Here is a 131,332-nt window from a genome sequence, read left to right on the forward strand (position 1 = left end):
GAAAAAGACAGCCTCGTCAGCAAGTGGTGTTGGGAAAGCTGGACAGCTGTCTGTAAATCAGTGAAGTTAGAACACACTCACACCATGCACAAAAAAACCCTCAAAATGACTTCAAGACTTAAATATAAGACAAGACACCATAAAACTCCTAGAAGAGAACATAGGCAAAACATTCTCTGACATAAATCGTACCAATGTTTTCTTAGGTCGGTCTCCCAAGGCAACGGAAATAAAAACAAAAATAAACAAATGGGACCTAATAAAACCTACAAGCTTTTGCACAGCAAAGGAAACCATAAGAAATACGAAAAGACAACCTGTGGAATGGAAGAAAATGTTGGCAAATGATGCGACCGACAAGGACTTAACTTCCAAAATATACAAACAGCTCATAAAACTCAACATCAACAAAAAAACAAACAACCCAATTGAAAAATGGGCAGCAGACCTAAATAGGCATTTCTCTAAAGAAGACATACAGATGGCCAATAGGCACATGAAAAGATGCTCAACATTGCCAATTATTAGAGAAATGCAAATCAAAACTACAATGAGGTACCACCTTACACTGATCGGAATGGCCATTATCAAAAAGTCTACAAATAACAAATGCTGGAGAGGGTGGTGTGGAGAAAAGCAAACCCTCCTACACTGTTCGTGGAAATGTAAGTTAGTGCATCCACTGCAGAAAACAGTATGGAGGTTCCTCAGAAAACTAAAACTAGAGCTACCATATGATCCAGCAATCCCACTCCTGGGCATATATCTAGACAAAATTATAATTCAAAAAGATACATGCACCCCTATGTTCACAGCAGCACTATTCACAATAGCCAAGACATGGAACAACCTAAATGTCCATCGACAGACGAATGGATAAAGAAGATGTGGTACATATATACAATGGAATACTACACAGCCATAAAAAGAATGAAATCATGCCATTTGCAGTAATATGGATGCAACTAGAGATTATCATACTAAGTGAAGTCAGTCAGACAGAGAAAGACAAATACCATACAGTATCACTTATATGGGGAATGTAAAAAAAATGATAAAAATCAACTTATTTACAAAACATAAACAGAGTCACAGACATAGAGAACAGACTTGTGGTTACCAAGGGGGAGGGTGGTAGGGAAAGGATGGACTGGGAGTTTGGAGTGAGTAGATGCAAACTATTACATATAGAGTGGATAAACAACAAGGTCCTACTGTATAGCCTCGGGGACTATATTCAATATCCTGGGATAAACCATAATGGAAAAGAATATTTTAAAAGATTGTATGTATTTGGATATCTGAGTCACTTTGCTGTGCGTCAGAAATTAACACAACACTGTAAATCAACTATACTTCAATAAAAAATAAATTTTAAAGAAAGAACCACCTAAATCAGAATCAGTTGGTAAGGCATATTGAAAATGCAAATTTCCAGGATCCACCTTTTGAATCCTAACTTCTAGAGATAGGGCCCTCCCTTTTATCAAGCTCCACCTGACCAACACTGATTGGCCCAGGAGTGAGCCCATCACTCAGAGCCAATCAGAGCTCTTCCTCAGAATGTTAAATTTATGGCGCCTGGACTAGAAGTTCCATGAGGAGCAGAAGCTGTTTTGTTCTCTGATGTATACCGAGCATTTCAAATAGTGTTGGTTACATAGTAGGAGCTTCTTAAGAGTCTCAGTTTCCCTTTGATGGTGAACATTGTGAGCTGTGAGGTTGCCATATTCCCCTAAGTTTGGAAGAAGTATAGAGACAGAATGAGATTGTCCTAGAAATACTCAAGTCCCTAATTCCAGTTGTCCCTGAAGTCTAACTGTCTCCCTGTCCTTCCCCTGGTTTTGTGAGCCAATACATTGCCTGAATTTATTGTCCAAATTTGCTTGATTTGGGTTTCTGTCACTTGCAACCAAAAGTATTCTAAGAAGTACAACCAGGATCTTAGAGTCTATTAATTTCACTTTAATTATTTTTATTATCAGTGGAGTTGGGTCTTCGTTGCTGTGCGCGGGCTTTCTCTAGTTGTGGCCAGCAGGGCCTACTCTTCGTTGCGGTGCGCGGGCTTCTCCTTGCAGTGGCTTCTCTTGTTGCAGAGCACAGGCTCTAGGCGTGCGGGCTTCAGTAGTTGTGGTGCATGGGCTCAGTAGTTGTGGCTCACGGGCTCTGAAGCTCAGGCTCAGTAGTTGTGGCACACGGGGTTAGTTGCTCCGCGGCATGTGGGATCTTCCCGGACCAGGGATCAAACCCGTGTCCCCTGCATCGGCAGGCGGATTCATATCCACTGTGCCACCAGGGAAGTCCCTAGAGTCTCTTATTTGTAAATTATTTTATGATATTTTACCACACTTTAGTCTAAAGCAACCTCTGAAATACATTTTAAAAATTGAGATACAAAGAGGTTGAGAAGACTCACCTAAGGTTATATGCTAGTGTGTGGCAAAACCAGGACTAAGATTTGTATTGATGCTTCCTTCCTGGTGGAAAAGAAGAGATAAAACTTGGGAGCGATTGAGAGTTTTGAATTGTTTTTACCTCTAATGCTTTCCAATTAACTTAATATTATAGCATAACTGGTTCAGTGAAGAGGGAGGGTTTCAGCCACCAGGTACTTTCAGAAATCTCATTCTACGACACATGAAATGTTGGATAAATTCTTATTTAGCCCCAGTGGAAGTTTCATCTGTCAATGGAGAGTGAGGGTAACAAGGGAACTGTTACTTTTAATTCTAATCACAAGGAAGAATTGGCTGGTGATGGTGGTGCTATAGAAGTGTTAGGAATCTGAAGAATATTGCCTTGTTGTTTTAGAAATTGTCTGACTTAGATGACCCTGGATATATCTGTCTAGATATGTGGTGAGCAGAGATTTCAAAATTTTAACAGAAGAAAAACAGGAATAAACTCTTTTGACAGTTGTGCTATATGTGTGGGGGTGAAAGACTAAGAGATTGGGATGGATTTTTTGGCCCGGCATCCCTCTTCCTTTGCTGTGGCATCAACAAACACCCTATCATATATATATATATATATATATATATACACACACACATAAATACATATTATTTGGTCATACATATGACCAAAGTGTGGACAATCAGATTTGTTCTGGAATGTGACCCAAATCAGGCCAAAGAGAGCCAAAACCTTGAGAGAAGCACTTCTTTTTTTGGCTGAGCCACACGGCTTGTGGGATCTTAGTTCCCTGACCAGGGATCGAACCTGGGCCCCCTGCAGTGGAAGCATGGAGTCCTAACCACTGGACTGCCAGGGAAGTCCCCAGGAAGCACGTTTATTAGGGCGTTAATTTGGAGCACTTAAGCCTGTCTCCACCGTCTGATGGTGGCTATTTTGTCAGTATAAGAAAAGAGCCTGCTTAAGAAGGGATCCAACATGGGGAGTGGAGAGGGTGAGAGAGGGGGAGGGAGGGGGAGGGAGGGGGAGGAAGGGGCAGAGAGAGAGGAGATATCTTAACATCATTATTTTAGCACTTGGTTCCAGCCATGCCAGGATATTTTGGTTCTGAGCCTTTTGGCAAAGCCCAGGTAGAAAGGTTGAGCTGAGTTCTGCCTAATTCAGAGGCATCTAAAGAATCCAATGGAGTTGCACAGTGCATTTGCTGAGCAACGAATATTTTAGAAAGACAAAGACACGATGGAGCAACTAACCAAACATGAATACGGAGGAGTAGCATGAAGGTCTAAGGGAGGCATCAGGAAGACACAGAGAGAGTTTAGGTCATTAAGTAAGTGTGCAAAAATAAGATACAATGCTTTTTTAAAAATTCTTTTCTCAGCAAGAAGATATAGGAAACTATAGGAGTATGTGTTGGGTCATAACAGATGATAGAAGGAAAGTTAAAACTATTCCACTTCTGTTTCTATTGTTTTTCCATTGAGGACAATTATTCTCAAATTGAAAATGTCAGAACAACAAAGATCAGGAGAAAATGGAAACCAGGAACACTTACAGAGACTGGAGGTTATTTCAGTCGAAAACAACTTTGGCTGATTTGAACAGAAAAGTGATTTATTAACAGGAAATTGGGTAGCTCATAGAAACTCTGGAAGGGGTGGAAAGCTAGGCTCAGAGACTAAAGGCAGGGACACTCACCTAAATGACCCGACAGAACAGCCTACTGAGGACTCAGCTGTCACAATCTCTGGGCAGTGGATACTACAGTTTGTGCCACAGCTACCACAGTATCGGACATTACATGCTGCCACTAGGATCCTGTCTCTGCTGCCCCGAGAACGCTATCTTGACACAACCATACTTTCCACCCAAGATGAATCTCCACAGCTATGGATTTTGTGCATGGCTGACTTCAATCCAAAGTCTGAATGGACTGACAAATGTATCTGAGTAACAGAATGTAGTTATGTACTTACATCCTAGCTGCAAGGGATGCTGGGAAAAATCTGAGTGTGGTATTTTTTTATTCTTATAAGAGGAGGTAGATTCTGCCTCTCACTAAAGCTCACAAAATGTGAATTCCTCAAGCTTTTCATATATAGCTGTTAATGTGTTGAGGTAAATTCCTTCTATACTTACCTTGTTCATAGTTTTTAATCACGAAAGGGTGTTGTATTCGGTAAAATGCTTTTTCGGCATATGTTGAGGTAACCATGTGATTTCTATCCTTAAGTCTGTTAATGCTGTATCACATTTAAGGATTTGGGTATGTTGAACCATCCTTACATCCCAGGGATAAATACCACCTGATCAGAGTGTGTGATCCTTTTAATGTGCTGTTGAATTCAGTTTGCTAGTATTTTGTTGAGAATTTTTGAATCTATGTTCATCACGGATATTGACCTGTAGTTTTCTTGAACTGTCTTTTTCTGGTTTTGTTAGCAGGGTAATGCTGGTCTCATAAAAAGAGTTTGGAAGTCTCCCCTCCTCTTCAAGTTTCTGGAGGCGTTTGAGAAGGATTGGCATTATTTGTTCTTTAAATTGTTTGGCAGAATTCACTCATGAAGCCATCTGATCCTGGGCTTTTCTTTATTAGGAAGTTTTTGATTACTCATTTAATCTTCTTACTAGTTGTAGGTTTATTCAGATTTTTTATTTCTTCGTAATTCAGTTTTTTGTAAGTTATATGTTTCTAGGAATTTATCCATTTCTTCCAGGTTATCCAATTTCTTGGTGTATACTTGTTCTCAGTAGTCTCATAACCCATTTTATTTCTGTGGCATTGGTTCTAAGGTCTTCTCTTGAATTTCTGATTTTGAGTCCTCTCTGTTTCTTAGTTTAGCTAAAGGTTTGTCAATTTTGTTGTTCTTTTCAAAAGACCAAACCTTATTTTGTTTTTTCTATTCGTTTTCTATTCTCTGTTTGATTTATTTTTGCCCTAACCTTTATAATTTCCTTCCTTCTGGTATTTTTGGGCTTAGTTTCATAACTAAGCAGGACTCCATGGGGCATTCCTCGGAAAGAACTCCCCATGTCCTCTGCCTGCCTCTTGTTTGTAGAAAAACTTTACCCCCTAGGCCTTCCCCGAATTCCAACAGATAAATTTAATCAGCGGAGTAAGAAAGTACAGAAACAAAGGAAAACAAACAAGACAAAATAATAATTTAGCCATTAAACTAAGTCAAGGACCTTTAGTTCCTCCTCAAGGGCTATAGATAATATTCTGAGCCAAATCCTTTGAGCTGTTATGTTTTTTGTTTTGGGGTTGTTTTTTTGAGGGTATGCGAACCTCTCACTGTTGTGGCCTCTCCCGTTGCAGAGCACAGACTCTGGACGCGCAGGCTCAGCGGCCATGGCTCACAAGCCCAGCCGCTCCGCGGCATGTGGGATCTTCCTGGACCGGGGCACGAACTCGTGTCTCCTGCATCGGTAGGCGGACTCTCAACCACTGCACCACCAGGGAAGCCCTGAGCTGTTTTGAAGATACTGAAACCCCCACCAGGTGGAAGAAGTTAACTATGTGCTGACCACAAGCACATAGACTTTAGACCAGTTGGAACCAGAAGGTTGATGATGTTGACTCCTGATTACCTCACCAACAACCAATCAGAAGAATGTCCACAAACTGATTATACACCCTGAAACTCTCCCCCTTCCCCCTTTTTTTAAAAAAATTATTTATTTTCGGCTGCATTGGGTTTTCCCTGTTGCACATGGGCTTTCTCTAGTTGCTGCGAGCAGGGGCTACTCTTTGTTGCGGTGTACGGGCTACTCATTGCAGTGGCTTCTCTTGTTGCAGGGCTCTAGGTGTGTGGGCTTCAGTAGTTGTGGCACGTGGGTTCAGTAGTTGTGGCTGGCTGGCTCTAGAGCACAGGCTCAGTAGTTGTGGCACACAGGCTTAGCTGATCCGTGGCATGTGGGATCTTCCCCGACCAGGGTTTGAACCCATGTCCCCTACATTGGCAAGTGGATTCTTAAGCACTGCGTCACCAGGGAAGCCCCTCCACCATCTTTTAAAACCTTTCCCTGAAGGACTTCAGGGAGTTCAGGCCTTTAAGCATTAGTCACCTTTACTCCTTGCTTGGTGCCCCATAGTAAATGTTGCACTTTCCTTCACCACAACCCGGTGTTAGTAAATTGACTTTACTGCATGTAGGCAAACTGACATTTGTTATTTGTAGACCTTTTGTTTGATAGCCATTCTGACAGGTATGAGGTGATACCTCATTGTAGTTTCCATTTGCATTTCTCTAATAATTAGTGATGTTGGGCATCTTTTCAAGTGCCTGTTAGCTGTCTGTATGTCTATTTTGGAAAAATGTTTTTGCTCGTCTTCTGCCCATTTTTTGATTGGGTTGTTTTCTGATATTTGTATGAGCTATTTATATATTTTGGATATTAACCCCTTGTCAGTTATATCATTTGCAAATATTTTCTCCCATTCCGTGGGTTGTCTTTTCATTCTCTCAACAGTTTACCGTACAAAAGATTTGAAGTTTAATAAGGTCCCATTTGTTTATTTTTGCTTTTATTTCTTTTGCCTTAGGAGACAGATCTGAAAAAAAATATTGCTGTGATTTATGTCAGTGTTCTGCCTATCTTCTCTTCTAGGATTTTTACAGTTTCAAGCCTTACATTTAGAACTTTAATCCGTTTTGAGTTTATTTTTGTATATGATGTGAGGAAATATTCTAATCTCATTATTTTACAGGTAGCTGTCATTTTCCCAGCACCACTTGTTGAAAAGACTGTCTTTTCTACATTGTATACTCCTGCCTCCTTTGTCATAGATTAATTGACCATAATGCGCATTTCTGGGCTCTGAATTCTGTTCCATTGATCTATGTGTCTGTTTTTGTGCTAGTACCATAATGTCTTAATTACTGTAGTTTTGTAGTATAGTCTGAAGTCTGGGAGGGACAAATCTAGCTTTGTCTTTTTCTCTCAAGACCGCTTTGGAAATTTGGGGAGTTTTGTGGTTCCATATATATTTGGATTATTTGTTCCAGTTCTGTGAAAAATGTCATCGGTATTTTGATAGGAATTGGATTAAATCCCTATCAAAATAGATTAGATTGCTTTGGGTGGTAATGCCAGTTTAATAATATTAATTCCTCCAATTCAAGAGCTAGAGGTATCTTTCCATTTCTTTTTATCATCGTTAATTTCCTTCAGTAATTTTTTTTTTTTTGCGATATGCGGGCCTCTCACTGTTGTGGCCTCTCCCGTTGTGGAGCACAGGCTCCAGACGCGCAGGCTCAGCGGCCATGGGTCACGGGCCCAGCCGCTCCGTGGCATGTGGGATCTTCCCGGACCGGGGCATGAACCCGTGTCCTCTGCATCGGCAGGCAGACTCTCAACCACTGTGCCACCAGGGAAGCCCCTCCTTCAGTAATGTTTTATAGTTTTCAGAGTATAGGTCTTTCACCACTTTGGTTAAGTTTATTCCTAGGGTTTTTTTTTGTTTCTTTGGGGGGGGGCATGCCACAAGGCTTGGGGGATCTTAGTTTCCCAACCAGGGATTGAACCCATGCCCCTACAGTGGAAGTGCGAGTCCTATCCACTGAACTGCCAGGAAATTCCCCCTAGGTATTTTTCCCCCCTGGGTATTTTAGTTTTACTTTTTGATGTGATTTTAAACAGATTTTTTTTTTTTTACTTTCTAATAGTTCATTGTTAGTATACAGAAAAATAACATATTTCTGCATATTAATCTTGTATCCTGCAGCTTTGCTGAATTCATTTATTAATTCTAATAGTTTTTGTGTAAAGACTTTAGGGCTTTCTATGTAATGTATCATGTCATTTGCAAATAGTGACAGTTTTACCTCTTCCTTTCCAATTTGGATGCCTTTCATTTCTTTTTCTTGTCTGACTATACAGGGAAGTATAACCATCATTTCTTTAAATTAGCTTTCTGCCTCTTTCTCTCTCCTCCTTCTGGGACTCTCATAATGCATATATTGGTCCTCTTTTTGATGTCCCATAATTTCCTTGCGCTTTTGTCACTATTTTTCCATCTTTTGTCTTTTTATTCCTTTGAGTAGATAAACTCAAATGGCCTTTTCTTCAACTTTGCTGATTCTTTCTTATGCTTGTTCATGTCTGGTTCCTCTAAGGAATTTTTTAATCCAGTTATTGCATTCTCCAGCACCAAAATTTGTTTTTTTCTTTTTTATATTTTCTCTTTGTTGAAATTCTCATTTTGTTCATAAATACTTTTTCTGAGATCCTTGAGCATCTTTATGATAGTTATCTTGAATTCTTTGCCAGGTAATCCATATACCCCTGTTTCTTCAAGGTTGATTTCTGGAGATTTATTTGTTCCTATGACTGGGCCATTTTCCCTTGTTTGTGTTCTTTGCAATTTTGTGTTGGTATCTGCACAATTGAAAAAACACTCAACTCTCCCAGGCTTTATGGACCGACATCATACAGGGAAAAACTTTCACCAATCAGCCCAGTTAGAGATTCTGGGGGCCTCTCAAACCTTTTCTGTGGATGTCTCTTCTCTAAACTTGGGCATGTAAACCACTAATTAGAGGGATTTGCTGGTTTCTTTTTTCAGTAGTTTGTAATCTCTTGCTCCCTCTGTTGTCTGTCTGCTGTACTGCGGGCTCTTTGAAGCAGCAGCATGCTGGCCAGCTCTTTTTTTGTTCTCAGCGGCTCCCCAAGCAGTACAGAATGCCAGTTCCTGTTTATGCTCTGAGACAGGTGAGACAGAAGCTAGTCCTTGCATAGCCCCCTGAAAAGCCAGAATGTTGGATGCACACTCCACTCCTGTCCGCTGAGGGAGAGGCCACCAAGCTGTATCAGTCTTTGTCTACTGTGGTTCCCCTGGAGCTCTAGCATGCCATCCAGCTCAGCAACTCCAGGCATCTAGAGTGTGCTAGTTCACATAAGTGTTCCAAGACAGGTGAAACAGAAACCAGTACTTTGGGCAGCCCCCTAAAAGTCAGAACATCGAAAGTAAGGTCTAGTCTTCTCTTTCACTCCCCAGGGAAAAGGCAGGAGCTAGAAGTTTGATCCAAGATTGCATAGCACCATAGCAGGGAAAGAGACTACAGCAAGAGATTGTCACAGATTTTCCTATGGACTTCAGTGTGACCGGATGCATGCTTGAATCAGTATTTCCTTGGGAGGAAGGAAGCTCTGCGGCTTCTATTCTGCCATATTGCTGACATTACTCTCTATACCATTGACTTTTTTTTTTTCAACAGGACAGAGAAATAAACTTCTACTGTACTTAGAATTTTCTCAAATATATTTTTTCTTTATAAGCAGCTAAATATAATTTGAATGGATGCAGATAGATGCCTGCTTTGGATGGTAGATAAAACTAGATGAAGTCTTAAAACTTTACAAATCTAGGATGATCCAAATGTAAGATTCAAATTATTCTTCTTCTCCCAAATATTTTATGAAAAAGAGGAAATTTTAAGAAATGATGAAAATGAGAACAAACAAAACCTAAAGTCAACAGAAGGAAGGAAATAGTAAAGATCAGCGAGGAAATAAATTAAAAAAGAGATTAAAAACCAATAGATAAAGTTAATAAAACCAAGATCTGGGTCTTTGAAAAAATAAATAAGATTGACAAGCCTCTGGCCAGGCTCTCCAAGAAGAAAAGAGAGAGAACCCAAATAAACAAAATAAGAAATGAAAAAGGAGACATATCAGCTGATACTACAGAAATACAAAAAACCATAAGGGAATACTATGAACAATTATATGCCAACAACTTTGACAACCTAGAAGAAATGGACAAGTTTCTAGAAACATACCGCCCACCAAAATTGAATCAAAAAGAAACAGAAAGTTTGAACAGACCAATCGCTAGAACTGAAATAGAATTTGTAATTTAACAACTCCCTACAAAAAAAAGTCCAGGACCAGATGGCTTCACGGGTGAATTCTACTAAACATAACTTATACCGATCCTTCTCAAACTCATTCAAACAACTGAAGAGGAGGGAACACTCCCATGGACATTCTATGAAGCCACCATCACCCTGACACCAAAACCAGACAGACACCACCAAAAAATATTAGGAAACTGGACCCAACAACCCATAATAAAGATCACACACCAAGACCAATGGGATTCATCCCAAGTTCACAAGGATGGTTCAACATATGCAAATCGATCAATGTGATACACCACATAAACAAAAGAAAGGACAAAAACCACATGATCATCTCGATAGATGCAGAAAAATCATTTGAAAAAATTCAATATCCATTCATGATAAACTCTTACCAGAGTGGGTATAGAGGGAACATATATCAAAATAGTAAAAGCTATTTATGACAAATCCACAGCCAATATAATACTCAATGGTGAAAAGTTGAAAGCCTTCCCACTAAAATCTGGAACAAAACAAGGATTCCCACTCTCACAACTTCTCTTCAACATAGAATTGGAAGTCCCAGCCACAGCAATCAGACAAGGAAAAGAAATAAAAGGTAACCAAATTGGAAGGGAAGAGGTAAAACTGTCATTATATGCAGATGATAAGATACTATACATAGAAAACCCTAAAGACTCCACACAAAAACTACTAGAACTGATAAACAAATTCTGCATGGCAGAAGGATACAAGGTTTACAGAAATTGGCTGCATTTCTTTACACCAACAATGAAATATCAGAAAGGGAATGTAAAAAAACAATACCTTTTAAAATCGCAACCCCCAAAATAAAATACTTAAGAATAAACCTCACCAAGGAGGTGAAAGACTTATATGCTGAGAACTGTAAGATATTAATAAAGGAAACTGAAGGTGATTCAAAGAAATGGAAAGATACCCCATGCTCTTGGATTGGAAAAATTAATATTGTTAAAATGGACATACTACCCAAAGCAATCTACAGATTTAATGTGATCCCTATCGAATTACCCATGACCTTTTTCACAGAACTAGAACAAATAATCCTCAAATTTATATGGAACCAGAAAAGACCCAGAATTGACAAAGCAATCCTGAAGAAAAAGAACAAAGGAGGAGGCATAACCATCCCAGACTTCAGACAATACTACAAAGCTACAGTAATCAAAGCAGCATGATATTGGCACAAAAACAGACATATAGATCAATGGAACAGAATAGAGAGCCCACAAATAAACCCACACACCCACGGTCAATTAATCTTCAACAAAGGAGACAAGAATATACAATGGGTAAAAGACAGTCTCTTCAGCAAGTGCTGTTGGGAAAATTGGACAGCTGCATGTAAATCAATGAAGTTAGAACATGCCCTCTTACCATAGAGAACAATAAACTCAAAATGGCTTAAAGACTTAAACTAAGAAATGGCACCATAAAACTCCTAGAAGAGAACATAGGCAAAACATTCTCTGACATAAATCACACCAATATTTTCTTAGGTCAGTCTCTCAAGGCAATAGAAATAAAAACAAAAATAAACAGATTAGACCTAATCAAACTTACAAGCTTTTGCACAGCAAAGCAAACCATAAAAAACACGAAAAGACTACCTATGAAATGGGAGAAAATATTTGCAAACGATGCGACCGACAAGGGCTTAACTTCCAAAATACACAAACAGCTCACACAACTCAACAACAACAAAACAAACAACCCAATCAAAAAACGGGCAGAATACCTAAATAGACATTTCTCCAAGGAAGAAATACAGATGGCCAATAGGTACATGAAAAGATGCTCAACATCACTAATTATTAGAGAAATGCAAATCAAAACTACAATGAGGTACCACCTCACACCAGTCAGAATGGCCATCATTAAAAAATCTACAAACAACAAATGCTAGAGAGGGAGTGGAGAAAAGGGAACCCTCCTACACTGTTGGTGGAAATGTAAGTTAGTGCAGCTACTGTGGAAAACAGTATGGAGGTTCCTCAGAAAACTGAAAACTAGAATTACTATATGTTCCAGCAATCCCATTCTTGGACATATATCCAGAGAAAACTATAATTCAAAAAGATACATGCACCCCTATGTTCATAGCAGCACTATTCACAATAGCCAAGACATGAAAACAACCTAAATGTCCATCAACAGATGAATGGAAGAAGAAGAGGTGGTACATATATACAGTGGAATATTACTCAGCCATAAAAAAGAAGGAAATCATGCCATTTGCAGCACCATGATGCAACTAGAGATTGCACCAATGCAACTAGAGATTATCATACTAAGTGAAGTAAGTCTGGAAGAGAAAGACAAATACCACATGATATCACTAATATATGTAATCTAAAATATGACACAGATGAACCTATCTATGAAACAGAAACAGGGACATACAGAATAGACTGGTGGTTGCCAAGGGCAAGGGGGGCGAGAGAGGGTTGGATTGGGAGTTTGGGATTAGCAGATGCAAACTGGTATATATAGAATTGATAAACAACAAGGTCCTACTGTATAGCACAGGAAACTGTGCTATTCAATATCCTGTGATAAACCATAAGGGAAAAGAATATGAAAAAGAATGCATATATATGTACGACTGAATCACTTTGCTACACAGCAGTAATTAACATAACATTGTAATTCAACTATACTTCAATAAAAAATTTTTAAAAAGAAATGTTGTAAACGCATAAAAGTGTAGTTCCCAGGGAAGCAATTCCTCCTCTTTGATTTTTTTGTTGTTTTTACCCATAGGAAAATAATGGCTTTCATGCTGTTTTGGTTAATTAGGAAGAACAGGACAGACATCCAGATGTTAATCCCTCCTACTCCACATCTTTCTTTGGTCTGGAAACTAAGTCTGCATCAGAAACCCAAGTCAGCTTGTATTAAAAAAACGGTCTGATTTTGTTTATACTTAACCACTTGGTAAATGAAATAAAGCCATTAGAAGCGATAATAGACCTCAGATTTAAAAATAAATGTTGAGATGAGATAAATATCTCTGCTTTTCCATGACATTTATCTGGCAGCAGGAACCTATTAGACTGTCATGATATTCTATTCCACTGACTTATTGCCAGGCTCCCTTTTACAGAAGGCCAATCTTTCAGGTGCCTTTACACTCCTCATTTATATATACTTACCTATTTATCTCTTTTGCATTTGCTAGTACTCGATATCTGAATTCCAATTTTGTACATCTCATGCGAAACTTAAAGTCCAAATGTACGGTGTTCTTGACAGAAAAAAGGCTAACTGTCCCCATCTGAGTAAACACCCATTTTACTGAGTAGTGGTGGCCTGAAGGTTCAGTTACGTGGAGGTTCTAATTGTGAATTTCAAGTGACCATGTAGGAGCCACTCTCACCCGCACGTTCAATAGAAAGAGAATATTGACGGTTTTCTAGAACATTTAATTGAAAGAGAAAATATAATTAAAGACTGAAAATACTGATTTCTTTTCTTAACTAAGTTTGTCTTGTACAACTTCCAGCCAATAATAAAAGGAAATTTCTCTATCAATCTTTCCAGAAGCAGCTCAAATAACCAAAAAACCAAAGATATCTTGCAGGTTTTCTTTTAAAAGTTGTGAGACAGTGATAAAGTAAGGAGAAATGGTGGAAATCTTCCATTGTATTTAAAAGATCGAAAACCACTGAGTCAAATATCCCCCTCATGTAGTGCCCGCCTACCCCTCTTTGCAGACATGCTCACCAGCATGGCTTTATGTCACATGTTTTTACTTTCCTGCCCACTCGTACCACTGTAGAACCAGAAAACCTCAAAAAGGATTTGTATTCTGTCTTATGCATTAGCAACAAAATTTGTCAACTTGAATCTTTATTACCGGCGATCACATCAAAGCTGAAAAACACGGCATAATCTCTCTTTTCACCTTAGAAGTTGAATTTGTCACACTAAAAAAAAAACACATTCTTTAAGCTTGTAAATGGAACATGTTTGATTTAGGAATCATTGAGAAAGAATAAGCAAAACAACCCCCAACCGCTGCCCCATGACTCTCTTCTAAGGAGAACCAATTTAGAACAAGACAAAGATACAAGAGGTTAGGTGGTAAGCAGGCAGTGGGAATTCACTTTTTGAAGCAACTACATGCAGAATAATGATGACTGTGGACAAATGCTAACATGTATTCAGTGTTAGACAACAAGTTATACCCTTTATAAGCTTTATCCTAACCGTTTTGTGAGGCAGATTCTATTATCACTGCCAATTTCTAGATGAGAAAACTGAGGTTTAGGAAGGTTAAATAACTTTCCCAAGGTCACACAGTTAGATTTGGCGGAGCAGGAATTTGACATCAGGTCTCAATGCAACACCTCCACTGATTCATTTCTCAAGAGCTGTTCTCAAAAAGCTCTTATTCTCAATCATCTCCTCCAACATGACTTCTACAACCGTTCCAAACATTTTCCCTTGCTCCTCTCCCTACCTCCCCAGCTTCTCTAAACAAATCACGGCAAACTACTTTAAATGATCAAAAACCCGAATCAGTCCAGACCCTTTCTTTTGCAAATGACAGTCACCCACTTGAGCAAAAGAAAAAAATGTACTGGGCCTTATAACTGAATAGTCCTTCAGATAAGGCCAGGTACAGGCATGCCAACAATGTCATCAGGTCACACATTTTGTCCTTTACTCAGTTCTGCTTCCCACTGTGTGGCTTTATCCTCGGCTTGGTAGGATGGCCACCAGAAGCAGCAAGTTTAATCCTTTTACTTTAGCAATCCCAGCTTTCCCAATGTTTCTAGCGGAGAAAGCTCAGAATTACTTCTCCTAGAGCAGGCCTGGGATATATGCTTCCCCTTGGGGACATGGAAATCGTTTAGCTCCACTCAAATCACACGTTATGGTAATGGGGGATGGTTGTCTTTCAAAGGAAACTCAAGATATTATTGATAGAATGTAATGGAAGCTGGGTTGGCGAGCACAACAGACCTCATTCTGACGTCTAGCTGCACGCCTTTTCCCATATTGTCACTATATTATCCCATTTCCAAAGCTTACCTCCATCAGCCTCCTTTAGTCAGGCTTACTGAATTTTGAGTGCATCTTCAGGACTTAAGTGCTGACATTTTATATCTATATATGTCCCATAATAAGACTATAAAGTCATACTCAACAGTTTCAAAACTGTATTCGCCATTGTCCTTCCCCTCCTGCCCCATACCTATTCTACTACCTGTACCCTTTGGCTTGGTGTAGAGCACCTCCATTGGCCCAATTGTCCAGAGCAGAAAACAGCCATAATCTTTGACTCTTATCCTACATTACGCCCACATCTAGTTGGTCATCAAACCCTGTAATCCTACCTGCATAATATCTCTTGACTCCTTCTAAGTCCCTCCATATTTCCTGCTACACACCTAGCTCAGGTTTCCTCATTTCTTGACTCTTCTACTTACCATCCCAATACATCTTACTCCTTTCAAATATATTGTCCAATTTTCCAGAAAAATAATCTTTCTAAATCACAGATATGATCCCATCACTCTCCTCTTTACAACCATTCAGTGACTCCCTGTTGTACGACTGCCAGGGATCTCAGTTTCCTTATTGTTAAAGGAAAGGATTCAATTAATGATCTCTTGGATCCTTCCAGCTCCATAATTCTTTTCATCTTTGCCAACCTAAAGCAGTTATTTTTCTTTGGCCATCTGGCAATGGCTTTTTCTGCCTTTTGGATTATGGGCTAAGACTCAGGTTCTTTCTGGGTATCACTCCTTACTGTACCTCATAGGAACGCTGGGTCAAGCTATCTTGAGAAGTCATCTCACATTGAGAACAGCTGGAAAAGTGTAAGCATGGGCAGTGCAGAGTCAAAATCAATATAAATTATTTGAGACATATCTGATTCTTAACGACCACCACTTACATTCATGAAACTGTCTACAGATTGACTGTCTAAGAGAATAAACTATGTTATATTTCTGATATTGGAACTTCTTCCAACAATGAGAACTATATCGATGCAGAAGTAGAAATATTGGTTTATCATAAGATGAAGAGCAGAAATGTTAATGCATTATTCATTACTACGTTATTACTTGACATCTGTTGAACTATACCACCATAGAGATCTTTAATCACTCCTTTCCTCCTAATATCCTGAATATTGGAGAAAACCTTGGAAATGACTACATGTAGGAAACTGTTATAACTTTCACGTTAAAAGAATTTATTCTAACCAAATGAACACCTCCATCTCCACTTGCCGATTTAAGGTAACAACACAGATTCATCAATTTAAAATAGAGGCATACAGGGCCTTCCCTCATGGTCCAATGGTTAAGATTTTGCCTTCCAATGCAGGGGGGGTGGGTTTGATCCCTGGTCGGGGAGCTAAGATCCCACATGCCTCGTGGCCAGAAAACCAAAACATACAATAAAAGCAATATTGTAACAAATTCAATAAAGACTTAAAAAAATAATAGAGGCATAAATTTGCTGTACACCTGAAACCAACAAAACACTGTAAATCAACTATACTCTAACATAAAATAGAAATTAAAAATAAAATAGAGGCATACCTGTTTCAGCACTGCCCCATACAGCAATGATTTACTATAGTACATTCAAATCTTATATACATACACACACATTATAGTACCCATAGAAAAATAGTGAACATATTTTTCTCACGTCCAGTACAGTAGGGTGTGCATTATTACTTGCTCTTGGCCAATGTGACTGATCAAACTGGGCTGCCCCTCCTTCAGATGGAGCAATGAGCGCCAGTCCACGTACTTATTGCACCTGGTTTCTGATTCTGCCATTCCAGTGTGTGATTATGTTTGACTTATAACGGCTAAAAACAGCTTCAAATTGATAATACTGGAGCTACAGAAAAAGAGACAAGAATCAAATCCTATGTTAAAAATGCACGTTTTTATGGCCGCCTGTGCAGAGGAGCACAATCAGGAAACTGGTCAAGAAAGCAGGCAACAAAGCTCAGCCATCAGTCAGGGATCGGTGGAAGTTTGTGATATTATCAAGGGTACCACAGACATCAATAAATATCTACTGAGCAAATACTCTGTGCCAGGCATTAATCTAGATGCTGGGGATAAAGCAGGGAACAAGACAGATGAAAACTCCTGCCCTCATGGGGATGACATTCTAGTGCCGGGAGACAGAAAAGAAAAAACATAAATCAGTAAAAATGTTTGGACACTAAGTAAATACCTTTTAGACACTAATGGTTGGGGGAAGGGTTGTAATTTAAAATAAGAAGTCCGGGGACTTCCCTGGTGGCACAGTGGATAGGAATCTGCCTGCCAATGCAGGGGACACGGGTTTGATCCCTGGTCCGGGAATATTCCACATGTCACAGAGCAACTAAGCCCATGTGCCACAACTACTGAGCCTGCACTCTACAGCCCGTGAGCCACAACTACTGAAGCCCACGCGCCTAGAGCCCGTGCTCCGCAACAAGAGAAGCCACTGCAAGAAGAAGCCCATGCACCGCAACAAAGATTAGCTCCCACTCACCACAACTAGAGAAAGCCTGTGCACAGCAATGAAGACCCAATACAGACAAAAATAAAAGTTTTTAAAAATGATAATTATCCATTCTGTGTAACAAAATTTTTTTAAATAAATAAAATAAAATAGGAAGTCGGGGAATACTTCATTGAGAGAGATTTGAAGGGGCAAGACATGCGTATAGCTTTTGAAGAGTATATCAGGAAGAGAAAACTGCAAAGGAAACTCTCTAAGTTAAGGCTATGACTAATACGTTTGAGGAACATCAAGGCAGCCAGTGTGGCTAGAACTGAAAGAGCAAGGGGAAGAGGAAAAAGAGGAGAAGTTGGGGAAGTGATGAGGCCATCCTATGGACTCTGAATTTAGGCCATCCTATGGACTCTGAATTTAGGCCATCCTATGGACTCTGAAATTTACTTTGAGGGACATGTGAAACGTTGATATCATCAGTTAGAAGATGATATGGCTTATATCATTCTGGCTGCTACTTTGAAAAGAGCCTAAAGAGGATGAAAGAGCAGAAGCAGGAGAAATCTCCAATTAGGTTGCTGAGCTAAAAGATCAGAGATGTGGCCCCCGGTTTGGGCTGGGAGGCAGCCCCAAGGCCCCAGCTGGGCTGTCCCAGGCGGCAGCTGTCGGTGTGCCATGGGAGAACTGAGAACGGTAAGGTGGCTGCACCACGCTCCATGGCTCTTAGACGCCAGAAGACGCAGATCTGAACAAACCACTTGACCGGAGGGTGGAGACAAGATGCGGAGTGAGCTCATCCCCCATCATGAAAACACCAATATCACTACTAACTGCTGAACAAGCATTGATTAAAAAAAAAGGCTGAAACCTATCAAAAAAGATATCCTACATCCAAAGACAAAGAATGAGACAGTAGGAGGGGTGCAACCTGATAAAATCAAATCTCATACCTGCTGGGTGGGCAACTCACAAACTGGAAAATAATTATATTGCAGAGGTTCTCCTACAGGAGTAAAAGTTCTGAGCCCCACGTCAGGCTCCCCAGCCTGGGGGTCTGGCATTGGGAGGAGGAGGCCACAGAGCATCTGGCTTTGAAGATAAGTGGGGTTTGATCACAGGAATTCCACAGGACTGGGGGAAACAGAAACTCCACTCTTGGAGGGCACATACAAGGTCTTGTGCGCACCAGGACACAGGGGAAAAAACAGCTGCCTGCTAAGAGCCTGGGCCGGACCTACCTGTTGGTATTGAAAGGTCTCCTGCAGAGGCGGGGGTGGCTGTGGCTCACTGCAGGGGCAAGTAAACTGGCAGCAGCACTTCTGATGAGTACTCATGAGAGTGAGCTCTCTTAGAGGCTGCCATTTTCTCCCCAAGACCTGGCCCTACCAGACAGCCTGTAGGCTCCAGTGCTGGGACACCTCAGGCCAAACAACCAACAGCTCCACCCATCAGCAGACAGGCTGTTTAAAGTCTTCTGAACAAACAGCTGCCCGATAAACACATTCCCTGACATGGCCCTGCCCATCAGAGGGACAAGACCCAGTTCCACCCACCAGTGGGCAGGAACAGGTCCCTCCCACCAGGAGGCCTACACAAGTCTCTTAGACCAGCCTCACCCACCAGGTGGCAGACAGCAAAAGCAAGATGATTACAATCACAGAAAGTTAGACAAGACGGCAGAAGAATACGTACTAGATGAAGGAACAAGATAAAACCCCAGAAGAACAGCTAAGTGAAGTGGAGAGAGGCAATCTACCTCAAAAAGAACTCAGGGGCTTCCCTGGTGGCGCAGTGGTTGAGAGTCCGCCTGCCGATGCAGGGGACGCGGGTTCGTGCCCCGGTCCGGGAAGATCCCACGTGCCGCGGAGAGGCTGGGCTCATGAGCCATGGCTGCAGGGCCTGCGCGTCTGGAGCCTGTGCTCCACAGCGGGAGAGGCCGCAACAGTGGGAGGCCTGCGTACCGCAAAAAAAAAAAAACAAAAAAACAAAAAAAACAAAAGAAAGAACTCAGAGTAATGATAATAAAGATGATCCAAGATCTCGGAAAAAGAATGGAGACACAGACCGAGAAGATACAAGAAATGCTTAAGAAAGAGCTAGAAGATCTAAAGAACAAACAGAGATGAACAATACAATAACTGAAATGAAAAATACACTAGAGGGAATCAATCGCAGAAAAAATGACGCAGAAGAACGGATAAGTGAGCTGGAAGACAGAATGGTGGAAATCACTGCCACAGAACAGAAGAAAGAAAAAAGAATGAAAAGAAATGAGGACAGTCACAGAGAACTCTGGGACAATATTAAACACACCAACGTTTGCATTATATGGGTCCCAGAAGGAGAAGAGAGAGAGAAAGGACCTGAGAAAATATTTGAAGAGACAATAGCTGAAAAATGCCCTAACCTGGGAAAGGAAACAGTCACTCAAGTCCAGGAAGCCCAGAGAGTCCCATACATGGTAACACCAAGCAGGAACATGCTGAGACACATATTAATCAAACTGACAAAAAGTAAATACAAAGAAAAAATATTAAAAGCAACAAGGGGAAAGCAACAATTAACATACAAGGGAACCGCCATAAAGTTATCAGCTGATTTTTCAGCAGAAATTCTGCAGGCCAGTAGGGAGTGGTATAATATATTTAAAGTGATGAAAGGGAAGAACCTACAAGAATACTCTACCCAGCAACGCTCTCATTCAGATATGATGGAGAAATCAAAAGCTTTACAGACAAGCAAAAGTTAACAGAATTCCGCACCACCAGACCAGCTTGCCAACAAATGCTAAAGGAACTTCTCTAGATGGAAAAGACCACAACTAGAAACAAGAAAATTATGAATCGAAAAGCTCAGCAATAAAGGCAAACATAAAGTAAAGGTAGGAAATCATCCACACACAAATATGATATCAAAACCAGGAATCGTGAGAAGAGGAGAGTACAAATGCAGGATACTGGAAATGCATTTGAAATGAAAAGACCAGCAACTTAAAACAATCTTGTTTATTTATAGACTACTATGTCAAAACCTCATGGTAACCACAAACCAAAAATCTACAATAGATACACACACAAAAAAGAAAAAGGAATCCAAACACAACAGTAAAGTTAGTCGTCAAATCACAAGAGAACAAAAGATGAAGGGAAGAAAACAAGACCTTGAAAAACAAATCCAAAACAATTAACAAAATGGCGGGAATTCCCTGGTAGTCCAGTGGTTAGGACTCTGCACTTTCACTGCTAAGGGCATAGGTTCGATCCCTGGGCCTTTGCACAGCAAAGGAAACCATAAACAAAACGAAAAGACAGCCCACAGAATAGGAGAAAATATGTGCACACGATGTGACCAACAAGGGATTCATCTCCAAAATATACAAACAGCTCATGCAGCTCAATATCAAAAAAATAAACAACCCAATCAAAAAATGGGCAGAAGACCTATATAGACATTTCGCCAAAGAAGACACACAGATGGCCAAAAAGCACATGAAAAGATGCTCAACATCACAAATTATCAGAGAAATGCAAATCAAAACTACAGTGAGCTATCACCTCACACCAGTCAGAATGTCCATCAACAAAATGTCTACAAACAATAAATGCTAGAGAGGGTGTGGAGAAAAGAGGACCCTCCTACACTGTTGGTGGGAATGTGAACTGGTGCAGTCACCATGGAGAACAGTACAGAGGTTCCTTAAAAAACTAAAAACAGAACTACAATATGATAAAGCAATCCCACTCTTGGGCATATATCCAGAGAAAACCATGGTTCGAAAGGATACATGCACCCCCAATGTTCACTGCAGTGCTGTTTACAATAGCCAAGACGTGGAAGCAACCTAAATGTCCATCGCCAGATGAATGGAAAAAGCAGATGTGGTACAAATATACCATGGAATATTACTCAGCCATAAAAATGAATGAAATAATGCCATTTGCAGCAACATGGTTTGACCTGGTGATTATCATACTAAGTGAAGTAAGTCAGACAAATATCATATGATATCCCTTATAAGCAGAATCTAAAAAAATGATACAAATGGACCTATTTATAAAATAGAAACAGACTCGCAGACCTAAAACACAAACTTATGGTTACCAAAGGGGAAAGGTGGGGGGAGGGATAAATTGGCAGTTTGAGATTGACATATACACACTACTATATTTACAATAAATAACCAACAAAGATCTACTGTATAGCACAGTGAATTCTGCTTGATATTCTGTAATAACCTAAATGGGAAAAGAATTTGAAAAAGAATATATATATATGTAACTGAGTCACTTTGCTGTAAACCTGAAACTAATACAATATTGTAAATCAATTATACTCTAATATAAAGTAAACATTTTTTAAAAGTCAGAGATGCATCTCCAAAGAGAATGTGCTATAAGGACTGGACATAGCACTGATTCAGCTATCTAAACCATCTTCAAAATGCACGCTTTGAGCGAAACTTTGGAAAACTTTCTGAAGGTAATTTTAAGATGGTTTATCCCATAAAATGTACTAAACCTTACATGTTGAGGTTTGACAGTTATACAAAGACTTTTTTTTCATATTCACCCTTAGATAGCAATAATTTTCATACGAGAAGCCCTTTAATTTTAATATGTTTTTCCTGGATAGTTTTGCATAATTTTTACATGATTTCCTTGATGAACCCACTAAAACTATTTTCCACCCATAGTTTTGCATAATCCGTATACTAAGGAAATACTGAGGAAGAGCTAGGAACTGGGCAATTCAGCAGGATCACAGAAACCACGTGCTGGGAGCTGCCTGTCAGCAAATGCTGCTAGAGATTCTGTAAATATCAGGAAAAATCCTGCAGGTAAGGGCAAAATAAATGGCTTTGGCAAGTTTTGTATAGGCTGCATATTTCTTGTGGGGTCAGTGCTGCTTCTAAAGAGTCCAAGTAGACTATTTTGGAACACAACTTTCTGTGTGCCTGCATACTTGCTGTCTCCCTGCCTAGATTCCTCCATAAAAAGCCTCTTGAGTGCACTGTTGATTACAGGGATTTTATGGCATTGGATGATGGGAAGCTAGCAGGATGTTCTAGTTACCATTGCTGAAAAACAAATTATCTTAAAACTTAGTAGCTCAAAACAACTATTTTATTTTGTTCATGATATTGTGGGTCAGGAATTCTGGAAGGGTTTGGGATGGGGTTCTCATGCAGCTGTAGTCATCTGAAGGCTCAACTGGGCTGTATATCCAAGGTGGCTCACTCACATAACTGTCAGTTGATTCTTGCAGCTGGGCTGTTGATCCAAGCACCTACAAATGGCCTCCTCACGTTGTCTGCGCTTCCTCACAAAATGGCAGCCTCTCTTAGATTCTTACAAGGTGGCTCAGTGCTCCAAATATGAGAGTTGCAGCATGTAACCCGGAAGCTGTATCTTTTTTTATGACCTAGCCTTGCATGACATGCAGTGTCATTTTGATCACATTCCATCGGTTACAAGTAAGTCATAAGCCCACTCAGATTCTGGAGTCATAAGCCCACTCAGATTCCCACTCAGATTCTCAGCCCACTCAGGGGGCACATACCTTACCTCCTGATGAGAGGAGTGTCAAGGTCACATTGTAGAGGACCATGTGGCAGAGCGGATATTGTTGGGGCCGTAGTTGGAAAATATAATCTCCCACACAGGGTTAGTTATTAAAAATAGAATGTGTGAAGTCACTGAATTCAAGGTAGAGTATAGAGGTCACCAGACTTCGTGGAGAAACAAAGTAAGGAGGCAGAAACTGCAGAATGTTTACATCTTCACATTCAAAAGAGCAAAAGGATCCAAGAAAACAGTGGGAGTTTAATCAAGTCAGGCTGAAGTTTCAATAAAGGCTTCACTGCATGCTACACCCCAGGTGACCTTGCTAACGGTTCTCTTACGGCAATTCATTCATCATTTCACAGACTTTTAGTGAGTGCCTACTCCATGTGCCAGGGACTATTCCAGGCTCTTGGTACACATCAGTAAATTAACGGGGCAAAAAGCCCTACCTTCACGGAGAGTATATTCCAGTGGAGTCATGATATTAAAATCAACAACACTGCTTGCCAATTAAGTAAATGACGATTAGAGGCGAGGCTTCACGTGGTCTGACTAGCTAACTTTGCCCTGAAGAATGTTCTGCGCCGAGAATTTGCCAGGTAACTGTGCAACAAAGTGGCAAGGTCTTCGGGAAAGACGTTTACAGGTAAAAGGGTTAATTTCTCCTGTGAGTTTAAGAGGGCTTCTAGATACCACTAATTTCTTGCTTCTCCCACCCCAGGCTGTTTCTCATCCATCTTGTGACCTTTGTTCTACTTGTGGGCATCACTGCAGAAAAGAAACCCCTAGGAACCCTAATACTTCACCCCACCCTGTCTACACACCCTTTGTCATGTAGCTTTGGAGTTACATAAAGACACCTTGTATTTCCTGAGGTAATTTGCCAATAGAATAAGGCAGACAAGAGCGTGTCAGCTCTGAGACCAGACCTAAAGAAGTCTTGCATGTTTCCTCTTGTGCTCTGGCCCCTCTGCCATTGCCATGCAGTCATGCCAGCGTTGAACTGCTGCAGGATGAGACACGTGGACCACAGCCCAGTCAACCCAGTCTCCCCAAGCAACAGCCAGCCCACCCCCAGAGCGCAGCCAAGATCCCAGACGCGTGAGCAATAAACTTATTATGATACGCTACAAGATGTTGTGATTGCTTGTCATGCAGCATTTTTTGGCGGGAGGTGGGAGGGGAACACAACTTGGAAAAAAGCAGAGCTCCTTCTCTCGGACACCTGCTTCCATTTTATTTTGAAGGCAATCAGCCCAAGTCCCTTTCATTGCTGCTGCTGCTGCTGCTACCTTGGTGCTGGGCTGTGTGGAAGGATAATCAGAGCCAGAATGAACAGAGTTGCCTCTAGATTCATGACGAGGGTGAGGTGGGGAGGAATAAAGTAGAATAAGGCTTCATTTCTGCATATGCAGGTTTGCAGTTGATGACTCCTTGCCCAAAGGGGCAAAAATCACTCCTAATGCCTACTACGACTGAGGGATGAGCAAGAAGCCCCAAGGAGAAACAGAACATTCCAGATGCTCCTTTGATACCGTTAGCCCATCACACTCCCTGCCTAAAAGTGGACTTAGCTTTTTATTATTATAATGAAAAATGAACCTGTTTCGGCACGTTACAGGAGAACGGAGGCCATGCCATCCGCTCTATGGATGTGTCAGTCCTGGCGGTCACCTTGGCAAACTGAACTTCTCCAGAATACATCAAGCAAGGACAGAGGGGCAGCCTATTTAATCTCTGCTTCCAAATCATTGCGACAATTAACACTTTTCAGGAAAACAATTACCTCCAAGCAAACCTGGCCTTTCAAGTAAGTGGAGTTGCTGCTCTCCCAACAAAGTGTCAGAAACTTTTCCAGGAGTCACTCATTCTTTTGGGTCTTGCACCGTCCCTATCAAAATGCAAACGCCCCTGCGAAAGGTGAGCTCTTTGGCCTTCACTAGTCAACACTTTGGGAAAGGAAGAATTCTTTCAAAACAGCTGACCAAAAGAAAGGCAATTCATGTGTTTAATTGTTCATTTTCTGTCTTTCCCACTGGACTGTAAGCTCCAAGAGGTCTAGGACCATGTCTATTTTGTTTATCCATCTATTTTCAGGGTCCAGGACCCATACGAGACACTCAATACGCCTGCGGCGGGTGGGGGGGGGGCGGAGGAGCAGACGGGAAGAAACATGGGAAGGAAGGAAAGGAGGGAAGGAAGTAACTAAGGACACACAGAAAAGGGTCAAAACGCCTAATTAAAATTCTCAGCAGCGTTTACCCTTATATTCACTAGTTAATGGCCTCAAGACATTCATGGGGCGCTCACTACGCATGAATGGGGGTCGGGGGCGGTCTCTAGAGTAGGAGAAAGACCCCCATCCCTTACCTTATCCTGGTGTGGGTCTTTGAACTTTTACTCCTGGATAGTCCAAGAAAAACAACACGACGGCCAAGGCCGAGAACAACTTACCCTATGGGGCATTTCACCGTTTTACTGCACGAAACGTGCGTGATGCATTCAAATCCCTCAGCCTTGGGGATGAAACACTCAGAATGAGAAAGCCAAGTTGACCAAGACGAAAAACAAGTTTCAGGAGGGCGCTCAGTTTTTTCCCAGTAGCCTCTACTAGTTGCGTGGCTTCTCGACCTTTACTGTGCATGAGAATCACCTGGGGATCTTGCTAAACATGCTGATTTTGATTCACTAATCAAAGACTGCTGGGGTGAAGTCTGAGCTGCTGCATTTTTAACATGCTCCCAGGTGATGCTGATCTGCTGACTCGAGGAGGGCCACCCTGGAGTACACGAGGGATTCGAGGTCTTCACCTCCGCCGCCAGGTGTGCGTATACCCAGCCTCAGCGTTCCGGATCGGTGTCCCGCGCGTTCCTGGCCTTCCGCCGAGAGGGGAGGAGCCGGGGGCGGAGCGAGAGGAGTGGCGCGGCCCCCGCGTGGGTCCTGCCGGAGATCACCTCGGCCCCTAGGAGAGGCGGCCGAGCTGCGGCGGCGCAGGAGGGGGCGGGTTCGGCAAGGGCGCGGCCTCTGTGAGGGGAGCGCGAGACGCGCATCCCCCGCGCTCGCCGGGGCCACTCGGGAGCCTCGCGGCGATCCGGTGCCCCACTTGGCAATCCGCTCCGCGCTCCTTCCTCGCGCCCGCCTCCTCTTGTCACCTCCCGTCTCAGCCTCCTCGCTCCATTCCGGCCGCATCCACCGCCATCCGAGTGCCTCAAAGAGCGAGAGGTGGTGCGCGGGACCGCAGGGCGCGCCCTCCGGCAGACCCCAGCCCGGCCTTGGCGGGCACGGGCGGCAGCATGGACACCAAGCGCTGCTTCGCCAACCGCTTCGATGACTACCAGGGCAGCCTGCTGGCGGGCCAGTGCGAGGAGGCGGTGGCGCCCTTGGTCACCGCCACCATCGAGCGCATCCTCCAGGAGCTGCCCCCGCTGGGGGGCGGCGCTGAGGGCCGGGGGGCGGCGGCCGCGGCCAGCAGTTGCCAGGGAGGGCTGTACGGCGGCGTGGCCGGGGTGGCCTACATGCTCTACCACGTCTCTCAGAGCCCGCTCTTCGCCGGGGCCCGGGAGCGCTACCTGCGCTCGGCCAAGCGCCTCATCGACGCGTGCGCCCGCGCCGAGGAGTGGGGCGAGCCGGACGCCGACACCCGCGCCGCCTTCCTGCTCGGGGGCGCGGGCGTGTACGCCGTGGCCACGCTTGTGTACCACGCCCTGGGCCGGTCCGACTACGTGCAGCCGCTGGGCAAGTTCCGGTCTCTGTGCGCCGTCTGCGCGCCGGTTTCCTTCCTCGAGTGCGGCTCCGACGAGCTGTTCGTGGGCCGCGCGGGCTACCTGTGCGCCGCGCTCGTGCTCAAGCAGAAACTCGCCCAGGAGGTAAGAGGCAGCCCCGGCCGCGAGGCGGCGCTCGCCGCCTGCCCGGCCCTGCCCCGCCTCCCTGCCCCGAACTCGCGGCTCCGGGAACAGCGTCCCTGGCTGTTCTCCACCTCTCTTTGTTACTCTTTGTCTGACATTGTCGTTTCTTGAGTCCCTTCAGGTTTATCTCCTGGCTTTTTCCCTCTCCCTCTTCTCCCCCCACCCACGCTCAGTGTCTCGGTTGGGATTCTGAGCCTTCGCGCTTTGCTCGTGTTTTACGGCGGACGCGGCACCTCCCCAAAAGCCTCTTTGCCCAGTCGTTTTCTGGAGGCCCTTTCAAGTGAGATATTTTTTAATCCCAAATGAAAGAGATTTCCTTTCCTTTGACCCTCCTGTCAAAAGCTGAAGCACCCTCGAATGTTAGAGTAGTAGAAAATAATAGAAGTTTGGGGGGCTGATTATGCTATTATTGTTTCCATCATTAAGGTGAAGGTAAGTGGCTTCTGCGACCCCCAGGTCTGTAACCCAGAATAACTGCCCAGCTATAGGTCTGATGTGCTTCCTGTGTTGCTTTCTATTCAGTTCATTTTATGGCTCTCATAAAATGCATATCTGGTGGGGTGTCCTCTTTTAAATAAATGTAGACAGAATTTTACCCCATTGGAATCGAATGTGTTTTTGTTTTTTTCATTTTCAAATGCGTCTTTAGGATTGTCAAGACGACAGCATACTTGACAGGGCAGGTTTTCTTAATGAATAGCTTTCCAGTGGCTCCTATGAAGTGAATTGGATTTCACAACTGCATATGGGGTGTGTTTTTTGTTTGTTTCGGATTCACTTTGAATACAGCCTGTGGATATTAGAAGAGAATGTGCCAGTTCCTATAGAGTAGGAAAAAAAAATCCTCCAAAGGATCATAGTAACTAGAGCTGAAAGAGAGGTACTTTCATTCATAACCCACTGGAGCCAAATATTGTTCTAGGGAGGAAGTGACACATTTAACTTGGCTCTGTTTGGGCGAGAGCGGCGTTTGAAGAAAAATTAAAGGCACACAGTGTTTTTAAAGTGTAATTAACTTAGATAACTTCTACAGAAGCAGGCTTGATTTTTGTTTTAATTTATAGCAGGTTAATTCAAGTGAGAAAAAAGATTACTAAAGACTGCACTGTGCTAGCAGGGAAGCAAAGGGCTGTGTGACAAAGTTGTCTTGAAATAGTTCACTCTGCTTCTGAGTCATTGTTATCTGCTGGCGGTTTCCCAAGGGCCCTTCCAGTTGTATAAAACCTTTGAGAAGGCCACAGGGCGATTTACATATCATTTACATTATATTTGCATCTGCTTCTCAGACCTTGCTCTCTGGCGGCAGGCAATTTTCAAATTGTGCGGGTTCCCCCCCCCCAGTTGTTTTCCTTAAACTTGCTGCTTTCCCTTTCTTTGCTTTTCTCTGGAATGGAATGGCAGAGTGGGAGACCCATTAGGCTACGCAGGTGGCAACAGATCAGAAGGACTCCTTGCCCCAAGACTGGTGGCCCAGGGCCAGTCTGCAGTGCTGATCCACAAAGACATTTATTAAGACCTCTCTTTTGCCCTGCTGCCAAACCAGATCTCTCTTCTTATACTAATCAAGTTGAGGTGCTCTGGCCTCTGCTCCCAGGACATAGAACAAGCGCTGAGAGTAAAACAAAAAACAAAACAAAACCCATCTCTTAGCCTGAGCAAATCAGCTAGTCTCAGTGCCAGCCTCAGCTGTGGTAACCCAAAAAGTTCAGGCTTGAAAGGCGCAGGGCAGAGGCTAAGCACGCCAGGCTGGAAGCCCTTTGAGGGGAAAATACAAGTTTTCTGCACCATCCCCACCCCCACGTCCTAGCCTGCATATGGCTTTGCCCTCAGTAGATGACCCATAAGCCTTGAGTAAATTGAATTGTGAACTTCTCTCATTTCTCTATAATGTGTCATTCTGTCCTGGGTTTCTTTTCCTCCAATGTCATTTATATTGACTTTCCTCTGGCTCGGTTACCACCCTAGTCTAGCTCGGCCCTACCCTACTAGGCACATCTTTGCCACCTCATAAGTAGCTGAATGAATGAATCACCCTATCCTGGGATTAGTGCAATATATGTACTCTGAGCTGGCTTCTCTCACTCAAGCCGTTCCACGTATCTCTGAGACCCTAGGTTTCTTTAAAACACTTTTCATTATGTCACTACCCTGCTCAACATCCTGCAGTGGCTCCCTATTACCTTTTCTCTAGTGGCTGCTCATCTCACTCGCCGTTAGACCTAAGATCCTTAAAATGGCTGACGAAGCCCCATGTGACCGGGCCCCTGCTTACCTATTCTACTTTTTGCTCACTCGGCTTCAAGCAGACCAGCCTTCTTGCTGTTTCAGGTATTTATTGTCTCAGAGTGTTTGTACTCTCTGTTCCCTCTGCTTGGAATACTCTTCCCCTAGCTATTTTTATGGTTAGCTCCCTGACCTTGTCCAAGTTAGCTCCTCAATGAGGCCTTCCCTATCCACCCTATTTGAAACTGCCACCTGTCCCCTGACTTATGCCCCTTTCTTACTGCATTTTACTTATTTTGTTTATGTCGTTTTTTAAAATAACAGAACATACTTTATTTTTTAAATTTATTTATTTTTGGCTGTGTTGGGTCTTCGTTGTGTTGCGTGGGCTTCTCACTGCGGTGGCTTCTCTTGTTGCAGAGCACAGGCTCTAGGTGCCCAGGCTGCAGTAGTTGTGGCACGTGGACTCAGTAGTTGTGGCTCGCAGACTCTAGAGTGCAGGCTCAGTAGTTGTGGCGCACGGGCTTAATTGCTCTGTGGCATGTAGGATCTTCAGGACCGGGGCTCAAACCCGTGTCCCCTGCATTGGCAGGTGGATTTTTAAGCACTGCACCACCAGGGAAGTCCCTGTTTATGTCTTCTTAATTAGAATGTAAGTTCCATAAGAGTAGAGAGTTTTTGTTTGATTTCTGTACTTAAGCATTAAGACAGTGCCTGGTATATATCTGGGTACTCAACTTGCCTTGTTTTGGTGGTGCAAATATTATCTACTCTGTGGCTTGCTTCATCACTCAGTTTTAATGGCGTCCCATTTATCAATATCTTCCTTTATGGTGGTGCTTTTGGTGTTAATGTTTAAACAAATCCTTTCCTATTTCAATAAAAACTTTAAAAAAATCCTTTCCTACTGCCAAGATAACAGTAAATATTGGTTGAATGCGTGAATAAATGAATACTAGTTTCGTACAAACTTGACCTCAAATCAAACTTAACCACTAGACCAGTGTTTGTTCAACTTTAACATTATAGGCCTCACCTGCAGATCTTGTTAATAAAATACAGATTCTGATTGAGCAGGGCTGGGATCGGGCCTGAGATGCCGCATTTCTGACAAGTTCCCGGGTGATGCTGATGCTGCTGGTCCAGGGACCACACTTTGACCAGCAAGGCAATACAGTGCTGCATAGATTTCGGCATTATACCAGCCACGTCTATTAAGACACCGTTTTGTGAAGCTTGATATATTTATTTATAAGGTTTTAGTTTAGAATACTGATCACTATATCCTACCATGCTTTCATTATAAGGATCCGCAAGAGGAATTTCTGTCAGGGCTTCGAAACAGGAAGAGTTGAGCTCCTCCTGGAAATGGATTGAATTTTTTAAATCTCCAGGATAAACTGTGTAACTGATTGTGTTTCTCACTTTATGGTGGCTACTAGGAAGCATATGGTAGAATCGTGGTCCAGGTAGCTTATGTACAATACCTTATCACGTGTATTTTTGCATACTAGACTTTGCCCTGGGTTTATCTCATTTTTTTTCGTCTTTCATTTACAGTTTTCTGAATTTTCTTCCTTACATTTGATTTTATTATTTTTGTTTATAAGATTCATACATTAAAGAAAGTGTGTGTATGTAGAGAGACAGACAGACAGACAGAACGAACCACTCTCTCCAGGTAACATACTTTTGGTTAATTTGGCCCTCCTGGAAATACTCAAGTGAAATAGCTTAGAGGGTTTGTTGGGCAGATAGCCTTGAGCAACACAGCACTAAAGTCTTAAGAAATCACACCATAAATACTTGCATTGGGTCTATTCTGCTTTCCAGATTGGTGGAAATGTTGCAGGGAAAAGGAAGTTAGAAAGTATGGTGGAGGGATTAAGGGGGAGGCCTAGGGACCACAGTTAAAATAATAACTTTTGCCCCCTGGTGACCTTGGACCAATAATTTAACATCTTGGAGCCTTAATTTCCTCGCTTGTAAAATGGATTAATAATAGCTTCCTCCTTCGCTTAGTCGGTCATTCATTCATTCAGTGAATGTCAGGTTTCCACGTGTGCCAGGCACCTTGCTAGATGCCAGGATTGAGCAGTGAACAAAAATCAATATATAGTTATGTTGTCAGAAGGGCTTGGAAGGAGGTAAACAGGAAATAAGTGCAGGTGGGGCGGGAGAGGGGAGGGCTGCCGCCTGGCATACATTAGCGGGGAAGCGTTCTCTGCGGTGGTGATGTCCTAGCTCATCACTGAAGCATGAGAATGAAGTGGCTGCCTTAAGGGCAGGCATTCCAGGCCTTGCTGTTCCTAGGGGACAGCAAGGACAAAGCCCCTGAGGTGGGAAAGTGCTTAGAGATTTCGAAGAAAAGGAAGGTAGCCTGCCCAGCTGGAGCAGAGTGCGCAAGGGCTAGAGGGCTGGAGACCAGGCAGGAGCTGTGAGCAGGGGAAAAGCAGATCCTGCAGGGCCGGGGCAGTCCAAGTTAGGAGTTCGCATTTGTTTCAGGTTGAAACGGGAATGTCTTCATCTTATTCACCTTTCAAAAGAAGATTTCCCTGGTTTTCTGTGTAGATAATGGGTTGACCAGTATTAAGAAGGGTCACAAGGGGGGCTGATTAGAGGGGGTCTAAACCCCTTTTGTGCCAAGGACTCCTTTGTAAATCTTGTGAAACCTACAGTACCTCTTTTTCAAGGACATTTTTAGATGCATAAAATACACAGGATTACAAAGGAAGCTAATTATATTAACATTCGGTTACCAAAACATTTAAAAAATGTGTGATGCAGTAGCATACGTGCTGCTTGATTAACACATTCAATAAGGTTTTGCAGCGGCGTCTAAGGATGATTGTACACTTGTATCATGAGGGTCAATGATATTTCAACATATCTTCAACAACTGCAGCGTGACATGAATATATCTGTGATTTCTATAGGTGGCAAAGTCACAAGTACTCCTGGGTGGTTCGTGGTCTGCATTCATAATGAAAGGAAATGCCAAGTTGTTTAAATAAGATTGGAGAAAATATAGATGTGATTTTCTTTTCCCAAAGGGGACTGTTCTGGAAGTTGCTGCAATGACTCACCCTAGATAAAGTGCCTAGTGTAGTGCTTGACACAAAGTACCTGCTTAATGAGATCAATGGTATTTCCCTTTGCACTACTAACAAAAAATCGAAAGTGATTCTGAACATCACATAGAAAATTATACCCAATACAAGGAATCTATCTTACTGCCATGATTAAAGGAAAACACCTTTTGCCAGATTGTTAGTTGTGTCCTTAGCTCATTGCTAAGGCAGGTGGTTGGCAGCTGTCTAAGCGGGGATGCCTTTAGCTGCAAATAATGGAATGTCCAGTGGAAAATGATCTAAATCAGGTAACGGGGCCACACAGCAGGGGGTGAGCGGCGGGCAGACGAGAGAGCGAAGCTTCATCTGCTGCTCTCCATCGCTCACATTACCACCTGAACCATCCCCCCCCTCTCCCCCCCACCCCCGTCCACGGAGAAATCGCATTCCACGAAACTGGTCCCTGGCGCCAAAAAGGTTGGGGACTGCTGATCTAAATAATGGGAACAGTATTACCTCACTTGACAAGGAGTGTAGAGCTAGGTCATTCCAGGATTGGTTCAGCAACTCAGGAAAATCATGAGAACCCAAGCCCTTCCTGACCTTTTTCTCTGCTATTCTGGGTGTCTGAGCTGTATCACTCTTCAAAATTGCAAGATGGCTGCTGCCATTCCAAGCATTGTGTTCCCATACAACTGGGTCTGAGGTTTTTTTCTTTGAATTTTTTTTCTTATCGTATGGAACATTCTATCCTTGAAGAATTTCCCTTCTGCCTCATTGCCCAGCAGTTGGTCAACAACCCAGCACTGGCCACTTCTCGTTTCTGGGGATGCCGAAAAGGCTAATATCCTTCATTTCTAACCTCTGACCTCTAGTGGATGCAGGTTCTGACAAGAAGAAAGGGGAGGGCAATGGCTGTTGGGTCGTTACCAAAGTGTCTGCCCCTTGGCTCCCTTACCCAGGTCTGTCTCATGACCTCCCACTTGGCTATTGTCAATAATGCTCCAATGAACATGGAGACGCAGATATCTCCTCCAGATCCTGTTTTCATTTCATTTGGATAAATGCCCAGAAGTGGGAATTCTGGATCATATGGTAGTTCTAGTTTTACTTTTTTGAGGAACATCCATACTGTTGTCCGTAGTTGTCGTAGCAACTTACATTCCTGCCAACAGTGTACAACAGTTCTCTTTCTGCATCCTCACCAGTACTTGTTATCTCTTGCCTTTTTGCTGATAGTCATTCTGACAGGTGTGAGGAGATACCTCATCGTGGTTTTGATTTGCATTTCCCTGATAGTGATACTGAACACCTTTTCATCCAACTGCTGGCTGTTTGTATGTCTTCTTTGGAGAGATGTCTGTGCAGTTCCTCTGCCCATTTTTTTAATTGAGTTGTTTGTTTTGCTATAGAGTTGTATGAGTTCTTTATATATTTTGAATATTAACCTCTTATGGTTCACAAATATTTGCTCCTATTCCATAGGTTGCCTTTCCTTTTTGTTAGTAGTTTCTCTTTGCTGTGCAGAAGCTTTTTAGTTTGATGTAGTTCCACTTATTTTTGATTTTGTTGCTTGTGCTCTTGGTGTCATATCCAGAAAATCACGGCCAAGACCAGTGTCAAGGAGCTTTTCCCCTATGTTTTTTCCCAGGAGTTTTACATTTTCAGGTCTTATGTTTAAGCCTTTAATCCATTTCAAGCTAATTTTTGTAAGTGGTGTAAGATAGGGGTCCAGTTTCATTTTTCTGCATGTGGTTATCCAGTTTTCTCAATGCCATTTATTATTGAGACTATCATTTCCCCGTTGAGTATTCTTGGCTCCCATATCAAGTATTAGTTGACCATATATGTGAGGGTTTATTTATGGGCTTTTGATTCTGTTCCATTGGTCTGTGTGTCTGTTTTTATGTCAGTATGATACCATTTTGATTACTATAGCATTGTAATATAGTTTGAAATCAGGAACTATGATGCCTCTAGCCCTGTTCTTTTTTCTCAAGATTGCTTTGGCTATTCGGGGTCTTTTGTGGTTCTGTATGAATTTTAGGACTGTGTTTCTCTTTCTGTGAAAATGCCATTGGAATTTTGATAGCAATTGGATTGAATCTATAGATAGCTTTGGGTAGTATGGACATCTTAATATCATTCCTGATCCACAAACACAGGATCTCTTTCCATTTATTTATCTTTAATTTCTTTCATCCAAGTCTTAACAGTTTTCAGTGTATAGATCTTTCACCTCCTTGGTTAAATTTATTCAGAAGTATTTCATTTTGATATTATTATTATAATGGGATTTCTTTATTTTTCAGATAGTTTTTTTAGTGTACAGAAGCACAACTGATTTTTGTATGTTGATGCTGTAACCTGCAACTTTACTGAATTCATTTATTCTAGCACTTTTTTGGTAGACTCTTTAGGACTTTCTATATATATGATTATGATTATATCATCTGCAAACAGACAATTTTACTTCTTCCTTTCTGATTTGGATACCTTTTATTTCTTTTTATTGCCTAATTGCTCTGGCTAAAACTTCAGTACTATGTTGAATAAGAGTGAGAGTGGGCAGCCTTGTGTTGTTCCTGATCTTAGAGTAAAAGCTTTCAACCTTTCACCATTGAGTATGATGTTAGCTGTGGGCTTGTCATATATGGTATTTATTATGTTGAGGTATATCCTGTCTATACCCAATTTGTTCACTTTTTATCATTAAAAGTTGTTGAATTTTGTCAGATTCTTTCTTTATCTGCATCTATTGAGATGATCATTATTTTTATCTTTCATTATATTAATGTGATGTATCACGTTTTCAGAGGAAAACATTTTTTTATTTACTCATTCAGTTACTTATTGAACAGACTATGTGCCATGCAGTGTCCTTTGTACTATGTATTCATTTTTATTTTCATTTTTTCAGCTGTACTGAGGTATAATTGACAAACAGAATTGTAAGATGTTTAAAGCGTACATCATGGTGACTTGATATATGTAAACATTGTAAAAGGATGCTTACCATATAGTTAATTAACACATCCATCACCTCACATATTTGCATTTGTTAAACCATCCTTGCATCCCAAGGATCAATCCTACTTGGTCCTTGGGTATGATCCTATTAATGTGCTCCTGAATTCAGTTTGCTAGTATTTTGTTGAGAATTTTTACATCTCTATTCATCAGGAATATTGGCCTGTAGTATTCTTTTCTTGTAGTGTTCCTATCTGGCTTTAGTATGAGAGTAATGCTGGGCTCATAAAATGAAGTCGGACATGTTCCCTCCTTCTTTTGGAAGAGTTTGAGAAGGACTGACATTAATTTTCCTTTCAATGTTTGGTAGTGTTCACTAGTGAAACCATCTTGTCCTGGACTTTTCTTTGTTGAGAGGTTTTTGATTACTGATTCAATATCCTTAGTCATTATTGGTCTGTTTAGACTTCTATTTCTTCATGATTCAGTCTTCGTAAGTTGTATGTTTCTAGGAATTTATCCATTTCTTCTAGCTTGTCCAATTTGTTGGCATATAATTGTTTATAGTAGTCTCTTATATTTTGTATTTCTGTGATATCAGTTTTAGTGTCTCTTTAATTTCTGATTTGGGGTCTTCTCTCTCTTTTTGTCTTAGTCTAGCTAAAAGTTTGTCAATTTTGTTTGTCTTTTCAAAGAACCAATTCTTAATTTCATTGATTCTTTTCTCGTATTACTCCTCTTCTCCATTTCATTTATTTTGGCTCTAATGTTTGTTTATAATTTCCTTCCTTCTGCTAACTTTGGGCTTGTTTTTTTTTTTTCTTTTTCTGGTTCCTAGAAGTGTAAATGTTAGGTTGTTTGAGAGTTTTTTTCCTGAGTTTTTCTTAAAAATTATTACTGTCATACTCACAAGGTAAACACAAACAATAAGAGGATACAGAAAGATATACAGGCATACCTCAAAGATATTGTGGATTCAGTTCCAAACCACTGCAATGAAGCGAATGTCTCAGTGAAGCAAGTCACATGAAGTTTTTGATTTCCCAGTGCAGATAAGTTATGTTTACTCTTATATTGTAGTCTGTTAAGTGTGCAATAGCATTATGTCTAAAAAAACAGTGTACACACCCTAGTTAAAAAATGCGTTATTGCTAAAAAATGCTAACCATCTCAGCCTAACATTAGCGAATCATGATAGTAACATCAGAGATCACAGACCATCATATCAAATATAATAATAATGAAAAAGTTTGAAATAGGGAGAGAATTACCAAAATGTGACTCAGAGGCACAAAGTGAACAAATGGTGCTAGAAAAATGGCTCTGATACATTTGCTTGACACAGTGCTGCCACAAACCTTCAATTTGTAAAGCAAGAAAAAAAAGGCAATGTCTGTGAAGCACAATGAAGTGCATAAAACAAGGTATGCATGTTTAAAAAAATGTCTTCTTTGAACATTTTTAAAGAAATATTCTGGATATATAAAATACCTATATTTTTATCCATTTATGTGATATTCTGTATGTGTGTGTGTGTGTGTGTATGTATGTGAGTGTGTGTGTGTATTGGGTTGGCCAAAAAGTTAGTTTGGGTTTTTCCATAAGATCTGATGGAAAAACCAAACGAACTTTCTGGCCAACCCAATATATACATACACACGCTACAGCTTGTTCTCTTATGTGCCTTGTGCACCTTTGCACATTACTGTGTAGAGAGATCTCATTCTTTATACTGGTTTGATTTAATAGCTGTACCATAATTTAACTATTATTGATGGACATTAAGTTGATTCAAACTTTTTTCCTTTTTCGCTATCAAAATTAATGCTGTAAAGTATACACACTACTACATATAATGTGCATATATACGTATACAACATTTACATATACATACATACATATGTCTGTATATGTATCTTTGCCTTCTGTTGCAAGTATATATGTAGGATAAATTTTTAAAACCCAATTGCTGAGTCACAGTTTATAGATATTTTTCTCTTGATGGAGATTATCAAACTGTTCTCCAAAAAGGTTACATCAATTTCCATTCCCTTCATGAGCATTTGGGGGTGCCTGTTTTCCCACATTATTTTCTCTTTTCTTTTTTTTTTTTACATTTTATAATCTAAACTGTTTTTTTGAATATTATTTAATTTTTATGCAGCAGGTTCTTATTATCTGTTTTATACATATTAGTGTATACATGTCAATCCCAATCGCCCAATTCATCCCACCCCCACCGCTTTCCCCCCTTGGTGTCCATACGTTTGTTCTCTACATCTGTGTCTCTATTTCTGCCTTGCAAACCAGTTCATCTGTGCTGTTTTTCTAGATTCCACATATATGCGTTAATATATGATTTTTTTTTTCTCTTTCTGACTTCACTCTGTATGACAGACACTAGGTCCATCCACCTCACTACAAATAACTCAATTTCGTTCCTTTTTATGGCTAATACTCCATTTTATATATGTGCTACATCTTCTTTGTCCATTTGTCTGTCAATGGGCATTTAGGTTGCTTCCATGTCCTGGCTATTGGAAACAGTGCTGCAGTGAACATTGGGGTGCGTGTGTCTTTTTTTTTTTTTTTTTTTTTTTTTTTTGTGCGGTACGCAGGCCTCTCACTGTTGTGGCCTCTCCCGTTGTGGAGCACAGGCTCCGGATGCGCAGGCTCAGTGGCCATGGCTCACAGGCCTAGGCACTCCGCGGCATGTGGGATCTTCCCAGACCGGGGCACGAACCCGTGTCCCCTGCATCGGCAGGTGGACTCTCAACCACTGCGCCACCAGGGAAGCCCGCATGTGTCTTTTTGAATTATGGTTTTCTCTGGGTATATGCCCAGTAGTGGGATTGCTGGATCATATGGTAATTCTATTTTTAGTTTTTTAAGGAACCATCATACTGTTCTTCATAGTGGCTGTATCAATTACATTCCCACCAACAGTGCAAGAGGGTTCCCTTTTCTCCACACCCTCTCCAGCATTTGTTGTTTGTAGATTTTCTGATGATGCCCATTCTAACTGGTGTGAGGAGATACCTCATTGTAGTTTTGATTTGCATTTCTCTAATAATAGTGATGTTGAGCAGCTTTTCATCTGCCTGTTGGCCATCTGTATGTCTTCTTTGGAGAAATGTCTATTTAGGTCTTCTGCCCGTTTTTTGATTGGGTTGTTTGTTTTTTTAATATTGAGCTGCATGAGCTGTTTATATATTTTGGAGATTAATCCTTTGTCTGTTGATTTGTTTGCAAATATTTTCTCCCATTCTGAGGGTTGTCTTTTCATCTTGTTTGTTGTTTCCTTTGCTGTGCAAAAGCTTTTAAGCTTTATTAGGTCCCATTTGTTTATTTTTGTTTTTATTTCCATTACTCTAGGAGGTGGATCAAAAAAGATCTTGCTGTGATTTATGTCAAAGAGTGTTCTTCCTATGTTTTCCTCTAAGAGTTTTATAGTGTCCGGTCTTACATTTAGGTCTTTAATCCATTTTGAGTTTATTTTTGTGTATGGTGTTAGGGAGTGTTCTAATTTCATTCTTTTACATGTAGCTGTCCAGTTTTCCCAGCACCACTTATTGAAGAGACTGTCTTTTCTCCATTGTATATCCTTGCCTCCTTTGTCATAGATTAGTTGACCATAGGTGTGTGGGCTTATCTCTGGGCTTTCTATCCTGTTCCATTGATCTATATTTCTGTTTGGGGGCCAGTACCATATTGTCTTGATGACTAGCTTTGTAGTATAGTCTGAAGTCAGGGAGTCTGATTCCTCCAGCTCCGTTTTTTTCCCTCAAGACTGCTTTGGCTATTTGGGGTCTTTTGTGTCTCCATACAAATTTTAAGATTTTTTGTTCTAGTTCTGTAAAAAATGCCCTTGGTAATTTGCTAGGGATTGCATTGAATCTGTAGATTGCTTTGCGTGGTATAGTCATTTTCACAATATTGATTCTTCCAGTTCAAGAACGCGGTATATCTCTCCGTTTGTGTCATCTTTGATTTCTTTCATCAGTGTCTTATAGTTTTCTGAATACGGCTCTTTCACCTCCTCAGGTAGGTTTATTCCTAGGTATTTTATTCTTTTGGTTGCAATCCCACATTAGCTTCAGTACTAGGTTTCATGAGACTTTTTAGTATATGACAAACTGATGGGTAAAAAATGAGGATGGAAATTTCTCAGATAGGAAATGTGTCCTCTTTTCGTTCCATTCAGCATTCACTGAACAAAATGCACATGCAAGATTTCACGCAGTCTGAATTTGAGTGGTCCCTGGTTTGTAAGCAGCAGTGTGTTGTTCATTGCATAAGTAAACCCTGCAGTTTGGCTTGAAATGACAGCAGGTTGGGGAAACTGGACCTTTGTAAGCTGAATCCAGTTCATAATTGCTCGATTATAGACCTATCAGGGAATGGGGCACTTCTGTGGGCTGCATCTTAGATCCTTTGTTACTCTTGATCCAGAACCCTGTGATGGCTGAAAGGACATAAGAGCTAGCACTGCTTGATCCCTTGTTGTGCACACTGTTGTAAGCACTTTACAGATATTATGTCATTTAATACTTATGACCTAGGCACCAGTACTATCTCCATCCTCCCCAGTGAGGGAACCGAGGCACAGAGAGGCTGTGGAACTTGTTCCAGGTTACACAGCTAGTCAGCGGCAGAGGGGGGTTCCATCCCCACAGGCTGGTCGCCAAATCTGTGCTTTCAGTGCGCGCTCTTCACACTTTAACGTGCACGCAGATCTCCTGGGGATCCTGGTAAAAATCAGGTTTTGATTCAGCAGGTCTGGGGTGAGGCCCAAGATACTGCATCTCTAGCAAGCTCCCAAGTGACGCTGCTGCTGCTGGTTCATTGAGAAGATTTGAGTAAAAAGCTTGAAGTCACTATTTTTTTTCAATTTTATGGGATTGCCTGTCAACAGATTTGACTGATCCCCCCCCCCCGCCTCCGCCAAACTTCATGATTTTCATCGTTTGTCCTTTGTACTGAAAATGATTTCTTCCACAAATGCCAGAATATCAGCTTTCCAATTCGTGGGTGACGCTGAAGGAAAGAATCCCTGCCTGGCACATCTTCTTGCAGGTTTAAGGACTCTGAGTGACTACATGGATTTCTTTTTTTCTGATAAATATAATTTTGCACTATATACACAAGGATTTTGTTGTTGTTTGTTTTCTACATTTCTTTAAAGGTCCAAATAGACCATGCTCCAGCAGTTTTAAATCCTTTCATAATAAGAGACACTATCATTCCCAGATCAGATCGAAAACATGATGCTCATAGAACTACTCCCATTTTAGAATCATTCACTTAAATTTACCTGTGTGACATAAATTAAATTGAAGATGCGTAGACTTTTTTCCTTTTTTTTTCTTCTGATACAGTAATATAACACAGAATAATGTGGATTTCCTTGGAGATAACTTGTTTACCCCTTTTAATTAATCTACTAATATACATTCCACTAAAACCTAAACTTATCATTTGTATTGTAATTACTTGGAGAGAGCATGGTTCATAATTTCTTATTACTGAAGAAGTAAATTGGGGAAATGTGCATAGTAAAAATTATTTTTTTGCTGCACCTCGTGGCACGTGGAACTTCCCCAACCAGGGATTGAACCTGTGCCCCCTGCATTGCAAGTGCAGAGTCTTAACCACTGGACCACCAGGGAAGTCCCAAAATTATTTTAAATGTACTGAATTATTTGTTTTGCCAATAACCTGACCTCCCAGTGTTCCATAAGAAGGTGGTTTTAATGGAATTTCACTATATTTATTGACTTCTGAATGTGAAAATGATAGATTGTATTAATTTTTTATTAACTTGGCTAATTTCCTCTTTGCTGGTTAATGAGAGATGTTTGTCACTCGACTGACTCCTACACAACACACAGTGGATTTCCTCCATGTGTGGAGGGGGTCCTTTAATATCCCCATGTGGTGATGGTCTCTTGGTAAACTTGCCATGATGTGTCCAAATAAGCATTTCTCTTCGTGATTCACTTTTACTGATTACTGTCTGACCTACATTCACTAATTAAGTACAATGCCTTGGACGTTGGATGTTTGGTTTGTCTCAAAAACATGTTGTTCTCATGCGTTATTTATATATATCTAAGTACCTCTTATCGTTTCCTAGTTACTTTCTTTATGGATTTAGCTACTAAGGAAGCCTACCAAGTTAACAGACTCATTATTCTTGGGGTGCTAGCCACTTGGACAAATGGAATTTTCAAGAAGTCATTTGATCCATTCTTTGTTTTTTTTTTGTTTTTTTTTTTGCGGTACGTGGGCCTCTCACCGTTGCGGAGCACAGGCTCCGGACGCGCAGGCTCAGCAGCCATGGCTCACGGGCCCAGCCGCTCCGCGGCACGTGGGATCTTCCCGGACCGGGTCACGAACCCGTGTCCCCTGCATCGGCAGGCGGACTCTCAACCACTGCGCCACCAGCGAAGCCCCTGATCCATTCTTTCTTTTAGCAAGCTGAACAAAGAAGTGTTTTGTGTAAGGTCACATTTCCTTTTCTGAATAGCTTTACACATTCAACAACCCAGACAAATGAATGCCTTTGACACTGTGAATTGTGAGCATTGCCTCCTGGGCCATAAAGAAGCTGTTTCCCAGATGAGAGGCAGTGTTACAGACTTCATGGGTGAGAACATCATCTGAATGAGAGGTGGCAAAACAAATATTGGTCATAGCGTTATGTGAAGTTAGCTGTTACTGTACCCATCTACTGGCTCCATTGCTTTGCATAGAATGGATTCCCCCTGCTCAGTGGTGTATTGAAGTCTGGTGTCCATGGCAACCGAAGCATCGCCAGTCTCAAAGCAAATACTATGGGGACCAGCTGAATCTCCACTCCTACAGTGACTTTAGGAGGGAGCCACATTCCTAACAAACTTTGCGGCTATCTAAGGCTGAAGAGAACCAGTGCTCAACCAGAAAGGAGGTATTGTTCTCATGCACATTTCAGTAACATAATTTTGCTATTTAAAATGTTTCCTCTTTCCTTGTAAGACAAAGAGAATTGCGCGTGTGTCAGGTGCAGCTGTTGAAATAGGTTAGCGTCTCAATGAAGGTATTAAAAGGTGATGGTTAAGAATAGGGCTTTTGGGACTTCCCTGGTGGTCCAGTGGGTAAGACTCTGCACTCCCAATGCAGGAGGCCTGGGTTCCATCTCTGGTCCGGGAACTAGATCCTGCACACATGCCGCAAATAAGAAGTCCACAGGCAGCAACTAATGAAGCCCAGGGCCGCGTACCGCAACTAAAGATCTGTGTGCTGCAACTGAGACCCAGTGCAGCCGAAATTAAATAAATAAATTAGTATTTTTTTTAAAAAAGAGATTACTTAAAAAGAACAGGGCTTTCAGTCATATAGCCTTGGGATTGAATCGTGGCTCCATCACAGTAGCAGGTTGACCTCAGCCATGTTACTTAGCATCTTTGAGGCTTGATTTCCTCATCTGCAAAATGTAACACAAGCTATTAAATGCACCCACTTCATAGGTGTGGTATGAAGATCCACTGAGAATGTGCGTGTAACATGCTTAGCAGAGGGTCTGCTAGGCACAGAGTAAAGACTCTGTATAAGTCAGTCCTTGTTTTATTAGTATTTTGAGTATTATTGTCATTAATGTAAGTGAGACCCTGTGTTAACTAAATAATACAAGTATGCTTTTTGGACATTCAGCCCGTCTAATATTCCCTGTGGTGTTAGTCAGAGCTGCTATGCCCCTGATCACATAAGCAAGGCTTTGAGATCTTCAAACAGAGGCCATAAAGGGCTGGAGGGAAATATCCTCTGCTCTGCCACACAGGAGATTAAGCTGAGCAGCTCACAGAGATTGTGTCAAAGTAAATCGAGTGGCTGGTCATCACGCCCGAAACCTGAAGCCATGCAAGTTACCCTTTGCACTTTGCTTCCTCCAGGAGGGTGTTCTTTTCTCTTTTTAAAATTTCAGGCTCCTTGAAGACTTAATCTAGGAATTGGCTTTCCTGTGTCTGATTTGTACTGCTCAGAGTAAATCACCTAATTGGCTTTATCGGCAGTAAATTGCTATGCAGGTGATGTTGGAATGTTTGTTTTTTGCTCTCTTCCCCCAGAACCTGAGTGGTAGATTCAAGGACCTCTTTCCTGCTCTTAAGTTCTCTTCTTTGCTTCTAAAGATCATTTGCTTGCATGGCGCTAATTCAGAATTTCAGACAAATTTCAGTAGTTGTGTCTCTGGCGAAATGACAACTTCAAATGAGTTTTCCTCAGCAAATGTTCCCGATCATGTACAGTTGGTAGCTTGTTTCAGAAAAGGATTAATACAATTAAGGATTCTTCCAAGTGTTTCTTCAGCTTCTGGGCCCAGAAATTATGTTTTTCTTGCATTAATGCACTTTTCTATTTGCATTTCAAGGCTATGTCATATGGACTCACTGTCAATTTTACAAACTTAAATCTATGTTTTACTCTTCAGCTGCTATTCATATTCATTTATGACATGATGATCTTGATATGTATAAACTATACTACTCTATTAGTAGAGGCATCATTGAGTTCTTATCCCTAATCATTGAGGTGTCATGTATAATCATTAGTTCTGCTTACAATCTTCAATACCATACCAAGTGGTTCTAGGTCTGTGGCCTTCATCTCCACGGGGGTCTATTATATCTTTCTCTGACCTGTGGCCTTAGGTCAGTGTTTCGCACACTTGAGGGTGTATTAGAGTCCCTTGGAGGGCTTGTTCCATCCCCAGAGTTTCTGATTCCGTAGGTCTGGAGTCGGGCCTGAGACTTTGCGCTGTTAACAAGTTCCACTGATGCTGCTGCTCGCCTGGAGACTACTTTTTTAGAACCACTGCCTTAGACCATACCCTTAACCTTGGCCGAGCGTGTCTGACATGTGGGAACTGGGTGAAGGCATGTGGTGGTAGTACCACAAACTTATCACCACCACCAGAAAAGAACTCAAAAGACAGGACTCAGATTTTCCTGGTGGTGCAGTGGTTAAGAATCCGCCTGCCAATGCAGGGGACACGGGTTCGAGCCCTGGTCCGGGAAGATCCCACATGCCGCAGAGCAACTAAGCCCGTGCACCACAACTACTGAGCCTGCGCTCTAGAGCCCGCGAGCCACAACTACTGAGCCCGTTCGCCACAACTAGTGAAGCCCGTGCGCCTAGAGCCCGTGCTCCGCAGCAAGAGAAGCCACTGCAATGAGAAGCCCATGCACCACAACGAAGAGTAGCCCCCAGTCGCCGCAATGAAGGCCCAACGCAGCCAAAAATAAAATGTAAATAAATAAATAAATTTATATATATATATATATATATATATAAAGATAGGACTCACTATATTACAGGCACTGTGGTTAACATATTATATCCATTTCAGGGGAGAAAACTGGGACTTAGGTTCAGTAACTTGCCTGTCATCACACAGCTGGTCAAGCAGTTAAAGCCACAGTTTTCAGACTACAGAGCTTCTTTTAGAGATTTAAGTCAGGTTAGATTTCTGCATGTTTTTCTAGTAATGTATACACTGCCAAGAGGAGAGTGAGTTGTACCCCAAGCCACGTGGAAGGATAGTTTTAACTTGGCTCTCTGAACCTCAGGGTGTTTCTGAAGTTCAACTTAAGATTGAATAAAAATGGCAGTACAGGAGAGGGCTCTACATTGGTCCCAAAGTTCCAGAAGCCTGTAAGACTCAACTTCAACTTTGTCATTTACAAGTTTGATAGAGTGGTTAGACTCCAGGATCCTTTCCCAAACTCGAGCAGCTAGATGATGGTCTTAGGCCAGGTTCTCCAAAACCTGACTCAGATATGGGCACGCTCCATTAAGGAAGAGTTCTCAGGAGAAACCAGTATGGGAGTGGGGGAAACAGTGAAGGGTCAGAAGCCAAAACAAAGGTGTGATTTTAGGCTAAGCCCCAGCTTTCTGTCTCATTCTGTAGGGGAGCTCCAGAGTGTAAATCACATCTCAGAATTTGTCCTGACTGGAGGTATCGCTCGCCCACCAGTAATTCACTACAGCTGCGTGTGTGTGGGCGTGATCCTCCAGGTACTTCAAGGCTTCTGGAACCGTGGGGCAAATGTGAAGCCACATGAGTTGCTGGGTTTAAGGGGCCCACCAGCATGTTGGATGGAAAAAGAATAAAAAGAGATTCTAAAGGCTTCTAAGAAGAAAAACAAAACTGCTTCCTTAAAAGGATTTGCACTGGACTTTGAATAGCAACTTAAGAAGCTACAGGAGAACGGAGAAAGGCCCCCAAAGTTCACTAAGAAAATTCTCAACTAGAATTCTATAGCAGCCAAAATTATCAAATGTTAGAGTAGAAAAAAATCTTTGCAAGTTCTCAGAAAAACAGAACATTTTTTTTCTTTCAAAAGCATGAGGCAGAGGTAATCTAGCTTCACAGAATGTGTTAAAAAAACTTAGGGGCCAGACGTTCCAAATGAACCAGCCACCATGTGGAACACTGCAAGAGCTGGTAAAACATTTTTAAGGGGGGTCCAATGCGATGGGAGAATGAACCAAGAAATAGGAAAATATGAGATCTCAAAACCTGGAGCTCCAATGCAGGTGGGATCAGAAAACTTCGAGAGTGATGGTAAGGGACAGCCCGAGATGACAGCTCGGTATCAGGCCTTGAAGGCAGCTGGTAAGTACTGAAGCAGAGCTACAGCCTGGATGATGCTAAGAGAAAAAACAAAAAATAGAATAGGCAGCTTACCTGATATGTTTGGCTGTACCTAGGGGAGTTTTGCAAATTTGTTGGAAAGTTTGGGCATGAATTTGGTGTAGACAAAATAGAAAACCGAACAATATTATAAGAAAAGGAAATTGGGCTTCCCTGGTGGCACAGTGGTTAAGAATCTGCCTGCCAACGCAGGGGACATGGGTTTGAGCCCTGGTCCGGGAAGATCCCACATGCCACGGAGCAACTAAGCCCGTGTGCCACAACTACTGAGCCTGTGCTCTAGAGCCCGCGAGCCACAACTACTGAGCCTACGTGCCACAACTACTGAAGCCCACGTGCCTAGAGCAACAAGAGAAGCCACCGCAATGAGAAGCCCATGCACCACAACAAAGAGTAGCCCCCGCTCGCCGCAACTAGAGAAAGCCCGTGCAGCAACGAACACCCAATGCAGCCAAAAATAAATAAAAATAAAATAATTTTTTTTAAAAAAGGAAATTATTAACTTGTGCGGGGGGCACGGGGAGAAAGGAAATGGTAATCACTGCAAATGGCTTTGTTTAATGGATATTGATTTAACCTCATATTGTTTGGGAAAAAAAGTGATATAACTGTTTTGGGTATTTGGGAAAGGAAATGTATGTGTGGAGAGATTATAAGAGAGCTAAGTCTTCATCTTCCATGTTAGGAGATTAATAGATAACACCTTTGATGGAAAAGTCAAGAAATAGCTGTACAAGCATCTCATCTAGAAATATGAAGATAAGTAGCTAGACAAAAATGCCCAAAACAATGTTTTCAGTTTTTGCCTTGGAGGAGTCAGAATGTGGATGGGGAGGGGTGGGGCGGGAGCCTGCTATTATTTTAAAGAACTCTTCACTTTTTAAGTTATGCACATGTATTTCTTTGAGAAATATAAATGCCAAGAAAATAAGAACTATTTTTCTTAATCTCACCTGTGCTTTTTAGCTGTGATTTCTCCATATTCTCTTCTTCACATATATCTTATTCCTGCTCGATGATTGTTCTCAGAGAACATCTATGGAATGTTCCTAATAATAGAATTGATGTCACATATAGATAAATTTTGTCAACAGATATTTCCCCATCAAAAATATAGCTGGATATATGCGTTTTATTCTTATAAATAATACTAAATTAGGATTTAGTGATGACATTGTATTAGTTTGAATGGTCGAATAGCTCTGTGTCAATTAAAATCTTCATATGGTTTAATTTAAATAGTTGTGCCTTCCTTAATAAAGTATTGAGTAAAATCATGAGGATCAGAGCTATATTTATTAAGCTGCTACCCAAGAAGAAGGAGGAGAGAGCCCAGTTAAGATAATTAAAAGTGAAAAGATAGATGGTTAGAATACAGTGAAGACTGGTGGAACCACTTACGTAAAGCAGAATAAGAATAATTTTTTTTTTCGAGGCAGTAGCTCTAAGCCGCTCCAGGATTCTAAAATGCTTCCAAGTCATTGCAGCCAGTGGTAACTAATTATTATATAGAACATTAAGTCAGCTAAGTACTTTTTATGTAAGCTGTCCCATTTAATTCTCACAATATCTCTTCGAGTTACATATTATTACTACTACCATCTTCTGAACAGAAAATAGAAAGCATTGCAGAGAGGTTGAGTAACTTTCCCGAGGACGCAGGGTCGAGGAGTAGGATAATAACATTTATTGCCCAAGCAGGATACTTTTGGTAGGAACCAGCCAGTTGAGAATCTAACACAAGAGAGAGAAACCAAGACTTACCTATGGGACTTACGGTCCCCGATTGATAAGGGGTTACATGTAGTCTAGAACTCAAGTTCTTCTGCAAACTCATGCTCTTTCTGCTACCTTGGGCTGGTGGTACCCTTAGTGTTAAACAAAGTTCCCCATTCCCTAAATACACCGATAAATGTTGACTGATAAATGGCAAATTGTTTCTGTTGAGAGAACCCTCGAGGGAGTAGGTAGAGCTTCTGAATCAGTTCTGGGGCTTCAGGACCAAATTAGTTGCTCACTCTCACCCCAGATTCCACATAGTAGCTTGAAAACTCAAAGAGAGGAGGTGTCTGGAAGGCATTCAGTTACAGGTGACAAGTTCCCAAATAGAACATGGTAAAAAAGAAAACTGGGGGTGTGATCTTGGAGCCAAGCATGGATGATTAAGTGTGGGGATTGAAAGTGGATGGCAAACTGTGAGAGAAAGGATGCTCAGCAGGAAGTGCCTAACACCACCTGAGTTTCTTTTGTTATTTTCCCTTTTTTAAAAAATTATTTATTTTGGCTGTATTGGGTCTTCGTCACTGAGTCTTCGTTGCTGCGTGTGGCCTTTCTCTAGTTGTGGTGAGCAGGGGCTCCTCTTCGTTGCAGTGCGCGGGCTTCTCATTGCGGTGGCTTCTCTTGTTGCGGAACTCGGGCTCTAGGCGCACGGGCTTCAGTAGTTGTGGCGCGCGGGCTTCAGTAGTTGTGGCACGCAGGCTCAGTAGTTGTGGTGCACAGGCTCAGTAGTTGTGGTGCACAGGCTTACTTGCTCCGCAGCATGTAGGATCTTTTGTTATTTTTCTCACAAGCCTTTTTTCTCAATCGATCCCTTTCCCCGGCACCTCTGGCTGCCCGATTTGGATGTACTGTTCAATGCACATATCATGTTTGTTTCCATCCTACATGTTTCCTAGGGAGCCTTGCCTGCAGCATGACTGGGGCAGCTCTAAGCTCTTCATCTCCACTCTGTTTTTACTACTACTGAGCTGAATAATAGGCAGACTCCCGGCAAACAGAAGATTCTTAATACATATTCACGGAAGGAAGGAAGGAATGAAGATGAACTCTTTTTAATTTCATGAAACTAAATAATCCCCTGTATTTGAGGCTCAAGAAGGGACAACCCACATTTTAAAAGGAGCTCCTATTGAAATGTGTTTTAGCTTTTTTGGGTTTGACAGAGCCACGTAGGATGAAATACCTGATGGACAGGATAGTTGATTGGTCGTGAATATTGTCATATTTTCGTTTGCAGTCAGCCTTGTGATAGCCAACAGATGGTAAAATTCTACCACTTTTACATTACAAAATGAGAAGAGTGCCCAGCTTGTGACAGGTCAAAATGATCCACTTACGCATTTCTGTGCTGACACACAGAACTCTCCGATTGTTAACATTTAATAGACTTTTTAGGAAACTCTTAAGTCTGGACTTGTACAGTACGTGACATCTAAAACGGCTTTTGTTTTTAAAATAATCTGTTACTTTTATATTCATGCGGGTGATAAAAACTTGCGTGTGTTTCTCAACCTTTATCTCTCTCTTTAAAACTTGCATTCACTCTTGATAAATTAACCATTGACAGATGTAGACACATAATCAGCTGTTAGAATTTCTTTTTTGTTTGTTTGGAAGGACTTACGCTTTTCCAGCAAAGGAGAACTGAATGTAGAAAACTATCCCTTTAATTGCATATCAAAATACCGTTCCTCAAACAACTGTTAAAGTAAATATTTATGAATAAGAATACATAGGGGAGTAGACGAATCAAAGCCAGTTTTCAGTAAGTATACTTTTACTACAGCTAAGAAATGAATAGCTCATCACGTCTGTCGCATAGTGAATAAACAAATACCTGAAGAGATAACTAAATCAGAAATTAGAAGGAAAAATGTACCCTCAGCATTTTTCTACAGCATACTGTGACTTAATAGTTCTCTTCATCTTAGACAGCATGAGCTTTTAATTAGCAGGGCGATACCCTATATGGCACAGCTATTTCTGATTTATACTATTGAATATTGACCAACACATAACTAACTCCCCATCAGTATTTTTAGCAGTCAGAGAAAAGTCCCCAGTTCTTCTTGGTGCAGGTGACTTCTTAGAGATTCTGACTGAAACTGTGTAAAATGGCTTTTGACATTTAGCTTTCAAGCTTGAGGCATTCTTTTTTCTTTAGGCAAGCCGTGTTCCTGGCCAAATGTGAATCAAAGACAGAACAATACTCTTTTGATTTCTGTTACTGCCTAGTGTTTTGTTTTTTCTAGAGATTTCAGGCCAAAGGTGCTACCTTCTGAGTAGTCTCTTCTCCTGATGTTCTGGCAGGTAAGGTGCTATGATGCTTTCAATGTGTTCGCAATGCCCTCTGAATTTTGATTGCCAGGGATTTCCTTGTTTTGGGCTATCTGCAGTTTCACCATAGTGTGTCTAGAGTAGATTTCATGTTAATAACCCTCCTTGTTATAGGTTGTGCTTCTTATATTTATCGATTTGTGTCTTTAATCAGTTCTGGAAATTTCTCAGTCATTGGCCCTTCAAATATCACCTCTTCATTTTTAACAATTTTACTGAGATATAACAATTCACACATTCGAAGTATACAATTCAATGGTTTTAATGTGTCCATACGGTTGTCCACAATTGATTTTATTTATTTATTTATTTTTAACATCTTTATTGGAATATAATTGCTTTACAGTGGTGTGTTAGTTTCTGCTATATAACAAAGTGAATCAGCTATACGTATAACACAGTCAATTTTAGAAGAGTTTCATCACCCCAGAAGGAAACCCTGATGCCGTTAGCAGTCACTCCTCTATTCCACCCAACCCCTCCTCCTAGTCCCACTGCTCTAGGCAACCACTAATCTACTTCTTTGTCTTTATGGATTTGCCTGTTTTGGACATTTCATAGAAATGGAACAATAGCCTATGTGGTCTTTTGTGATCGGCTGCTTTCACTTAGCAAAATGTTTTCAAAGTCCATCCATGTTAGAGCATGTATCAGTACTTCATTCCTTTTTATCACCAAATATATTTAATTGTATGGATATATCACATTTTATTCATCCTGTTCTGTGTTGATGGACATTTGAGTAATTAAAAGTTATTGGCTACTATGAAAAATGCTTCTGTGAACATTCTTGTGTAGGTTTTTGCTGTGGACATCTGTTTGCAATGTTTTCACTTCTCTTGGGTGTATACCTAGGAATGGAATTGCTGGGTCATATGGTAATTTTATGTTTAACATTTTGAGAAACTGTCAGACTGTTTTCCAAAACAGCTGTGCCGTTTTCCATCAACACCAGCAACATACAAGGGTTCTAGTTTCTCCACACCCTCACCAACACTTACTATTATCAGACTTTTTGATTATAGCCATAAGCGGGTGTAAAGTGGTATATAATTGTGCTTTGATATGTATTTTCTTGATGACTAATGATGTTGAACATCTTTTCATGTACTTATTGGCACATCTTTGGAGAAATGTCTTTTTAGATCCTTTGCCCTTAATTATTTGTTTTTTATTATTGAGTTGTAAAATTTCTTTATATATTCTGGATACAGATCCCTTATCAGAAATACGATTTACAAATATGTTGTACCATTGTGTGGGTTATCTTTTAACTGTATTGATGGTTTCCTTTGAAGCACACACAAAATTTTAATTTTTATAAAGCCTTATTTATCTACTTTTTCTTTTGCCAGATGTGCTTTTGGCATCACTTCTAAGAAGAGTGACTAAATCAAGTTAGTGATCTTCACCATTTTTTTTTATATTAGTGCTTCTCTACCCTGGCTGCACATTAGAATCCCCTGAAGAGCTTTAAAAATTCTGAAGCCCAGGCCATGCTCTAGAACAATTAAATCAGAATGTCCTGGGTGGGACCTAGGCATCAATAGTTTTATAGCTCCACAAGTGCAGGTAGAGAACCCCTGCTCTACATCCTTCTGAGATCCAGATGCACATATATTCCATCTTTGTATCACTTCATATTGCTTATCCTCTCTTTTATGTTCTCCATTTACTTATTTCTTTGTGCTGCGTTCTAGGTAACTTCATTAGATCTATCTTCCAGTTCACCAGTTCTCCCTTGAGCCATGTTTCACCCGCCGTTAAACCCATGTGTTGAGTTTTACATCTATCAACTTTATTTTTCTTTTCTGTAAGTTCCAGCTGAGCTTTTCTCATGGTTTCATATTGCTTGTTAAGTTTTGTGATTTGACCTTTTTTGGGGAACATTGAATGCATTTTTGGGGGGTACTTCATATCTGGTAATGTAAATGTTGGAAGTCCTTGATGGTGTCATTTCCTTGTTTGTGGTTTCTGCATACTGTCACTTATGGGGGCTTGTTTCCTTGGGTCCTTGATCTTCTACCATGCACATATATTTGGTTGATTTTAATATGTGGTGTCTAAATTGAGGATGCTTCTTTGCAGAGATCTGTGTTCGCTGCTTCTGGGATTCAGGAATACTGCCAGCCTGGAACCATTTTAGCCTTTTTCCTTGGTGTCCCCAGCTTGATGCAGGAGAATGCAACATTTGCCCTCAGGGCGACCTTGTCTGGCTTATCACATGTGGTTCTGCTCAAGCTTTTTGTTTCATTTTGCTTTTTCAGGGGGACTTGGGGCTTCCCCTTGCTGTATTTGAGCCTAACTATATACTGGTAAATAAGTCTCATAAAGGATATGCGGTATTTAATCAATTACAAGATTCTGCCAAGTTAAGATGCATTTTTTATGTACCAGTAAGAAAAAAAATGGTCCATTAAACTGACATAATACTTCTTATCACTAGCATTTTACACTTATTGAAAGAGCTTGTTTAGAGTTAGACAGTGATTTTTTTATCATATATCACTCTTGTGTATACCTAGAAGAAAAATGTAAGCAAAATAAATTGGTTCATGATATTCACAACGCTTTCTTACGTTCATACTCCAACAGGCTTTAATTACTTTCTCCTTAGAGTCGCTAGCATCTGTGATTTTTCTGCAAAATATCATCCTCTGTGCTGTGAAAAGCACTGGTGATGCAGCATTTCTTTAAAAAGTGTTCCACTTTGTCTCTGGCATTTTTCCAAGTGCTTGATACCCATTTTGGAGGTTTTGATGCACCGTGCACAGACCAGGAGCGCTAAGTCCTACTGCCTCTGGGCAGATAGTGATTTTGAGATACATTTTAATTACAGCGATATTAAAATTTTTAAAAATGGTGCATCTTAGGATCAATAAAATTATGCAGTTCCTCTGTTATAGGGAAAGACCTTTCTGAGTATCCAGATGAGTGCTACTGAAAGTGTGGCTTGCAGGCCAGTGCCATTCTGCAAATTTGTTCCTGGTCTAAAAGGATATAAGTACAGAAATGGAGAGTTAGGCATTTAGGAACTTTTTTAGTAATTATACCAAGTAATTGTTTTGTCAGTTGGATCTAGTAAAAAAAATTGGGACTCATATTTCATATGTCTTTTCCATTTCATTTTCTGGCAATATATCAGTATGTTATTTTACAGAAACATCAGCCCATGATGTATTAGAAATAAACAAAATTGGTCTTTTCACCAAGGATAGTTAGTAGATAGCCTTGATCTTAATGGGTCTCAAAGTTTAACTTCCGGCAGAATCACCTGGAGGGCTCATGAAACAGGTTTTAGGTGGGTCTGAGATAGAGTGTGAGAATTTGCATTTCTAACAGGTCCCCAGATGCTGCTGATGCTGCTGTCCTAGGGACCACAGTTCCAGAGCCACTGCCCTAGACTCCTGTATTGCTGGAAGCAGAAATCTTATTGCCAAGGATTTCCGGCTTGGTTTGTAGGACAAGAAATCCTGATGCTCTCTTGGAAAGTTCCTGCTTCCAGTGATCACTTTTTTTTTTTCAATGAATTTAGAATAACTGCTCTAAACTTCAGTTTGTTTCATCTCCATTCCTTGGTACACCGTTCAGAACACCACTGACTTTCAGGGCTGTCACAATCAATGTAGGCTGCAAGGTATATGTGATCGTATTTGGTTAGATGTTCACACTCTCCTTAGAAGAGCAAAATGTGCATTTTATTTTTTCAGTGAATTGATGCCATGGTTGGGTGTAAATAAGCTCCCAGTTCTTTTGATAATGCCATGGACAATCCACTGACAGCATTCTAGGGTCTGGTCAAATAGCACCAATGCCCAAGATAACCCTTTCCAGTGTAAACCAGACCGCACACCAGACTTCTGAGCTATTTGTGTTGCCTTGTTGAGGTGACAGGAGGAAGCATCTTCATGAAAAATTGGTATTGCATATCCACTGCATAGTTCCCAGCAACAACTCTTGTTATCACTGTCATCTGGAAGAATATAAATTAACCTCAGAGACCTTGATAAATGACCCTTTAGGGGAAAATTAATATCTTTAGGTGAGTCAAATATATTAATCATTGGTGGCATGGGCAGAATAAATTTCCTTCTTGCTGCCACGGCAAGTGCTGTAAATCCTTGCAAGGTCCACAGGCAACATTTATGGCCCTCTGAATATTGGGCAATGCCTGCCATTTGCTGGGGTGGGAGTAATTAACATCTCCTGATTTGAGGTGTTATAACATGTTAGGAACATTTTTAGTGTTCTAAACCAGTGCTTTTCAAACTTTAATGTATCTGAATCACCTGGAGAATCTATTAAAGATCTGGGATGGGGCCTGAGATTCTGCATTTCTTAGAAGCCCCTAGGTGATGCCAGTGTTCCACTGAGTGGTCCTTTGCTGAACACTTTTGAACAGTGTGCTTTCATAGAGTACCCCTTCTTGCAAACTAGCAAGTGATGTACTGATATAGCTCTTCACCCAGAAGCTCAGCCTGGTCACCTAAAGGCATTACCTGCTTCTTTATGTTCATTTAGTAAAAAACATTCTGCTTACTCCGTGGACAGTATTCACATTAGCAACTACTGCTTTTATGTCTGTGTCCTTTAAGAACTTTTTACCTTGGTCATTAGAAAGGTCAACTTTATTTTCATCAGAAAATTTCAATCAGAAAATCAGAGACTTCCTTGTGGTCCAGTGGTTAGGACTCCACGTTTCCACTGCAGGGGGCACGGGTTTGATCCCTAGTCAGGGGACTAAGATCCTGCAAGCAGCGCCGCACAGCCAAAAAAAAAAATGCTGTTGAGGGAAGAGTTGACATGAATGTCATATTGAAGGTAATTCCATAGCATTGTAGCAGAAGAAAACCCCAAATCCCGAGGAGAGAGATACAATGCAGACTCTGTGCTGTGCCGTTTAATGATGTCCTCAGAAGGGCACAGCTTTCCTTTGTAAACTTCAGCTTGTGATCAGTGGTGCATGAGACCGAGTATTGCTTTAATAAAATGGTTTCATTGCTTGCTTTGGTCTTGGGTGAAACAGGAGTGATGAGAGATATTATTAGAGCTTGTGTGCGGCCATTGCTTACTGCGAGGCACTCATATGTTTCTATTCCCAAGGAGCAAATTACCATAACCTAACAGGGATTATTTCAAACAACGAAATCGACTCAGATCTGAGGGTGGAAGCTGGATTCCTTTCCTGGCCAGATGTATCACTTACCAGTGCTTTTAGCTGTAGGTGACAGAAAACCTGACTACGGTGGCTTAAACAGATTAGGCTTATTATTCTAACATGTAAAGAGGTCTGGCATTAGATGGCTGCTGGTATTTGTAAAATGAGTTGATGCTGTCAGGGTCTTTCCCAGGTCATAGTTGCAGAATCTGTGGGGAAGCTCCAGACACCATGATTTATATTCAAGGCAGGAAGCAGAGGGAAGGCTGTACTAAGTATGTCTGAACTGACCAGGGAAGCAAAAGCTGTCCAAGACATCACCAAATTTCTCCTTGTATCTGTCAAGCAGGGCGGTTGCATGGCCACACAAGGGAGACTGGGAAAGCTTTCATTTATCTGGGCCACCTTGAAAACTGCTGGGTTTCTGTTAGGTAGAAAGAAGGGATAAATGGATATTGGGTAAGCAACTAACTATACGCCACACCTAAAGTAACTAGAAGTAAAATGTCCCTGCCTCTGTCATTCAACTGTTCTTAGCAGAATCCAATATTCACTACTAGGAGAGAGAGTCAGTGTCTGCTGGGGGTAGGGGGTGGGTTTGGTAGAGTGAAGAAGCAAAGGTCAAACAGCCTTTCAACATCCAAACTCCGTTTCCTCCGAGTGAGATAAATATACATATTGGGTTTTGAAGGCGCAAATTACACCTAAAATCAAAAGGAAAGGTAATAGACATCACACTGTACACACAGAGTAGTTTGGAAATTCAACAACAGAATTTCCAAAGTCATAAATATGGTGGTACCCGTTATCCTGCAATTTTATTAGACAGTTCAGGTATTAAACAGCTTCTGTTGTCAGCTTAATGAATCCCTAAAGATTTTGAAAAAAAACCCTTGTACTATTAATTATAATTAGACTGCCTCTTGGGACACTTCAAGATTCAGTTCTTGATAAGGAGAAGTCGATAAGGTCTTTTGATAAAGAATGAAGCAGCATGGAACACGAACATCTTGGGGGGTATTCCTTTTAGAAATGTCCTTTGGACATTGATTCTTAAATAATGACTATCTTTCCAAGGATGCTACTGTATATTTTCTGTTGATTTTTAGATGACCTTTTGCATCAATTAGAGTTAATTAGACCTGCATTAGATTAGGGTTTTGCCCACTGTGGAGCTGGGTAACTGCTTTTTTAATTCTTCTTCATTTAACCTTATTAAAATAATTTAGTTGCTAGGAGTTCACTCTTATTTTGAAGATGAAGGAAAATACGGTTTGGTGGGGGAGAGGGTGGTGTATTTCTCCTTCTTGATTAAAAACAGTGCGTGTATATGGTCAAGATCAGGCCTTTCAGCTTGGCTTTGTAACATTTTGAAGGTGATTGCCTTGTTTAATCCTCTCTCTCTGTGCTTTCTGGCTCTGAAGTAGCTCATACATTTTTATCTGTAGCCTGGTCACTGGGTGAGAGGGAATGATGATTTGTGTGGTGCAGGTTTTAGAATTTGGAGGAGAAAGGTGCAATAAAAGACAACTTTTCATTTTGTTTCATTCATCTAAAGGCTATAGAAGTGTTTCACAGATTCCCATAGAAAGTCTGGCAGAAGATGGAAATTGGGAAGAGAGATGGGTGCGCTTCTTTTGCTCTGTCTTGAATCAGGAGATGAGTTCTTACACAGACTTCCCATTCCTGCTTTCCAAAGAGAATGCGGAATAGCTTGTGTCAGGGTCTAAAGGCCCGTTGGGGTCCTGGTGGGATTGTGTGGCAGAGATAAGACAAAGTAGAGTTTTAGGGTTTTCCGTGTGTACCTCCAAGTGGATGGCCTGAACTCACACACCCTGGGAGAGGTGAACGTTGGAGTGCTGTGCTCTGATTTCACATCGGTGCCTCCGCCCTTATTGACAGACCCGTAAGCATGACTCCCTCTTTTGTGTTTGCCTAGAACCTGGAACCTGCTCCTATCATAGCACTTGGCACTTTGTGTCCAGAGCTCTGCCAGGGCAGAGGGCTCTTTGAGGGTAGACCCAAGGCCTCAGACTCCAAAGGGCAAGGAGTGTGTCGGTCTTGCTTCTCACCGTGCGTGGTACCAAGTAAACGGACGCAGGATTGAAGCAGCCCACTGTGACGCTTCGATTTGAGTTCATCTCTCATCTTATGATCCCCATTTTCAAGGGAGCGTTATGGCTGCTTCCACTGTACTTCTTCGGCTCATGTTGAGAGAGTTCTTGGTGTGACTTCAAAAGGCACTCAACATATCTTGACCTTTTCTTTTCAGAGCACAGTGATTAAAAGGGGATACCTGGTGCAGCAGTCAAGCCCCCCCAAAAAAAGTGGGGAGTTGAGGAGAATGAAAAAAGCATGGACGTTGATGGGCATGGATACATTCAGGTTTTCAATTAACTTGACATGTCGCTGCCCAAGAAGCATACAGTGAAGTGGGCAGCTCTGTTATTCTTGGGAGATGAGAATATTCTCTGAGCTCTACAAAATGAGGCTGTGATATTGAAACGCTGCCAATCTTCCTGCTGGGCAGCTTGCCTGCGTTTCACCCAGGCCTTGAGTTCTTTCTCAGCTGCTCTGGCGTCTGTGCCCTTCCTGCTGTTCCCCGCTTTGCCAAAGGCCAGTCTCCCTGAGCTGGGAGAGAATCTGCCCTTTGTTGTACTTGAGCAGGGACTGTTTCCAACATTTCAATTGCTCTTCTCCTGGGGAGCCAGAGAGAGAGGGAGAGGGAGAAGCCGTGTGACAATTGTTTGACTCTCAAGCCAAAATGTAAGGGTTTTCCCAAAGCGAAGCATCCCATCTTTAAAGTGAGTGGCCACCCTCCAAGCCCTTCCGGCTTTGAAATGGTTGTCAGACCTGCCTTTGTCCTGAGAGAGCCCGTGAGAGATTCTGCAGTGATTTCAACTTTGAAGCCCCTGTCAGGAGGCATCTGGAGAGCTTTTGCAGGGACATTCAGGCTTGGGCATGTGTCTCAGTTATCTGTTGCTGCCAAAGAACCTTAAAACTTCCTGGCTTCTGTTTTGGTTATGATTTAGTGCTTCCGAGTCCATCTAGTGGTTTGGCAGGTCTGGGTCAGGCTTGGCTGATCGTGGCTGGGCTTGCCCACGTGTCTGCACTGAGCGGAAAGGTCAACTGGAACTGGCTGGTCTGGGGTGACCTCACTCGTATGTCTTTCCATTGGCTAGCTGATGGCTGAGGTGACTGGGGTGACTGAACTCCAAGAGTGAGGATGGAAGTATGCAAGGCCTCTGGAGGCTTTGGTTCGGAACTGCTGCATCACCACTTCCGTGCCTGTTGACTGAAGCAAAGTCACATGGGCAGTCAGTGTCAAAGGGTAGCCAGCTGGACTCCACCTCTTGATGAGAGGAAGTACAAAGTAAAACTGCAAGGGCCTGGATGCAGAGGGGGAGAGACTTTGGCCAGCCTTGCAGTCTGTCAGTGTGCGATGTCAGAGGCAGCATGAAGTCGTGTGTTGGGTGTGGATGTGTGTTCTCAGGGTTCTAGGCTTTGGGGAGGTGTGGGGAGGCAGGTGTGCTGGAGAGGGGGCGGGGCAGGTGCTGAGGAGCTTTCCACATCCCCTTGCCTTCAGCATCTCTCATTAGGGCTGCCGTAAACAGTCCCCAACAGCTTCCTTCACCTCGCGGGTATCATAGACCCTTTATCCTCCTGCCCTTCCCAGAAGGCCAGTGCTAGGTATTAAATGTATATAACTACAGAGTGAGGCCAGAACAGTGTGGTGGTGTTCAGTAATGTGCTTTTGCCGTTTGCTGTTCACTTGAAGAGCCGAAAATGGATAGTGATTATTTATCCCAATTATTAAGCAATTACAGTTGACCCTTGAACAGCGTGGGGGTTGGGGGCAGTGAGCTTCTGCGCAGCTGAAACTTGGCATTATAACTTTACAGTCAGCTCTCCATATCCGTAGTTCCATCTCCATGGGGTCAGCCAACCTCGGATCATGTAGTACTGTGGTACATATTTATTGGGGAAAAATCTGCATATAAGTGGACCTGTGCAGTTCAAACCCATGTTGTTCAAGGGTCAACCCAATATGGTTGCTTTTGCCATAGTTCTTGCCTTAAGATTGAAATACAATGACTCAACACCTGAGATTTTTTTCCCCTCAGACCAACCCAAATATACAGCCTACTTACCAACTATGAAGGTCCATGGTGTACATATTTTTGTGTAGTTACCCCACCCTTGGCTTCATCTTAGTTATCCTGCTTATTTTTATTTCTTGTTATCTTCATGGTGGCCTACAAGGTCCTATATGTTGGGCATCCTCCCTTCCTGGCCTCACCTCTCTGACCTCATCTCCTGCCTATCTCCCCCTGCCTCTCACTGCTGCAGACACACCGGCCTCCTTATACTGTTCCTTAAACACACAGATACCCTCCCACGTGAGGGCCTTTGCATGAGCTGTGCCCTCTGCCTAGAAAACTCTTCCCTCACACATCACTTTGGCTAGTGTCCTCACCTCTTTCAGGTCTTTGATCAGACGGCACCTTTTCTACGAAACATGCCCTGACCCTCCTGTTTAATACAGAATACCGTACCCCTCCCTACAACCTCCCAAACCTCCTTCCCCGCTCTACATTCTCTTCTCTCCGTAATGCTCATCACCTTTTAGTATACTAGATACTCGTTTATCATATTAATTGCATGTTTTCTGAACCTCTTCCTCCTGTGTTTTGGGGGTCCCCAGGACCACCCTAGGATTGATGATGCACTCAGAGAACTCAAAGGACTCAGCACACAGTCATAACCACGGTTATGATTTACTACAGCGACAGGACACAAAGCAAAATCAGCGAAGGGAGGAGGTGCCAGGAGTCAAATCTGGGGGAAAACCAGGCACTGGCTTCCAAGGGTCCTCTCCCTGCAGAGTCAAAAAGGACATACTTCATTCCCCTGGCGGCTAGTTGCGACAACACATGGGAGATGTGGTTTGCCAGGGAAGCCCATTAGAGACTCAGCACCCCGGGTCTTTACTAGGGGCTGGTCATGTAGGCGCCCTCTGCCCAGCATGTATCAAAATTCTAGACTCCCAGAAGGAAAGCAGGTGTTCAGAATAAACTATATTGTTTGCACAAACAGTTGAGGCACACTTTTACTAGTCCTGGGCGTGGTTGTCTAGAAATCCAAGTTCTCAAATGCCAGCCAAGGCCAGCCTTGCAAACAGGCCTCTCTAAGAATGGCAGTCTCGGGCCTGCTGTGATAACTTTTTTCTCCATACCACGCAGGAATCTAAGCTCCTTGAGGACAGAGATCTTTGTTTTGGGCCATCATGCGCCCCCTAGAGCAGTGTCTGACACATAGTAAGTGCTCCAAGAGCTTAACAAATATTTATTGAATGAAGAGGGGGAACACAGGCCCTTGGGTGGACCATTCCCTGTGGCAGAAATACCTCACAAAGGAGGAATAGTCTCCTGATTTACCCCTACGGGGCTTTACCTGAAGCAGCAGGCCCATATACGTACGGCTCCCATCCAGACAGCCCCTGTCCAGGGGACCTGAAACCAGCCTGGCCTCCACACCCTCACAAGTCCGTTTGTCCAGGAGCAACGTGTTCAGAGTAGTTGCTTGGTGAGGATCCAGGTCTTTTGATCCTGGTTTTCCTCTTCCCATGTTTGTTTTTTGCCATCCCACAGTGCCGAGGGTTGGAATGAAAACTGGCCTAGTTGTGGACCATTTGACTTGACCTGCATCTGGTTGTGACATTTATGCAAGCAATGTCTTAGTTTCTTCTTCTAGTGTTGATTTTTAAAGGCAAAAGGGCCACGTGAAAGGACTTTTCCCTCACACGATGCACATTTCCTCCCTCTCTGTTTCCAGATTCTGAACCATGTTTCACTGTGACTCTGTAAGCTCTGTAGTTTTACCTATGATCAGTGACTCTTCAGGGTAAAAACCTCAGTTTTTCATTCTCCATTCCCTCAGTAATTGAAAGATTAAGCTAATTTCAAAACTACTTGTGTCAGGATTTCATCCCATCTGGAAAGTCTGTTTCATAAAAGGCTTGCTTGTCTCATTCTGAAGTTTGACAAATTGATGGAATGAATCATTTGTTGAAATTCAGCAAAGAGCGCCCAGCCCCATATTCTATGTCTCAGCTTAAGATTGGTCTCAGCTCAAAAATACTAAATTGCATTTATCAGCAGGAAAAAAAAAAGAAAGGTTTTTAAAATGCATATCATAGTACCATCTGAGAATATAAATCTCATGTAACATTTGTCATCAAAATTAAGGTTTAATATTATTGCACGAATTTGTTGACCCATCATTCCTACCAATAGAATAGGCTAGGTTGGCATATTAATAACAATTCTAACTAATGCTGAGTCACTTTTGTATAGGGAGAATATTCTTCTGAATGGAAGGAATTATGAATCTACTCTTAAAATATGGGCAAATAAAAAATGGGCAAATAAAAAATAATTGCCCATCAAGATTGCCGGACTGATCAGATGAATTAATATTTCTGGCTGAGAAATGGTAAATTCTGAGGGAGAAAACTGTCAGGGAGCATTCACCAGCGACTTTAACAAATGACTTGGTCTTGACAGAAACATTTTAAATACAGCTTCTAGATGTTTAAAGTATTTAGTCATCTTGACAAGATTGGGTTAGCCTTTCCTGAAACTAAAAAAAAAACAAAACAAAACTGACATGTTAGAAAAAAGGGAATCATATGGCAGGATGTTACAGTACTCGGCCAGTGCTCTTGAGGACAGTGACTTTGTTACTTTCTGGAGCTGGTAAGGACCTAAAAAAATTTCTGATCCATGTCCTTCATTTTTTTTTTTTGCGGTACATGGGCCTCTCACTGTTGTGGCCTCTCCTGTTGCGGAGCACAGTCTCCGGACGTGCAGGCCCAGCCGCTCCGCAGCATGTGGGATCCTCCCGGACCGGGGCACGAACCCGTGTCCCCTGCATCGGCAGGCGGACTCTCAACCACTGCGCCACCAGGGAGGCCCCATGTCCTTCATTTTATAGGTGAGAAAACTGAGGTCCAGAGAGGTGCAGTGACTTGATGAGAACCACACAGTAAACTAAAGCAGAGCACAGAACAGAACTCAGGTTCTTTCACTTTCAGATTGCTGTGCCATTCTGATCCAATGATATGGTCTAAGGCAGGGGTCCCCAACCCCCGGGCTGCAGACCGATACCAGTCCGCAGCCTGTTAGGAACGGGGCCGCACAGTAGGAGGGGAGCGGCGGGCGAGCGAGCAAAGCTGCATCTGCGGCTCCCCATCGCTCACATTACCGCCTGAACCACCGCCACCACACCCCTGCCCCCATCCGAGGAAAAACTGTCTTCCATGAAACTGGTCCCTGGTGCCTAAAAGGTTGGGGACTGCTGGTCTAAGGCAGGGGTTCTCAAAATCTAGGGGCATCAGAATCACCTGGAGAGCTTGTTAATACACAGCTTCCTGGGTCCTACTTCAGAGTTTGTTTCCATAGGCCTGGGATAGGGACAGGGAATTTGCGTTTCTCTCGAGTTCCCAGGTGATGCTCTTGGTCCTGGTCCAGTGACCACACCTGGAGAACCCCTGGGCTAAGGGCTGGAAGGGATAGTGAGGAAACTAAGAATAAATGTGGAATTTTCTGCAGGGGAAGAGGGAATGATTGACCGATTGATTTTAGCTACTCCTGAGTATCTTCATACTCAGAGAATAGAAGGTCTGTTAGTAATTTTACGTTTCCTATTGTACTTGTACTTATTGTTAAATAAGGTTTCTACTATTAGCCCAAGTGGTAAATTTCTTTCCTGACTCAGAATTATGACCCATTGTGGGCCTGGATAATGGGTAAAGGGGACCACAGCAAGTCAGTGCCAAGGAAAAGAAAATCCCTAAGAGGTATTTTAAAATACGGAATAATGGTTGATTGTAGACACCTCTTCAGAATCAAAATCATTACCAGGAAATCATCGAGTTGCCTTTACTCATCTTGAGCATTCCCATTAACATAGGAAAAAAGAGAGCCAGAAATGGTGACCGCAGACAAAAAAATTGGTTAATTGAGTTGACAAAGAGAGTTGAACTTAAAGCAGGAATTTTATCGCTCCAAATTTTGTTTTTCTGGGCCAATTAACAGAAATGTGCTTTACGTTTCCGTTGGTGCTACAGAATGTGAACACTGTCTGATAGTAAGATGATGTCTAAAAACCAAGTTCTCATGGTAGATTCTAAGCACATCTTTTCATTAACATAAAGTTTATCTTTATTTCTTCTTTTTATCTTTTTGTCGGTATTCATTAGCTAGTTAGATTGAAATGGATGCTTTATAATACATTGAGACAAAATCAAAATTGTTGGTCGCAACCTTTCCTCCTGCCTCTTTTCAGAACTCTCCTACCTGCTAAAAAGAAACCCCTATTTGCCTGCTCAGAATCCCTCTAAATTGTCCCCTTCACCTTCCTAGAGTAGGAAGAAACTATTCCTTGCTGGCCTAGAGACTAAATCAAAGTTTTGGGAGAAGGGGAGAGAAGACAGAGTGGAGAAAAAGAACCCAAAAGGATTCTGGGGCTCAACAGGTCATTTGTGTGTAAAAGGTTCCAAAGCAACTGTGAGGGACAAAGGAATTAGTGATTGGGGAAGGGGTTGAGAAAGTGTTATGTGGGTTATGAAGGGATCTCTGTTACTATGTTTTGAAAGACAAAGAAAAGAGCTGCTTTTTCGACGGTCTGTAGCTACTAAAAGAGACACTGATCCAAGGTTAGACCACATGCGTCCTTGGATTTATTAAGTTTACTGAAAGTACCTACGATTCAGTCTTTGCTCTAATAAAATTTGTTTGCAAGAGGGAGTCAAGGGAATCCATGGAAAATTAGGTTTCCAAGGAAACCAGCCTGGATGGGATAAGAGGAACATTATGCCTATCTATCAATTAACGAATATTTACAGTCACATGAGGGCTCTTGCTGTTGGTGAGAAGGCAAACATTCCACACTGCTCCAGCGGAAGTGGTGAAAGATATAGGGGCATGGAGGTACAGGGGAGAACTTGAGACTACAGGCCTCAAAAAGGGAAAAATATACTGTGGTTTCAGAAAAAAAAAAGGTTCTAGTAAAAACTCTGAGTCACCTTTCCATTCTGGGGGAACTGAGTGTAACAGTTACCTATTGCTGCGTGACAAACTGCCTCAAAACTTAGTAGTTAAAAATAAAAATCTTTTACTTTGCTCAAAAATGTGCAATTTGGATAGGGTTCAGCAGAGAGGGCTTGTTTTTTCTTCTGCTTTTGTCGGCTGGGAGGGCTCAACTTGAGGCTAGAGTAATTATTTTCAAGATGGCTCACTCACATGGGTGGCAAGTTGGTGCTGGTTCTCTACTGAGAGCTCATCTGGACTCGGAGCCTTGGTTTCTCTCCCCATTGGCCTTTCCATGGACTGCTTGGGCTTCCTTACAGTATGGTGGCTGGATTAAGTGAGCATCCTAAGAGAATATGACAAAAGTGCATGGCATTTCATGACCTAGCCTTGGGTGTCATATACTGTCACTTCTGAAGTACCCTGGTCAAAACAAATCACGGTGTCCTTTGAGGCTCAAGGAGAAGGGGAATGGAAAGGCCCTGGAAAAGCATGTGGATGGACATTTTTGGGTGATCTGCCACACAGGGAAACCTAAGGCATGGTCTAGGCTTTGAATTGGTGTTTACAAAAGTCAAACACATGTCTCAGTGCTTCTCACCTTGCTTCTTTTCCTCCTTTTATCCCTGTAGACAGAATGCTTAGCCCTTACTAAAAGTCCAGTCCTAGAAGCAGCAACCCTAATCTTCTCCCATCTTTTTTTAAGAGGACAATTTGGGCCATTTTTAAACATTTCAGGTCACAGAGCTGGGAAGGAGAGAGTCAAAAAGAATTACACAAGAGAAGCGGAAGTTGCAAGTGTTAATCAGCAGCCTTTCCAACCAGCAGTGGCCCTCCCTAACACACTAAGAGATTCACCGATTCTGGAACTTCACCTGTAGTGGGCACTGTGTTAATTGTGTATACTCCTTGTCTTAGTTTGGGTTTCACTAAAGTGCACCCTGGGACAAGGATTTGGGAGCAAGTAGTTTACTCGGGAGATGATCTCAGGAAGCACAGTGAGTAGAAAGTTGAGGGAGTAGAAAGTAAGGGAGGGAAGGGAGGAAAGCCAACAAAGTGTATGATACTGAGCCGCTTCCCCCGTGGGCTTCTGGGACACAGTCCCATGGGGACTTTTGATAGATGGTGTAGAACACACCCCAGAGCTGTCCCTTAGGAGGAATGAGGAGAGTGGAGTGTTCATCCACCAGTTCCTGTCCGTCGTTTGTTGGTGGCATTAACCCTGACACTTCTAGCCTGCCCCGTGCCCAGACCAAACACACTCACGAAGCCAAAGGAGGGCTTCGGCAGACAGTACCCATCTTGACATTGTCTCCCGCATGAGACTGTGCTTCAGCCCAAGACTGAAAAGTAAACTGCTGAATGCCGACTAGCTTTCTCTCCCCCTCTTCCCACGCAGCACCCCCAGCCCTTGTGCATCTCCTCTGCTCCACGGCTCTGGTGGTTTCCTTTTTTTAAAAAATTTTTTGTCCCCCATCCCAAACCATGGTTAGAAGGATGCCTTTGCTTACCTATCTCACCATGGTTTATGTCATGTTCCATCCTTCTCATGGAGGCAGGCCTAGTCATCCTCTCATTTTTTTAAAAATTTTTATTGGGGTGTAGTTGATTTCCAGTGTTGTGTTAGTTTCAGGTGTACAGCAAAGTGAATCAGCTATACATATCCACATATCCACTCTTTTTTAGATTCCTTTCCCATATAGGCCATTACAGAGTATTGCGTAGAGTTCCCTGCGCTATACAGTAGGTCCTTGTTAGTTATCTATTTTATATACAGTAGTGTGTATGTGTCAGTCCCAGTCTGCCAATTTATCCCTCCCTCCCCCCTCCCCCCCCCCCCGTAACCATAAGTTTGTTTTCTACATCTGAGTCATCCTCTCATTTAAAACAAAGAGGACAGGGCCTGTCGCCCGTTCTGATGTGGGAAATGGAAGGGTTCCTTGAATGGCCAGGGTCAAGGTCATAGTAATTATAGCTAGAGGATGAAGGAGTTGAAAAAGACTGATACAGGCCAGTGTTCTTAAAGTGACACTCCTCCAGCACCAATATACCTGGCCTGCTTGGTGTGAATACGTGTCGGGTGGCAATAGACTGGGGTGCTTCCAAGCTTTGGGTCCAGTTGCCTGAGTTTGAATCCCAGAGTTCCTCACTAGTTGTATGACCCTGGGCAGGTTACCTGAGCCTTCTGTGCCTCATTTTCCTCCTCTATAAAGGGTGTCATATGATTGTTTTGTGGATTAGCTGGGAGAGAACATGAAATGCATATAGAATGATGCCTGGCAATTACTTAGTGCTCAGTGGTGCTTGTTGTTTTTATTATCATTCTTGGCCATATCCCAGACCTAGTGAATCATAATCACCAAAGATAGAGCCTGGAAACCTTCATTTCAAACCAGCCCCTCGTGTGTGATTCAGATACATCCTGAAGTTTGAACACCCTTCTCCAGGCTGAGAGACGGAGAGAGCTATCACGTGATGTCAGGGCAAGATTGATTAGCCCAGGAGCACCTCATTTCCAGCAACTTCAGGAAATGAGGAGTTTCCTGTAAGTCAGTTTCCCAGATGTCTGGAGCTTTTCTCTTGTTTTAAACACCCAGTCATAAAAGTTAAAACTTGATGTATTATTCAAAAACTTGATGTATTATTCAGTCTAAATTCTAGTACATGCTTGCACAGAGAATTCTGGAAATAGTAGTGTTGTTAGCAGTATTTTGGGAGGAGACAGTCATGCAGATAGTAAATATTTATAGACGGCCTTGCTGTGTCCCCTTAGTGTGGTAGGTGCTGAGGATACAGTGACAAACAGGACCAAAACCCTGCCTTCAAGATGCTCACCGTCTAGTGAAGGAAAGGCCAGGAAATGGTGCAGCAAGAGGGGTGATAGGACAGAAGGCGCTTTTGAGCTTTGTCACAGCAATGTCCTAAAGGCTGTGGAAGTGGGAGCGGGGGGTATGTGGCCCTCATGCTGGGCCCTCTGAGTGCTTGGTCCTGCCAGTTGATGCTCCTGCATCCTTCCCTGGCTGTCAGTTGACACTCCTTGCTTCTGTCAATTTGCCTGCCTTCAAATGACATTCCTGTCCTCATCTAACGCACTGCTTCTAATCTGCTGTGGGCTGGAAACTGGATACCCTGAACTGGCTGGAACGTTGTCCTCTCAGAAAGGCCTTCTCTGACCTTGCCGTCTAAAATAGTGTGCCCCCCTCCCCCCGTCACGGTCGGCAGCCCCTTACACAGATTGACTTTCCTTCGTGGCATTTGTCACCTCCTGATGACACTTTACATGTATGCATTTGTGTTCGATGGTCTGCCTTCTTCACTAGGATGTAAGTGCCAAAAGGGCAGCTTGGTCCACCTCTGCATCCAGCACCTGGAACATGACCTGTCTCAGAATAGGGTTTTTTTTTTTTTTTTTTTTTTTTTTTTTTTTTTGCAGTACGCGGGCCTCTCACTGTCGTGGCCTCTCCCGTTGCGGAGCACAGGCTCCGGACGCGCAGGCTCAGCGGCCATGGCTCACGGGCCCAGCCGCTCTGCGGCATGTGGGATCCTCCCAGACCGGGGCACGAACCCGTGTCCCCTGCATCGGCAGGCGGACTCTCAATCACTGCACCACCAGGGAAGCCCAGAATAGGTTTTTAATAAATATTGAGTGAGTAATAATAATAGCAGATAAATTTCTTTTTTTCTCTCTTTTTTGTCAGGGTATAACTTGCACTTAGTAAAATGCACCCATCTTACGTGTTCGACTCAACGAACAGGTGTACGTGCATGCACACATTGTAACCCCACCCAGAGCAGGATACAGCGCCTTTCTGGCACCCACCCAGCAGTTCCCTGAGACCCCTCCCAGTCAGCACCTCCTCCAGAAGGTACCACTCTTCTGACTTCCACCAGCATTGATTAGTTTTGCTCATTCTTGAATTTCATGTGAATGTAACCATGTAGTCTGTGTTCTTATGTGTCAGCCTTCTCAACACTATGCCTGTGAGATTCATCCATGCTGTTGAGTGTAGCGGCACCTCATGCTTTATTTCATTACTTGCAATGTTCTGAGTGAATTTATTGCAATATATTTAACCCATTCTGCTCACATGTGGATTGTTTCCGGGTCTGGCTGCTAAGGAAAATAAGTTTTGAGAATGGTCCTGCAAAGCTCTGTGAGTTAGAGGGCATGAATGTCATGGCAACTTTTTTGGATGGTTTACTCTTACCCCATTTTCTCAGTCCTCCATTTCTGGAACTCTACTCCTCCTCCTATTTTGTCAGGGTTCTGATTATGCTTGGACCTGTGATGTCTTCCCGGAACTCAGTCAAATTTACAAAACCGCTACTTGGCCCGGTAGAGCAAAGCCACATTCCTGGTGGTTCATTCCCAAGACATAGAAGCAAAACGCTATTAGCTATCCCTCCTGGTGGCCTTCCCTTCTCTTCCTCTTTCGTCCTTGATTCTTGTTCACTTTCTGCTAATTCCCTCCACTAACTGGGGGCACCTTTGGGCCTCATGTGTGTTATAACAGGGGTTCTCAACCACAGCTGCACATTACAATCACTTGGGGAACCTTGAACGCCACCATGCCTGAGTCCCACTCCAAAGCAATTAAATCAGTGTCTCTGGAGGGGTGATGGCTGGGTGTCAGTGTTTTAGATACGCTTCCCAGATGATTCTAATAGCCAGCCAAGTTTGAGAACCGTTAGAGGACACATCTTATCGTAGGAAATGGTGCAGATGTGTAGAATCAGCTCAGCCCCTTTCCCCCCATCAGACAGAACCAACTTGTTTCTATAGGACGTACTAGATAGGGCTCGTTTGCATTTTGTCAGCTTTATAAATTGCAGGGAGCAGTTTATATTAGAACTGCTTAAAAATGAGGAAGTCAAGGAATGTGGCTTTTTCTCCCGCCATATTAGTCACCCCATAGTGTCTAGAGCAGTATTAATTCAAGTTTGGTTCGTGTATTACAATTGAGATCCATCATTTAAACTCCAGGCTGTGGCAGAGACGCCTTGAGTACCATTGGATGGGTACTTCTGAAAGACTGTTACTTGTTTGTTTGTTTGTTTTTTAATTTATTTTATTGACGTATAGTTGATTTACATGTTGTGTTGATTTCTGCTGTGTGGCAGAGTGATTCACTTATACATACTCATTCTTTTTTATATTCTATTCTATTATGGTTTATCACAGGATATTGAATAGAGTTCCCTGTGCTATACAGTAGGACCTTGCTGTTTGTCCATCCTACATATACCATTTTGCATCTGCTAATCCCAAACTCCCAGTCCATCCCTCCCCCACCCCCCTCCGCCTCAGCAACTACCAGTCTGTTCTGTACGTCTGTGAGTCTGTTTCGGACCTGTAGATAGGTTCATTTGTGTTGTATTTTAGGTTCCACATATAAGTGCTATCATATGTTATTTGTCTGAAAGACTGTTATTTGTGATTATTTTTAAGTGGACACCACATGTAAACAGAATTAGTACCACCAGGTCAGAAGTGTCATGAGGTCAGGGTCTATTTTTTAATCATCTGTTTCCTGACAATACCCAACAGTATTTTGTCCACTGCAGCTAACATTTGTTATTTACTGCACTCGGCGTTTAAAACTGAATTAATCCTCAACTGTAACAACAGCCTTACTGAACACTTATGCACTGTCCCCCTTTTTTTTTTGTTTTTTTTGGGTTTTTTTTGCGGTACGTGGGCCTCTCACCACTGTGGCCTCTCCCGTTGCGGAGCACAGGCTCCGGACGCGCAGGCCCAGCATCCATGGCCCACGGGCCCAGCCGCTCCGCGGCATGTGGGATCTTCCCGGACTGGGGCACGAACCCGCGTCCCCTGCATCGGCAGGCGGACTCTCAACCACTGCGCCACCAGGGAAGCCCCACACTGTCCCCTTTTCTAAGCTCTTTGCATGCATTCATTCATCTACTCTACTCAACAGCCCTATGAGTTGAGTTTTTAGTATTATCTCCATCTTATGGGTTAAGAAACTGAGGCACAGATTGGTTCAGTTCCGTACCAAGGGCTCACAGCTGGTAACTGGTAGAGCCAGGATTCAAGAAATTTGGGCTCAGAGGCTGCTTCCTTATCATCTACCCAGTGCTTCTCAGATTTTAACGCATGTAGAAATCACCTGGGGATCTTGTTAAAAATGCAGACTCTGGCTCACTAGATCTGGGGTAGGACCCAAGATTTTGCATTTCTAACAAGCTTTCAGGTGGTGTCGATGCTATAGGTTCATAGTCCACGTTTTGAGTAGCAAGGACATGCCCTGTGAGATCGTTTCTACTTCTGTCCCCACTTTCAGGTGAGTACTGTGAGGCTCAGAGAGGAGAGTGGTTTCACCAGCTTCTCACAGAAAATATACAGTGAAGCTATAATTAGAATTCATGCAATGGGGTCTCAAAGGTGGTGTTTTAACCAATATGCTTGGATCCTTGGTATACAGCTATTGAGTGAGTAAGTAAAGGTATAACTTGCACTCAGTAAAATGCACCCATAAGTAAGCATTGGGTGCTAGGTCTAACAGATCACCACTGTGTAGCCAGAGGTTGGAATATAATGAATAGAACCCAGGTAATCACGTATCTTTCGTCGGTACTTTTTACACCTTGGAACTGAATTCACGATCAGCTTTTATCTTGACCGCATTTTCTTCTCATGGCCTAAGCAGGTCCTTGCACCTTTGCTGTTGATAGAACATAAAGAAAACAGCTCAGCAAGTGTTCGTTGGGGTTACCTTTCCGTGTGTCTGTTGCTTTGGAAAAAGTGGCACAGATCTGGCATCCTGCTGACATGAATATTTCTTACTAAACTGAACAGCAGTGTCAGTAGATGTAGAAGCAATATTCATTTGGAAATAATGCCACTATTTAAGCTTTTGTCATCAGCAAAGAGATTGTTTTCCACTTTTTGGAGGAAAGAAAATATTTCCACGAATAGCCTTGACCCCTGCCTGCAATTGCACAGGAGGCCCAGTTCAATTGTGCGGTGGATGAGATTCAAGCTCTCACCAGCCACTCTGTCCTGATAACAGAGATTTACTCCCTGAGGGGCCTCCTGAGAACAAGGCCATCGGAACAAAATAAGAATGAAATTTCATGTTCCTTGCAACAATTCAACAGTTATAGGTTCCGGGAAGAGCTCTGTGTGCACTCCCACCACCCTGGACAATGTTTTCCAGCTAGGTAATGCATCCAGTCAGCCCTGCGTATCCATGGGCTCCATGTCTGCTGATAAGGAGGGCTGACTGTAGGTAAGGGACTTGAGCATCCTCGGATTTTGGTAGCTGTGGGAGGTCCTGGAATCAATTCCCTGTGAATAGCGAGGGATGACTGTATATGCGACAAAGAGGCTTTGCCTGGAAGAAAATTTATTTACTTATTAGTTTATTTTAAGAGGCACTTCTTGGCTCAGAACTGGAGGGAACAAACTGTGTAATAGAAAATATGTGACTTATAAAAAATATGTGATTTCATGCAACAGAAATCAGGGGTGAAATCCTAGCATCTCTACATTGTAATGGGGTCCAGTGTTAAGAAAAGGACTCTTAGCTGTATTTTATTGACTAGAATTCTGAAGCTATTATTCTCTCTGCAGAAATGTCAGTTGAGGTACTAGTTGTCTCATATTAGTCACTGCTGGGAATGAGAAATTAGACCTGAAGATTAGCGGCTGTGTTCACTTCACTCACTCACTCACTCATTCATTCATTCATTTCATTCATTTACTCAATAAAAGTTGTTGAGTGCCACTGTGTTAGGTACTCTGAAGGTCCCAAGGAACATAAAACATGGTGCCTGCCCTCAAGGCGTTTACAGAATTACTGAGGATACTGTACAAAAAGGAAAGAGGTTAACAGCAAGAGCTAGTGTGTGACAAGGATAATACAAAAGGTACACAGTGTCACAGAGCAGTGTTTCCTCAAAGAATGGCCCTGGACTGTGCAGCAGCAGCATCTGGGAGCTTGTTTGAGATACAGTTCTTGGGCCCCACCCCAGGCCCACTGAATCAGAACCTCTGTGGTTAGGACCCAGGGATCTGTATTTTAAGCAAGATCCTAAGGTAATTTGTAGGCACATTAAAGTTTTAGAAGCACTGTTTTAGAAGATCACTTGTAACAGAGGAAGAACACACTAAGGTCTTGTCCTCAAGGGTCTGCAATTTAAAGGAAAAAATGCAATTTGAATATGAATGATCGAATGTGATAAGAAGGAACATTAACAGATGTTACATGACTGTGGGAACAAAGGAGGACGGGAGGTAGCGAAATTTTGCTTGACGGCAGATGGGGAAATCTGTTTCCTGGAGAGGGCCTTGGAGGATAGGAAATGTATTGGCTAGGCAGGCCCTGGGCTGTCAGTAACAAAAGCTGATTGAGAGTGAGTTAAGGAAGAGGGGTGGTTCTTTCTTACAGAAGAAGTAGCCTGGAGGTAGGTGGCCTCCAGCGCTGATTCAGGTACCGAAGGATGTCTGCCCTCTTTTTTTTCCCCTTAGGGTCACAAGATGACTGTGGCAAGCTAGGAATCCCATCTTCACCCTACTGTATTCAAATGCAAGACGCAGAGGGCCATAGGGCCTAAGGATTCTCCTTCTGCTTTCTTATCAAGGAGGCAGCTGTTTCCTAGAGGCCTCCTAGCAAACTCTCCCCTCGCCCCATTGACTAGGACTGGGGCATATGACCACAAGTGGCTGGTCTACCCTCCATGGCTTCTAGGAATCCTAGCCCAATACTTATGTCGAATTGGGCTTGTTTCAAGCAGGGAATAAGTACTTGTAAGTGGCAGAGCTTTGGAGTAATCCACCAACACTGTATGGCACAGGAGGACTTCAGTGGGTGAAATCAGGAGTAAGGGCGTTCCCAGGAGAGGGAGGCATTAACAGAAGCACGGAGAGTGGAGGGTGTGTGAAGAATAGTTACCGGATGAGTTTGACTGAAGCGTAGGGGTCTACAAAGGAATTTCCAGACATTTATTTTTATTCTGTGGAAGCCCAATTCACAGAGGAGAGGAGAGCATAGCTGCTTTGATCAGAAGTAGGATGGGAGGCCTGGAGCTGGCCTGCTCAGCCTCTGGCCTACCCCAGCTGAAAGAGGGCTGCTGCTGCTTCCCCACCTCAGTTTTATTGAGATATAATTGACATACAGCACTGTTTGAGGTATCCAGCATAATGATTAGATTTACATATATTGTGAAATGAATACCACCATAGGTTTAGTTAACATCCATCACCTTGTATAGTTACAAAAAAAAAAAAATTTGTTTCCTTGTGATGAGAACTTTTGGGATTCTCCTCTCTTAGAAACTTTCAAATATACCATACAGCGGTGTTAACTATAGTCACCGAGTGTTGTACCGAAAGGGCCTCTTGAAGGCCAGACTGAAAAACGAGGCCCTGCTCCTTTGACCCTGCCACGCCCGAGGTTCCATGGGGCCCTCTCCTCGCAGGAGACCATGAGGTACAATTAGCAAGGTCCCTTATCTGGCCTCAAACTGGAACTTCACAGCTATGTATGGGAAATATAATGATCCAGCCTGGGTCCACGTGCTTTTTTTTTGGTTTTTTTTTTTTTTGCGGTACGCGGGCTTCTCACTGTTCTGGCCTCTCCCGTTGCGGAGCACAGGCTCCGGACGCGCAGGCTCAGCGGCCATGGCTCACGGGCGCAGCCGCTCCGCGGCACGTGGGATCCTCCCGGACCGGGGCACGAACCCGTGTCCCCTGCATCGGCAGGCAGACTCTCAACCGCTGCGCCACCAGAGAAGCCCACACGTGCTTCTTTTTATGGTGGTGGACTTTGAAAATGCCACATGGGGCCCCGCACCTGTCAATCCTCTTCCTGACCCTGAATCACTAAAACAGGAATTGAGGAGAGCCTCGTGAGGAAACGGCCAGAGGAAGGGGAGCTGTGTTCCTTGTGGGAAGTGGCTTGCCTCCTCGCCTCCTGCCCTCACCAGCCTGTATTAGTTTCCCAGGGCTGATATAACAAAATGCCACAAACTTGGTGGCTTAAACCGCAGAAATGTATTGGCTCACCATTCTGGAGGTCAGAAGTCCAAGACCAAGGTGTGGGCAGGAGTGGGTCCTTCTGAGGACTGAGAAGGAGTGTCTGTTCCAGGCTTCTCCCCTAGCTCCTGGTGGTTTTCTGGCGGTCTTTGGCGCTCCCTGGCTTGTGGATCTCTGCCCTCATCTTCACGTGGTGTATTCCCTCTGTGCCTTCACGTTGTCTTCCCTGTGTGTGGGTCCATCTGTATGTGAATTTCCACTTTTTAAAAACATTTTATTGGAGTCGACTTGATTTAGAATGTTGTGTTAGTTTCAGGTGTACAGTAACGTGATTCAGTTATACATATACATATACTCATTCAGATTCTTTTCCCATATAGGTTGTTACAGAGCACTGAGTTCCCTGTGCTATACAGTAGGTCCTTGTTGGGTATCTATTTTATATACAGTAGTGTGTATATTTTAATCCCAACCTCCTAATTTATCCCTCCCCCCCACACATTTCCCCTTGGTAACCATAAGTTTGTTTTTGAAATCTGTGAGTCTGTTTCTGTTTTGTAAATCACTTCATTTATATCATTTTTTAAAATTAGATTCCACATATGAGTGATATCATATATTGGTCTTTCTCTGTCTGACTTACTTTGCTTAGTATGAAAACCTCTAGGTCCATCCATGTCGCTGCAGTTGGCATTATTTCATTCTTTTTATGGCTGAGTAGTATTCCACTGTGTATATATGCCACATCTTCTTTATCCATTCCTCTGTTGATGGACATTTACGTTGCTTCCATGTCTTGGCTGTTGTGAATAGTGCTTCAATGACGAGTTTCCACTTTTTATAAGGACACAGTCACATGGGATTAAGGCCCACCATAATGACCTCAACTTAACCATCAATTTCTAAATAAGGTCACACCCACGGGTATTGGAGGTCAGGACTTCAAAATCTCTTTTTTGGAGCAATATAATTTAGTCCATAACACATCCCATATTCCAAACCCCCACTTCCCTTTCTCTGGATCCTTCCCCTCCCACTCTTGTTCCCAGTGGTCACAGTCTAGTCACTTAATTCTTACACCAGTGGAATTTAGTGGGGGAAGGTGGGTGATTTCAAGGAATATTTCAACCTGACTGTTCTGTTTGAAGGGATGATTGTGTAGAATAGTGTATTAAAAGAAACTCTGGGACTAAATTATATACCTATATTCAATCTTGTGCATGGGATCCTAAGTTTGAAGAAAAAAGAATGGAATCAAAAGACTGAATAGGGCTTCCCTGGTGGCACAGTGGTTGAGAGTCCGCCTGCTGATGCAGGGGACGCGGGTTCATGCCCCTGTCCGGGAAGACCCCACATGCCACGGAGCAGCTGGACCCGTGAGCCATGGCCGCTGAGCCTGCGCGTCCAGAGCCTGTGCTCTGCAACGGGAGAGGCCACAGCAGTGAGAGGCCTGCGTACCACAAAAAAAAAAAAAAAAAAAAAAGACTGAATAATAATTATTATAATTTTACCACAATTATCATTTGTATAGCGCTTTCACACATTCTCATTCGGAAACAAGTTCCTTTTTTTTTGCCAGTGGTCAAGATCCCTTGTTCCCATCCCCTTTTACCTCATAATAAGTTCTCCTTGAGGATGTTTTCTGACAGGATTGTCTGCAGAAAACCCTTTACTTAGAGATGTAACCGGATCTTCCTAAATTTAGCAGAGTTCATGCCACACTGAGCTGAAACCCAAGTAAGGGAAGATGGAGAGAGAGAGTAAATGAGACACTGAAGAAATGTGAAATAGAATTTATAGAAAAAAAACCTTTTTTTTTTTGGTAAGGGCACTGACAAAGATGGGGTCAAAATTTGGTTGAGCCAAGTTATTTTTAAGTTATATGGTCCTAATTTGGCGACATGCTTTATTTTTTAAGCTTGGAAACTTGCTAATTAAATACTAGTTACTAGTGACAAAAATCTGCCCTTGATCAAGGAAGCAAAAAGGGGAAGTTACGACACTAGCTTTGATCTCTCCACTTTCTTGCGTTTGACCAGTTGTCAGATGTTACAATCATTTCCTCTTACTCAGTGGAAATTTCCTCTTACCCCATTTTCTCTGCAAATGAAAAACAGCTGCACAAGAACCTCCATTCAGCCCTCCCTGTACTCAGAGATTCTTATTCGTGTCATCACGTCTTCTCTCTCCTTTATCCCAGTCCATCAACAAGCTCCATTCATTTCTCCTCATCAGAGCACTTGACGCGTGACACCAAACCATTGCTTACACTGTCATGCCTACCTAGAATGCTTTTCCCTCTGAATTTTCTGCCAAAATCTCTCCTTTCTTCATTGAATACTTAGCCGAGGAGAGAGTTCTGGAGCACATCTAGGAAGCCATAAAATGGGGAAGCCCCCAGAAAGGCAGGTAAACACATCCTGAGGTGACGCAGCTTGGCTTCCTCATCTCTCCCTGTAGCCCTCCTAATCAGTCATGCCTCAAGTGCTCATTGTTATCGACCAGTTGGGGTTTTCTGGATCTCTACTTTCCTAAAACCCAGCTAACTTCTAGGATGAAATGCAGTGTGTGGGAGTCTCCAGAGAAAGAAGGCCCGAGGCGAAAGAGCAGGTGACTCTTGAGGTCTCAGACACGGGAAGACAACGACAGCCAACGGGGCACACTTGTAGGTTTGGGTACCACTTGGCTGCTGAAGGATGAAAGCTCTCCTAAGGAAGAAAAGGAGGCAGATATTCAGACCTGTGATAGAGTCAGTGAATTTCATCTACCCAGTTCCCATCAGGTCCAGGGAAACAGGGACCAGCTCCAGAGTCTGTGTGGTCTTACAGAAGCTGGGGCAAGTTGCAGAGAAGTTCCAAGGACTTAAGTCCAGTGTAGCCTGGATTTGGGTACCACTGGAACACAAACTCTTGCCTGCCCATGCAGTTCTTAATTGCTGGTGGCCCCACGTCCAGAACCAGAGATCCCAGCATGCCTATGGCCATTTTGCATCCAAGTGCCGCAGGGCACTTGAAAATGGGGCCAAGACTGTAGAACTAACCATGAGACTATGGCCAGGACTGCGGAGTTCAGCTGTATTCTTCAACACCTTCAGAGCCTTGATAGCAACTGTTGGAAACTGAGAAATGAGATCTTGTCTCCAGTACAATCATTGGGATCCTTGGCTGTCCTTTAATGTTGAACCCCACATGCCCGACTTAAAGGAGTGTCCTTGCCAGAGACGCTTGAGATGCCCTTGCCATCACACGAGTTCTTCTAGAGCACTCCTGGAATGACCTAAAAGGGCCGGTGAAGTGGCACCGACCCTTAGCTTACAACTTCTCAACGCTGATCCCCACAGATCACATCCTAGTTTCTGTCACATCAGTAGCTCCTGTCTCATTTAAATCCAAATGAAGAAAATCTTAATACAATCTTTCATCGTTTCCAGATTGGACCAGGCCGGCTTTGGGTATCTCAGTAACAAGTACCTTTGTCCTTTTCAGTCCATTATTTTGCTCCTGAGGCAGTGTCTACAGCTCTGGTACAGTATTTGTGTAGCCCTGCCCCTTTTGTCCAATTATACATGCTTTGAGGTCATGCACTGTGTCTTTTATTAATTTTTCAGACTCTACGCAGAGCTCGACACAGTATTTGCCAGACACAGACATACTATTGCTTAACATGTAAATTCAAGGTGTTTGGTTGATTCTGAAGAAGATCAGTTATGTAGTCTTTCTCTAGCTGTAGGCATTAAGTTCCAGAAAACCCAGAGGCTAAAGGAAATCCTGGTTGAAGGTCATCTTTACGGCAGAGGTAAGGGTGGGTGGATCAGTGGCAACCCATTATCAGATATTTTCACATTCACTGAAACAAAACATTAAAACCGGCATTCTAAATAGGATATTAATAACATTTTATCACCTTCAGTTAATATTTGGTGATTTTTTTTTAATTTTCCTCACCTCGCGTGAGAATTATGTCTTCTCTCCAATTGCAAGAAAATGATTTGCTTTCTTGCAGAAAATATTCGTGTGTGAAAAGCCAGTTTTGGCCTGTGTCTGGTCCTGTGTCCAGCATTTCAGTCCTTCTGACTTTAGGACTTGAACTTGTTGACCTTGAACTTCAAGTGGTCCACCTTAGTGAGCCACCGTATCCCAGGGGTGTGGAGGCCCGTGGAAGCTTGAGATGGAAAAAGCTCTGTTGGGGTGGATCTAGCTCAGCTCCTGCCCCAAGCCCCTTAACTGGTGGGATCCCTTCGCCCCCCACCCCCACAAGCCCAAGCCAGAGCACCTGCCATCAGCTCCTCTCACATGCGTCTCTCTCCGGTGCCCCTAAGGAGAGTTTCCAGTTCTGAGGTCAAGGCTGATCTCATCTTCCTTTGTCTTTCCCAAGACATCATTTCCAGAGCCCCTGCTGCTTCACCATCTGTTTTACCTCCTAATTCTCAGCTCCCTGTTTATTCTAAGAGCCACCCCCCCTCCCAGGATGGACCTCCCACATGGCATCTCACCAGTTCTTAGGGTGGTGAAAAGGCGTTAGATTGTATGTATGTGAGAGGGGAACTCAAGTTGGGGAGAAATTTGGGTACTCATCATGGAGAGCTTCCAAAGTTTCCATGTCCATCCTGTAACTCAGGGGTCCCTAACCCCCGGGCCATGGACCCGTACTGGTCCGCAGCCTGTTAGGAACCGGGCCACCCAGCAGGAGGTGAGTAGCGGGCGAGCGAGTGAAGCTCCATCTATATTTACAGCTGCTTCCTGTCGCTCGCATTACCACCTGAGCTCCGCCTCCTGTCAGCCTTATGGTGAGTTGTATAATTATTTCATTATATATTACGATGTGACAATAATAGAAATAAAGTGCACAATAAATGTAATTCGCTTGAATCATCCAAAACCATTCCACCCCCGCACCCCGGTCTGTGGAAAAATTGTCTTCCACGAAACCGGTCCCTGGTGCCAAAAAGGCTGGGGACTGCGGCTTTAACTCATTTTACAAGCCATAGTTTATAGACCTTGTCCTTGGATCCCTTCCTTTCTCTGGAAGGGGTTCCCCATTGCCTCCCTGCTGTTCCCCAGAGTCGTGATATAATTGGAGGTTGTGCAAAAAGGGGGGCTTTTGGTCAAATATTTTCTTCGCAAACTCTAACCCACTCTTGGAGACCCATACTACACTGAGAAATTCTGCGTTGGGGGAAAAAAACCTCACTTTTTTTAGCTTAACACTTCTCAACTATTTAACCACAAAGACCAGGACCGTGCCCTCCCCCTCCACCATAGATCATCCATTATCATCGAGTAGGACAGAATTTTGCAAACACTAGGGTAATACATGAGTTGCACACTTCTGCATGGTTTCCAAACCTCCTGCAAAGTGGACTGAGCTTCTCTACTCAGCCCAAATGTTCTCTGTCTCTCCTTCAGAATGTGATATACTATGCCACCGGGGGCCATTTTCTGCATTTGCTGGCGCTCCACCTCTAGGCCTTTGCTCGTGCCTTTTTACCCACCTGGATCCTTTTACCCTTAGGCACAGCTTATGTTCCAAATCCCGTGTGAAGCCTTCTCCAGCCCTCCAACTGCCAATACGCTTTGTCTCCAGTCCTGCACCAAGTGAAGGCCTAATTCTCTCCCAGCAATGAAACTGTACATTCCCATTAGGCATGACCGTATCACATCCAACTGCACCGTTTCTCCTTCGCTTCTTTTGAGGATGTAAAAAACGCACTAACCACCTCTTCGTTGACTGATGGATAACAAGGTACCATACAAGTGGCACCTTTTGATCTGCAGTTTTGGGAGCATGGAGTGTGGTTTCCTTAACCAGGTACAGTTCAGTTCTTCCCGAGAATGCGGCTACCCTGTATTTACCCCCATGAAAGCCTAGCATACTTATTTCTACTTTATTTTAAGGAGAGAATGAATGTTATGGGGTTTTTTCCCCCTGATTTAACAGCAGTGACGGCTTAGAAATTTCATAATGGCTCAGTGCCTAAGAAACACTTCAATTCTCCCTGGACCAGTCATACCACAGTGGTAACTTGAGGGTCTTGTTCCTTCCACCTCTCTGCAGTAGAAGTTGAGCCATGACGATAATGCAGACATTGTCTTTCATGTGTCCTCAGAGTTATGTAAATGACCCTACCTTCCTTACTGACTGAAAAACTGTCATTAGTTTGCTTTTCAGGTCATTCTCTGTCTACTGAATGAAATTCAATAGTCCTTGGGAATTCAGACTTCTGCAGTCTAATCACTAGATCATTGTTTAAAAAAAAAGCTTATCCTTTTAAATGCATCAGTTTTTCTAGAGTAATAGAAAGGCAGTTAGGTTTTGTTTTGTTTTTCCTGTATACCTTTAGGGACTGTTCAGTTTTTACTTTTATTAACTAGATTTTCATTTTTAAAAGTATTGCATGTACTTGGTAAACACACACATCCAAGTGTACAAAGGGTACACATTGGGCGCTCTGCATCCTCAGGTTTCTCGTCCACGGATTTGCAGATCAGTTCGTTGTACCCGGGGATGGGAAACCCAGGGATACAGAGGAGGGCCGACCGTATTTTTTGTACTACACCATTTTATATAAGGATCTTGAGCATCTGAGGATTTGGGTATCTGCGGGGTCCTGGAACCAGTCCCCTGCAGATACGAGGGACGACTACATAAAATGAAAAGTAAGTCCTCCTCTCACCTCAGATTCTCAGTCTCCAGTTATCCCCATGAGTGAACAGTTTTACCTGTTCCTTGTAAATCTTCCCAGGAATATTTTAACATCTCCACCACACACATGCACGTGTGAGTGGAACATGCTACAAACACTGTTATACACTCTACTTTTTTTTTAATCCAACCAGATAAGTTGGAGAACTTTCCATATCAGCACACATAGATCTACTTTATACCTTTCATTACTGAATAATATTTCATTGAGTGGGTGGTACCACAATTCATTTAACTAGTATCCTGGTAACAGGCATTTTGGTTGTTTGTAGTTTCTTGCCATTGTATATAACACTGCAGTGCATTATACATATATCTTCGAACACCTGGAAACGAATATTTGTTGAAATTGTAAGACAATTTTTGATCAGTGTTGTGAAGTTCCTTCCCAAGCGGCAGCACGTATTTACTTTCCCCCTTAATAGTGTATGAGTGTTTCCCAACAAGTTGCCTGTGCTACAAATTTTACTTACCCGTTTCTGCCCCTCTACTAGGTTAAACATGGTATCTAATTTTAATTTGCATTTCTCTGATTATATGCAAAGATGATCTTTGCATAAGTTTTATTAAGTTTTTTGCATATCATTATATGCAGATTCTTTGTTCATGTCCTTTTCCTTTTTCCTTTGAATTGTTACTCTTTCTCTGACTGGTTTGTGAAATTTTAAGTGTTAATATCGTCTGTCATATATTTTGCAAAATATAAACTCATTCCTAATGTGTGTTCTTCTACAACTTTTCTGATTACTTTTTAAATGTTGTCTAAATATTTTATCCATCTGGAAATTAGTTTATTATACTAAATGATTGTAAGTTCCATGGGAATAGAGGCCAAGTTTTAAATTAGCCGTTGTATACCTAGTATCTCACACATTATTTTAGTACCAGTTGTGGCCAAGATACAATGGGTAGCACATTTCTGGCATTTTCTTTGCTCGTTTTACCAACTTTCTCTCAAAAGATTCTCTGACCTGAAGTTTGGGAGGGATAAGCCATACCATACCACACTTTACCGAAATAGCAGCAGTTGGGCAACAGCGGTGGAGGTGATGGTGATGATTAAGGAGTCGACCTCCACCCTGACCTCCATCACTTCCTCCTCATGATGGGCCTTGGATAGCACCCAGAAGTGTATCACCCCACATTCAGCACTTTCCTGGCACTCCCATGTGAGATTTGGTCACCTTCCACTGTCTCTGAGTGGAGGAAAACTCACAGTACTGTATACCAGTCAAACTGAGGGCAGTGGGGAGAGGGGCATGTCCTAGAAGATTCTTTGGAATGTGCTTTGACTAAGGTAGCTACATGCACTGCCATGTGCAGACTCCCCTGGGTGGTTACACATCGGAGCTCACCTCTAGCATTAGTTTGGAGTCTGGAATTGATAGCAAGTTGGGGCTGAATGAACTTCTAAACATTGTTACCATTTTAAAATTTCTTACAAACACCCCTAAATCGCAGTGGCTTACAATGACAAACATTTATTTTTCCTCACTCCTGGGGCAGCTCCGTGTGGGTTCAAGTTGGCTCCATGTGTGTCCTCATTCTCCTTGGGCTGTCAGTTACCTGGAGGATGTTCTTCTCATGGCAAGTGCAAAAGGACGGGCCAAGTCACATTACCATATTGAGCTCACCAAGGTCAAGTTGAAGGGATTTCCAGGTAGCTTCTGCCTACCTCTGATAGAACACAATATAGGGAACTGGTGAAGATAATGGACATTGGAGCCTGACAACACTGGGACGGCAGACACTGTTGAATGCCTGCTCAAAAACTATCTCCTCTTCCTTCCATGCTGGTGGACACTAGTTCCCACAGTACGGACTTATAACGCCAGATACTTTTCTAGCCTCTCTTGCAGCTGTAGGTAGCCGTGTTACACAGTTTTGGCCAATGAGACATCAGGAGAACCCTGCTGGGTGCCCCTGGGAAATTATTTTCCTATTTGAGTAATCCACTTAATTTCTCAACTCCTCGACATTATCTGCAAGTTGGGGCTAGATATATTTCACAGTGTTGTTGTATTAGTCCGATTCACTTTGTAACAAACAATCCCACATCTTGGTAACTTACAATAGCTAACATATATTGATTTTTCTTGCTAATGGTCTGCAGGTTATCTGGAGGGGGTGGGGTGGCTCTGCTTCAGGCCATGAGTAGGATTTAGCCCCACTTCATGTGTTTCAGAACAAGACAAACTATGCAAGCATGTTTAAAGCTTCTACTTATGTCACTAACATTCCTCTGACCAAAGCAGTTCACATGGCCAAGACCATCAATAAATGAGGCAGCAAAATATGCTCTGCCCACAATGGGAAGTACTGCAGTTATGTGACAAAGGTGTGGGTGTATAATCCTGTAAGAGTAGAATGAAGATTTAGAATAAGAATCCACCCTCTCGCACTTGCTAGACGTGTGAGCATAAACAAATCACTAGCTTCTTAGAACCTTCGTTTCCTCATCTTCCAGATGGCACAGGGCTCTTTGCTCTGGATTGGTATGAAGATTAAACATAGACCATGTACCGTAGGTGGCCCTCCCCTGCCCCCACAACCAAATTCTGATTGTTCCTTAATGAGTTCCTCCCCCAAGTCAGGTGTGGCGTGTGATTTAATGTTGGCTTCCCCTGAGGTTGATGAATGGATTGAGAAGTCAACATCAAGGCTCCCTGCGGGAGGAGGCAATCCGTTTATTCACTGAATACCTGGAACCATCATTTCAAGGTCATTGTCATGCTTTCATGCTTCAATAAACCGTAACTTTTTTTTTTCTTTTTTTGGCACATGACACTTAATTCAGTCTGACAAGAGCATACAAACACTGGTATTTTAGGATTGATCTTTGGCTGTTTCATAGGCTCCCTCTGCTGGAGTAAAACATCAGGTTTTGTCCTCAAGACTTGAACATCCTTTCCCTTTAATTGAAAGCAAATGTAATCAAAAATTTGCTGCATGGCTAGACTGGCTTTTCACACAGTGCTTCTGCTGCCACGTCCTAAATTTACCTGCCACAGAGCTGTAATACCAACCGGCACTCTTGCCTTTTCAAAACAGAGCCTTACAAAAGAGACTGACTTTAAAGAATTTGCCAGAATTGTGAATTGTTAATAAGAAGCAGGTTCTTGTTTCCTGTGAGTAATGCCCTTGCTACTTCAATTTCTAACCTTCTCAGTTTTAGAACATCTGGGAGTATTATGGGAAGGCTGTGACAAGCCTATTTAGAGGTGCTTGCTAAAAGGAAATTAGCCTGAGTCACCAGGTTTGTTATGTTATGGAGGTAGACTATAATTTTGTGTAGAAAAAGTGAGGATTGCTGCAAAGCCAGCACTGGCCCCTGCCAGGGGCGGGAGCCACCCTTTCTCAGGACACACATGTTTCCAGGGCCATCAAAAGGAGATTTCACGTGAATTTATTTTTTTTTTATAAAGCCACTGTTCACTGCTTAACGTTTATGGAGTTCCACTTTATTTCTGGCTTGGCAGGGTGTCAAATATGTCGTCTTCTCCTTTTTCACCTCTCTATCTTTTGGGAGTCACGTTTTGGATTTAAATGACTTAGTCGGGTATTCAGTGAATTCTGAATCAGTAGACTCAAAGAAGCTTCTGTGTGATGGTATTTAGAGCAGAGGGGACTCTCACAGTAATGCTGACTCCAAGGTATGTGTGGTAGTGTTGGCACCTCCATTTCTGCCCCAGCCAAAAACAGTCTTCTCCGACAGTTCTGGAACTCCAAGTGTGGTCTGAACCAGCGCCACCGGCATCACCTGTGGACTTGTTAGAAATGCAGAAAATTCAGGCCTCACTCCAGATCTACTGAATCTGACTCTACACGTTCACAAGATCCGCAGGGAATCCAGATGCATGTTTAAATGCGAGAAGCGTTGGTCTGGAGTAAGGGGACTCACACAGTAATGCCAAGCCTGAGGTACGTGAGAGTGCAGGCGCCTCAGAAGCTGCCATGGGCAGGAACACCTTACTCCTGCCCTCATCTGAGGTCTGTGACTAACACCCATGGGTCCAAGGCCAGCTCCACCCATCAGCTTTATAATGCCAGGCAATGAGCCCATAATCCCTGCCCTGCAATCAGTGTTTACGTTCCTTGTTGACCGGCGCTTGCCAACTTTGACCTCGTGGACTCGGACTTCCTGGACCTATACCTGTCTGCTCTCCACCGACTTAGCTGACTCAGATGACTCCTGGAGTCTGTTTAACAGCTGGTCTTCTTTGGCCCAGATGCCTAAGTTCTGGTCCTGTCCAGCTGGGATGTAGCCAGGCCTAAGTGGTGACACACCTTACTGTTGAGACAGTATTAAAAGAGCTTGTGTGTGTTCAGCACACACACAAGCTCTTTTAATGCTGTGTGTATAACTTTTAATACTGTGTGTATAACTTAAAAAGTCTCAGACGGTGGAAATTCAAGTTGAAGTAGCTTAATTCTAAAAGAGTGGAGGTGGGCACCAGTATGGATCAAATATCATGACATCACTTCTGGGAGCTTTCTGCCCCCAATACATAAGTTGAATCTGATCATGAGGAACACTGTACACATCCAGATGGAGGGCATCCTATAAAATAAATTGCCCGTACTCTTCCAAAATGTCAAAGTCAAGAAAGACAAAGGCAGGCTGAAGGTCTGTTCTAGATTAATGAAGTCTAAAGGGCATGACAACTAAATGCAATGTGTGATTCTGGATCGGATCCTGTAACAGAAAACACACACACACACACACACACACACACACACATATATATATATGTGTGTGTGTATATATATATATATATATATATATCTTTCAGGGGCATTAGTGGGGTTATTGGAAATTTTTAAATATGGACTAGCGATTACATAATAATATTTGTATCAATGTTGAATTTCCTGGTTTTTGATAAATACACTGTAGTTGGGTAAGAGTATGTCCTTGTTTGTAAGAAATATACACTGAAGAATTTGGGGGTAAAGGGGCATCCTGTCTGCAACTTACTCTAAAATTCCCCCTTCGCAAATAAGCAGTGACAAAGCAAATGTGACAAAATGTTAACAAAAGATGACTGTGGGTAAATGGTATATGGAAGATTTTGCATCATTCTTGTAATCCTTTGGAATTCTATACTGAACATTTACAAAAATAAAATTAAAAGGGGGTTTTATTAACAGAATCCTGGGGAACTTCACAGAATTAAATGAAGAGATGTCAGACTCAGGGCAGCATGGGGACCTTGGGAACTTGAAGTGAAGCCACCAGAGCAAACTCTGACCTTGGTAAATTTCTTTAACGAAATGATAGAAACCTGGAAATTTAGAGCAAGAAAGGGCTCTTAAGGTCCTTTCATGTCTCCATTTCCTGGATGAAAAAACTGAGATCCAGACAGCAAAAGTGATTTGCCCGGGGAATCACAGATGATTACTTCAGTTTCCAACTGTAGAGGTTTAGAATTCCTCTTCATATTGGTTTATAAATGGATCCCCAAAGTTTCTTCTTTTCCTTAAACTTTGAAGTTAGGATATGAGTTGATGTAAGAACAAGGTTAACATATATAAGTATGCAGTAACATGAATGTAGGTTTTATGAACAAATATCTAAACAAGATTTCCCCCATGATTAACATGATTCTCCCCCAATTTTGTCATTACATATATATACGATAAATACAGTATTTAAACATAAAAAGCAATGTCGTTGTCTTTGAACACAATTCTATTTGTATGTGAAAATCAGCTAGAATATTTGAATTTCTCCACTCGCCATGTGGGTAGGTACATTCTGTCCTTTCCCATGCCCCTTTTCTCACCTCATAGAATACATTGTCTGTCGGTGGAAAGGTAACGCTAATCGACACTTGATTCTTGGAAATGTCCCTAGTGCTTTGGAGAGACTGTGATTGCCGACCATTTAGAAAGCGTAATATCAGGCATGTAGGGACTCCTAGAAGTCATCTAGTCCCACCCATTCCTTTGAAAGGTGAGCCTGCCTGCGGTTGGCTACTCACTCTCACCTCAACTCCTACACCTGTTTCACACTAAGGAACAGATTTAAAATGGAATAGGATCTATTTGCATATACCGAAATAATTATCTTTGAGATCACTTCTGAAATAGTATAATTAGAGAAAGCAGAGCTCCTTTAATCATGCTTCCTATAATCCTGTATTGTCTTTTGGTGTCGAAAAGGCATTTGTGTAGCGCTTGGACCGTTAGACTGGGAGCTGATAAACCTGCCTTGACAGCTTTTGAGAGAGAATGCATATCCTAGCCAAAGGATCCTAGGTGGTGGAGTGCAAAATCGAGTGGCTTAGCGTGTGGTGAGAAGCAGTGAATTTTTTTAAAAGAAGGAATTAAGTGTGCTTTCCATCACCTGTGTTCAGACGTGATCATGAATGGCTAACATAAATTTTTCAGAGAATGTGGATTCCTATAGTTCATTCTGGTGCCAGACACTGCTGCCTGCCAGATATTCATTTTCCATGTTGTCTTTACTAACAAAAGCCTAATCTTGTTTGGCATAGCAATGTTCTCGGATAATTATTTGGTTTTCCAACTTCTCTGTCAGGGTGGCTGTGTCAAACAGTACTAGCTAATGACATGTCAATATAAGTCTGCTCGGGAGTTTGGGGAAACCTTTTGCTTTCCTGAGAAAATGGACATGACTGGTGCTGGCTTCCACATTTCTTCCTGCCTTGAATATAAACATGACGCCTGGAGTTACAGCAGCCATTTTGTGCCTATGGGCCAATATGAGGGAAGGAAGAGAGAATTGTGACATCCTGGCTGTGACGTCACAAACCAGTAAACATTATCAGCAGTCAGCCACTTCTAGACTTTCTTTCATGTGAGAAAATAACCTTTTATTTGATTAAGCCACTGGAAGTCGGATTTTCTAGTAGTTTAAGAGTGTAGTAGACCCTTTTAGGGAAGTCTGCCTAGCTCAGAATAATCCCAGTTCTTTGTGAAACACCATCCTCCTCCCTCTCTGGGTGGATCTTTGCACCCATATTGATGCAGTTGGGGTGAATGCACCTGACCGAGGCTGAGCCAATCAGATTCTCTCTCAGGGATTTGAAATTAGGTTTCAGTGGTTCTGGTTGATCCTGAAGTGTGACTAAACTTGAGGGACACTATAAGACTTGCAAGCTGGTGTGTATCATGGTGTGCTGGAGGTCACCTTCAGCCATAGAGAAGGAGAGAAGATGGGTCTGTAGAAGGTGAAAGAGACAGGCAGAGAGCAGTGTCACCAAAAGAGAGAACACTGCCTGGGATATGGCAGTTTTCTGGCTTCCAGTGTGACTCCCTTCTCAGGCCTGGCTGCCCTCAGATCCCTAGCTTCCTTCCAGAGGAAGGCAGCCCTGTGTGACTGGCAGGGCTGTGCCCTGCACAAGGGCACCTGGCCAAAAGGGCGAGGGAAGTGAAATCCAGCCTCAGTGTCCTGGTCACTAAGCCTTGGCCTGGGGCTGCATCAGCCCAGAGGTAATGTGCCACTTTATGCAATTCATCTGCCTGGAAGGGAGACCACCTTTTTTTTTTTTTTTTTTTTTTTTTTAATTTCACACAAGATTTAGGAAGGCCCTTCTTCAGGATACCTAGCAAAGTTGGTGTCTTCTGACCAAAGGACCTTGACATTCAGACAAAATGTGTTAATGAACAGCTAAACCATTTGTTCTATCATTTGATAGATAAGCTGTTCAATACCTTGATTTATTTTGCTTTTTAAAATTGAAGTATAGTTTACATATAGCAAAATGTATGAATCTTAAGTGCATAGTTCAATGATGTCACTGTGACTCATATATTTATTACCCAGATTAAGAAAAAGAACATTTCCATCATCCCAGAAAGTCCTTTTATCCCAGTTAGTACCACTTGCCTCACACACACACACAAAAGATACCGGAGGAGGGACTTCCCTGGTGGTGAAGAGGTTAAGAATCTGCCTGCCAGTGCAGGGGATTCGGGTTCGAGCCCTGGTCCGGGAAGGTCCCACATGCCGCGGAGCAACTAAGCCCGTGCGCCACAAGTACTGAGCCTGCGCTCTAGAGCCTGCGAGCCACAACTACTGAGTCTGTTCGCCTAGAGCCCGTGCTCCGCAACAAGAGAAGCCACCGCAGTGAGAAGCCCGCGCACCACAGTGAAGAGTAGCCCCCGCTCGCGGCAACTAGAGAAAACCCGCGCGCAGCAACAAAGACCCAACACAACCAAAAATAATTAATTCTTTTTTTTTTTTCTTTGCTGTACGTGGGCCTCTCACTGTTGTGGCCTCTCCCGTTGCGGAGCGCAGGCTCAGCGGCCATGGCTCACAGGCCTAGCCGCTCTGCGGCATGTGGGATCTTCCCGGACCGGGGCACGAACCCCTGTCCCCTGCATCGGCAGGTGGACTCTCAACCACTGCACCACCAGGGAAGCCCTAAGTAATTAATTTTTTTAAAAAAGATACTGGCGGGCTTCCCTGGTGGCAAAGTGGTTGAGAGTCCGCCTGCTGATTTAGAGGACGCGGGTTCGTGACCCGGTCCGGGAGGATCCCACATGCCGTGGAGCGGCTGGGCCCGTGAGCCATGGCCGCTGAGCCTGCGCATCCGGAGCCTGTGCTCCACAACGGGAGAGGCCACAACAGTGAGAAGCTGTGTACCGCAAAAAAAAAAAAAAAAAAAAAAAAGATACTGGAGTTCACCACTCTTCTGATCTCTATCACCATAGTTTGATTTTGCCTATTCTTGAACTTCATATAAATGGAATCATAGAGCAAGCACTCTTTTGTGCCTGGCTCCTTTAGTTCTGCATGTTCATGAGATCCACTCTCTGTTGTATGTATCAGCAATCTGTTCTCTTTATTGTTGAGTAGTATTCCATTGTGTGAATATTCCAAATTTATTCATTGTCCTGTCGATGGACATTTAGGATGTTTCCAGGTCTCATGAATAAAGCTTATGAATTAAGCTGCTGTGGACATTCTTATACTAGTGGACCTAGGTACTTCTTTCCTTCGGACGCTGATGTACTGTAGTAGAAGTCCAAATTGTACACCTTTCACAGTAAATCTGTTTATCTCACATGCATTTATCACGTGGATCAGTTTTGTCTGGAGTTGTTCCGTCATCGTGTAGTTGGGAGACCTTATTTTGTAAGTGCCTCTTCATAACTAATTATATATTTAATGTATCTCCCCCCTTTACATATTAAACATGGGGCTCCTCTCTCAGTATCACGGAGATACGTGCTTTTGAAAAATTGGTAAATGGTCAGTAGTATTTTGTGTTACAACTAATGAAGCATATTTATAGAGATGGTTCCTGGCATCGAGCTTATAATTAAGTCTAGTCCGTGACCAGGAATAGCAGCAGCACAGCTTACATGAACCACATAAGATTAAGCTGAGTTCCTTGTTCCAACCACCCGTGCTATTTGCAATACTAAATCATGCTGGATTTGCAATGTAAAGCAATGTCTGTGTCCCAGCATCCTGAGTGGAGCTTTTGTTAAAAAAAGATGAGTGTTCAGTCCTACCTCCTATAAAATCTTGGTATAGACTGGGAGCTCTGTTTTTAAACCTTTCCATGTAACTATCTGCTATAGCAACTGGCCAGCTGGCCATTTCTGTCCTATGTACATCCTTACACTTTTGGTGATTACCCTCAGTTGAACATCGGAGCCTGTGAATGGATTTCATCTCCTGTTAAATTTTCCCCAGGCAACCTGAGATGTGGCACACAATTTACTTAACATTGATTTCTTTATGAAGGCAGCCCCATTAAAATAATAACAAATTATGGAAAGTGGCCGCATAAGATATTGGGGGCAATAAAATATGGAGCACAATATGCATTTATTCAGACTGGAATGTCACCTCCACAATGGCAGAGGTTTTTCTCTCTTTTGTTGACAGACGTTCTCTGAGTGAGCCATAGTAGGGCTTGATTAACATTTACAGGATGAAGCTTATATAAGACAAAGACCTTAGTTACTAACTTACAAGGTTGTAAATCCTGCTTTGCTTAGTACTGGTTATATAACCCGGTGATTCACCCCAGCCTTTGTAAGGACCAGGAAGAATCCTCCCTAGCTGTGTTCATTCCATAGCAACCACGTGGAACTTGTGGATACTGAAATCTAAGGAAGTGGCTTTGGGGAGTTCGGTGTCCTTAACAGAGCAAAGGTGTCGATTTACTTCACTCTTCTCTCCTCTCTCCTCTTCAGCCACAGAGCCAGCTCCTCCTGAGACCCTCTCTTCTTCTCCTTCCCCTAGGCCTAAAATGAAAATTGAAAGCAGCCACAGAGACTCTTTTGTTCATCCTGGCTGCCTGGTCCCTAATGGGGTGGGGTGGGGGGAGGGTGGGGGGTGGCCACTCCCTTCAGCGTACCTGCATGCCCAGGTCACCTCCAATCTCCTTTTTGGATATGTTGTTTATATAGAACACGATTCTTTCGGAATCTTATAACCTAGCTCTCCTAAAGACCCCTGGCTACAACTGTTTCCGAAAAGAAACCAGAAAACAAAAAACCAGAATCATTTTCCCTTCGAAGTACCTGAAAGCATGGTGTCACCATAACGAAACTGCTTTGGACAGGATCACACAGAGGATTCCCTCCAATGCCTCAATGAATACAAGAGGAGGAAGGAAAGTTCGATACATACTTATAAACCATCATGAACCAGAAAGGTCTCGGGAAGTTACTTGGTCACCTACCTCATTTTACCAATGAAGACTGAAGGCAGAGAGGTTACATCACTTGTTCAGGGCCATATAATGACAAAGCCAGAAATTCCAAATTTCCCAGCCACGGTCACCCAGTCCACCCCCCGCAATAGGTTTAGGTTTTATTTTGCAGAGAAGGTACTATTCAGGGCCTTAGCTTCCTTTAGCCCCAAGGAACACTTTTTTTTTTAATTGGAGTATAGTTGGCGTTACACTGCTGTGTCAGTTTCCACAGTGCAGCAAAGTGAATCAGCCATACGTATACATATATCCCCTCTTTTATGGATTTCCTTCCCATCAGAGAAGGTACTATTCAGGGCCTTAGCTTCCTTTAGCCCCAAGGAACACTTTTTTTTTTAATTGGAGTATAGTTGGCGTTACACTGCTGTGTCAGTTTCCACAGTGCAGCAAAGTGAATCAGCCATACGTATACATATATCCCCTCTTTTATGGATTTCCTTCCCATCTAGGTCACCACAGAGCATTGAGTAGAGTTCCCTGTGCTATACAGTAGGTTCTCATTAGTTATCTATTTTATACATAGTAGTGTATATATGTCAATCCCAATCTCCCATTTCATCCCACCCCCCCCCCCGCCAGGAGCACATTTATTAAAATGTATTTTAAGGTATTGGGGGAAAAAAGAAGACAAAAAGGTGTAAGCCGTTTTAAAGAATCTCCACCACTTGTGACCTTCAGGGCACCCATCAATCCCACAGGCAATGGAAAGGAAACCCTCCTAGCTTATTTTGTCGAAAATATCTAGGTGAAAGAGTTATTGAGCTTTAAAATGTCACAAATGGCTCAGATATTGTTCTTCTAGGACCATTTTCATGACTAGCTCTCTCAAGTGACAGGGCAGTTAGTACATGATACTGTCACTTAAGTTGAGGTGACAGCGGTTCCTGGTAAGGAAGAAGATTGCTTCACAGCACTTGTTGCTGAGGCTCCCACAAGTCTCCTCTCTGTCTCCCCAAATCGACTTTGAGGATTGGAGGATCTACTGTCCTGGGGGCAGATTGGAGAGTGTCCCTTGTCCCTGACCTGGAGCAAGATAAGTGGAAGGAGTAGGAAGGTCACCCAGGGCAATGGCAGCAAGGTAACAGTGTGTTTGCCAGGCTTTGTCTCCGGGCTCTAGGATAGCACTTAACAAGAAAAATCAATCACAACCTTGTGAGTACAGCCAGCACTGAAAACTGCATTTGAATTTGTCCACTCAGGCAGTCAGCCTCACTTTAAAGAGCTCCAGAACTAGAGGTTTCCATGGAAACAGAGAAATATGTGGGCAAAAATTGCTTTACAGGGAAATGAATGCTAGCAGTGCTGTTAGGTTGGCACTTTACAGCTGCCCAGCTGATGTGAGTTTGTAAGTAATCCAATGAACAGTGACTTTAAAAAAGGAAGTACTTTTTCTCTCATAACAAGGGTCTGCAGATAGGTGCTCCTAGTTGTGGTACAGATGCCCAACGATGTCCACAAACCCCAGGATCTTTTTCCTCTATCTTTCTGTGAATGTTAGTGTTTCATCCACAAGCTTATTGCCTCAGGATGTAAAGTGGATGCTACAGCTCCAGGCCTCACATAAACATTCAAGGTACCAAAAAGAGGAAAGGCAGGTAACAGCCAAGTCTGTCCAATTTATTTCCATTTATCATGAAATCAAAAGCTTTCCAAGAAGCTCCCACCTCAGCAGATTTCTCCATTGATCAAAGTGAGGTCACATAGCCAACTCGAGCTTCAAGGAAGGCAAGGGACAATAGGATTGACATGACTGGCTGAAGCTCATATTCACTATCACCTGGAGTTAAACACAATTGTCAGCCTAATAAAACTGAGATCCAGTTAGCAAGGAATAAGGGGAGAACTTTCCAAGTAAGAAAGGCATTTACTTGATACCTGACTGTCCACAACTACTCATCTCTATATTCCTGTAGTCTCTAGCCCAGTGTCATGCACGCAGCAAGCACTTGAAAAATGTCCGTTGAACCATGGTTTGAGACTAGTGTAATGACATAACCGTGGCTTAGAGGAGCGTCTGACGTGAAATGGTCAATTACGCATCAGGCCTTAATAACGTAGTCATTCCCTTTGGAGGCATCGGGAGACAAAGACTCCAGTTAGTCAACTAACGAATGCCAAGAGGCTAAAACAACTTCTAATTTCCTAAGCTTTCTACTAGGAAGAAAGCACATAAGAGAATATGCATCTTTTTTTTTAGTAAGAAGTTACTACTTTTTTTTTTTTGGCGTCACGCGGGCCTCTCACTGTCGCGGCCTCTTCCGTTGCGGAGCACAGGCTCCAGACGCGCAGGCTCAGCGGCCACGGCTCACGGGCCCAGCCGCTCCGCGGCATGTGGGATCTTCCCGGACCGGGGCACGAACCCGTGTCCTCTGCATTGGCAGGCGGACTCTCAACCACTGTGCCACCAGGGAAGCCCTGGAAGAAGTTATGACTTTTTTATTGAAGTATATAGTTGATTTACAATGTGTTAATTTCTGCTGAACAGCAAAATGATTCAGTTATACATATATATACATTCTTTTTTATATTCTTTTCCATTATGGTTTATCACAGCATATTGAATATAGTTCCCTGTGCTATACAGTATGTCCTTGTTGTTTGTCTATTTTATATATAGTAATATATATCTGTTAATCCCAAATTCCCAATTTATCCCTCCCCGCTTTCCCCTTTGGTAACCATAAGTTTGTTTTCTATGTCAGTGAGTCTACTTCTGTTTTGTAAATAAGTTCATTTATATAATTTTTTAGATTCCACATATAAGTGATATCATATGATATTTGTCTCTCTCTGTGTGACTTCACTTAGTATGATAATCTCTAGGTCCATCCATGTTGCTGCAAATGGCATTATTTCATTCTTTTTTATGGCTGTGTAGTATTCCATTGTATATATGTACCACATCTTCTTTATCCATTCATCTGTACCTGGACATTTAGGTTGTTTCCATATCTTGGCTATTGTGAATAGTGCTGCTATGAACATAGGAGTGCATGTATCTTTTTGTATTATAGTTTTGTCTGGATATATGCCCAGGGGTGGGATTGCTGGATCACATGGGAGAATATGCATCTTCATAAAATAAGATGCCTAGAATAGAGGTCAAGTTAAACATGCACTATAATCTCATTGCAAAGGGCTTTTTGCCTAGCCTGTAGAAAATGAAACCACTGAAACATACCATCCCATCCGCATCCCAGAATTAATGCCCAAATAAGTATTTATAGATTTGTAAAATGGTTGTCATAAAGTGTTGAATCATAAAATGACAAAATACTATTGCTGGAAGACACATTAAAGACCACCTCAGCTTAACTCCTTGTTTTTTCAGGTGAGGAAACTGAGGACCAGAGAGGTTACGTGATTGGTCTAAAGTAACAAAGTTAGTGACAGAGACTTGTCTAGAAACCAGGTAAACTTGAGCAGTAGTTTTGAAAGAGCAAAGCAATGTAGTTTGGAGATAGTGGGACAGTGAAACGCCCAAAGTGTGATGAGGAAAGAAAAGTAAATACACAGACATGAAGAGCCATACGTTACTAATCTATGACTTACAAGTTACAGTGACTTAGGAATGCAAGCTGACACAAGCTGGTCCTTGGATGGAAGATGGGATGTGGGAGGTGAGCAACAACAGCAGGGTTATTTTTTGAGGGAGATTCCGAGCACAGACCTGCAAGGCTTGTGGTGCTGAATGGTGGGGTTGAGTCGCTGCTGGACTTGCAACGTCTATCTTAACCCCAGCTTACTGCATCGCGCACGTGCCTCATGGCAGGAATTGTGCTAAGTGTCTTATATGGAATTCTCATAACAATCCAGTGAGATAGGGAGGTCTTATTATCGATACTTTTTACAAATGAGTAAACTGAGGCTTAGAAAGTATAAGTAACTTGCCTGAATCCACACTGCTAGAAAGTGGTGAAGCGAAGTTTCTCAGTGATTCTCAAACTTGACCGCACTCTGGAATCACCTGGAGAGTTTTCATAAATACTGATGCCTATGTCCCACACCCTGAGAGGCTGATGTCATCGATTTGGGGTGTGGTCAGAGACTAAATTCATGTTGTTTCTAGCCACCAAGTTTAAGCAGCAATAGAAAGCCAATATAAAAGTTAACAAGAAAGTAAAGTACTTCTTTTTTTTAATTGAAGTATAGTTGTTTTACAATGTTGTGTTAATTTCTGCTAGCAAAGTGATTCAGTTACACATATATATACATTCTTGGTCATATTCTTTTCCATTATGGTTTATCACAGGATATTGAATACAGTTCTCTGTGCTATATAGCAGGGCCTTGTTGTTTATCCATCCTATACACACTAGTTTGCATCTGCTAATTCCAAATGGGAACTGCTTTTTTAGTAATAGTCTCACCATCACCTGAGGAGGTAGGTGGGGCAAGTCATTGTGATCCCCCTTCTGTAGATAAGGAAACTCAGGCTCTGAGACATTTCGTGTCTTGCAAGAAATAGAACAGGAAATCATCTAGTGACCCTTGGTGCAGACTGGGTTACCAGGTACTTGTAATAAATCTTTCAAGCCAGCAGTCAGTCAGCAAGAATGGGGTAAAACCTGTTTTTCTTTTCTAGTTTCCATTGTTTTCTTGGCTTGGGTTTCTTGACATGAGAAGGGAAAAGAAACAACTTTGAAATGGTATCTGGGACCAAGTGTTTATAAGTGAAATTCTCTGTTGAATCCCTCTAAAAGATTGGAAGATAATCATTAAGTAGAGCAACCCCCTTCTGATTCCTCATCGCCCAGCATAATGATGGTCAGGGAGCATCAGGAAAACCAGATGGAAGGGACTTGCTTATTCTGCACCAGCACGTGCGCCCCATTTGGAGACTAGTTAAGAAAATAAACTTGGCCACATTGGCTAAGAGAGCTCCCCACTGGGTTTTGCAGATTTGGACACACTTTTCCTACACATGGCCTATTGGAAGAGAATTTCCCATTGTTGCCACTTCTCTTTTCTGGGTAATCTGATCATTGAAATTATGGTGTGCGGTGTTCTTGCCTGGTGTTCCCTCCTGCTTCCTTGAATGTCTTTGGGAACTTCCTACAGTTCCTTCCAAGTTCTCACCCTTCCCAAGAGAAATCCTCTGCTGCAACCAGCCTCTGTGCGCCCATAATCCCATCGCTTGCTACTTCAGGTGTGGTCCTGGGACCAGCAGCAGCCTCGCCTGGGAGCTTGTTAGAACTGTATTCTCCTGGCCCCGTCCCTGACCTACTGAATCAGAATCTGCATTTTTAACAAGAGCACCAGGTGATTTGTGTGCACATTGCAGTGTGAGAAGCATTGCCCTAATACACAAGGTTTTCCCCATCAGCCCGCAGCTTAAAATACCCTCTCTCCCTCCCATCCCCCGCCACTTGCATTTATCCACTTCCTCATTGTCCTTCAGAGCTTAAGCTCATGTCCCTCTCCCTCTGTGAAGCCCTTAATATTCACTCCCTCCACCTTACCCCTATAGATCATAACTTTGAGAATTTAAACAAATGCGAAATACTTCATTATTTAAATGATTCACCTCTTATGTCTATTTGTTAAGATGATATCATCTCTCAAAGGGCCTGGCACAGGCCTGGCACATAATATGAACTGTCTGATTCATCAAGATCTGTTTCCTATTTGAAAGCCTTCCCTTAGCCCTACTTTATCTCTTTAAGCCTCTTCTGCATCAAAGCAGCTCCCCTGAGTTTTTGTCTTCTCAACACCTGAAGTACCTCTCCACCCACTTCAGAGATTTCCTGAAGGCCTGGCCCTTACCTGTAACCTAGTGGCTTCCAACTGAATCTAAGCCCCAAACAGGCCTCAAAAGTAAAACTCTAACCGTATGTTTATATTGACTTTGTACCCAAAAAGTTTCCCTAACTTTTAAATTTGGGTAGTGAATTTTTTTAGAAAAATTTACTTTAGGGTGTGGGATGTTTTTCTGCTCCACCATGGTACCCACAGGAAACTCAGGATTGTCTCTGGCTCTCTTGTGGACATGCCGTGCAGCGGTATCTCTGTTACTGGCCCCAGACCCTGAGGCAAGAGCCACATCTTTGAGGCTGCCATCTCCCCAATTCCAGGTGGGAGTGAGGGACGCACATCCTAACTACCTATAGATCCCCAAACCTTTTCGGGGTATTATAGGATCTCTCCTAATGCTTAGCGCAAGGGAGTGGGGCTAGGAGAGCAGGAACTCCACACTGACTTTCAGTTTGCTGGTTTCGCCTCTTTCCACCTTGAACAGATTTAGCTCCATCCTGACTCTACATATCCTTCAAGTCTGTTGTTTGTATTCTCAACTTCAAGTACTAAAATACCCAGTTTCTACAACTCAACAGCCTTTTTTCCTCAGAGCTATTATCTCCATGGGTCTCAACAAAAGAATGAATATATGTATATGTATAACTGAATCACTTTGCTGTACACCTGAAAGTAACACAACACTGTAAATCAACTAGACTCCAATAAGATTTTTTTTTTAAAGTTAACCTAAAAAAAAGTCGTTTTGATGTTCATTGGTCATCAAATGGCTTTTTTCTCTCAGGCAGAAGCTTGTGCTACCACCAGAAAGGCAGGGCAAAGGAGTGGATGAAATAAATTGCTGGAGGAAATCACCTAAGTTAATGTCAGATTCTTGCTCTGTTACATATGTGTTTGGCATGATATTGGAGTGACCTTCTGCATTCCATCTGAATGGGCAGTCACATACTTTGGGCATTTTGGACTGCTGCTTGCTAATGCTGGCGGTGGTTGATATCAAGCTAGCAAAGACTGCCACTTCAGAGGGCCTGTGGGCGGGACACTTAACCCTGGAAAGGGGTCTGTGGTGAGGCAGGCTTTCTGTGGCTTGGCCCATTTCATTCATTTCCTTAACAAAGGTCCTCTCTCCTCAGCAGGGAGTTGGTTCCATCAGAGCACAACCTTTAGGCGGGGCCAGGAAACACAGAATGGGCTTTATTACTCTCTCGTCTCTTCATATTCAGAGCCCAGCCCAATGGGACTACTTCACAGCAAACACCTCCGTTCAAGGATCAGCGAAGGGAATCGATTAGACTAATGAAAATATTTACACCAAACCACCAGAGACTTGCTTTGTATTTCTGAGATATCTTAATTTATTTCAATTCAGTGTAAAAACAAATTTTTATTTAAAGAACCAAATCCAAATACCATATGATATCACTTATATGTGGAATCTAGTGAGGTGGATGGACCTAGAGTCTGCCATACAGAGTGAAGTAAGTCAGAAAGAGAAAAACAAATACCGTATGCTAACACATATATATGGAATCTAAAAAAAAAATGGTTCTGATGAACCTAGGGGCAGGACAGGAATAAAGATACAGACGTAGATAAACAACAAGGTCCTACTGTATAGCACAGGGAACTGTATTCAATATCCTGGGATAAACCATAATGGAAAAGAATATTTAAAAAATGAATGTATATATGTGTATAACTGAGTCACTTTGCTATACAGCTGAAATTAACACAACATTGTCAATCAACTATACTTTAATTTAAAAAAATTGTTTTTAAAAAGAACCAAATCCATCCAAGACATCAACACATGCATAGCCTTATGTGCTACAGATACAGGAGAGGGAATTTGGGTTTGTCCCGATAAAGGCCTAATGCACAGGGAGCCGCTCTCTGCCATCCCCAGTTACTTTTTTCCCCAGTGGAAACGCCATTTCCTCATTCCCAAGGCCTCAGAGTGTTTCAGCAGCACGGAGGCCGTCTTCTTGGAAGTGTGTGCGCTTGTGTGTTCCTCTGTGCTGGGAGTGCGGCCTGGAGGGATGTCTGAGAGGGCAGACAAATGGGAGAACACGAAGCAGCCCCTGCCCCGTGTCTCATCTCCTTTCTTCCTAACGTACTGTGTGTTGGGCGGGGACCAGTACCCTCTTCTTCAGTGCTCTCCTCTGCACACTTTCATGTACACTGTTTTTCCCCTTTTTATTTGCTGATCAATAAAGCCAAGGGTAGGTCTTGTCTGTTCCCAGCGATAAAGAACTGCACGCATAACTAGTCTTTATCCGGCCCGACAAGCGCCGTTTCTCTTTGTTTTTCACAGTGTTTCTGCGAGATAAGAGGAAACCACCCAGACATGATGCATGACCGGGGAAGTTTTGAAATATTTTATAAACTCATTCTCTATTCTGAGCTGTGGATCAGGGATGGAAAGAAAGAGGGCACCGCATAGAACCAAAGTTGATTTTCCTTTTCTGGGTTAAAAACAAGCAGGTGGGGCGGGGAGAGAACGGAGACATGAATAAATGTTCAGCTGAGGAAAGAATAATCCAGTTTTCAATTATCAGCACAGAAGTCAAATAGGGAGAATTCTAGTCATTCAAATGAGTACGTACCCTGAAAATCCAGTGGCCTTTTCCTATCACAAAAACTGCCTCTGTCACATGGATTCAAGACCAATAGTGGCATACAGGACCTCAGTTCAGGTGAAGAGCCAGATATATTCCCAGGAAATTATGGGATGCGACCAGCATAGACTCCTCTTAAGTTCATGCCCTTTGAGGTTCTTGGCAGGTTTCTGAGAGTAAGCCAGGATGGAGGGGTCGATATGAGGCTGATGATGCAAGATATTACATAGAGTAAGACTAAATGTGAGGTCAGTTGGTGCTGATAAAGGTACAGAGAGAGTAAGATGTTGTCAGTGGCAAATGAAATTTTGGTAACAATTCGAACGGATGCAGAGGAGGAAATCATTTAGGAGAAATGTGCCGTCCATCTAAGGAAAGACCCGAGGCTGAGCCCTGAAATGACGGTGGGAAGATGTGGGAAGATAGGGTCTTTAGGATTTCTAGGCAGAAAGGAGGAGTAAACCCAAGAGGCAAAGATAGGTACCTAATAAAAGGGAAACTTAAGTTGGAACCCATGACGTAATTGTTTCTGAGCAACCAGATGGAAAATGAGGAGATGATGTCTTAGTGAAGCTGATGTGTTAAATATTCTGCATTACTGTTTCTTTCCACCCCTGCCTGGGTTCATGAACTTTTTTTTTTAATTAAAAAAATTTTTTTAATTGAAGTATAGTTGATTTACAGTATTTCAAGTGTACAGCAAAGTGGGTCAGTTACATATATATATGTGTGTGTATATATATATATATACACACATATATATATATATTCCTTTTCAGATTCTTTTCCCTTATAGGTTATTACAAGATATTGAATATATTTCCCTGTGCTATACAGTAGGTCTTTGTTGTTTATCTATTTTATATATAGTAATGTATATCTGTTAATGCCAAATTCCCAATTTAATCGCTCCCCCCCTTTCCCCTTTGGTAACCACAAGTTTTTTTCTATGTCAGTGAGTCTATTTCTCTTTTGTAAATAAGCTCATTTATATCATTTTTTTAGATTCCACATATAAGTCATATCATATGATATTTGTCTTTCTCTGTCTGACTTACTTCACTGAGTGTGATAATCTCTAGGTCCATCCGTGTTGCTGCAAATGGCATTATTTCATTCTTTTTTATGGGTGACTAATATTCCATTGTGTATATGTGCCACATCTTCTTTATTCATTCATCTGTCAATGGACACTTATGTTGCTTCCATGTCCTGGCTATTGTAAATATAGCTGCAGTGAACATTGTGGTACATGTCTTTTTTTTTTTTTTTTTTTTTTTTGCGGTACACGGGCCTCTCACTGCTGCGGCCTCTCCCGCCGCGGAGCACAGGCCCCGGACGCGCAGGCCCAGCGGCCACGGCCCACAGGCCCAGCCGCCCCGTGGCACACGGGATCCTCCCAGACCGGGGCACGAACCCGCATCCCCCGCATCGGCAGGCGGACTCCCAACCACTGCGCCACCAGGGAAGCCCCATGTCTCTTTTTGAATTATGGTTTTCTCTGGGTATATACCCAGTAGTGGGATTGCTGGGTCATATGGTAGTTCTGCTTTTAGTTTTTTAAGGAACCTCCGTACTGTTCTCCATAGTGGCTGTACCAATTTACATTCCCACCAACAGTGCAAGAGGGTTCCCTTTTCTCCACACCCTCTCCAGCATTTATTATTTGTAGACTTTTTGATGATGGCCATTCTGACTGGTGTGAGATGGGCTCATGAACTTTAATCACTCTATTGTAGACTTTTGTCTATGTCTATCTCTAGTGCTGGATAGTAAGTTCCTTGTAGGAAAAAAAAAAATGTGTCCTAGGCTTTCTAGAGTTTCCCCCACAATACCTACTAGAGGGCCTCACTGGAATAGTAGCTCAGTAATGTTAACTGGCAGAATTAATTAATGAACAACTTCCTCTTCTTTATGTGATTATTTTTCCAAATTAAATGCTGGATTTGAAGGGGCCACAACCTGGATTATATTTTGCCCTTCTAATGTTGTGTAAATCAGAGGAGCAAGTTATGACTTAAGAAATCATTAGTTATTTCAAAAGGAATGGGTGAGTCTAATGGCAGATATCAGGTAGGAAAATTTGATGTGTGAGTCTTCGGAGAAAGGCCCAAATCCAGTAGATTGTTCCTTGAGCCCAGATTCATCCAGTCAGGCCAAGGCTGAACTTCAGGTGGTTTCTTCTTCCTTTGGTTACTCTGGCTGGTACTTTTCCTGTGTAGGTCTGCCTTTTTGGAAGGTTGGCTTCATGAGAGTAAAGGTCTTGTCGTGTTGTTCACTGTTGTGTCTCCAGCGTCTAGAACAGTCTTTCCTGCTTATAGTAAGGGCTTAAGAAATAATTGTGGAAGGAAGGGGAAGAGGGAGGGAGGGAGTGAATAAAGAAAAGGGGAGAGCGGGGCTCTGCTTTTCATGGCAGTCCACCTGGCACTTACTCGCTCATCAGTTACCAAAGGCCCCCTCGGGCTCAGAGTCAGGAACCAAGGATACCAAAATGATGAGACATCACAGTCTTTGCATCTGATCATCCAGTAGAGAGAGACAGAACGCAACAGGTGACGAGTGCTGTGCCAAAGGGAGCATCCAGTGTGCCCCGAGGTAGACTGGCAGACAGAGAACATTGCAAACGTGAGCAGCACCCTAATAAATGCAGTGATGCTGTGTAGGCTTGAGAACATTTTAACCTGTATAGCCCTAAAACTTACGGTACCTAGATTGAATAAAATATGGGAGACGGCCTTTTAGCCATTGTCTATTCAGCATGATTTTGATAGTAAAAGTTCCTTTGCCTTGGTCCTTATTGGACTTAGGTTTCCTTCATGGACTGCAAAAGGCTCCAGCGGGTCTGTCATGCAGCAGCTTGTCATAGAATTGTGGCTTTATGAGCATAGTCGAAATGACACAAACTGAAGGCCCATTGTCTGAGCCAGACCCGTGCCATACATCAGAAGTAACAGCTTTGCCAAGCATGGTCGCTTAGGACCAGTCTTTGTTCTTTCCTGAGCAACTTCTTGTTCCTGTGACAAGGATTAATGATATAACAGCTGTTAGGTGGTCTCTGCCATTTATAAAAACCTATAGCAGTAAAGGTGTGTGTTTCCCATCAGAACTGCAAATTTTCTGAAGAGGGGAGATAAACTTGACAACGAAGAGAGAATCAGTGGTTTTAAAAAAAAAAGGTATGGTGGGCTGAGCTTATTTACAAATAGGAAAAGGACTGGGGGGGATATGCTGATGGACTTTTTAAGCAAGAAAATCCAGTGTCTGAGGAATAATGATGATCCTGACTTGACTTCTGCCTCTTTTCCTTACTCAGGTGCTGACCCCAGCACAGATCAAATCAATTTGCCAGGCGATCCTGGACTCCGGGAAGCAATATGCCATGAAAAAGAGGAAACCATTCCCACTGATGTATTCTTACTATGGAACCGAATACTTGGGTGAGTGAGGGTGTTGGCAAAGGCCTGGAGGAGAAAGGCAGTCTCTAACAGCAGCATTGGCTAAAGACTGGAAGATTTTGTTTTTGACATAGGTCATCACTATTGCTTTCACTGGGAACCCTTTGAAAGGCCATTTAAAAACAAATATTGATGGATACTACAAAGCACAATTTCATATTTGTTTTCAGAGTCTACCTGTCAGAAGTGGAGCTATTTGGGTGGGAGGGAGACGCAAGAGGGAGGGGATATGGGGATATATGTATACATATAGCTGATTCGCTTTGTTATACAGCAGAAACTGACATGACATTGTAAAGCAATTATACTCCGATAAAGATGTTAAAACAAAAAAGAAAAAAAAGGAAAAAAAAGAAATGGAGCTATTTTAACAATGACTTTCACTAAAGACTCAAATCCTTTATTCTTGATTGTGAATTCACTGGCCTAATTTTGCTGAAAATTAACAGCTTATATGCTCACTGCCAATAGTACCTCTGCACAGGGAAGCAGGATTCAGCCGCTGACAGTTTCAAGTTTTTAGTGTTAGTGGATTAATAACAGACTACTGAATCACAATGACTACATTTGAGATATGAGGCTTGTAAAATGAAAGTTAGTTACTACCCCTTTGAATCCTTCAGTGGTTCCCCATCACTCCTTGCAAGCATGACTTGCAAGCCCCTTTGCAGATCGCCTGCCTCCCTCTCCGAACTCAAGCTTTATCTCTCCCTTCCCTGGTTCACATTTATAAAGTCTCCAGCAGGCAAAGTGTTCTCATACCTTTGTAACCTTTGTGCCTGTTCGTTTTGCCTAGAATGCCTGGCTTTCCCCAACCCCTTCATCAATCTGTAATACTTAACGCCCAGACTTCAGACTGGTTCTCCTCCCAATTATGTGAATTAATGATGCTTTGCTTGTCTGTATAGGAGCAGCTCATGGCCTGTCGTCCATCCTCCAGATGCTTCTTTCTTACCATGAGCACCTTAAGCCCTCAGATCAGGAGCTGGTGTGGCAGAGCGTGGACTTCCTTATGGAGCAGGAACAAAACTGCAACTGGCCACCTGAGCTCGGCGAGGCCATCGAGAGGGAGAACGAGCTGGTGCACTGGTGCCACGGCGCCCCAGGTCTCACTCATGTTATTATCTGATAGCATTGCCTTTCATTGGGCTTAGCCAAAGACGGGTGCCTTTTCTGAGAAGTGAGGGTATTTCTTATCTTATGCCATTACCGTGGGAGATGAAAAGGTCAAGATGAAACTTTTCAAAGCCAAGAAAGTCTCCATCAGCAAAGGATGTCCAGAAATGATCCTGTGTTTAAAAAATATATGATCTTTATCTACAATATTTGTATACAAATTAAACTAGTGCTGTCCAACAAAATATAATACGAGCCACATATGAAATTAACTTTCTAGTAGCCCTGTTTAAAACATAGAAAGAAACAGGTGAAATGAATTTTAATAATAGATCTACCCCAATATACGCCAAATATTATTTCAACATGCAACAAATTTAAAAATCGAGTGACTTCATATTTTTTAAATATCCAGTCTTTGAAATCCCGTGTCTCTGTTATACTTACATCCCATCCTGATACAGACTAGCCACGTTGCAAGCGCTCAGTAAGTTCATGGGACAGTGCAGATCTGGAACCTGGCAGTTCAAAACGTGGTCCCTGGACTAGTGGCACGGGAGTTTGTTAGACATCCAGAATCTCAGGCCCCACCCCAGCCCCACTGAATCCGAATCTGCACTTCAGCAAGATCCCTAGGTGATTTGTATGCACATTAAGGTTGAAGATGGACTATTCTGTAATTCTTCTCCAAATGACGGTTTCCATTATCACCTAATGAAAAGTCTAGAGAAATGAGAAGCCATTTGCAGTGAACTCTCTGGAATCGAGCCTGGAAACTTATCAGACCCCATCTTTTCCTTTTTTTTTCCCCCAATCCCATTACACTGCTAATTAGGCCTTAGAGAAGGGGCAATTCAAAAAAGACAGTGCATTTTGGTCGATTGGCCAGAGGAGAGACTTAAAATACCAAAATAACACACACATTTTTTTTTTATAAATTTATTTTATTTATTTATTTTTGGTTGTGTTGAGTCTTCATTGCTGTGCATGGACTTTCTCTAGTTGTGGTGAGTGGGGACCACTCCTTGCTGCAATGCACAGGCCTCTCACTGCGGTGGCCTCCCTCGTTGCGGAGCACGGGCTCCAGGCGCGCGGGCCTCAGCAGCTGTGGCACACAGGCTCAGTTGCTCCGCAGCATGTGGGATGCTCCCAGACCAGGGCTCAAACCCGTGTCCCCTGCACTGGCAGGCGGATTCCCAACCACTGCGCCACCAGGGAAGCCCAACACACACATTTTTGATTAGGAGTGTTATTTAATTTTCAAGGCTATGCTTCAGTGCCATGAGTACAGCTTTAAAATATATTTGATTTCTCTTTCATTTGTTACCTGATTTTTATTACTTCCTTTCCCCTCCTTACCTAATTAATGTTCTTCAATCCAACTGGAATTTCATTTTTTCTTCAGTGCAGTTTGAGGTGACAAATAATAGAAGTGTTAGTCCTTCTATTTTTATTTTCTCTGCCTTCCATTTTTACTTAAGGAAGGACTTCAAAGGCTCCCGTGTGTGCTTGTACCAGCGCCAGGGCATTGTGCATTATGTCCAGGCTAATTCCCACCAGTGATCATTTGAGCCCACCTTTTTCTTGCTTTGAACTTTCTGAAGAAAAACAGCAGTTATTTACCATTCTGGAAATGATATCTCTTCATGTTACGCTCAACACTCCCATTTCCTATTCCCTTTCATCATTTTCAGTGAAGGCCTTTGGGTATCCTCCAAGCACCCCAGGATCCTTGAATTTTGGAGATGTTCCAAATTAAATACAGCATATTTTGAAAGGATTCAATGTATAGTAAAAGCCCTGTGAAGAGTGGGAAGATAATTTACTAAAATGAGTGGCTGGGTCACTTAATTGATGTGGGGTTCTTGAAGGGCGGTTATTCCATTCTCTCTGTACATCACATCCCATCTGTCTTTGTAAATCACGGACCATAATAGTACAGCATAGTATTCATCACCTTGGGGACTTTATTTATCCTCATTTATCATTCATGTTCAGTATCTTGGTTAGATTAAACGCAGGTTGCAGGGCAAAATCATTCAATCCTCATATTCACTGGACTGCCAAAAAATAAACGAATTCACAAATGAATAAAGAACCAAATGGAGCCCATTATGTCTGCCAGCCCGCACTTCCATCTCAAGGGTATTGGTCTTCCTTTTAAGAGATGTGCTAAAAATAGCATCAGGAGTGATTGTAAATCTGGTAAGTGCAGGTTAAAGACCATGAAGATGCCTCTTAAGTTGGCAACAGTAAGCTCTCCAAAAATTCTAAAACAAGAGATGACCTAGAAAAGTAATTCTCACTTATGTGAGAAGATTTTTTGAGAGTAGATTTATGAACAGTGCAGATGGTTTGGGGCGGCAGACTGATTCTGTGATTAAAAACCTGCCAGAAATAATCCACAGTGTGGAACTTCATCAATGACACCTTATCTTCATCAATGATACTATAATTGTTTCCTATTGACTTTCCTTCAACCCACCTCTACAGGTGACAGCCTTAGTTATCATTTATGTGCTGTGAATATACTTCTGGACTCTTAAGTTAATAGCTCCGGGTTCTAATTATAGTTCAGACACTAACCAGCTAAGTAACCTTGAGAAAACCACTTTGTTTCTTTTGTGCCTTTGTTCATCTGTGGAAGGAGTGCATTGAGGTGGAGCAGTGAAACTCAGTCTTTTTTTCACCACAGACCCCTTTAATCCTGTGGACCCTTACCGTTCGTGAGGGATATGGCCCAAAAGATTTGCAGACACCCACGTTTATAAATACCCAGCACGGCGTAGAGTTTTTCTCACTAAATACAACGAAGTATAGCAGGCAGATTCACCTGACCCCTTCCTAGCCTTAAAGATTCTGTAATACAGGACAAAAGTCATTTACAAAATCATTAAAACAAATGCTGTGGCTAAAAGAAACTCTAGATCGCATTATGTTACATCATCTCTGGTCACACTGACAGCGCATTTCCTTTACTCTGGGTGAAACACAGGTGTAGCTATATTTTTTTAAATCATTTCATGAGGGCTCCTGGGTAAGTGACTTTGAATAGAGAACAGTAAGTACTTGTACAGTGCAGGTGTCTTTGGTCACTAAGCTTTGTAGTGCACACCGTACAATGCGTGCTTCAGTGAAATTCCGGATCCCAGAATGGACCTGTGCGCTGATTCTCTAGGATGTTGAAACGAAACGTGCCAAGTCTGGCTATCACGAGGCTCTGCTGGGTCACATGTTTCCAAGATTTAGCCTCTCAAACCATACTTCTTAAGTAATAATTCATTTTCCCATTTGTATTTGACAAAGACATATATCATTGCTGCCTCCGGGTTTCATGTCAATGCACAATAATCAGTGTTCCCAGGATGAAATGACACCGTTCCCAGCAAATGCAAAGAAATCCAACGTCCTTTCCTTTTAGGTTAAGCCACCTTATTGTGGATTTCATTAGGTTAGGTAAGGAGACAATAGGTGTAGAAGTTTTTCAAGGTCCTGTCCATGTACCATTCCATGATCCAGGCTGCAGGAAGAGGCCCTTTGTCTCTGGCCAGAGCCATAGGATCAATACCCATTAAGCTGCCTGGGGCTAATGGCCTGGTTTAGCAATTAGACCATCTCAACCCGTCTTCCTTCCACATCTTTCATCTCCGCTTCAGCATCGGCCTGCGCTGGGGTGAGAAATGGGACATTATAGGGTCAGCAGACATTTGTGGAGTCCTTGCCATGTGTCAAACACCATGCCACAGATTGGGGAGCAAAAATGAACAAGACAGAGTACCTGCCCTTGGGTAGCTGGCACAATACTAGGGGCGGCAGCCATGAAAACAAGTAATTTCAACAGACTTACAGATATAGAAAACAAACTAGTGGGTACCAGTGGGGAGAAGGAAGGGAGGAGGGGCAAGATGGGAGTAGGAGATTAAGAAATACACATTACTATGTATAAAATAGATAAGCAACAAGGATATATTGTATAGCACAGGGAATTATAGTCATCTTGTAATAACTTTTAATGGAGTTTAGTCTGTAAAAATACTGAATCACTATCCGGTACACCTGAAATGAATATAATATTACAAATCAACTATACTTCAATTTAAAAATTATTTATATTAAGAAACAGGTAATTTTAATATGATACTGTGTGAGTGCTAAGGCTTGTATAAGGAGTGATGGGAGCTCAAAGGAGGGATTTCTGGTCCTCCTCCAGGTTCCGGGAAGGCTTCCTGGAGGAGGTGATGCCTGAGATAAGTTAGACTAAGAAAGGTGGGAAGTTTGTTCCAAGAAAAGTCAGTCAGAGGCATGGAACCACATGGTAAAGGAAGGGGAACTGTGGGGTGGTTTGGTTTCACTGAAGTAAACGCTTCATGGAGGCCATGGGGGAGAAGTGGCAGGAGGACAGAGTAGGAGCTGGGTGGCAAAGGGCTCTCTGTGTCTCACCTGGAGAGTAGCTTCACCTGGATTCTGGGTGGTGGTGGGGAAGCTAAGAAGCACAGATGACACCACAGAGTTGCTCTGTCTTGAGGCAGCCAATCATTGGCCAAAACCTTCTGGGGGAGGTGCATAGCATAGCCACCCCTTTGGCTGAGGCCGTATCTCCCAAGAAGAGGGCAGCAGTGAGCTTTGTCAGCAGTCAACTCACAGCAGCTGGGGGATGGGGCACCTGCCAGTAAAGTAAAGGGATCCGATAGAGCACCAAGGGCTCCGGTTCACCTGGCCTGTTCCTCCTCCTCCTTTGGTACCCAGGTTAGATGGTGTCATTTCACCAGTGGGCCTTTCCTACCTCCAAGTGTCGGTTAGGAGCCTTCCTCTGTGCTTCCTCAACGCCTCTCTGTCCCCTCACGTAGCCTAATGAGTGCCCCAGTTAGGTTGTAAAGACTAATGAAGGCAGGGGCTTTTATTTATTTTTTAAACCATCTGCTTCTCTTTTTTTTTAATAAATTTATTTATTCATTTATTTAATTTTTGGCTGCGTTGGGTCTTCGTTGCTGCACGCGGGCTTTCTCTAGTTGTGGTGAGCGGGGGCTACTCTTTGTTGCGGTGCGCGGGCTTCTTATTGCAGTGGCTTCTCTTGCTGCGGAGCACAGGCTCTAGGTGCACGGGCTTCAGTAGTTGTGGCTCATGGGCTCTAGAGTGTAGGCTTCAGCAGTTGTGGCTCGCAGGCTCTAGAGCGCAGGCTCAGTAGTTGTGGCACACGGGCTTAGTTGCTCCACAGCATGTGGGATCTTCCCGGACCAGGGCTCAAACCCGTGTCCCCTGCATCGGCAGGAGGATTCTTAACCACTGCGCCACCAGGGAAGCCCTGGCAGAGGCTTTTTAAAAACTTAGTACCTACTACTGTCCTGGTATATAGTAGGTGCTCAATTAATATCTAAACAGCCATCCATCCTGTGAGCTGTCTCTTTCATTAGCCTCTTTGCCATCTTTCTGCTGACACGATCAGCTCATAGCTACCCTATTGCCCTTCTTTCAGTCTTGGTTGACCCCACAGTGGGGCATTTTGTCTATAATACTAATCACATCATTAAAAATATAAACCAACCAATTCACAACAAAACAGTCCCACTGGTTCCCTACTGCCCACGAATACAGTCCAAGCTGCCCATCTGGACTTGTAAAATCATCCAATATGCGAGCCCAATCTACCCTTCCAGCCCATGGTCCTGTTGCTTAGAACACTGCCCCACTGGTCTTCATGTGACTTGTTTATTGTGGCTTAGAAACTTTGCACTTGCTGATTTGATGCCTGGAATGCTCTCTCTCCATCTCCTCAGGCCTGCAGTTTCCTATGCATCCTACACAGTCCTGAAGAAAGCCTTACTTCCATCAAAGCTTCCCCTGACTGTCTCCCTCAGGGAGCTTCCACTTTTCCGATCCCTCTAGTATTATTTTCAGGGCCATTCATTTTATGTCCCCACAGCATCATGAACTACATATCTTATTATGTATCAGTCAAAAGTACATAATTTTCTCTCCCTTTCTAGGCAGTGCCTTCCTGAAGGGCAGGAATCGTGTTTAGCGTTTATTTTATGTCACCCAGGGCCAGAACTGGTGACATAATTTGGGGGACCCAGTACAAAATAAACATGCAGACCCCTTTTTAAAAAATGATTAAGAATTTCAAGATGGCAACAACAGAGCATTCAATCCAGGGTGGGGCCCTTCTGGAGGCCCTTTGTGAGGCTGTACAGGTCACATGCCCATGAAGCTGGCCCTGCCTAGGGCTGTGCCTACAGCAGATCATCAATGAGCACTTTCAAATGAATGGATACAGTGAATGAATGAATGTGTAACTAACTAAGTTCAATTCTTTTAAAAATCATTCTTTGTGGGAATGACACTTTCTTCCTAAAACTGAAGGACAGTGCTATAGGTGACCATTGTCAGTGGTTGACTGGAAAGCACTGGCTGAGGAGAGCCCGTTGTTGTGTGTTCATCATAGGGAGTGTTAAAGGATACATTTTTTTTTTTTTTTTTTCTGTACGCGGGCTTCTCACTGTTGTGGCCTCTCCCGTTGCGGAGCACAGGCTCCGGACGCGCAGGCTCAGCGGCCATGGCTCACGGACCCAGCCGCTCCGCGGCATGTGGGATCTTCCCGGACTGGGGCACGAACCCGTGTCCCCTGCATCGGCAGGCGGACTCTCAACCACTGCGCCACCACGGAAGCCCAGGATACATTTTTAAAAGAGAATAAAATCATGACTCTCATACAAACATAAACATATGTCAACAATTTTAACTCATACATTAATGAGGGAACCACATAGGTATTACAACTGGTTCAAAGGAAAATCCAAAGAGTGGACATATTTCTAGGCTATTAGGAACGCTGACATGAATTTACTTAATAGATGCAGAAACTAGCTGCTTCCACGAAGACTGAGGGAAGTCAATGCAGCATCTACCGTACAGAATGTGAGTTTCCAGAGACAGGTATTATTTACATTACTGTCAGTTTTCTACAAGGTAATTTCTGTCTTTACACAGTTGTAAAATAGGCTAGTCAAAGACAAAGGCAGAGGTAACCTTGATGGATGAGCTAGTCAAATTATCTACTAAATTCCAGTCTTTCCCACTTTCTATAGAGAAGGGTAGGCGAGGCAGGAGAGAGAGTGAGCTTCTGTTACTAATCTCCTCTCTGAATATGAGCACCTGGAATGTGGAGGAAATTGTTTCTATTAATAGCTGTCGCTTCTCTTGTTTCCATTCCTGCCTGTGTAATTGAGATCGCCTTGGCTGAGGAGTTTTGAAAGAACGTGTCTTTCCTTGGAACAATCAAGTGGGGAGGGCCTCACTTCACAGCTGAAGCCAGAGTCTTGGCCAGGTCACTTGGGATCATTGTTGTTTTTGGAAGGACTCCCAGTTTGGCTCTTAAGAAAGGATGTGTAGTTAGAAGTACTTTAACATTACGAATTCTGAACATCCGTGGGGGGATGGGCAAACTGTGTAAACATTTAGCCATTCCAAATAGCCACATATGCATAATGCTCACCAGGGTGTGTGTCATCAAATATTAACCCATTTGTAAATTATGGATTTTATCAATCTAGATACTTGTTGCTCTTTCTCTCAGGGCCAGTATCAGCATACAATTCAAACAACTTAAACTAAATCTCACAGGTAAAATAAGACTCCCTTGGAGAAGATCCTATAGCCTTGCTACTCAAAATGTGGTCCCCGGAAGGGCTGTCATTAGAAATGCAGTATCTCTGGGCCCACTTTAGACCTACTAGATTAGAGTGGGTATTTTACCAATACATTGGTGGTTTGTGAGCCTCTGAGTTTGCGAAATTCCTCTCTATAGTATTAAGCCCTGAAAATCACCTCTAATGTCTTTGATGTTTTCACAGGAATTGCCTATCTGTTTGCAAAAGCTTATCTGGTTTCCAAGAAACCACAGTACCTGGACACATGTATCCGGTGTGGGGAACTCACGTGGCAGAAGGGCCTGCTAAAGAAGGGGCCAGGGATTTGCCACGGGGTAGCTGGCAGTGCCTATGTCTTTCTGCTGCTATACCGGCTCACGGGAAACTCTAAATACATCTACCGAGCCCAAAGGTCAGCCTTTCTTTGCATGTTTTTTTTCCTCCAAATGTTAATACAATTAATGTTCGGAACAGGTAATAGAGTCACATAGTTTTAAAGTGTAAAAAGAAATACTTCCACTGTGCACTATAGCAAGTTAGTTCACTTCCCAGGAGACAGTCAGTTACCAGTCTCTTAGTTATCTTCTCAGGGATATACATATCTGTATATATACACAAGCAGATAGGCATATATGTAATATTTTGTCCCTCTTTTTTGTTACAAATGGTAGCACTTTGCTATCTTAACGATCACCCTAAATCAGTAAATAAAGGACTTTTCATTTTTATTGCTGCATAGTATTACATCTTCTGAATGAGCCATAGTTTATTTAACCAGTCCCATATGGAGGGCAATTTGGATTCTTTCCAATATTTTGCATTACCTGTGATGCTATGATGAAAAACCTTGTACATATATCATTTTGTTCACGTATGGGTACATCTGTAAGTAAATCCCTAGAAGTGGAATTACTGGGCCAAAGGATATGTATTTTTGTGATTTTTTTTTTATTGTGGTGAGAACACTTAATATGAGATCTATTCTCTTAGCATATTTTAAAATGTACAGTAATATCTTGTTAGCTATAGGCACAAGGTTGGACAGCAGATCTCTAGAACTTATTCACCTTCAGTAACAAACTTTATACCCATTGAGCAAAAACTTCCCATTTCCCCTCCCCCACCCCAGCCTTTGGCAGCCCTCATTGTATTCTCTGCTTCTATGAGCTTGACTGACTTGTACATTCCTCATGTAAGTGTTATCATGGAGTATTTGTCTTTTTGCGACTGGCTTATTTCACTTAGCATAATGGCCTCATTTATCATTTAGAACAGTGCCTGGCACATAGTAACTGCAATGTAAGTGTTCACTGTTATTATCACTAACAATTTGAGTTATATCATTCTAGACATTTCTCTATGCATGAATGTATGTTCCTATATACATATATATATGTATGTATTATACGTACATATTAATAAGATCCAACAATTATGTATGTGTAACAGTACTATACATAATGTTTGCAGTTTATAATTTTAAATAAACAATTTTTAAGGGACATCCTTTATTTCAGTTTGTATAGATCTATCTCATTGTTTTAATGACTATATAGTTATTTATTATAGTTGTACCATGATTAATTTAACCAATCTTTAAGTAATGGACACTTGGTATATGTGCAATCTTTACTAATACAAACAAAATTGTCCCAAATATCCAATACATACCTTTCTGTGCACTATGAGAAAAATTTTAAATTGAAGTCGTTAAATCCAGAGGTATTTTAAACTGTCTTTGTCTTTTGCCCATTTTTTCCTATTGTGATGCTTATTTTGAGGACTGTAACTCTTTGTCAATATATGCTGTAAATATTTTTCTACTTTGCCATTTTTCTTTCAACTTATTTCATGGTCTTTTGCCAGACAAGAATTTTAAGTATTTTTCTTTATAAAGTTGTCAACTTTAAAGATTTCTGGACTTTGTGTTATAGTTAAAAAGACCTTTCCCTGGGCTTCCCTGGTGGCGCAGTGGTTGAGAGTCTGTCTGCCGATGCGGGGGACGCGGGTTCGTGCCCCGGTCCAGGAGGATACCGCGTGCCGCTCCCGTGAGCCATGGCCGCTGAGCCTGCGCGTCTGGAGCCTGTGCTCTGCAACGGGAGAGGCCGCAGCGGTGAGAGGCCCGCGTACCGCAAAAAAAAAAAAAGACCTTTCCCATTCTAAGATTATAAAAATATTAATTTACATTGACTTTTAATACTTTTATGATTTTATTTTCATTTTTAAAATAAACTTGTACCCCTTCACCCATTTCTCCCACCAATTTAGAAGTTACTTTAACTTTTAAATCATTGATTAGTTTAGAGCTTACTTTTTAAAATAGTGTCAGATGGATATCTATCTTTGTGTTTTTTAATGAAAAAACAAAACTTTCCCATAACATCTGTTGGCCAATAACCCCAATCATCTAAAATTCCAGTTTTATCATAAACTGAATTTATATAAATGTGTGGGTTTGCTTCTGGACTTTCTATATTTCATTATTCATTTATTTCTAGTTTTTCTTAGCTGTTCTCTCTCATTTATTCTTCCAGTTGTATTTTAGAGTCAATTTTTCAAAAATTAAAAAATCCTATGGACATTTGATTGGAATTTCAATGAATTTATATGTTACTTAGTGAGAATTCACATTTTTAGAATATTGAGTTTTTCCATCCAAGAGTATGGTATGTTTTCCCTTTATTTAAGTTTGTAAAAATGTCATTTGGTAAAGTTTTGATCTTATGAAGAAGGACTTGTATGTTTCTTGTTAATTTTATTACTATGTATTTTATGTTTCCAGGATTGTGAGTGGAATTTTTTCCTCCCTTATGTTTTCAGGTCATTTATTACTGGCATTTATGAAGACTTAAAAGAACGTACATATTATTGCAGTTTAGCAATCTAAGACACCCTTCTCTCATATAAATCTGCATTTATCTTACAAACATCTTAGTTTTGATAAATATCAAAATGATATATCTGGCCACCTTACTGAACTCCATTAATCTTTCTATTAGATTCCATTGGGTTTTCTAAGTAGGCACACATATTATCTGCAAATAATTATAATTTTGTTACTTCCATTCTCAACTATATACTTTTTTTTTCATTTCCTATCGCATGGGTCAGAATCTCCATAACAATGTTCAATAAAAATAAGGATAATAAACATCCTTGCCTTTATGCTTATTTCATTAAGAGTGAGTCTGTGTTTCACCGTGATCTTTTTTTTTTTTTCTTTTTTTTGCGGTACGCGGGCCTCTCACTGCTGTGGCCTCTCCCGTTGCGGAGCACAGGCTCCGGACACGCAGGCTCTGGACGCACAGGCTCAGCGGCCATGGCTCACGGGCCCAGCCGCTCTGCGGCATGTGGGATCTTCCCAGACCGGGGCACGAACCCGTGTCCCCTGCATCGGCAGGCGGACTCTCAACCACTGCACCACCAGGGAAGCCCTCACCGTGATCTTTTAAATTTGCTTCTTATAATGTGTATCATGTCGGATTATGACACTCCTCTGTTCAGGATAATCTGATGGCTTCCCACATGAATCAGAGTAAAAGCCAAAGTCTGTTCTCTGAACAAAAAGCCCTCCAGGATCTTGCCTCCCATTACGTCTCTGATATCATGCCCTACTTGTCTTGCTCCTGGTTCTTTGCACCACAGTGGCTTCCTTGTTACTCTGTTAAGATGCCAGGTACAATGTACCTCAAGGCCTTTGAAGTTTTTGTCTCCTTCACCTGTGATGTTCACTTTCTACGTATATGTCCCAGTTCTCTCACTTCATTCAGACCATCACGCAAAAGTCATTTTGTCAGAGAGGTCTTCCCAAGGCAATTTTTCTAATATTCGATCTTTAAAAAAAAACCATAAACTACCCTTTATGATATTTGCATGTATGCACAGAAGGAAAAATACTAACATATGTGAGTCCCCCATTTGTAGCTCCATTGTTTTAGAAGTCTGTTATTATATTTTGATTAATGGCTCCCTAATCTGTTTAGGTTGCAACCTGACCCTTTATTTCCCAAATATAGGGAAAAAAAGTCCTTGGGATCTTACTTAGGCTAATGTGATATCACCTTTGGAATAAATTTCATCAGGGTTGTCATTCTCTAGAAAGCCTATTAAAAAGAATCAGAACAACCCCTCTATTTTTCTGGGACACTGGTCCTAGTTTACAGAGTCTTAATTATAAGTCTGGGATTACAGGGCCCTTCAGACAACTTAAATTTCTCACTTACAGGTAAAGACTGAAAATGTGCAGGTAATATCTGAATATTGTTTGGGCATTGCATTTAATTGTTTAGTGTACTGAAATTTCCACTTCATCATAACTCAAAGTTAAATATGGTGTGGTCCAAATTGGGGAGACATCCTTTGGCCGTTCCTAAAACAGTAAAGTCAAACAATATGTACCTTCCTGGAATAAACATTACTTGGTCATCGCCTACTACTCTTTTAACACAGAGTTGGAATTTATCTTTCCAGAAAAATATTTGACCACCTTTTCAGTTTCCTCTATGATTATTTAATTATTCAGGTTTTCTACCTCTTTTTGAATTATTTTTGGTAGTGAATAAACTACTATAAAAGCATCTAGTTCATATGTATTTTCGAATGTTTGACATAAAGTTCTAACAGTATAGTTCCATGATATTTAAAATTTCCCATGTCTGTGATTACATGCCATTTCACATTCCTAATGGTTTTCCTTTTTGGCCAGACACACCAGCATTTTGTCTATGTTGCTTACCCTTTCAAGGAACTGGCTTTTGGTTTTTATTAATTATTTTTGTTTTTCTCTTTTGTTTCCTAATTCATTGTTTTCTGCCTTTATTTTTGATTTTCCAGTGTTCCTTCCCTTTATTTTGTTATTTTCTACAGTTTTTAAAAAGTGCTTAATTAGAATACCTTCCATCTTTATAACATCAACAACAACAACAACTCAGATCAATGAATTTTCCTCTGAGTTCAGTTTTGGTCATAGTCAATAGGTTTTGATATGTAATGTTATCAGTGTCTATAATTCTTTTTAGTTCCATAATTACCATTCTGACTTCTATTTTGACAGAGTTTTTTAGAAAAATGAATTTGTTTGTTTGAATTTTTCACCTTTGGGTAGTTTTTGGAAACAATCATTTTCACTTTAGTATGATAACATGCTGTGCAGGTCAGAATACAATGAAACTGCTACTCTCACACATTGCTGGTACTCTTGTAAATTGCTATATATCATTTAGAAGTTATTTTGAAAAGCACAAAAAATGTTTATCATATTTTAAATAAAAAAATATAGGATACTAAATATTATAGACTATGATTTCAATAATGCAATAAATAAATCTAACCCTAGGGGGGAAAAAGCTCAGAGGAGGGAGCAAAATTAACTGTGGATTTCTCTTAAAATGTGGTGGGATGGTTCTCTCTATTTTACAAATATTCTGCTATACTATGTTTTTGTGAAAAAATTCTGTTTACCGTGTATCGAATGCTTGCTCTTTGCTCAGAGCCCTAATATATGGCACCTTTGATCTTTACAGATAATCTTATGCAATTCTGCAACTTCACCGTTTTAAAGTCAGATTAAGAAATTTCCCAAAGGTCATCAAACTTGAAATTATCAGAGTTGCATATTGCAACCCCAAAGCCCTTCCTCTTCCTGCTACACCAGGGCTTCGCAGTCTAGGATTGGTGAATTTACTTGAGAAAAGTATTACGTTTCAAGCTGAAATGTAGCATTTCTTTCAATTCTGAATTCGCAGTAGCTGTGACTCTGTCACCAATAGATGTCGTAGATATTCTCATGTTATTAGTCTTGTTGCAGATATTGTGAAATATATTTTACTCCCATCACTACTTAGAAATGTCAGCAGTTATTAGACCCACTACTAGATCTTGTTATTTAATGTGTTAATAAAGAATCCATATATCACTGTATCACAAATTCGGTTGAAAAATTTTTGCTAACCATGCTTTAACATAATTAATTTCCTTGGGAATCCTGTGTATTTTTCTTTACATATTTGAAGACTTTTTTTTTTCTGAGGAGTCCAGGCTGCCAAATGATCCACAGCACTGAAACAGTTAAGATTCCTTGAAACTATACCACGAAGTTTCAGTGTGTAATTACAAATTTTGAATTAACTCTTAAGATGCGTCATTATTCTACTGTTTAAAATTTTGACTTCCATTAAAAATTGTTGCATATTCAGGAAAACGGTTGAGAGAAAAATTGTCCCAGACAGAATTGCAGTATGTTCCCTGTTGATTTATTTTAAGCTACCATCAATTCAAAGAGCCCTGAAAAGATAAAACAAGTAATTACTCTTCATAGGACCCCCTGTGTAGTAGCAATAATCTAAATTTATGGCAGAATCAGCTGTCAGGCCTTTTCAACCTGTGAGCTCTTGCCTCTGAATTGGTGATTATGTTTGTTGTTGATGGGAATGGGTAGAGCAAGTCTGTAAAGAGGTGACAGCACTTTAAAACCTGTAAGCTACTAAAAATGTTACTCATTATAAGTGATTTGAATAGGCTTTGTGGCAAATACAGGTAAAAGAAGAAAAGATCTCGCATAGAGAATTTGGAGGTCAGTGATTTATTTTTAAGGCAGGTGTCCTAAAAATAATCTATCTTGTAGCTGAGTTTGCTGTTTGATGTCATGATTATAAAATGTTGCTTGCCTTTTCCCATTCATCTCATTCTTTTGTTTGCCCAAAGCACAGATTGTATAAAATCTTGCCCATTTATTTTCAGTCTCTGCTCTCTGTCACATATAAATGAAACCTAGCTCAGAAATGATATGCCTGCAGAAACACAGCATATTTACTTTTTTTAAAGGCAGAGACCTATATCAGCTTGCTTCTCTTCAAGATAAATAAAAGTATGGCTATTTATCTGTCTTTTTTACTTTTAATTATCGGATGACAGAAGGAATGAAATCCTCAGAAACTGCTTTGCTTTGCAAATGCTGAAAATAGTTGAATTTGCTTGCCAACATGATCTATTGTGAAACATACACAATGGCATAATGGCTTCTCCGTTTTTTAACAGGGAAGAAGGCTTCCTTAAGATATTATACACATCTGGAAAGAGAATGATGCTAAAACTTGAACTTAGCGGAGAGGAGGAAGAAGCAACCCAGGGCCAATAATGTGGAAACACTCATGTGAAAACTGTTCATATTTTCTCCTTCTCTTAGGTTTGCTGAATTTTTATTTACCGAGGAATTCAAGGCTGGTTCCCGGGTCCTTGAAAGTATATACAGCTTGTATGAAGGCTTCTCCGGGACGGTGTGCTTTCTGATCGATCTGCTGCAGCCCAACCAGGCTGAGTTCCCTCTCTTCAGCGTCTTTGTTTAGAAGGCTCCGTGTCCCACCGTGGCCCTGCAAGAAGGTTCCTAAGATTTCCTGAGCTTACTACCTGAGGCAGTTTCCACATAAGCCACATTCAATGGTATCACAACCATGAGCCTTAACATTGCTGTCGGAAGGGAGGGAGCAAGCAGGTGAAGGCAACATGATACCTGACTGAAGGGAGAACAGCGTGAGAACCTGCAAACATAAAGACACCACAACTCTTCTAAAACCCCTAGAGATGGAATAGTTCAGGGAATAGATGTGAGACCAGAGATCAGAGGAAAAAGGGAAAGAGAAATCATCTGTCTTTCACTTGCGGGATAGAAAACAAAATTGAAATGTGGACTATGGCAATGAAATGCCAAAAATACCTTTGCAATTGGAGAGAGAATTTGACCATTGGTGGGTGCCCTCCACCCCTAAATTCAGAAATAGAAACGATCAGAAAACTAAAGTAATTGCCCAGCTAAAACTGCTAGGAGGGACGTGTCAGGTTGCCGAAGGACAAAAAGGGAAACTCTTGGTTGTCCTTTGCCTTTACTTATTGAAATTCATGATTTTTAATGAATGGAGAAATTTGCGTATGAATCTCTATTTTTTATCACTACCCTGGGCACTTTAAAGAGGTCATATCATAACTTAGTTTAAACCCCCAAATTCCAAGTTCCCTTAGGTCTTAGAGCGTCTCTCTTCCTGGGTTCCTTTTTCTTTCCGAAAGCTCAATTAGAATAGCAAAATTCACAGGCTAGCAAATACCGTAGCAAGTGTTATACTGTCAAGTGTTTTTCTCAATTTGAAGCATAAGCTGTGTACTGTCTATTGTGAGTAATTTTTTAAATGCTTATGTAATCCCTATGAAGCTATTAGCTGAACTGTAAAATATACTCATGGAAAAAATCACTCATCTCAAAGATCAGGGTAACCACTATGAAGGTGGGTCATTTCCGCCTTGGATGGAATACTGTGTCCCCTGGGACAGGCACACAGTGGCCTAGAAAGGGACCAGTGATTATGAAAAGAACACCGCTCAATTTTATACTGTAAGATTAAGAGATGCGTGAACTCCCTGGCTGATCACCTTACCCTCCAAGACACAGGCTCCACTAGAATTTGTCTACAATACCCGGTGAGCCAAGTTGTCATATTAAATTCAGCCCTGCCATAAACACATAGAAGCTGTAAAACTACTTCAAGTAAATAGTGTTTCCAGAACGTTGTGGGAGCATCTGTCACTTCAATACTCAGAACATGAGTTTTTCCATTTTCTAGAATTTGGTCAGTGTCAATTACATATATCAGAGTGAGGAGGAAATTGCATACTGTATAAGATTTAACAATTATTTAAATAGTCATTAAATACTTGGATATATGTGATAGATGTAGAACATGTATCATTAAGTGCTTAGGTTTACATCAGGATGTATATATATCTAGATATGTATCTAGATAGATAGATAGATACCTAAGCGCTTATTCAGTTCAGTAGTTCCTAACTTCTTGATTCATAGATGAACTTTGGGAGGAGTTGGGGAATATTTTGTTGCCTAAAAATGTGTGTGTGTGTGTGTGTGTGTGTGTGTGTGTGTGTGCGCGCGAGTGCGCATACACGTGCTCTTTTTTTTCTGGGAAGAGGATCTCTAGCATTCACAAGATTCTCAAAGAGTCTGGGGCTGAAGAAAGGTAAGAACTGTCTGGATATTTTCTGACTTCCTTTATGTTTGCACTCATCAGAACAAACTAGAACAAAGTGGTTTTGAAAAGCATGTATGTTTGTAGCTCATTGTTTCATTTTCACATCCTCAGATATAAGTATATAAAATTGGCCTCAATTGTTCATCTTTGAACATACTCAGATTGGGGCAATAGCAGCTTTCAGGTGACTCCCAAAGTTGGGTTCTACAAGTTCTTTCATGAATGGTCAAGGACCTCTCAGAAAGCCTTAAGACAAAATGCCTTCTACAAAGTAGTCTCCTTTTGAAATGATAGTGGTAGCTGCTTTCCACCATCTGGATTTAAATTCATTTCATCTGACCCCTATAGGCTGACGGTAATAAACATTCAATATACAGGGCTTTATAGAACGCATGCGTTTTTCATCGTCCAGCAACCCTTCAAGGTGATTTACGTAATTGATCCAAAGTCTCACAGTTAGGAAGGGGCAGAATGAGGATTCAGACCCAGGGTTTCACTTCCCACGTGTATGTATTTGGTATTCTAGACTAGAACCTGGGGATACAGCAGTGAACAAAATACCCTAGGAAGTTAGCTTCTGTTTCTGTTTGCTGATCCTTCCACCATTCATCCTTAAGACCTAAGCACTAAGAAGTGATAATCTAGCTCAACATACCAGTTTCATCTCTAGGAACTTCAGAAAAACTGGACTCATTTCTGCTCACCTGCCCTTCTAAGGTCCAGTATGGTAACTATGATGTTGTTGTGCTAATCGTTGTGGAAAGGCAACCATTTTGTCAAATCCAAGAAAAGGCCATGTTTGTGTCTTTATGAATTGACACCTCAGTAAATTAGAAACAAGGGTAAGCTTGTTCAGCACTTAAACATGTTGATCGTTTTTATTTTCCTGAGAGTAGAATTACAAGTTTGGGTAGGTCTTCTTCTATCTTGTTTTCCCAAGAAGTGGGGAAAAGACCCTTTAGTGTTGCTGTAGAAAAGTGTGGCATGTCACTTCTTGCTTAATTAACCAAGTTCCGTTCAATGTATTATCCTTTTTTGAATAGCGCTGAAGTGTGTTGCCTCTTGAAGGCTATGAGGGTATTTTCACCACCACTAGTATAACTTTAATGTTATTTACTGTATGTGATACGAACAATTATAAACCTGAAGGTAACAGTGGAAATTTGAGGATAGATTGAAAGACTCTCTCAACAATGGGGGAGACTGCCTTATACTTGGAGAACAGGAAGTTTTGGAAAATATTACAACTCCGTGTATTTTGTTTCATTAACAAAATTATGTATCTTCTCTTTCATGTACCCCCCCCCATGTATCTTTATTTTGCCATTTCAGTCATCAGATTTTACTTTTTTATTCCATTTGTAACCTGGTAACTGAGAACAGAGGTTTGAGAGCATATATTCCCCTGTGCTTCTTTAGGTAATTGACTACACTATTAAGATAATTGTATTCACTTTCTGATAACTCTGAGAAACAGAGTCATTTTCTTGGCCTGTGCTAAATTGGAACTTTTCCATGGCAATTTGTATCTTTAACTTTCTTTGACACACTTAAGGTTTTAATCAAGACAGTGTTCAAGTTGTTTCCATTTCTGTAGAGAGCAAATCTCAATAATTTCAATGCAACAAACGTAAGTTTGTGATTTATAGCCATGTTCAGGGAACACATGATTAAAAGAAAAAATATTAGTAATGCAAAGAGCCCTGTTTTGGAAATCTCAAATCCTTGCTCGGTGACCTCCATGGGCAGCTATAATCACCATCATCATCACCATCACCCTCTCCACCTCACAGGGTAGTCAGTGATAAAATGGATATAAGAGAGTTTTATGATAGGCAGGTCCTTTATATGTTTAAAAGGAAGGCTATATTTTAAGTACCTATTACGTGCATACACAACCATGCTCAATTATGACTTCAAGTAGGCATTTCAGCCAAACGGAATCTCCCTGTCTGGATGCAGAGCTTGGAGTCTGGATCACTTGATGGGTAAAAACAAAGTATGTTCTTTATATTCTAGAACCAATCCTGACTATAGCATTTGTGCCTCAGAAAGTTCTGATTCACTGGGGCTGAGTAAAAAGAATAGGCTGGTTCGCTGGGGAGCTCCTTTTAATGGAAATACTTATTTTGCTCACTGGAAACAAAGGATTACAGTGCCAGTAACTTGAGAAAAGGAGCTGCAGGCCAGGTCTGCAGAGAAAACATGAACTGGGAAATAAAGTAATTTGGGGTTGAGTTTGGTCTGCACTTTAATTCAGGCCTCAGAACTGCATGACATAGAGCAATAGAAATATACTCTCCACGGCATATAAGGCCTTCCTTTGGGGACGTGGAAGGAAACACTGTCCCAAATCGACAGAAAAATGACGAAGCCTCATATTCGCCAAGGCCAGGTGATTTTGGTATAAACTTGGCAAGGAAAGCAAATGAGAAGGCAGGCAAGGGGGTGGGTGGAGGAAAGCTTGCCTCAGCCCAGCATCTCAGCGTGAGTTGTGGAGGCATGTTTAATGCTGCTAAAAACCAGTCATCTTCTATACTACAAAGCTACAGTAATCAAGACAGTATGGTACTGGCACAAAAACAGAAATATAGATCAATGGAACAGGATAGAAAGCCCAGAGATAAACCCACGCACATATGGTCACCTTATCTTTGATAAAGGAGGCAAGAATATACAGTGGAGAAAGGACAGCCTCTTCAATAAGTGGTGCTGGGAAAACTAGACAGGTACATGTAAAAGTATGAAATTAGAACACTCCCTAACACCATACACAAAAATAAGCTCAAAATGGATTAAAGACCTAAATGTAAGGCCAGACACTATCAAACTCTTAGAGGAAAACATAGGCAGAACACTCCATGACATAAATCACAGCAAGATCCTTTTTGACCCACCTCCTAGAGAAATGGAAATAAAAACAAAAATAAACAAATGGGACCTAATGAAACGTCAAAGCTTTTGCACAGCAAAGGAAACCATAAACAAGAGCAAAAGACAACCCTCAGAATGGGAGAAAATATTTGCAAATGAAGCAACTGACAAAGGATTAATTTCCAAATTTTACAAGCAGCTCATGCAGCTCAATAACAAAAAAACAAACGACCCAATCCAAAAATGGGCAGAAGACCTAAATAGACATTTCTCCAAAGAAGATAAACAGACTGCCAACAAACACGTGGAAGAATGCTTAACATCATTAATCATTAGAGAAATGCAACTCAAAACTACAATGACATATCATCTCACACCAGTCAGAATGGGATCATCAAAAAATCTAGAAACAATAAATGCTGGAGAAGGTGTGGAGAAAAGGAACACTCTTGCACTGTTGGTGGGAATGTAAATTGATACAACCACTGTGGAGAACAGTATGGAGGTTCCTTAAAAAACTACAAATAGAACTACCATACGACCCAGCAATCCCACTACTGGGCATATACCCTGAGAAAACCATAATTCAAAAAGAGTCATGTACCACAGTGTTCATTGCAGCTCTATTTACAATAGCCAGGACGTGGAAGCAACCTAAGTGTCCATCGACAGATGAATGGATAAAGAAGGTGTGGCACATATATACAATGGAATATTAGCCATAAAAAGAAACGGAATTGAGTTATTTGTAGTGAGGTGGTTGGACCTAGAGTCTGTCATACAGAGTGAAGTAAGTCAGAAAGAGAAAAATACCGTATGCTAACACATATATATGGAATCTAAGAAAAAAAAAAAGAAAAGAAAAGGTCATGAAGAACCTAGGGGTAAAATGGGAATAAAGACACAGACCTACTAGAGAATGGACTTGAGGATATGGGGAGGGGGAAGGGTAAGCTGGGACGAAGTGAGAGAGTGGCATGGACATATACACACTACCAAACGTAAAATAGATAGCTAGTGGGAAGCAGCCGCATAGCACAGGTCAGATCAGCTTGGTGCTTTGTGACCACCTAGAGAGGTGGGATAGGGAGGGTGGGGGGGAGGGAGACGCAAGAGGGAAGAGATATGGGAACATATGTATGTGTATAACTGATTCACTTTGTTATACAGCAGAAACTAACACGCCATTGTAAAGCATTTATACTCCAATAAAGATGTTAAAAAAAAAAGTCATCTTAGTCATGGGTTTTATTGCTTCCTGGGGCCACTAATCCCAAACCACCCCTGATTCAGCAACTTCTTGTCCTTCTCCTCTTAAATAGTAGGTTCTGATTTTTTTTTTCTGTGTCTGCTTAATCATGTGACCTCCTGTCACCTGGGAGGGCAGGCTTTCTCCTTATCTCTTCCATCCATGTCAGTTGGTAGCTAAGAGCTCCAGGCTCAGGAAGGCTGCACTCCCCTCTGGGTGGAAGGGCCGATCTCAAGGTCAGCAGCAGAAGGAGTTGGACCCATTCTGCAGTCAGATCACAGGTCCAAGACAGGCTAGCCGGGGTGCAGCTGTTCAGGAGAGGAGAACAGCGGCTGTGTTTATCCTGCTTCTCCTCCATAAAGAAACCTGGTCATTTTATTTGTACTGCTGTGGGGAAAATAAAAAAAAAATTGATGCTACATTAAATATCTGGGCCTCCTGCATTATCATAAATCTCATACTGAGGGAGGGTGCCCTCTCTCTCCTTGTTTCTTTAATTGCAAGTGGTAATGAATTGAGACCTGATGGATGGTGCCTGTGGGGTGGAAAATATATTTGTTTTTATTTTCTCAATGAAGCTTGTCATTTCCACGTGGACTTCTCCACAAATGGCAAAGTCCCTTATCTGCAGAATTTCCTGCACCTCTTTTGCGTTTGTGTACCCGTTACCCCCCTGAACTGAATTTGAAAAAATAATTTAAAATGAAAACCAAATCATCCATATTTTTATTCTTTGCCAGGGGTGGGGGTTGGTGAATAGCATGATTAAAAGAGCAGATGACCCTTTCTTTCCTTGCCTTTCTCCTCCACACACAATATCCAGGAAGGAGAGGGAGAGAGGGAAAAAGATACACAAGCCTTGACTGCCAAAGACCGTGAAAACACAGTCTGCAAGGACTTCCTGTTTGTTTCCTGTTTGGGTTTTTTTTTTTTTTGTCCCTATAGGAAATAGTTTGTGTGTGTGTCTGTGTGAGTGTGAAAGAGAGAGAGAGGGAGGGAGAGAGACTGACTGAGAGTCAGAATCATATATGAAATAAAACCCCATATTTAGCTCGGAGATGTATCTGAATGAACAGATATATGCAAGCGTAAACATGAATGAGGGGCTCTTCATTGTGTGTTAACTGCTCTCTAAAAAATTACCACGTATTTAATGAGGGCTCTAGTTATACTTCGAGTTATCTATCTTAAGCATTCACTGTCATTAAAACTTCTGCTGCCAGGTTAAAGCTATTAGTAGCCATCTTGTAGAAGAGAACAGATGTGAGTTTCACAAATAGAGCCGCAAATGTGAGCCACAGATGTAGTTTTAAAATTTTCTAGCAGCCACATTAAAAGTGCAAAAAAAGTGAAATTAACTTTAATGATGTGACTCTTGATTTAACTCAGTCTATCCAAAATATTATCATTTCAACATGTAATCAATATAAAGTTATTAATGAGATATTTGACAGTTTTGGGTACTGACTTCAAAATCTGGTGTATATTTTACACTTACTACACACCTCCAATCAGACTAGCCACACTTCAAGTGCTCGAGAACCACATGTGGGTTGGCTGTTGCGTTGGACAGCAGGGCTAGCATCCCTCTGCCGCTTCACAGTATTGAGAAGGTCCACCTACAGCGTATGTGTATTTTCGTTGTTACAAGAGAAAATGGAAACCAAACGCTACATGTTACTTGAGTACTGCGGTGTTTCCCCAAGTGTAGGACACTAGGATCAAGAGCGGCCCTGTGGAAAAATAGATTCGGTGATGAAATAAGTTAGGAAGGTTCTATTCTAGTACCCCCTTTTGGAGATTTACATGGTGTGCTAACATAGCACAGACTCTGAGAAAACTCTCTTGGGTAAAGGAGCCTATTGGAAGTTGGCTTCTGTGTCTGTAAGGTTCCACCTCCTGAGTGTGACTGTTACCCAGCTACCACTATAACAACATGGTTAGTCTGGCATGGTACATTTATGGTATGCTTATAATATTTTTTTTCCTCCCGAGGTGTTCTAACACCCCTTGCCTCCCCCACGCTTACCCTGCCAGGCCCATGAAAGATACCAGAACAATGGTTCTGTCCCTGAGTATTTATCCCTATTAATTATCTTGCCCTCACAAAAACCTGAGGTCATTCTTTACTACACTTTTGGGAACAAGAATTCTGGAAATTGCCACAAGTGTCTCTGCGTAAGGAAAACTGTGTCTTCCCTTCCTCCAGCCTTTTCAGAGCCTATCTCTACTTATTCTTTGTATTCAGAATCACCCGAGAGCCAAGATATGTCTTCTTGATCTAGAACCACCTACTAAATTGAAACCGGCAGATGGCTGTAATGTCTTGTATGTGGACACAGATTTTCAGAAAGTACCCAAATACACACCTTCCTCTCATTCTTTCAGAAATGATGAGCACTCTACAAAGATGAGGGGAGAAACATCTGAATGTGTATCTGTGTAAACACGGAATAGTTTCATAAGTAGAGTAATACCGTTCCTGCTAATGCTTTTTTAAAAAATATTTTGTGTGTGGTGTTAATTTACATGCTTTAATGTGTACTGTTATTGTAAAGTGTGTAAAGTAGTTGTGATAGCAATCAGTTTGAAGAAGATATACACTATACTTGACAACTGTCAATCTTTAGCAAATGATCTCTTTGCCTTTGTTTTAGTGGGGCCTCTGACGCTGCCCCCGTAAGTTTTGTTTTACGATCTGTACTTAAGTGGCAATTACCAGTTAAATAACTTCTATCGCTGAATTTGGTCCAAGTTGACTGTAGTAATGCTTATATGTGGATGTATTTAAATAAGATTGATTTAAATGATCTGTTTTGTCTCTGTTTTTTAGCACTTTAGTATTTCAATATTAGAGATGTCTTCTGAAGACTCTAGTAGCAGTAGAATCCCTTCGCTCTTGAAAACGCAAATTATACCATGAGTTTCATATAGGCTTTCCAGAAGTAGGAGTGGAATATTCTAAGTGCAAAAGTTTGGCTTTAGAATCTGTCTGATTAGGAGGGGCAGCCCATTCCCTAGAAAGGTAACAGCCTTCCCAACTTTGAACGTCTCGGGGAGCTCTACTTGGAAAAGAAGTCTGAATTTTAATCTCATGGATTTAATGGCGCTAAATTAACACAAATTTTTTTAATGGATTTTGTAGAATCCAACTATTAGGGGAAATCATTTAGCTAAGCCATATACTGGGGAATAGCCAAACACCACGTGCTAGTTTTGGAATGTGCATTTCCCAAGTGAATAGAATTTACTTCACCAAAAAGATTTTTTTGCATAATTCACAATACTTACAGAAATATGATTGTATCACTGGAGAAAAAAAAAAGCTCACCTCTCTAATGATACATTTCACATTCACTAGCAAACTAGTGTAATTCCTTAATTATTTGGGGGGATGCAAAAAAATAATCTGTCCATAGAATATAACTGCTTATTCCTAACTGTATTTAGAAATGAATATATACTATTATTTAAAGTACTATTGAATTTTGAAGAACTGCTCAATAAATTCGTATTATTAATAAAATTGTACTCTTTACATTTGCCTCAGCACAAATGCAGTTAAAAACATAAATTTATTTTAAAATACACCAAATAATACAGATTAGTTATCATGACTTTAAAATTCTAATTTCCAATAGCATTAAATCCCACACCAGTTATGTGTTGTATATAACTAAAATGTTGAACGTCTTGCACACAAAATGAGAGGCTTCTTCAAAAATGCCTTTTTTGCCAAAAACAGGTTCTACGACCTATCGCTAATTATTATATTTCTTTAGGGGTACTTTGAAGCACTTTCAAAGACGTATCTGTAGCAGTTAGATCTAAATTTAGAGCAGAACATTCTGTCAGATACTTTGCCATATCACAAAATGTTGTAGTACTGTATTTTATAATAAAACCAAATTCTCAAGTATTCTGATATATTACATATTATTATACCAAAAAACCACTTTCTAGCTGTCTGTTATTGTGTATATAATATTTTAAGAAAATAATGTGTATTTCAGTCCAAGCAAGAAAGTATAATGCAATACGTGACATTCAGTTGATCTTTAGTCAAAATCCATTTAGGTATTTGACAGGGAAACTAGCAATCCTAAGCTTGAATGTATACATTATTCTCAAGAACAAAATGGCAAACGAGAATACATAAAGACATAGTCACTGGGGCAAGTTAGCTGGTGTGCAGATTGAAAAGGATCAACTTGCCAGTGCTCGTCAGAGTTTTTGTTATTGATTGTTCCTGGAAGGGGAAGTGCTACAGTCAGTTGATGTTGCCTCCCCTTAGGTAGGGGACTTGCTCACAGTGCATGGTATAGTGAAATCTCTTTGGAAGCAGGGTTGAGTCAGAAGCTTAGAGATGCACCTCACTGTCTTTAAAACTGCTGTTACAATGTTCTGAACACTGTGATCTTTCCAAATGTGTTTTCTATATTTGTTTTGTACTGTAGAAAATAATACGCCAGAAACTGGACTCTGTAGTGTTTCAAGCAACGTTATTTATTGGCTTATTGCCCCCCACATATTTATGTAGTTTACTTAATAATATAAAACCTGTGATAATCCTTTGCCTTAAAAATAAAATCTAATGCTAAATATTGAGTGTGTTCTAATAATTTTAAGCTACAAATTAATTTTTCCTTTAACACTTAAGACAGTGTCAAATAAAATATTACACGAATACTCTGTGGAGTGTCGCTGCCTATTCTGTTCTTGTGACAGTGTGTGTATCTTGATCCAGGACATGATGACCTGCTGGGTTCTATAAATAGATATTAGTAATCCTTTTAGAGAATGGGCCTGGCACTTAGCTGTGAGCTAAATACCTCCCCTTAACTCTTATAAATAGATTTTCCCATGCCACAGAAGAATGAAGAAAAACAGCCCTTCATGTGCTCTCTCTCTGCAATTTTTGTCTTGATTCCTACTGAATCTTCACATTTTATTTGTGTTGCCATCATATTCCTAAATAGAAAAATGCCAGAGATGCCTGAAGATGGAGGAAATCACCTAATTTCAGCCGGGAAAGGTATCTTGCAATTATTCAAGTCTAGTTTCTTATGGAACAGTTAGAACCCGAGTTGTAGAGAGGTTTAGTGACTGCTCAAGCTCTGAGCGACAACGGTGGGCTGACCCCATCCTGATGTCCAGAAGATTGTCACAGTTCCAAAAAGTGAAAAGGAACTGTGTTAGTCTTGGGGCTCGCACACAGCAGCAAGTAGAGGGAGATATGGCATGGGCTAGAAAACCGTTTCCTTATTAGGTCCTGGTCTTCGCCTGGCTGATTTAATCAGTTACAGGGGAATATATATATATATATATATATATTTTAACTTATTTATTTATTTTTATTTTTGGCTGTGTTGGGTCTTCGTTTCTGTGCGAGGGCTTTCTCTAGTTGCGGTGAGCGGGGGCCACTCTTCATCGCGGTGCGCGGGCCGCTCTCTATCGCGGCCTCTCTTGTTGCAGAGCACAAGCTCCAGACGCGCAGGCTCAGTAGTTGTGGCTCACGGGCTTAGTTGCTCTGCAGCATGTGGGATCTTCCCAGACCAGGGCTCGAACCCGTGTCCCCTGCATTGGCAGGCAGATTCTCAAC

The 131,332-nt window shown here is 42.0% G+C and overlaps 1 protein-coding gene across 1 annotated transcript; it reads left to right on the forward strand.

The window, feature by feature from the left end:
• Positions 1-26,649: 26,649 nt before the first annotated feature.
• On the forward strand, positions 26,650-119,918 carry LANCL3 (LanC like family member 3; the record flags this gene model as incomplete). Its single annotated transcript, XM_082681394.1, has 5 exons — positions 26,650-27,222; positions 103,672-103,795; positions 104,722-104,919; positions 112,780-112,987; positions 119,759-119,918. 5 exons carry the CDS (start codon positions 26,650-26,652, stop codon positions 119,916-119,918), a joined length of 1,263 nt encoding a protein of 420 aa, XP_082537520.1.
• Positions 119,919-131,332: the final 11,414 nt, after the last annotated feature.

This window comes from Grampus griseus, assembly GCF_964374135.1.
Source record: "Grampus griseus genome assembly, chromosome: X".
NCBI classification, from domain to species: domain Eukaryota; kingdom Metazoa; phylum Chordata; class Mammalia; order Artiodactyla; family Delphinidae; genus Grampus; species Grampus griseus.